Source organism: Chroicocephalus ridibundus, chromosome 5, assembly GCF_963924245.1.
Source record: "Chroicocephalus ridibundus chromosome 5, bChrRid1.1, whole genome shotgun sequence".
In the NCBI taxonomy this organism is placed as follows: domain Eukaryota; kingdom Metazoa; phylum Chordata; class Aves; order Charadriiformes; family Laridae; genus Chroicocephalus; species Chroicocephalus ridibundus.
This window is the reverse complement of record NC_086288.1, coordinates 77,697,308-77,814,298: the sequence shown is the minus strand read 5'-3', so window position 1 is coordinate 77,814,298 and position 116,991 is coordinate 77,697,308. Positions and strand designations below refer to the sequence as shown.

General features: G+C 42.7%; 4 protein-coding genes and 1 long non-coding RNA gene across 16 annotated transcripts; 2 read left to right on the top strand and 3 right to left on the bottom strand.

Moving 5' to 3' along the window:
* Nucleotides 1–21,386: 21,386 nt before the first annotated feature.
* On the bottom strand, nucleotides 21,387–37,134 carry CASP3 (caspase 3). 3 transcript variants are annotated; one of them, XM_063335328.1, is made up of 7 exons: nucleotides 36,979–37,134; nucleotides 29,379–29,471; nucleotides 27,087–27,211; nucleotides 26,451–26,579; nucleotides 24,307–24,482; nucleotides 23,703–23,820; nucleotides 21,387–22,768 (listed from the first exon to the last, which is right to left on the bottom strand). In XM_063335328.1, exons 2-7 carry the CDS (start codon nucleotides 29,450–29,452, stop codon nucleotides 22,542–22,544), a joined length of 849 nt encoding a protein of 282 aa, XP_063191398.1. In that variant the 5' UTR covers nucleotides 29,453–29,471; nucleotides 36,979–37,134; the 3' UTR covers nucleotides 21,387–22,541. The 3 variants fall into 3 exon arrangements, with proteins under 3 accessions (XP_063191398.1, XP_063191397.1, XP_063191399.1); XM_063335327.1 differs by lacking the exon at nucleotides 36,979–37,134 and adding an exon at nucleotides 34,886–35,006; XM_063335329.1 differs by lacking the exon at nucleotides 36,979–37,134 and adding an exon at nucleotides 34,928–34,990.
* On the top strand, nucleotides 35,014–54,461 carry PRIMPOL (primase and DNA directed polymerase). Of its 8 annotated transcripts, XM_063335319.1 has the most exons (15): nucleotides 35,014–35,096; nucleotides 35,591–35,711; nucleotides 37,946–38,171; nucleotides 38,636–38,820; nucleotides 39,948–40,039; nucleotides 41,033–41,174; nucleotides 42,672–42,819; nucleotides 47,366–47,656; nucleotides 49,369–49,531; nucleotides 50,775–50,872; nucleotides 51,191–51,277; nucleotides 51,366–51,474; nucleotides 52,544–52,626; nucleotides 52,711–52,757; nucleotides 53,745–54,461. In XM_063335319.1, exons 4-15 carry the CDS (start codon nucleotides 38,641–38,643, stop codon nucleotides 54,048–54,050), a joined length of 1,746 nt encoding a protein of 581 aa, XP_063191389.1. In that variant the 5' UTR covers nucleotides 35,014–35,096; nucleotides 35,591–35,711; nucleotides 37,946–38,171; nucleotides 38,636–38,640; the 3' UTR covers nucleotides 54,051–54,461. The 8 variants fall into 8 exon arrangements, with proteins under 8 accessions (XP_063191389.1, XP_063191388.1, XP_063191387.1 ...); XM_063335318.1 differs by lacking the exon at nucleotides 37,946–38,171; XM_063335317.1 differs by lacking the exon at nucleotides 37,946–38,171 and having other exon boundaries at nucleotides 35,050–35,096; nucleotides 35,591–35,646.
* Nucleotides 54,458–65,345, bottom strand: CENPU (centromere protein U). Of its 2 annotated transcripts, none has more exons than XM_063335326.1 (12): nucleotides 65,308–65,345; nucleotides 64,850–64,968; nucleotides 64,004–64,121; nucleotides 62,458–62,563; nucleotides 61,493–61,583; nucleotides 60,625–60,700; nucleotides 59,441–59,558; nucleotides 58,982–59,060; nucleotides 58,151–58,198; nucleotides 56,764–56,825; nucleotides 55,564–55,720; nucleotides 54,458–54,901 (listed from the first exon to the last, which is right to left on the bottom strand). In XM_063335326.1, exons 2-12 carry the CDS (start codon nucleotides 64,898–64,900, stop codon nucleotides 54,764–54,766), a joined length of 1,044 nt encoding a protein of 347 aa, XP_063191396.1. In that variant the 5' UTR covers nucleotides 64,901–64,968; nucleotides 65,308–65,345; the 3' UTR covers nucleotides 54,458–54,763. The 2 variants fall into 2 exon arrangements, with proteins under 2 accessions (XP_063191396.1, XP_063191394.1); XM_063335324.1 differs by having other exon boundaries at nucleotides 65,099–65,334.
* A 70-nt stretch (nucleotides 65,346–65,415) lies between these two features.
* Nucleotides 65,416–65,850, top strand: LOC134516434 (uncharacterized). Its single transcript, XR_010071322.1, has 2 exons — nucleotides 65,416–65,577; nucleotides 65,687–65,850. It is a non-coding gene; the product is annotated as an uncharacterized LOC134516434 (long non-coding RNA).
* Nucleotides 65,851–67,711: 1,861 nt separating this feature from the next.
* ACSL1 (acyl-CoA synthetase long chain family member 1) lies at nucleotides 67,712–108,925 on the bottom strand. 2 transcript variants are annotated; one of them, XM_063335290.1, is made up of 21 exons: nucleotides 108,805–108,925; nucleotides 99,610–99,837; nucleotides 93,135–93,249; nucleotides 92,676–92,740; nucleotides 91,283–91,384; nucleotides 87,389–87,488; nucleotides 87,050–87,228; nucleotides 84,261–84,293; nucleotides 84,032–84,083; nucleotides 83,160–83,233; nucleotides 82,042–82,119; nucleotides 79,592–79,726; nucleotides 77,917–78,051; nucleotides 76,893–76,988; nucleotides 75,835–75,907; nucleotides 75,018–75,106; nucleotides 71,100–71,216; nucleotides 70,408–70,551; nucleotides 69,762–69,863; nucleotides 69,612–69,683; nucleotides 67,712–69,408 (listed from the first exon to the last, which is right to left on the bottom strand). In XM_063335290.1, the coding sequence occupies exons 2-21, from the start codon at nucleotides 99,802–99,804 to the stop codon at nucleotides 69,268–69,270; spliced, it is 2,097 nt and encodes a 698-aa protein (XP_063191360.1). In that variant the 5' UTR covers nucleotides 99,805–99,837; nucleotides 108,805–108,925; the 3' UTR covers nucleotides 67,712–69,267. The 2 variants fall into 2 exon arrangements, with proteins under 2 accessions (XP_063191360.1, XP_063191359.1); XM_063335289.1 differs by lacking the exon at nucleotides 108,805–108,925 and adding an exon at nucleotides 107,177–107,197.
* Between the last annotated feature and the right edge of the window lie 8,066 nt (nucleotides 108,926–116,991).

The following is a 116,991-nucleotide window of genomic DNA, read 5'->3' as shown; positions in this document are numbered from 1 at the left end:
TTGCAGCAGCATTCCCCAAGACGGTTTCCCCATAAATATGCCCCGTCGAGACCTCGGCAGCCCCATCGACACACCAGTAATGATGGCAAATTCTGGGAACAGATGACGTAAAATCTAGATGGCCTTTAAAGGTCCCTTCCAACCCAAACCACTCTGTGGTTCTGTGAACCCAGCAAGCCGCTGGGCCTGCTTCAAGAGAGAGCTCTTGGATTTCGTCAGGTTTTGCAAACTGCCATTGGTCATGAAGTCCACGTAGAGACGAAGGGTATTCTGCAGAATTTAGATAATCACGATGCAAACTGCAGCATATAAAAGTGACTGAGGAGATGTTGCAATATGTCATTTCTAGCCTAGCCCATAGATCTCCCTGCTGAGAAGGATTTGGTTACTGGTTGATGAGAAGCTCAACATGAGCCGGCAATGTGCGCTCACAGCCCATGAAGGCCACCCACATTCTGGGCTGCATCCCCAGCAGCGTGGTCAGCAGGGCGAGGGGGGGATTCTGCCCCTCTGCTCCGCTCTGGGAGACCCCCCTGCAGTGCTGCCTCCAGCTCTGGGGCACCAACAGCAGAAGGACACGGAGCTGTTGGAGCGGGGCCAGAGGAGGCCCCGGAGATGCTGGGAGGGCTGGAGCCCCTCTGCTGTGAGGACAGGCTGAGAGAGCTGGGGGGGTTCAGCCTGGAGAAGAGAAGGCTCCGGGGAGACCTTAGAGCCCCTTCCAGTCCCTAAAGGGGCTCCAGGAAAGCTGGGGAGGGACTCTGGATCAGGGAGGGGAGCCATAGGATGGGGAGTAACAGTTTTAAACTGGAAGAGGGAAGATTTAGATGAGATATTAGGAAGAAGTTCTTTCCTATGAGGGTGGTGAATCAGTGGCCCAGGTTGCCCAGAGAAGCTGTGGCTGCCCCATCCCTGGAGGGGTTCAAGGCCAGGCTGGACGGGGCTTGGAGCAACCTGGTCTGGTGGGAGGTGTCCCTGCCCAGGGCAGGGGGGTTGGAACTAAGTGATCTTTAAGGTCCCCGCCAACCCAAACCATTCTATGATTCCTAGCCTTACCCATAGATGATGAAGGAAGGGCCCCAAGCACTGGGGGACTGATGTAGATACGAAATGTAGTCATCACGAATGGTTGTGTATCAAGAGAGGTGTGTACACATCTCTCACACGCATGCATATCTGTATGTGTGCTATATGTATGTACGGACATATATTCAGGTAACAAGGGGTATGGCTACCTGTGCAGTCAGGTAATGCACAGCCATCAGCGGTGGGAGGAATGCCAGGACAGGAGTTGTGCAGGGGGTGGCACGGGGGGGATGGTTAAGGAGAGGTCTGCTCTCCAGTGGGATGGCAAACCGAGAGGGAGGTGTTCCCCAGGTGCCGGGTGCTGTGAGGACCCTCTGCAGTGGCAGCCCTGGACATGCAGAGGACACTGAGCGATGGGGTGGGGAGTCCACCCTTGTGGGTGACGAGTCCTCCTGTTTTGGAAAGTGCTCTCCTTGCACTAAGGAGAACATAATCACAGAATGATTGAGGTTGGAAGGGAGACATGGGTGTCAGGAATCCAACGTCTCCCAAAAAACGCTGGGGCCTATCAGGTGGCTGTTGTCCACGTGTGCACCAGGCAAGTAGGAAAGAGCAAGGGAGCGATTTTGGGAGCAAGGCAGGATGGAAAAATCAAGCATTTCCTCCAAAACTTCTCCAGAAGCACTAACAGCAGGATGGAGAGGTCCACACAGATGGGGAGGGATCCCTGGAGCAGCTGCAAAGGAGCCACAAGGAAGGGTCATATTCACATGGGAGGTACTCCCAGATACTTCCAGAAGAAAAGCGACCAGGCGACCTGATTTCCATGAAGCCACAGTGGAATGAGGATGAGGGACTTGGAACGCCTGGCTTTGAATTGGCATGTTGAGTGAATCGATGTGTGTGGAGAGGAGACGGTCAGCAGGACACGGTAGTGACAGGACACAGCTCGTATAGGAGAGTCGAACCAGGCTGTGGCTGGTGGGGAAGGTGCCATACACTCCGTGCCAAAAGCAGGAGTCAAACCAGCAACTAAAGCTGAATTTTTATAGATTTAAGGTCTGACTAGGAAAACGGTAGTATCAAGATAGTATGAATGACTGTTTGACCAGGATGGAGGTGGTTACTTTTCCAGGTGTGATTAGAGAGCAGTAAAATGATTGAAAGCGAGAAATTTCTAACCAGCTTGTTCCCACTCAGAAATAAGATCTTGCAGTCGTAGTAACTGCACGGAAGGATTGGTTCGGCGCTCGGAAGATGCCACAAAGCTGGTGGGACGTGCCAGGATGGAGCGCAATGGAGAGCACGGGGAGGGCTGCAGCATGCCTGCCTCCGGCGGCTCTGGCCCGCGTGTAAGAAAAATGGCAAAAATCCAGAGAAGAGCAACAAATATGACTAAAAATATGGAGTGACCTCGATGTTAGAGTGATTCAAGGATTTGAGTGACCAGGATTATTTAGGATGGAGAAGTGATAACCAACAGAAAACAGTCAGATGAGAGAGAATGTACAATCATGAGTGGAGAAGGGTAGGGATGGATTATTTGCTTCCTTTTCTAATATAAGAACTAGAGAGCATCAAGTGAAACTAGCAGGTGGCAGATTTAAAGTGAACCAAGGGAGGTGGGTCTTCACCCAGCAGGTAATTAAACAGTGAGACATCCTGCTTTGAGCTGCCAGAAGTTCATGGAGGGTGCAAAAAAGCACCCATATGCATTCACAGAAGAAAAAAATACCCAAAACCATGAGGTGCTATTCAAGGTAAAGACACCAACTGTGCCTCAAGCAGCCCCCTGTGCCATGAATTTCCAGGGGCTAGAAGCTGTTTGGAGGATGCCTTGGAAAAGGCCTGAGTGGGGATGGCTGCAGATGGCTCCGGATGGGGAAGGTGCCCCACCACCCCTCCCTCCGAGCAAAGGGAAGAGCGGCTGGGGCTGGATTTTGCAATGCTGGATGGCTGCTGTCATTTCTAGTATGCGCTTTTAATTTGTTTTACAGAATGAGCCAGCTGCGAAAACTGTTGTTCATGTATCAGCAGATATTGGGGGGGGGGGGGGAAATGCTTACCACCCTATTAATTATTTAACATCGCGCTTGGAGGGCTTCTTATTCACAAAGCGGCAACGCCGTGAATTACATTAATTGCTTTTGGTCAAATAAAACACAGTTGGCTTCCTTGAGAAACACTGGCCAAACCATCGAGCGGAATTTGCAGCTGGCTCGTGCCATTGCTTCCCACCGCCGCCGGCTGATCTCAACGGGGCACGCTCAAGGATCTCGACAGGGCGCATTCGAGGCTTTAACAACAGCGTTTCACGTCTTCTAGCAACACGAGTTTGTGGGATCTACCAGAAGTTAAATCTTCTGTGGTGATTCTTTTTTTTTTTTTTTGATGTTGAAAGGTAATGGGAATGGGCAGGTTTTGTTTTCTAAACTTAACTTTCAGCGGTGACTCATTCCCTCCGAAAAGAGACTTTTACCTCTCGTGACTTTGCTGTTTCAGTAAGACCTGGCAGCTTTAAAATCAGAAAATTTAACCCGGAAGCATCAAATATCCACAGCTTTTTCTCTGCAGAATTGCCAAAGTTTGCAATTTACTCTTTTATTCACCTTCCTTAGGGATCCGGCTACCGGAATCAGTTATTTCCATTAGCATCCTGCCTCTCCTTCACAAAAGATTCACTGTGCTGGCCTGGCCTTCATCCTTGTGAGAAAAAAACTTGAAAATGGGAATCCTTTAAGTTCCAGAAGTTAAATAAGCCATCCGGCTTATTTTTAAAGTTTAATAATATCTTTGAGAAGTTTAATAATATTTATGAAATTTTCTCCTTTTGTTGTTGTTGCTGTTGAGGGGCTTCACGCTGCTTTTACGCGGAGCTGACTCTTCCATCATTTTGGTGCTTGAAACCCCCGTCACAGGCATCGTGACATTTTATCTATAGAATTATAGAATTTTTAATCGTGATGCACAGTGAAATTTATTTTCAATTTTCATTTGTCCTGCGAAAAACATTCTGATGCTGATGTAATCTGCAGCACTGATATTTTTAGATACTATGCAGTAATGGCACCTTTCTTATAAAAAAAGACAAAGCCCAAACAAAACACGAGATATCTGATTATAGTTAAGAATTTAAAGTATTTGCATATTACTGTAACACAAATAATCACCCAAAGTATAACGGAAAAAATGTTGCCTAACACTTTAGCAACTTGCAATTAATTTCTCCTTTGAAATCAGTTTTATTCATTGGAGGGGAGGTTTTTTGTTTGCTTTACTTTCTGTTTATACAGATTATTATGTAAATATTATGTAAATAAAAGGACTGTCTGGTCTTTGGTGTTTCACAGAACCATAGAATGGTTTGGGTTGGAAGGGACCTTCAAGACCATCCAGTTCCACCCCCCTGCCCTGGGCAGGGACACCTCCCACCAGCCCAGGTTGCTCCAAGCCCCGTCCAGCCTGGCCTTGAACCCCTCCAGGGATGGGGCAGCCACAGCTTCTCTGGGCAGCCTGGGCCAGGGGCTCACCACCCTCACAAGAAAGAACTTCTTCCTAAGCTCTTATTAAATTAATATAAACTAAAGCTTGTTGCTGCTCTGTTGCTTTTGCTGTGACCCCAGCCTTGGCATGGGAAGGGGGACAGGCAGGGCGGTGGCCATCAGGAAGCGTCTGCAGACCATCGTAGGTGGAGCCCCGGAGGTACAGCTGGGTCTCTTCTTCATTTCCAAACATCTGGGGGGGAAAAACTAACTCACTTAAGTCCCAATTGAGCAAATATGCCCTTAAATGCAAGGACATGAGCAATTCCCCTAGAGTTCAGAGAGAGTTTTCAACACGCCTGACGTGTGCAAGCAGGAGTGTGGTTGGGGAGAGCCTCCCTGCTCACCCTCTGCCTTCATTTTGCCCAGGTTCCTTAACCTTCTTTTGGTCTTTCCTTCTTTTCTTTCCCCCTCTAACAGCTGCAGGGTGATGTGTAGCTTGCTGAGGTTGCTTCCATGGGATGTGGACCCCTGCCCCTTCCTGGTGGGGCTCAGCCGTGTCATCTCAGGGGACAGAAGCATGGCCTGAAGGCCTTCTGCCCACAAAGAGGGAATTTCCTTCACGCATTTTAGAGCAAATCCGTCCATGAGATAATTGTCTTCAGTTGGGTTACGTCAGCGGGGAGACCTACCCTTGAGAGGCTTAACAGGGTGTCTAAATTAGCGAGTACTTCTCAGCTCTCATATTCCAGCTGTGCTGATTGCTGAGAATTTAGATGGTGGGAGTGTTGCTTTGTTTTTCTGCATAATAATTAAAGTAATAATTACAGAGAACTGTTCCAGGATGGAAAAAAACTATTTGCTCAGACCATTCTCTGAACAGTAACTTCTCTAGCCAGCAAAATAAAACTTTTCCACCGCAACTCAAAGCCTCTTACGCCTTCAGTGAAGGCAAGTGTCCTCATTAAGGTGCTGCTTTATCCAGCCCTCAGCGAATAAAATAATAACCCACGACAGACATTTTTTTCAACTAAGGAATTTTTGTACTTTCCCGATGGTCTGGCTGCACCCGGGTGCTCCAGGAGGACAGGTACATGGGGAGAGCCTGTCGTCTGAGCCACCACCATATATACGACGGAGAAGAACCCCATCAAGGGCTGGAGTGCCTGTTCTTTTTACTTGTCACGGCTTTTATTTGGCCGCAGTCCTTCAGCCCCTCGCTCTGCCAGCGCAGCAGCTGCACGCCGTTCCTTTTCTTTAGCAGGAGAGAAGAGAGAAGGAACGAGGAACTTGCTTAACCACCGGCATCGTGCGACGGTTCTAGTTACTCACGTCTCCTGGCCCTCGCAGCAGGTTTTAGGGAGGAAAGCAGCCCTTTAAAAACACGTACAGCGTCTTGACATTTCAGGGCTGGAGTGGAGCTTGGCAGAGAAAACCTGGAGAGGAGCCAGGCTGCTTCAGCAGATCCTACCTGAAAGTGATCCTGCTTAGCCCTGCTTTAATACAGCGTTTTGCTGAAGTGGAAGCTTTTATGGCAGCTTTCCCAGTGAAACTGAGGTAGAATAAAAAGATAAGTGATATATCGCCTATTGGCTTGACAAAGCAGAACAAGTACTTTTTCTTCTGGATAATAATGAGATATTAAGAGCTTTGCTTCAGACCATGTGTAAACACAGGCTTTGATTTATTAATTCAAAACTTATTTATTATTAAAATCAGGTCAATTCTCTTTGTTGAGGGGGAAGGGACTTTTTTCTCTTTTCACTTTCTGTTTGTAGTGGTTTTTCACATATAAAGAAGCCTTTCCACGGACACTCGTCGCAGAAATGCTCACCAGGCGCATTCCCCCATCAATCACCCTCTGAAGCAGATGATGTTCTTCCGCAAATCCGGCCAAGGTCCCATGGCTTAGGTGGGGAGAAAGGTCCCAACCCGTGGTAGGGGTGCTTTCCTCCCCTCTGGACCTGGCGGACAGGAGGACAGAGAGACCTGACTCACCTGTGGGACCTTCCCTGGGCAGATGCTCCCACGTGGGTGAACCAGCATCCCACCTCCCATGGTCCATGCCATGTGCTGGGCAATGGTCCCTACCGACCCCCATTGCCCAGCTCAGGAGGTGCTGGTATGTGGCCACCTCACCAACCCCCTCGAGGTGCTGGTAAGGGGTTCCCCTGCTCAGGAGATCTCCTGCTGGCAAAACAGGCGGTGCCCTGTGTGCCCCCCTGCCCGTCTGACCCTGGAGCAACCTCCAATGCTACGTGTCTGGGGGGTTACTTAAATATAGCTGCAGCCTTTCCTCTTTGGTGCACTCCCCAGCTCACCTCCTGGGCTACAGCCCAGTGTGACTCCAAAAAAACAAACGAACATAAAAAAGAGCCAATTATAAACATTTAATTTAAGGCTCTTCTACTTTATGTTAAGACGGTCACAGCAAGTTACAAATCTATTTCCAACTCAGCACCCCCTATAAAGCTTTTGCTCTTTTGCCTTTCCTAATCAGTGTTTAATTATTAACAGCAGAGTAATTTTTGGATAACAAGTCCCGTCTGCTGCCTGCATTTGGCCTGGCAACACCGATCTTCTCCAGAGAGCTTCTCCGTAGCCTCTGCGCGCCCAACTGACCCTCCTCCCAAAGCAAGAGCAGATGCGGCTTCTCCTGAATGCAGGCAACGAGCTGAACTGAGCTCCTCTGTTGCACCTTTGGTGGTGGCCCCTTGAGTCCAGCAAGTTCGTTTTCTGAAAGGCAGCAGCTGGCCCTGCTGAGCTGTTTCTGGAGCACAGCTCGCCCGTGACTCATCTCTCCTGCAGCCCATCTCGCTGCACTTCTCTTCTGACGACTCATTTCTGTCCCTCTGGCCGTTGCCCCGCTCTCAGGTTTGCTAAGCCCCACACGGCCGAGGAGGGATCATCACTGTCAGAAGCTGCACAAGAAACCTTTCGTGGCATTGTAAAAGCCAACATCAATTTTAAGTCATCTGTTCCCAGAATTTGCCATCATGACTGTGGTGTCGATGGGGCTACCGGGGTATTGGTGGGGCATACTTACAGGGAAACCATCTTGGGGAATGCTGCTGTAACGCGGATGAAAAGGTGCTGAGTTGGCATTTGAGTGTAAGGGATCATAGAATCACGGAACCATAGAATGGTTTAGATTGGAAAGAACGGTAAAGATCATCCACTTCCAACCCCCTGCCCTGGGCAGGGACACCTCCCACCAGACCAGGTTGCTCCAAGCCCCGTCCAGCCTGGCCTTGGACACCTCCAGGGATGGGGCAGCCACAGCTTCTCTGGGCAACCTGGGCCAGGGGCTCACCACCCTCACAGCAAAGAATTTCTTCCAAATATTTAATCTGGGCAGGGTTGCTTTACCTCTTTAAAAGACAGAGGCCGTGGGAAGGGAGGGAGGAGGAAGGCTGTTGGCTATTAATAGAGAGTATGAGTAGGAGCTTTATTTTGAATGGCTTCTTTAATTAGTGACATGCAAGGCAGAAGCAAGGCCGGCGAGGCACTCTACCTGCTGACTGCCCCAGTGCAGAGCAGAGAGAAGCAGAGAGATAAAAACCCATTGTCCTGCAGGGGAGTTTTAAACAGGCCAAGCTAAAGTGCCCAAATTAAAAAATAACTGGGAGATCAACCAACTTTGATCTTCAGAGAGACGGTCTCTGAATATGGGCTGGTGGAGTCGATGCCGGCTCAGACTCAGGAAATTTAAGTTGCCTTCCCAGCCTTACCTGCCCGCCATGAGGCTTCCCCATTACCCTTAGTTCTCTCAGACTTTGTCTTTTACGTCCGTGGGGACGATAAGCTCCCGGCGATAACAGCTGTCTCGTCTTGCTCAGTTTTACAGTGCCTGGTACAAACGTGTCTCACTTTCTCGAGAACCTTGCTCTTGTACAGTGCTACAAGAAATAATATTCTCTGTACAACGTTTCTCCAGCAGCACAATATATTTGTACCTGTGTTTTTCGTATCTCAAAGAAAGAAACAACAATAACAACCAGAAGCAGATATTTAGGTGATTTAAAGCTAGGAGAATGTTGCCCAGAGAGGTGGTGGAGGCCCCATCCCTGGAGACATTCAAGGCCAGGCTGGATGAGGCTCTGAGCAACCTGATCTAGTTGAAGATGTCCCTGCTGACTGCAGGGGGTTGGACTAGATGACCTTTAAATGTCCCTTCCAACCCAACACCTTCTATGATTCTAAGGCTTGCTTCCTTAGCTCTGGCAGTCGTGGCATGACACCTGGAGCCAGGAACCCAACCAGACTGCAGCAGTACGTTAAATTAGTGGGACTCTTTTGAAAAAAAAAACACAACTCAGGTGCTTGTGGTTACGATTTGCCTTATTTGCACCTTGCTTTAAGTAATTACATGTGGAGTGGCAAATCCTCCTCCTAATGAAAGAAGAAAGGAGCACTCCGCAGGAATGCGTGTTACGGCGCTGATAAGCAGCATCCAGCCCTGCAGGAAAGTTTTAGCGTGCAGCTATCAAAGAGCAGAGGCGAGGGCAGGCGGCTGCCAGGCGGAGGCAGAGCTCCTCCTTTCCCAGTCAAGGAGTTCTATGGGAATGCTGACTCACCTGCTCCCCGTATCATAGAGGTGGAGAAAAAGCAATTACGCGTAATTTCATGGCACTTCTTTTCCTCCCGCACCACCATTTCACTTGTGGAGTGGATCTGGCTGCAGAGTCAAGAGTTCTCCCTGTTGGAAAGCCTTATAAAATTATACCTTGGGCTAGATATGTAAAAGCCTGATAAGCAGGTGTTAATACTTCCCAGTCAGCTTCAAAGAAAGGGTAATGTTTCATTGCTTGGCAAGCCAGTTCTTAATGCACGTAAACCAGTTGTAAATAGTTTGTGGAATCGTTGCAGAGAACATTTACACAAAAGCTGTTAGCAGATCTGCTGGCAGCGTTTGCGTAGCCTTCCCCTCTTTTTTTCTGACCGTGTATTTAAAGTTTTCATCACATTATCTCCCCTCTCTTCCCAACATGGGCAGTCTGGTTCCTTAAGAAAATTTCACCTCATCTCCAAGTACTTGCTCATCCACAGGTGCTGGTCCACGGCCGGTTGTCCAAAGCCATGCGATTTTTATTGTCAATTCAGCGGCAACATCTCTCATTTCTCCAAGCAGGAAGTCGCAGCCTGTCCAGCTCAATGGCTTCTCCCCCTCGGCCACAGCCAACTGCTGCTGCATTAAACGGTTTCATATGCAAAAGGGAACAGACATGGAAGGTAGCTCGGAGAAGAGCTTCATTACTTGGCCTATCATCCCATCTGATCATAGAATCACAGAATGGTTTGGGTTGGAAGGGACCTTAAAGACCATCCAGTTCCACCCCCCTGCCCTGGGCAGGGACACCTCCCACCAGCCCAGGTTGCTCCAAGCCCCGTCCAACCTGGCCTTGAACCCCTCCAGGGATTGGGGGGCAGCCACAGCTTCTCTGGGCACCCTGGGCCAGGGGCTCACCACCCTCACAACGAACAATTTCTTCTGAATTTCTAATCTAAATCTCCTCTCTTCCAGTTTAAAATTGTTACTCCTTGTCCTAGTGCTCCCCTCCCTGATCCAGAGTCCCTCCCCAGCTTTCCTGGAGCCCCTTCAAGGACTGGAAGGGGCTCTAAGATCTTCCCGGAGCCTTCTCTTCTCCAGGCTGAACACCCCCGACTCTCTCAGCCTGTCCTCACAGCAGAGGGGCTCCAGCCCTCCCAGCATCTTCGTGGCTTTCTCTGACCCCACTCCAGCAGCTCCGTGTCCTTCCTGCGATGAGGACTCCAAAGCTGGACACAGTACTCCAGGTGGGGTCTCCCCAGAGCAGAGCAGAGGAGTAGAATCCCCTCCCTCAAACTGGTCGCTCATGTCAAGTACTTTAACTTCAGCATTGTCCCTTGACCTGACAGCATGGCTAGACTATAATATCAACCAAAAAAGAAGATCAAGATGCAGTATTGTTTTTATTCCTTAAGTCACAGGCTCTGGGTTGTGATAGTCCTGCTGAGCTGAGGACGTGAGAAAGGCGAAAGACGACAGGTTGCTCAGAATGCCCCTTTCTCCCGCTCCAGTAGTGTTTCTGGTGAAAGACATGACCCCTTGCTACAAGCCCAGCGCTGCGAGGTTGCTCTTCATCTCCTCTCTCCTCATCTCCCGCTTCCAGCCAGAACTCAGATGCTGTTGGTTGCACGCGGAGCTGCTGGTTATTTTGCCAATTGAAGGAAATTCCTAAAGGACAAAAGCCCCAAAGCTTGGAGGGCTCGTTGAGCATCCATCCTTGCAGGGCTCCTTCTGGCCAGGGGCCACCTCTGTCACTCCATGTTTATGGTAAATCGGGAATGGCGGAGGCACAGCCCTCAGTCCACCTGACCCGACACAGCTCTCTGGATTTTGTCAGGCCAAAACCAGCTGATCCCAGCTGGAAATTAAACCCCTGGAATCCAGCAAACCAGGTACCCCAGCGTAAGACCTCTCCTCGCTGCCCAGCACAATGCTGGTGAGGCTGGCAGGGCTGCCCACGCCTTAAAACAACATTGAAAATCCTGGGCTGAGTTCTCCTTGACATGGTTGGTTTTTTCCCCCCCCTGCCCTCAGGATCTCACTTGAACCTCATTTGGTCCGAGTTTCAGTTTTTCCCATTTCCCAACCGAAATCCCCGTGGGACCTGAGTGAGCGGAGTTGCACGAGTTTTGCTGTGGCTGAGCTACTGTCTCTTATAGACGCTTCCAAGCCGGGGAGTCAAAGCGGGCTGGAAATGGGCGGCCCCAGCAAGGCTGTTGACTTACGCCCGCAATCAGTGCTTGGGGTGTTTTGCAACGTTTTGCAAGATGGCAAAACAAACAATCCTCTGTTTTAGAAAGGAGGTAAATGGTGAACTCCGCTGCAGATACCTTATCTCTTGCAGTTATGGAGAGATCAGGACAGAGTCAAAACAAGAAGCCGGAGGCAGAGGAAACTTGCCTCAGTATTTTTACACTTTTTCAACTCGTATCTTTGAGTTGCAGGGCTTTGAGACATTTTGCTCCGACCTTTTGCAGGGCCCTGGCACAGAAATGCCTCGTCGCTCAGTGCCAGCATCTGCATGTGTGTCCATGCTGGAATTTCATTTTGCAGCTCGGTACCACCGTGGTTTTATTCCCGGTTTATCACAATTCAGCTGCAGGTCTGATTGTAAGCAATGCGGCTTTCGGCTTAAACCCAGAGTAAAGCCAATGAGCGAATTGTCTCCCCATGAAGCTCCCCAATGCTTCCTACTTGTAACCCGAACAGCAGCAGAAGAAAGGCGGTTGGTTTAGTGGAGTTATCTTCAATCCTGTGAAATGTAGGTTTGGTTTTCTTTTTAAATCACCTCGGGCATTAAGAGGAATGAAGGCAGGCTGTGCTCTCTTTGAACTGCTTTCGCTCTGCTCCGCTGCACACGGGTCTCCACACCACGTTGATCTCTGGAGACTCCCGTCGTTGAGTGCTGTGTCCAGTGCTGGGCCCCCCCGTTCCAGAAAGACAAGGAACTGCTGGAGAGAGTCCAGCGGAGGCTACAAAGGTGATCAGGGGACTGGAGCACCTCTCTGATGAGGACAGGCTGAGAGACCTGGGGCTGTTCAGCCTGGAGAAGACTGAGAGGGAATCTCATCGATGCTTATCAGTATCTAAAGGGTGGGTGTCAGGAGGATGGGGCCAGGCGCTTTTCAGTGGTGGCCAGTGACAGGACAAGGGGCAATGGACACAAACTGGAACATGGGAAATTCCACCTCAGCATGAGAAAAAACTTCTTTCCTTTGAGGGTGGCAGAGCCCTGGCACAGGCTGCCCAGAGAGGTGGTGGAGTCTCCGTCTCTGGAGACATTCCAAACCCGCCTGGACGCGTTCCTGTGCCACCTGCTCTGGGTGACCCTGCTCTGGCAGGGGAGGGACTGGGTGATCTCCAGAGGGCCCTTCCAGCCCCTGCCAGTCTGTGATTCTGTGACAACCAGTGCACGACCAAATCACCTATGTCAGCTGCCACTGTCACCCTCTCCCTGGTGAAGAAGCATATGCACAGGGGTCATTTCTTCTGATTTTGGTTTGATTTTATTTTTCAGCCAGCTGTCCTAAAGAAAAGAGGCCACACCTGTGACCACGTGTAGTTAAGGCCCCTTTTCCCTGTCCCTCAGCATCCCTGTGGAGAGGCCCAGAGGACCTGTGGCACTGGGGACCTCCGTCCAGGAGAGCCACGGGCACCGGCCAGGGCGGGCAGGAGCCCGCAGAGCACCCAAAGAGCCCTGAGGGAGGAGAGCTCACCCCTTCGTACACGTGGCACAAGGGGAACATAAACAGGAAGCACAAAGCCACAGGAAATTCAACGACTGAAGTTTCACCGTTCATAGAAGCATTATTTTCACTAGCTCTACCCCTTTGTCTTCTGTCGGTAACGAGCGTTCGTTTTCTCACTCTGCTCAGGCCTCGGGTAGGAAAAATACAGTCCCTTTAGGCTACGGGTTGCTTTACGTTCTGCCTCCCGCAGCGTTACAACCCGGTAACGCCGAGCCCTGAAAATTCCCACCAAGGGATGCCGAAGTCCAGCCACAGGGACACAGCTCCAGCCAGAAGTTGGGAAGACTGGCTCGGTGGGAATGCTGTATTGATTTCATTGGGTTTATAGAACTTGGCAGCTGTGCAAGTTGCTGCTGTCACGTTGCGCGTGCACTCAGGTGTCAGGAATAAGGCATCCTTCAGTTGCTGTATGTGTTTCAGTCACCGGGACAAGGCTGATAACTACTCTTTTGGTTTGCAGTAAGGGGGAGAAAATAATGTGCTTTGTAGCATCTCTCAGAGCACTCCTTTTAATCCTTCGTAACGTTGGGGGTTTTTTTTGCTGCTTCTCTCCGCAAAAGTCTCCCATCTAAGAATTACACAGATGAGCAGTTTTTCTCCCAAATCCTCCAGCTTTCAGCAGTGAACGAGGGGCACTCCATACTTCTCCTCTTGCCCTGGCACACCTCTCCGCGGGGATTTCTTCACCCACGGACACAAACCCCACTCCGTCCCCTGTGCTGCTGGCTGACGGACCCACTCCCTGCTCCACCACCATTCTCCTGCCAAATTAAAAACCAGGTGGTCCTCAGAGGCAGGACAGAGAGAAACTTGAAGCTTCCAGGTTCCATCCATCCTGAATAACGGACCCAGCCTGGGGGCACCTCAGCACCTCTCCAAATGCGGGAGCAGCGGGTGAGGGACGCTGTCAGAGCTGGCCTTACCTACACACTCGCCTGCAAAGGATCCCGCCTTTCCGGGGCATCTGTCCAGCTACGACTCTTGCTCAAGAGCTCCACATCTTGGCCACCGCCAACACTTTGCTGGGGCCTGGTACCGGTGGTGTTCCCCGTGGACAGCTTCCTGGAGGTGGCTGTACTGGTGGCTTTCCCAGCCCACTGTTGGTCATCGCCCTGTTCCTCTGCTGCTTCACCGTTCTCTTCCAAATACAATTTTCTGGCACAGCCCACTTGTCTTTGCTTTCAAGGCCTCTCCTGGTCCCCATTGCCCACCAAAGCCATCCTTGCCCTGCTGCCTACAAGTGCTCCTCCACTTTCTCCACAGCTGCCACCCCATTTGGGTGACGCTGCTCTAGAGCATACTGGCATCTGGCTCCTGGCATCTCTCCTCCATCGTAACTGCAGAAAAGCCCACGGCAGGTTGATGCCGCTGCCTTTTACACTGCCCAGCACCATCTCCTTGCCTCCTTTTCCTGCCCTGCTGGACCTGTGGAGTCTTCGAGGTTGTGAAGTCTGGGGCTTTCCAGGAGGCAGTAGCTTTCCTCCACTCACCGGGGCAGGGCAGGTCTGGCAGCCACTCCTGCCTGAGCTCGTGGTTGATAGAATCGGCCCTTCCTAGGGATATTTTGAGCCCATCTCATGGTGCTGCTGCAGCTCTTGGCTACAGCGGGTGCCCCGACCTGCTGGGTCACCCACCTCTCGCCCTTCTCCTTCCCTACCTCCCCGGCCCTCTTTTTCTCCTGAGCTCCATTCCATGCTGCATCCGAACACAAATTAGCAGCGATGGTTTGCCTGCGGGTTTTTACTTCTGCTATTTAGGGCATTCCCCTCGTTTTAGGGTTTTGCTGATTTAGTCTTTTTCCATGCAGGACGTTTTTTAGCTCTAAGGTAAGTCCATGCCTGGACCATGATCCCTCACAGCGACTGTCCTCCTTCCTCCTTAATTTTCTCTGCTCCCTGGCTGGTTCCCCCTTGTCCCCCCCTGCCTTGTTTTGTAAGCCAGGCTGCTTCCTCCTTCCCCCCCTGCTCTGGGACCATTTTCTGAGCATTTTCTTTAGCCACTTCCCTTTTTCAGGCTTGCCGTGCGGCCGTGGATGACTGAGGGTACAGCATCCCGGGCACACACTGGAGTAACCCCTTGCTTCCAACCGCCTGCCGCAGCACATTTTAATCTCATCAACAACTGCACAAACTATTTATAATCAGCTCTCTGATTACATTCCTAAGGTCAACGTCCAAGTTAAAAGACTCAGAGTAGCTGATACGCTGCTGCAAAGCCTCCTCTCCCCTGGAGGTTTCCGGAGCTGCTGGGCTGTATTTGAAGGTGGCAGTGGGAGGTACCACCTCTCTCCCAGGTCTCCCACCTCCCTGCTGCTCCTCTTGCTTCCCCTGCCCTCCCCGCTGCCTCCCGCAGAGGTGACGTTGGGGAAAGATGGTCAAAAAGTGCCTGCGTTGACATGCCCCAGCAGGTCCAGCCTGCACACCAGATAGGCCAGCAGGGTCCTCCCCAGCTCGGCCAGCCTGCGTCTGGCCCTGAGAGGATCATGGAATCATGGAGTGGTTTGGGTTGGAAGGGACCTTGAAAATCATCCAGTTCCACCCCCCTGCCCTGGGCAGGGACACCTCCCACCAGCCCAGGTTGCTCCAAGCCCCGTCCAGCCTGGCCTTGAACCCCTCCAGGGATGGGGCAGCCACAGCTTCTCTGGGCAACCTGGGCCAGGGGCTCAGCACCCTCTGGGACAGAGCCCTCACAGCACCCAGCTGGGGACCGGAGGAAGAGGTGAGGATGCTCGCCGGGCTCCTGTCCCTCCCTGCTGCTCGGGGTTTCAGCAGTAGGTGGCAGTTGTCCTGCCATCATCACAGACCCAGGTCACTTTGGGCAGCCAAGCCACCTGCTGTTTTTGAACTGATTTCAGCACAAGCCAAAACCCCACTCTTTTTCCATGACTGGCTTACAAAAGTAAGGCTTGCTTACAGAAACCCGGAGTCCTGTGGGCTACTGAGCCCTGCACAGCGCTGGCCCTTAGAGCTGTTCTACAGCGAGAGCAGCTAGCCCCACTACGGCAGGGTGCTGGCCAGGGAGGCTTCTGCATCACATACCGCCCCCGGGAGAATTGCAGGCACAAAATATGGGGGCTAGAGAAAGGCGGGGAAGAGTCTGGTTGTCATTTCGCCCCTAGATGCTTCCACTCAGTAGCATTTCAGCAAGCAGCAGCTACGAAGCGTAAGGCAGAGGCGGTACCAGCTCCCGGTGTGCCGCTGGAGGCTCGGTAAAGCTGGTTCCTTCTTCCAACGCTTCTCAGGAGACATTTTTATCGCAATGGTGTCATGTAATCTTATATAGACCCTATGCTGGTCAAGAAAAAGTTAACCAAGAATTACGGACTCTTGGGTGAACCTCTGTCTGCTTTAAATGTCAAGCCTGAAGGGCAGAGAGACCGCAGCTCACCTGGGGTTATTTATTGCCTTCCCGAGGTCTTAATAACAGGCAGGCTGAATGGAGAAGGCCACAAACGTGGGGTCACCGGCCTTACCAGCAGTTTGGCCAACGGGACCAGACATCAAGTGAGGAAGCCATGGTCCCCTGAGTGCATGGCCGGGCTCAGGACCTCCTGCATCATCATCATCATCATCCCCATCCTCATCATCATCCCCATCACCTGAAGGTCAGCCCTCACCCAGACAGCTCATAGCCTCGGCCCAGGCGAGGTGGGAGAGCTGAGCACAGGGAACCAGCTGAGGATGAGGAGGCAAAGAAGGGGCTCCGCGGGAGAACCGCTCTTTCCGGAGAAGGTTACGTCTGCCTTTATCCGGCCTTTCTGCGTTGCATCACGCAGGAGACGTGCGGGCTGGGCGTTTGAGGAAGCTGCTTTTAGCTGAATGGGATAAAAGGGAACACAAAATGTTCTGGGTTTTAGTACCAGAAGCAGACAAGGAGCGAAAGAGGAAATGCTTGTTTCTGTTGTGAAGGATCCTACAAATTTAAATCCCCCTGTAAGTTAGTGTTTAGTATTAATTGTGGTTTTGCACAGAAGAGTGTAAATTGCATAGTGCTGCTTGTTTCCACCGCTCTCTTTAAAGCTCTTGTGGTTAAATAAGTAGAACCAATATTTTCTTAATGGTCATGGAGTATTCTGGTAGTACTCTTCATCGATGGGTTGAAGATGAAAGAAGAAGAAACCCGTTGTGTTTCATCTGGTTGGAAAATTCAGGTCTTAATTTTTTGTTTTGTGATTATGCAGGAAAATTCCAACATCAGCTTTTGAACTTCAAGACCTCAAAATAAAATTTAAGAGCTTACAAGGCAAGTTCTTCCCTCCGTTACTGGTAATCGCCTTTCGTGATGCAAGCGAAGCAAGCTATTGCACCATCCTTCTGCCTAAAGACCATCTCCACGGGCATGGCAGAAGCTTTTTTGGAGGGATGCTGTGGTTTTATTTTTATTAAATATTACAGGACTACCAGTGGTATGGCAGGGATCTGCCGGGGGAGATGCTCCATGGCTGGAAGTGTTCTCTGGGTAGGTCTGGAACAGCAGACAAAACCCTTTTTTCTTCCAAAGGAGCCGATTCTGGTTTACTCTCACACACAGTGGGAAAGACGGGAGGTTTTCCTGGGAAGCAGCAATGGGATGTTCTCACATACTTCGGGATGCGAATCCCAGGGTGTAATAAATACTCAAGCTGACAGACAGCAACCAACCGCTGCGAGATGTGAAAGGGTTGCTTCGCTCAGGAGGCTTTTGGTTTTGGTTTGAAATGACTCATAAACGTGAGTTTCGGAGATTATTGGGCTATCTGCAGTGACACCCTGTGGCGATGACGCAGAAATTTGTCTCTCGCCTCGTTATCTCAAAAAACCGGAGCAGTTCTGTGACTGCCCTGCTGCCTGCAGTCATCAGCAGGAGGAAATACGCAGCTGAAAGGTAGTTTTTCCCTGCTAATGAGTAGCATTCCTTATAGGATAGGAAGGGACAAGCCTGTTGCTGTTGCTGGTATGATTTAGCCGTTATTATTCATACAGTTAATATTTCTAAAAAGTGATTTCATACACATACTGCCTAGCTTTAGCAGAAAATAAATAAATGTGAGGTTAAAAATATAAATTGCATACGAATGTATAGTATTTTAGTTTAAAATGCAAAGAGAAACCATACATACTTCCAAGAGGAATGCATTATCTGTAAAAATAGGCCTAGTAACTTGTTAAAAACTGTATCATTATAGAATAATGGAATAGTTTGGGTTGGAAGGGACCTTTAAGGGCCGTCTAGTCCACCCCCCTGCCCTGGGCAGGGACACCTCCCACCAGACCAGGTTGCTCCAAGCCCCGTCCAGCCTGGCCTTGAACCCCTCCAGGGATGGGGCAGCCACAGCTTCTCTGGGCAACCTGGGCCAGGGGCTCACCACCCTCACAGTGAACAATTTCTTCCTAATCTCTCATCTAAATCTCCCCTCTTTCAGTTTAAAACTGTTACTCCTCGTCCTACGGCTCCCCTCCCTGATCCAGAGTCCCTCCCCAGCTTTCCTGGAGCCCCTTTAGAGACTGGAAGGGGCTCTAAGGTCTCCCCGGAGCCTTCTCTTCTCCAGGCTGAACACCCCTAAATTTTTATTTTGAGTGATTTGTATGGGTTTTCTTCTGATGTGAAGCAAAGTACCAAAAGCGCAGATTCTGTTCTCAAGGACAGTTAGTTTCCATGAGACTTAGATACATCAGTGTTGACTTGCCTTCTTTTCATTTAACAAAACCAGATTTAAGAAACGCACCCGGGGAGGCTGTTGTGGGAAGAGGGCAGGCTGGCTGCATTCAGCGTAAGGATTTGCTTAGCCAGAAGGGAGCAACCGACCTGGGATAAACCAGGCAGCATGAATTGCCTCCCCGCTTTCAGCCTGGGTCTTTATTTTCCTCATCCTTCCATTGCTTAGCATCAAATGCATTGTAAACAAATTAAAAAATTGTGGTTTTTTTAGTTTTGCTAGAAAAGCAAGATCAAAAGCTGAGCAATCTGATCTAGTTGAAGATGTCCCTACTGACTGCAGGGGGGTTGGACTAGACGGCCTTTAAAGGTCCCTTCCAACCCAACACATTCTATGATTCTATGAAAAGCAAACAGTAAAAATCATTAGGTGTCTCATACATTTCATCATTGATGTATGCAAGGTTTGTGGTTCTGGTGGCTTTTCAAATCAGCAAAATACTAAGGTCAGGCTTTTTAATAGCCTTTCGGACGGGCAAATATGTGTATCATCAGGTGAAAACACAGATGTGTGCTCCCCAGCCTGGCTTGGAAACAGCAGCCATACCTTGGTGTGAAGGCCTTCCCCTGGGAAGCGATGAACTGTTCCCATCAGTTCGTGTATTCAAAACTGTGGAACGCTTTCACGCAAGTGTTTTCTCCCAGCCTTTCACCACTGGTCTCTGTGAAGGTTTCCATATTTAACATACCGATTTCCTTCCCCTTCTGGAAAAAACACAGTGTCTCCCCCACACTTCAGACGTTTGTCGGACAGTATGTCTTCTCCAAATTGTTTTTTCAAAAGATATGTGTTAGGAGAAAAACATATCAGGCCGTATCCAGCAGCCCAAGAGAGGTAAGCTTGCTGTGGCTGCATGTCCCCAGGTCCAACCGGCATGAGGCGGATGTGTTCCCAGCAGGCACACACACACAGAGCCCAGCTGCTGGCACCCAGATCCGCACTTGCTGCAGGTGCTGGCACCGCAGGCCACCGTGACCCCGGGTGCTATTCCCACTGCCGGCCCATAAATCAGGTCACTCCAGTCGCTGTGCCATAGAGACACAAGTGCTCTGACCCGGGGTCTTACTGGTGGCGGCGCTCAGTCCCCCATGTACACGGGGCAGGGCAGAGCCCCCGCTCAGGAACAGGTACAGCAGAATTCGGGAAGAAGTCAGGACAGACTGCGCTGGTCAGGCCAGGGCATGGCCAGACGAGTGAATTGACCAGCAAATTACTCACACTTATTTATCCCCTTACACCTCTGTTTTCCCCACAGTTGTTCCTCCCCAAATCACATAAATCCATCCCTTTCCCTGCCGTTGGTTCCTTCCCTAAACATCCCATACTAAATCCCGTGCAATCCCCAAATGCTCTTCCCCTGCAACCCACCCCCGGGTATTACTGAAGCTTCCCCTCCTGCCCTTGCCTTTCCGTGCTCCTGTGGGAGTGCAGACGAGCTTTTATCACATAACCCAACAAGAAAAAGATAGTCCCACTGCCCCTTTACCAGTGGAGCCTGTTGCAAAACTGACTTATGCTTTCTGCCAGGTTTTTAGCGTAAGTCACCTGTTCCTTCCTCATTTAGCTTCACCCAAACTAAGGCAGCTGCCTCCTTCCCATTACGTTGTCCAATCCCTCCTTTCATTTTGCTTCCACTCCTCTGCCGTAATCTTCCAATTTTCTGAGATTTATCCAGCCAAAAACCTACAGCAATGATTAACTGGCAATTGTGCCTCTATACTACGGCCTTCAGCTATTTCAGAGCATCACCCTACAGACAACCGTTTAAGCTGTCCTGTTTTCCTCATGTCTTTCCTAAATGCTTACTCTATTACAATCCCCCAGTGCCGAATTCAGCCTTTCGACTAGATGACATTTTCCCAGTTACCATGAGCTTATCTCCGCAGCTTTACTCAGACCTCCTTGCCAAACCCAGTGAGGGTTCAAGAACCTTCTCCCTTCTCCGACAGGCTCCATCTCTACCCACGAGTCCCATCGACTGGTACACCAGCCCTCAGCTAGAAGTACCCAGAAGCTCTCCTGGCACCGTGAAGGAATTTACTGCCTTGGAATAAAATGCAGCTCGTGTCCCAAGGAGAAGAGGACTGGTAGGAGTATTACCTCTTTCCCTAATCCCTACCTCTTCGTAAGCGACCAGTTGCTCATTGTAGCTTAGCTCTGATATTATTTTGCTCTATTTTAAAGACAATTGGAAACGATGTAGAATCATTTTTCCTCTAAAAGACCAAGAAGGATCAAGACCTAGAACCTATTTAATCTAGGGGAAGAGCAAACTCCTTTTCACAGCAAAATAACTAAGAGTTCAAGGAACATTCCTATTCCAAATTACTTTGAAGCAGATTAACAGACGTCCCATCAGTCATTTACAACATATAACTGTGCAGCTGCTTGTTGTAATTCACAACCTACATGAAGAAACCTACGTATAGGTTTTTGTAAGTGTTATTTTTAGGTATGTTTAACAGGGGCCTATTTAGTTTCCCAACAGAAGCGTGGGGTAATAAATGTGCCTAGAACTGAAATTTCAACTAGCTAAAATAGACTAACCCTCCCTCACAAAGCACTTCGACAAGAGACACACAAGATTCCTCCTATTCGCCAGGCAGTCATCAGAAAACTCATCTACAGTGTTTAAAATTACTTTAACTTTTGAACCTGCATTTCTCCATGTCTCAATCACTATTCGTATTACCTGGTTATATGGTATACAGTGCTTTTTTTTTCAATCTTTTTTCTTTTTTTCCACCTTCTTTTACACTTCAGGTGGTAAGACAGATGGGGAAGGAAAGGGAAAGTAGTATTCTGAGAAAAAAGGGACATAATTAAAGTTCAAATTAATTTGCAAAAGCTGTCCGATCCTAAACAATAATACACAGAGACAAGCATGATACAATTTAGGAAACAGTATTTAATTTAAGTTAAAAAAACCCCAAATGCCTCTGGAAGTAAACATCAATTTGCTAACATTGTTTATGCTACGCAATTTAAAGAGTTTTAGGTCTTGTTTTGCAGCACCCTATAGTCATTTAGCATTCTGTCTTCCTCTGATCTTAAGAAGACTGCCACAATCTGAAACATCAACAAAAATGTTTCACAATTTTGTAAAAGCCTGTTGCACAAAATTGAGAGTCGAGGTATAAATTTACTATTTGTTAACATATTTTAGCTAAAGTCTTGTAATTAACTCAAACTGATATTAAAGTTAAGAAGGGAAATTTCTCCAGTACCACAAATCCATGTTTCCACACAAATTAAAGGTAGTACGCACGCAGCACAAAGCAAACCTGCTCTTATTCACGGCCAGAAAGAGGAAAGCAGACTATTCATAACGTAGACTTCCTTTTGCACCAATTCTTCCAGCTCTAAATATGCCCCAACAGCTCCCCCCTTAGGGAGCTGCAGCCAAAGACATTTTGGAAAACTGGTCCTTTAGTCACGCAGCTTTAAAGGTCAGAATACAAAATCTTTTTCGAAACAGGTACCGAGTTGATATAATTGCTTTAGCTAATACTCCACATGAAAAGTTATAAAATGATCAGGAAAAAATTGACCGTATTCTCAATGTGCTTCCTAATTGTCTGTAAAAAATGCAATGGCTGTTTTCCACAGTTTATGCCCTAAGTTATAAAACCAGTTTAAGTTAGTTTATAACCTAAACCTTAAGAACTGGAGTTAAGAAGGAATGTACGACAACACTATTACCATCATTAGTAAACATATCGCATTCTGAATCTTCTTCCTGTGGGCAGAAGTGAAATATAGCACCAAATAGATCTGATAAGTGATCTTCAGCCTCCTCCGCCTAATTTTTTGAGATACTCAGAGCAGTACTTTCAAAATTGCCTGCGCTTCAGCTACTCAAGTCTGCATTTCTAACACAGCCATACTACGTTTTACTCCTAGTAACGGACATATCTACCCAGTCATTATGCCACACACAGCAGTGAACAGTAATTCAAGATTTAAAAGTGGTATTCCATACTAACATCGCATATAAATTACAGATAAAAACGTGAACTGAAAAATTCCAAGGTGAAATTCTTTTAGCAAGGGAAGTGAAATTCTTTGGTGAGCATAGAGACAATGCACGGAATCTGCTTCTTTGCATTAAAATCCTGGCGAGTTGAGCAGGACTCGTACTCTGCCACTCTGCGGTTTACACGAGTTAAAATCTGCATGAGTTCAAGTTTCCTTGCGTATTCCTTCAGCATCTTACACAGTGACTGAATAAACCAGGAGCCTTCAGCTGAATTCCTCCAGGAGTAATAGCCTGTGGAAAAGAGAGATGTCAAATTGATCAGATGTAGCAGCCTCTGACACAGGACAGGGGAGCAATTAGAGCAACGGTGCATTGTTTCCAAAAGCAAGCAATGTTTTAAAGTACAAACCCAAAACTACTAACCCGGAAAAATTTAGATTTTATAATCTCCCCGATTTCCAACTCAAAAGATTTTTCCAATCCTCCCATCTTTTCTAATCTAAGAAAAACTTTAAGCACATACAAAATCAAAAGGCAGGAAAACTATCTTCTGCTGCCACTATTGTCTTAGCCACTAATCATTTACTACTTCTTTACAGAGTACCTGTATACAAAGGAGAGGTGACAGTACAGATGGAGCCGAGATGCAAAATGGATTTCAGTGTCACTATCTTCAGGACTACGTGTGTGAATTAAAGACTGGAACCTACTTCTGCTAACTGATAATGTAGAAGGCATACGAAGGGCTCTGCCACTACTAATTTTCCTTAAGGATGCAATGAAAATAGAGTCAATAAGCAAATAATATGCTGGTATTTATCAGTCACTTCTGTATATGCATCTACAGATATCTGATTGTTTTATTCTCTCACAACTAATAATACCTTCTACTTCCTGCTGTAAATTATTTGCATGACTCAGATTAACTGAATTTATAGCAGATGAAAATTTGAGGGTTTGCTTGTGAGAAAGATGTATATTCAGGGTTTGGTGGCGTTTGTTGGGTTTTTTTTGTAGGAACTGAGAATAGCAACTACCTCAAAAAGAAATCACATAAGGGAAGAAAAATAATCGCAGGAAAAAAAAAAGTTGTATTTCCATGAAAGAGATGAAATTAAGTAGTCACCCACTGACTGGATACAACTGCAAATCGTCATTTACAGTATCAGTACAAGCTGATATATAGATACAATTTCAGGCACAAAAATTCCTTTGCAAGTCTGACCTGGAGCTGTAGAATATGCATACAGGAAGTCTGCTTCTACAGGTATTTTCTGGCACATTGTTTCCTCTGATCCACTGTCTGCCTCAATACCGGAATCTAATTCTGTCCCTCTACAAGCCTATTTGGTGGAAAGAAGAATGGAAAATAAAATAAAAAATAAAGAAATAAAGGCAGTGATCATGATCAGAATACTGATTTTTTTTCATTTTAAGACTATCCAGATTAAAACACTGCAAAAATAACAAAAATTTATATGTCACATTTCCATTAGACAGACTCAGAACAAAAGGAACTAGCATTTATTTAAATCAGCTACACAGTTTGGTTTAAGAAATATATTTGTTCAAACGTGCATTCAGAAACTCACTAAAATATTGGTTACTGTTCAAAAAGATTTTACTTAATTCATTCAATTAGCATAATGCAATGTAATAGGGCAGACTGTGCTACTTTTAGACCTGAAGAGAATCTTGCTCTCAAAGTAATTCCATTTAAATCAATTTTAGAAATAATTAACTTTTTTGCACTAATAATTAAAAGGGAAACTATTTTTTTTTTTTAAGTATCCAGCTGATTTGAGGATCGTTGTTCAGCTGCACATCACCTGAATGAAAAAGAGCTTGGGTTTTCCTGCTAAACTTTTGCACCTGTCACCTCTGAAAAGGCTCGTTAGTGCTTTCAATTCAAGAGGGCCATCTGTGCCATAGATTAATCCTTCTTCACCGTGGCTTAGCAACACACAAACAAAGCTGCTTCGCTTGCTGTGATCTTCTTCAGACACTTGAAAGAAAAAAGAGAATTATCTTAACTTCTTGCATTCCCTAAAAGCTTCGAACATTTGATGCTTCCTAGGTGGCAGAAGTCTTTGACTTCTAATTCCCGCGTTTAGAAACCTCCAACCAGTTTTCACTTAGGAGCAAAAGGAGCCAGCCTACTTTACTTCAGGAAGCTGGACATAGAAAACCCCAAACTAAAGGCCAACCCTCACCATTCTAAGACACGGCCACAGAACTAGGCCAGGAACACCATGAGGAGACAAAGAGAGTGTCCCCACAGCGTCTCCAAGTCTGACCGGTCACCTTGCTCATGCAGTAACGGGCAACAGTCTCATGATCTGGGATCGGACTGATGGGAAGTTCTCAGTTTTGGGAAAGGACGAGGAAGCCTTACCTCTCCTTCTAATCAGAGATGCTTCAACTACTTGGATTACACAGGAACTAAATGCAGCATGAAGGTTGTTACTGCTGCTGGGACCTAAGTACTAGCATTATACCTCTCTCTCTCACTGTTGCCCTGTAGCAAGGTCTAGAAAGATTTTTCAAGCCTCTGAATTTTGAACTTAAACGCATTTAAGCTTGATATAAAGTGTTTGTAGATTTATATTTTTTTCCATCTTGTGGTATGCAAGGAGCATAGAACAGATATTCTCTGATGTCTTTTGTTGCCTGACATTGTAGGGATCGTACTTGAAGACCAAGATGATTCTTTTAAATACACGAAAAGATACAAACATGATTTAAAAGAAAGGATCCAAAAGGAATTCCGAGTGCGAAACTCAAGAAGATGCAAGAGTTTGTAGATAAAAAGTGTAACAGTCCCAAAAGCAGACATCTTCTGTTTAGAGTTTGCCAAAACACTTAATTTCTACTCTGGAAAAACGGAACTATTTAGATTTTTCTCAAGAGATGCACACTCAGGCATTTCTACAATCTATGGACAAGCACCGCATCTAGAGGAGTCAGGAAAGGCTGTTTTTTGGGAATCTCTAGTTAGGCTGTGGTCTGTAGTTTACATTGTTTGTTTGGAGGCCTTTTACCACAGGGAAGACAGAGGCCTTTCCACTTTCAGCTACTGTCAACAGACAGGCTGCAACTGTACCAATAAATTAACCATTCCTGGGAGCATGCTCTGGCATAAACATTAACTGGCACTAAAGAACCTACGCCTATGTTAGCAAACACATTAATAAAAAAGAAAAAAAAAGGAAACAGGATTGCTGCAGGCTAACTGGCTGTTGGGAATAATCCCTGGAACACTCTTCCTCTCGAACTGTGACCTGGAAGAGTCAGGGAGAATGCTAGTAGGCATGAGCCACAGTCATGCCAGAGAACTTTCCAACAGTTATCTAGAACAGACTAGATTCTGTTCCAGAGCTACAGATACCTCCAGGCACCATTTAATTTACTGGCCTAGATGTGGCCAAGTCCAAACAAAGCAGGACTAACACAAGCAGTAGTACAAAGCTCTCACTAGACAGATGGGTGTTTTGTTTCACAAGTCAAACAGAACATGAGTTGTTTCTCTACAACAGTAATTTAGTCCACACGCTTGCAGTTCTGGTCCCTTGATCTGAACACCCCCAGATCAGAACACCTCTTGGGCCACACCACTAAGCACATAGCACAGAACCCCTCTACCCAATTAAGCAGGTTTCTTTCCAACTCACAGAGCTTCAGTGATCCCCGGGTCAGAATATAAACCAGTCTGCATTTAAGTTTCAGCCTTTTTTCCAGCCTTCTTTAGAAGATGAGAAAGGATACGGAGACAACAGTCATGGCACAAAAGATGGAGAGACAGCAAAGATGAATAAACATAGAAACTATGATGTACATGTCATCCTTAGCAATAAACCACCGGCAGGTGTGAAATATCATCTAAAAGAACCACGGAAGAAGAGATTTGAGGGCAAAAGACGTATTTGGAAACAGTAGTTAATTTAATACACACACCGAACATATTATTACTTACCATTTTTCAATAGTTTAAAAATGTCCCCGCATGAAAGATCATTGTTGATCTTTATTTTATATCCCAACTTCATAAAAACTTCTCTGACACTTGCGGCATCCGCATCTGTACCCGAACGGGGTGACATTCCTACATGTAAGAGAAAAGTGTTATTTTTTTACATGATATAGATGGCATGGTCTGATTGAGCCAAACTCTTTTCTCGCTTATACCTGTATCAGCCTGGAATAGTATTCCATTATTCCAGATCCACTCTAATGGAAGAAACATTGCACTGTTATACATGCACGCCATCTCCTTCTCTCTGTACCTATACTGTAGACTTAGGTACTCCTTATTTTTCTATCTACCCATCTATATAAAAACATAAAAAAGGATTTCATTTGCAAAAGAAGTCATCACTAAAAGGTAAGACGGACTCGTAGTGCCTATCAATTTTTCTCCCCATCACTGGTATACCCTAACATGTTCCCTCTAAGCATATTTGGAAGAATGTGCTGAAATGAATCACAGCCTTTCAAAACACTTAGTTTTAGATTGCAATCAAAACAGGTCTGCATATTTATTTCTGAAGAATAACACATGCCACTAATTTATCTAAATTAAGGAAAAAACTTAAAAATTTGAAAGTGGTACCAGTGTGTCTGTGGAAGTTCTTATTGTTTATGATTATACATTGCCCCATCTCTGGATAATCCATTCTATAACTGTAGTCCGGCAGAATCCCAGAGTCCATAGACTTGCTAGCAGGTAGGTTCTTTCTGTATAGAAATCAGACAAACTTTAGCTGTTAATTTCTAATCTCTCTTCTCTAGTTTCAAAATAATAATAAAATAAAGTTATTTTAGCAAAACCAATGAAACTGATAAGGTTTGCTACTTGTTCCCTAGAAGCTCCACCAGCAAGTTTGCCAAGTACACCCAGCTGAGTGGTGCAGTTGACACATCTGAGGGACGGGATGCCATCCAGAGGGACCTGGGCACGCTGGAGAAGTGGGACCATGGGAACCTCATGAGGCTCAACAAGGCCAAGTGCAGGGTCCTGCCCCTGGGTCGGGGCAATCCCCGGTATCAGCACAGGCTGGGGGATGGAGAGCAGCCCTGCTGAGAAGGACTTGGGGGTGCTGGGGGGTGAAAACCTGGACGTGAGCTGGCAATGTGCACTCACAGCCCAGAGACCCCCCGCAGCCTGGGCTGAATCCCCAGCAGCGTGGGCAGCAGGGCGAGGGGGGGATTCTGCCCCTCTGCTCCGCTCTGGGGAGACCCCCCTGCAGTGCTGCCTCCAGCTCTGGGGCACCAACAGCAGAAGGACATAGAGCTGTTGGAGTGGGGCCAGAGAAGGCCACAGAGATGCTGGGAGGGCTGGAGCCCCTCTGCTGTGAGGACACGCTGAGAGAGCTGGGGGGGTTCAGCCTGGAGAAGAGAAGGCTCCAGGGAGACCTTCAAGCCCCTTCCAGTCCCTAAAGGGGCTCCAGGAAAGCTGGGGAGGGACTCTGGATCAGCGACTGGGGCGCTAGGACAAGGGGTAACAATTTTAAACTGAAAGAGGGGAGATTTAAATTAGAAATTCAGAAGAAATTGTTCACTGTGAGGGTGGTGAGCCCCTGGCCCAAGTTGCCCAGAGAAGCTGTGGCTGCCCCATCCCTGGAGGGGTTCAAGGCCAGGCTGGACGGCGCTGTGAGCAACCTGGTCTAGTGGGAGGTGTCCCATCCCATCTTTAAGGTCCCTTCCAACCTAAACCATTCTATGAATCTAAGTTATGTCTGTTAAATCAGCTGATAGATCTGATTTTAGATTAGTGAAGACTGTACTGGTCCAGAGGTTAAAATAAATAAAACTGCTTTGTTTAGTTATGCTCTCAAATGAAACTTTGTTTCAAGTTCGGTAAAATGTGTGTATATACAAATAATTTAATAAAAAAAAAGTAGAGTGTCATTTGTAGTTGTAGTAACCTTCTGTGCAACTTGTAACAAGCTCAAAATTTAAAGAATCAAGGAAGAACTGTGTCTAAAATGATAACGCCTCATCTTATGAAAGCTAAGTACCTGGAGGCAAGATCAGCTCTGAGATTGTAAATCTATTCTGAATTCTAACCAAAAGCCATATTAGCATTGAATTTTCACAAGTAAACATTCAAAACCTAGAGAATGACCAAGACTTCATATGCAGCTGTAATGTTGCCTTAACAAGCACACCAACTACACCACCCATCATGATTCTGCAATGGCTGTCAATTTTACTCAGTCCATATATGTTGAAGTCAGTATAGATTTTCTCACTTAAGCACATGGGTAAGTGGTTACAAGATTGGGGCCTGCTATCATATTGTATTCTACAAATAAAAAGGTTTGTAATGCTCTTAAATAAAATTTTAATTGAAATACTAAAAAGAATGACTTCAGAAACAAATTAAGTTGCCAGAGGGAGCGTAATCTGATGACAGTGCCACATCAGCTTAACAACTAGCTGTCACTAGGAAGAACAGGCCTGCGTGTCCTCCCTTCCACCCCTGTAAGTTTCCCTCGCGCTTGTGCTTCTGCACATACAACCCTACAGCAGGTCAGCTCAAGCAGCTGAATTGGCTGCTGCGGCTCAGGTGAGCTCTGGAAGCAGTGCAAGGAAAGGTGTGAACATTTAGCCCATGGTGAGACAGAAAAGTCTCTTTTCAAGAGCAGCTAACCACTTGTCTAACTGCACCTCGTGTTTTGCTTTTTAGTTCCTTGTACATACACATTGGCCTGTTCTGTCAGTGACTGTACATTTTCAAAGTCAGTACAACAACTCTAATAGGTGTTTACGATTATTATAGTTTACCATAATTGAAACTTTTCCTTTTAGCATTATTGCTTCTATGTCTCTCACCTTCTGTTACAGCACAAGATTCCTCAAGACTTAAATTGAAGACTTAAACCAAAAGTACCTCACTTACCCTTTGGAACCAGGAACAGATTTTGCATCCGTCAGATCGTCCCCCGAACGTGGTCCATCTCCTATGTCTGACATTATGGCTCTCAATTATCAGCTTGAAAACATAAGAAAATAGAAACAGATGACAGTTAATTTTCATATGAAATAATACCTTTGGATTGCTTAATTTCTGTTAGGTTTCCTTAAAGCCTTACACAATGAGAGCGCAATTTTTTTTAGAATTATAGAGAAAACAGGAATGTTAAAAGGGGATTTTCACACTGACTAACTTTAGCCTAGGAGCATTAGTATTGGTAGGCAAAAATTAGCATTTGTGTAATCCCTATATATCTTATATTTGAAAGAAGAACATGAAATATTTTTCTAAATTATTGCGTTTTAAAACAACTCTGGGAAAAATAGTCTGCAGACCCCTGTGACCAAATAATTGAAAATGCCTACAAAAAGCAGGATAAGAGATAAACAAATTGAAAACAATCTTTAAAATATTTTCACGTCTCTACATGCATTAGTAGCATTTTAGTATTATGAACATTGTGTCATATATGGATCCTTCCATCTCCACATGACAGAAACTGAAATCCAAAACCAAGCTACACAAGTTATCACACATGTGCAAAGACTAACATAGAAGTTGGATTTTGGGTCATACTATTTTGAGAAATAATAATTTCTCTGCATTCCATTTCAAATGAAACATCACTGCATCCAGTCCTAATTGGTGTATTTGAAGGCAATATAAATAACATAAAACCACAACGACGTAACTTTAAACAGTTGATGAAATGAACTCTGTGCTGTGGGCTGCTATTTACTTTTGATCAGAACACAGGACAAGAAATGATGATTTTTACCAAGCCAGAAATCAATTTAAAAGCAATAAACCTCCCTCCCAATTATTCTGTGTGTACTCATGGAACACATTACCACAAGTTACCTTTAACTAAGGATTCAGAAAAGAATTAAGCATCATAAAGTTAAATCGCCAGATAGGGCAAAGTAATAAATGCTCAGAAGTTAAGTAAGTGCTTAGACCTCAAGAAACAAACAACGCACTACAAGGCAAGAATTTTAAAGAAACTTACTTAGCAGATTTACTTATGGTAAACAGGGATGTATACACAATCAGACTAAGTAGCAAGATTTACTGGTCAGATGCGATGAAGATTCTTATTTGAGGCTTAGTTCTTTGGTGGCAAACTGTATCTGCCATCTTACATCATCATACTATTATTATATTAGGTCTCTTCATATCTATAAATTTCCTGAAAACCAAAGTACCAAATAAGCTTGATATTTTAGAAATAAAATTTCTAAAATACATTATTGCTTTATATTTTAGAAATTAACTTTAAAGACAGTATCATGGGGCAAGAACTAATATATGATGCTGAACTTGCCTGCCTAGCACCATGATCTGGATTTATTCATCCTAACTTCAAAGTCTAATGCCTTAAAAGTTCCCTATGTGAAAAAAGACAAACAATCCCCAAGGGTAATTCAAGTACCTAAGACCTGTGGCACGACAGTGATCCAACCCTATGTGCCTTATCATTGGGCAGGGAGCGTTAGCACCACCAACAAAGTCTAGTCTAGAGTGACAACTGGTGTGTCCACCCAGCTGTAACTTAAAAGCAGAGCTTCTGATCCCTGTGAAGTGGAAAGAGTGGTTTTCATTGACAAGAACGCTAGAAGTTGCTCCCCTGCTCCAGACAAACCCAGCTTCCAGGAGTTTCTACACCTCTTTCAACCCTGTCCCTACCACATCCTTGTGGTAGGGACCTACCACATCCTTGGCTTTGGCTTCCAGCTTTCCTGACTTCTCAGCTTAACACGTTTTTTAATCAAAACTTTCTTTTGTAGGAAAACATCCAACCAGACTGGCCCACAATTCCGTCACAACTCAGGTTGTTCCTTCTTCTGCAGAAGCACAACCCAAACCCTTCACTGTGGCTGGGATTAATAGGAGAAACAGGGAAAAGGTGAACTTTCTTCCTTGTTTGTTCTTTGTCTGCCAACCGTAACGAATAACCACACCATATAAAAAAGCACAGTATCACGTCCCAACTCCATTATCAAAATGAGCCAGCAGGTCTACCGAGAGCACTGTAGCCATGTCAGCATGGAATTCAACTTCTGCTAAATACCCAGGTGTTAATCCCAACTGTCTGGCACCGTGAAGATCTGCAGTGCCAGTGCTGCAAGCACCTGAACCAGCTAGTGCAAACTAGTAACTGTGTGCCCACCTGAGCTGTGGTCGCCTCCTGTCTATCATATGAGCCATCCCATCAGGGACTGGTTTTAGTAAACTGGTGGGAATAACACCTGTGAACAGCAGCTGATTAAGTAGGCAAACTGGAGACCTAACAGACTGGGACCACTGAATACTTCTATAACATGCATGCTGCTAACAATAAGGAAGATCTTCAACATTTAAGTGACCTTAAATTAACGCTTATCTCCTTGACTCTTTTGCAACCTTAAAATTTAAAACTGCTGTCCTTGACACAATGCCAAAGAAACAATGAAATTTGAAGTAGCAGCTAGCAAAACCTACAATTACAATGAACTACAATACTCTGTTTCTGAAAAATGTAAAACACATTTTGAAATACCATATCATAAAAATACTTCTTACTAAAGCCTTTGCAAGCCTAGTTCACGGCCTACAGTTTCAATTGTTTAATGGTTAGAGCTTACTGCATTCTACTGCATCACAACTGGAGCTTGTCTTTACAGAAGCTACAGAGATAGCGAAGAAAAACTGGGTGTAATATGTTAGCCGTTTAAAATACACATGCTTTATCTTCAGAATATAATCTGTAACTCACCTTTAATATCCATCAATTTCTGAGCGCCCTAATGCACCAAGTCACCTGCACTTTGTTAAAGAATAAAAAACATCCACAAAGAGATATCTGTTTTGTTGCTAGGCACTCAAATGCACGTTTTCATCGGCAGTATGTTTTCTGCTCCAAAGCACTAGTCAGCATAACAGCAACACTCTCTAGAGGACAGTGCCGATTCTAACAGACTACTAAGAATTGCCTCAGCTTGGTTTAGGTAATGCAATGATGTCATGTTCTGTCACGCAGAATATACATTTCCCTGCAGAGGATGATCTCATGCTCTTAGGGATGGGGGGGGGGGGGGGGGGGGAGGAATCAGGACAATGTATTAAGAATTGAATTAAAATTGTTATTTTGCTCCTTGATATTCTTTTCTCTGAAAGCTTAGGTAAAACAAGCTTTCCACTGTAAGGAAACTTAAAAAATAAGTAGCTGAAATGAGCAACAGCATTTTTCTAATTTAGCAGAATATGTTCTGTCAGTTTTAGGAAGCTCATTATACAATATTTTATCTGAAAAAAAACCCAAAGTTTTTAAAAAACCCTATGAGACAGAGATAGCGAATAAAAAGATGATGCTACAATGATCCTTATAGGTAACAAGTAGCAAAAAATAATATGCTTCAGAAAGGTCCAAAACTACGCTCAGCAAGCTACCAAAAATGACCAAAGTCCCTCTGTATAACAATAAAAGCAAAAATATATTTTGCCTTATATAAATGCAGTTGTTCCATTGTTTTTCTTTAGATAGCAAAATTATAAATAAAACAATGTTTTTACTTCATTCCAGCCTAGATTTACTTATTCTACCTGGACCTAATGAAAATAAATTCATATCACCATATATCACCACTGCCACAAGAACCATCAGGTTTCTTTTTAAAGTAGTATTTATTTGAGTTGTAAGCCAACAAGGCAAATTAATGACATAGTGATAAAAATAATACCAAAGCTTCTCAGACAGGGAAGGAAGCAAATAACTGAATTGTCTCTAGTTACCAGCTGTATCTCGAAATATGCAAACCACAGGAGACAAGACAACACATGTTCAGTGTATGTCAGCTGCTATAAAGCAACGATTGTAGCAGTATTAAAATGCACATCCAAAACAGAAACCAGTATCGTAAAGCATGTCCTTAAAGATTAGAAAAGGGCACAGTTTTCCACCTCACATGACTGCAAGAGAAAATGTCAAGCATTCAAAGCAGGCATTTTTACATACATAAATACATACATGGAACATTGTGCTACCAATGTAGAGATGCAAGTTAATAATTTTCCATTCTACCATCTATAATGATAACTATCTAATTAGTAATGGAAGGGAAGTATAGAAGCTGACTGTATGAAAAAACTAAAAACATTTGAAACATACCATTACACTTTCTGTGTGGCCTTATACCAGTTAAATACCGCTACTATTAAATACTACTGTCAGTACCACTGATGGAAGCATGCCAATACTGTGACAGCCCTTCACATTACTTCTGGTCTAGATGAGATCTTTGCAGAGCACTGACACGGGGCCAGCATTCTGATCTTCCAAAAGCAAACAGACTTTTAGTTAGTCAGCATTAATCTGCAAAATCAGCGAGACCTGAAATTATTCTGAGTAGATGGCACCCTTGGGTATTAATTCACCTATACCTGTTAACCACACCACCACCACCACAGATAGCAGCCTTGCCAGGCTCCGTAATGTTACAGGCAAGGTGTGTTATTTTCAAACCTACCAACTGATAAGAAACAGAATCGTTTTGGTTGGAAGAGACCTTTAAGATCAAGTCCAGCTATTAACCTAACACTGCCCAGTTAACAGTAAACCATGTCCCTCAGCAGCACACGTCTTTTAAATACCTCCAGGGATGGGGACTCCACCACTTCCCTGGGCAGCCTGTTCCAATGCTTGACAACCCTCTCAGCGAAGAAATTTTTCCTAATATCCAATCTAAACCTTCCCTGGCACAACTTGAGGCCATTTCCTCTTGTCCTATCACCCGTTCCTTCGGAAAAGAGACCGACCCCCCCGGCTACTCTCCTTTCAGGGAGCTGTAGAGAGCGAGAAGGTCTCCCCTCAGCCCCCTTTTCTCCAGGCTGAACACCCCCAGCTCCCTCAGCCGCTCCTCACCAGACTTGTGCTCCAGACCCCTCACCAGCTCCGTTGCCCTTCTCTGGACACGCTCCAGCACCTCAGTGTCTTTTTTGTCGTGAGGGGCCCAAAACTGGGCACAGCCCTCGAGGTGGGGCCTCACCAGTGCCGAGTACAGGGGGACGGTCACTGCCCCACTCCTGGTGGCCACACCATTCCTGATACAGGCCAGGATGCGCCCGCCCGCCTTTTGTTTAGACAGCTTCTCCGCAAAAACAGGCCTAAATGAGCAAATTGCCTTGCCCTAACCTTCAGGAAAAGCAAGCCCCCCCGGTCTCCCTCCGGGGAGAGCCCGGCAGCCGCTCTCGTCCCACCGCGTCCGGGAGGCCAGGCGCTGCCGTGGCGGGGGGCGAGCCGCCCCTGACCACCACTCGCTCCGCAGCGGGAAGGCGGTCCGGCTGTGGGGAAGCTCCTGCTTCCCTCAGCCGGCTCCCCGACGGACTCTGGCCTGCCCCACCGTTTTGTTCGGCCCGGACGCCCTCCCCCAGCCCCGCCGCCCACCGCCACCCACCGTCTCCGCCGCTCGCTCGCTCCACTGCCACCCCGCTCCGACCTGCCTTCCCCGGCTCCCGGCGCGGCCCGCAGCGGAGGAAGGGCCCCCGTTCTCCGCGATCGCCTCACGGCCCCTCCGGCTCCTCCCGCGCGGGGCGGGGGAACCCGCCCGCCTGCCCCTAACGGCACGGCGTCCAAACGCCAACGGCGGCAGCGCGCGGGCTATGGCGGTGAGTCGGTGTCCGCTGCCCTCCCCACACCCCCCTCAGGCTGTTCCCCGCCGTGCCAGGAGGCTCCCGGCCATGAGGGGAAGGCGGTGTGAGGCCGAGCCCCGCGCCGTGGCTGAAAGGGGCCGGAGCACCATGTCTGAGGGGGGCCCAGGACGCCGTGGCTGAGGAGGCCTAGGGTGCCATGGCGGAGGGGGGTCGGAGTGCCATGTCTGGGGAGGCCTAGGGTGCCATGGCTGAGGGGGCCCAGCGCCATATGTGAGGAGATGTGGGGGGTTTGCTGTGGAGGACCGGGCCCCTCAGTGTGCTCTCTCATACAGGGGGGGACATAAAGAACTGGGCCCTTTGGCTGCCATTCTGCCCCGGTTACCCGCCTCACCATGCGTGTGGCTGACCCATGCGAGGCTGCTGTGGGTTTTTGAGTGCCGAGCCTCTTGTGTTATGTTTGACTTGGTGTAACCCAGCCCTTCTTGGGTTTTTTTTGTTTTCTGTTTTAGTTCCTCCGCGCGCTGAAAAACCTTACCTTTCTGACAATGGTGGTTTATGAATGAAGGTAATTGCCATCTTCAGTAATTTGTGGGGATGATTACTACAATCTTTCAGATTTCAGCAAGATAGGTAAGCGTGGATGTACCGGACTCTGTCAGAGCAAGACCCTCCCCTTACGGTGGGGTTTATCCCTCACCACTGCATGAGGAAAACTGAGAAATCATACAGCCGATTGACAAATGCCTGATGCCCTGCCATCCAGCCTCACAGAACAACACTCTGAAGCTGAGGGCTAGTTTCAGCTTCGTCATCAACTTTTAAGTCACTTAGTTTCATATTTGTGTATTGACCTTTGGTAGCAGTAGTCAGAGTAAGTTTTACATTAGAAACTTAAGTGTTCCAGGTTCTCACAACAGGCACTAGCCTCTTTTTTTGAGGTCTTATCATGAAGTCTGATATCCTGTATTTTGCACAAAAATCCTCAAAGCTTATTTGTAGAAGCTACTTCTACTTGGAGCGCAAGATGAAAATTCGATGCTCCTTGTTGTTGTTGAGGGAAGACAAGTAGTGTTAGTATGCCACAGTTCAGCTCAACATGAAGATAACTGAGCTAATTTTCGCTAACATTCAGAAGCATAGCACTAGGGAGAAAGTTGTTTAATAAGTTCTTTTAAGGCTGAATCAGTAGCTGGAAGAAAATCTCGTGGATTTATTGGTGTTGAAGAACATGAATTCTGCCATAGAGCTATGTTGCGTGATACACACAGGCCAGGAAACCAATATAATCATGTTATTTTGAGCAGTGGTTGATTTGCATGTCTCAGCTTTGTTTCACAGCAGGTGTGGATAGCGTGTTTTCTCCATAATCATTACAGATTTTTGAGTAGGCTTTTTTTTTAACAAAAACACAGGGACACATATGAAGGAATCATGCATTTGTGTTTGTCTTTCCCCTGTAGCACAAGGGAGAAAATTGCCTTTTCTGAAATGGTGAGTCTGTTTGTTTAAAAAACCTCACCAACCAACAACCATCTAAGGTATAAAAATACAAGATGTCCACTATCCTCATGACTAAAAAAGAAATAGTCTTCCATCAAAGGGGGAGAATAAAACATCAAGTTCTTTAAGTCATCTCCCGGGAGATACATCTTCCCAGGGTCCTCATGTGATCATCCTGCTGAGTCAAAAATACGGTGTTGACAAAATTTCTTTCTAGCAAGTAAAATAAAAATAATTACTCCCCTTACTTCTGGTGGGACAAAAGGGAGGGCAATGAAGTGGGAATTTCCTAGTAAACTCAGAAGGCTAATCTGTAGTTACGCCTCCTCTGCAGGTGTAAATTGTACATGCTCTAAATAGATGTGTTAGGTGTAGTTGATGCAGGAGCTGAACTTACCTTGAGAAGACCCAACACGTTATGCTGCTGAGAATCCAAGAGTGTTCGGACTGCAAGAACAGTGGTAGATTTCAATTTTAAGTGAGGGTCATCAGCCTTCTGCCAGGTTCAAATGTCCTCCCAGCCATGTTTCTGCAAAGATATATCCTGATCTAACTAGGAAGTTTAAAGTGAGGAGAGAATTATGGGAACTGTCCTTTGCTTTTTAATGGTCACCTTGTGGGAAAGTGCTGATGTAGGGAATGCCTTTTGCACCCAGTTAATTTACAACAGAGTCAGCAGCATCAAAATGAAAGTGAGATTTGTGCTAGCACTTCTGAGAAACACTGATTGCTGCCTATAATTTCATTTTTCATTCCCAAAGAAGAAGCTAATTGCAAGAAAAGGAAGGGAGTGAAGGAAAGTCACAGGTCAGGAGTCTGGCAAAGTCAGAGAAATAATACGTCTGACCCCTTTAAGAGGAAAAAACATTCCATTATTTAGACTTGACATAGGCACAAACTATCAAAATACAGGCAGGCTTAGCCGTACCATGGGCAGAAATGTAGATGTCCAGGAATCTTTACTGTGGAAAACTTGCGGGGAGATTCAGAGGATTTAAAATCTGGGCTTTGGGGCCCACAAGAATATTTAAATACTTAACAAGATGGATCCACAAGGTGAGTTTAAAGGTTTGAATACTTCTGAGTATAGTCAGTTTCATTTTTATCTTTCATTGCAACTGGGAGGTTATTTTCAGAACCAAGGGTTGGTAGGTGGTTATACTGGACACAACAAAAAGATGCACCTTCATCTTTTTTTACTTCTTGCCCCTCTTCATCTGTTTCATAGTTTCTTAGCAGTGCTCTTTACCGATTTGCAGGTGTTCAGAGGGGCAATAAATTTTCCCCGAAAAAAAGTTAATTAAACTTATGAATAATTATGTGTATGTTAATGTGTGTTTATGCTTTGCTACATTACTTTTCAGCATTTGGATTACTTTATGTGACTATAAGTTTAAAGGCTGCAAGATACCAAGCATTACTGCATCATGTGCTATTTCTTGAAAAGATTGCTATCTTAAGTTTGCACGAAGGTACATGAGATTTTAAAGCAGATGAAACTATTACTGATGAACAGCAAAGGTCGGCAATGGAGAATGGAGTCCCCATTTTGGATTTCAGTTCTTTTACTTTGAGATACAAAGCTCAGAGGTAGAGTCACTGAAATCTTAATTTTTCTCAGGAACTCAATTGCTGTTATTACCCATACAAATTCATTATCTTATTTGTCTCTCCAACCATAAAGCAGGAGTAATAGTATTTTTTCACTCCTTACTAATGTTGTGTGGCTAATTAACAGAGTTTGCATATGTTTTGCGGAGGAATGTAATACCATTCTGTAAACAAAAATGAAACTTCATAGGCCGTCCCTCTGTTGTCTTTACCTCTGATAGTATTAATATGAAAATCTTACTTCCAAAACTGTGGAAACAATTAATGTTAAAAAGAGTATCATAGCAAGGTTGGGTGTTGATTTGGAATATCACCTACTTTCCGTTATTAAATAAAATACGTTCAGCAAAACTAGAATCAAAAGCAGTGAGGGGTACAAGGTATTTTAAAAGTGAGTGACAACCAGAAATTGATACTGATTTGACAATTTGTAATTGCTGTAGGGCAAATGAAGAGAAAATGGGAAGAAAGAGTGAAGAAAGTGGAAGAATTGGCATCTCACTATGAAAGAAACCCTCTTCCTCCAGTTTATAGACCAAAACTGTCCAAACCCTTTCTGCCGTCCTCTGTTTGGAAAATATTTTGTCGTCAGGCTGAAGCTTTCAATTATGTAAAAACCTGCAAAGAGGTAAGATATTTGTTAGGTGACTGTTTCTACTCTTTAGGTACTTTCAGGTTTGAACTTAACTTAAAAACGTGGTTGACAGTAAAGTCTTTATCAGTTTGCAAGATGTCGGGGGCTTTTTTTTGTTTTTTTTTTTTTTGTTTTTTTTTTTTTTTTTTCCTTCTCTCCAGTCTTTAAACAGCAAGGGGTTTTTTTTGTCCTTGTGGGAACTCATGCTACACTGGAGGTAGCTCTAACAACTATTAGTTCTAACATAAATTGATACCTGGTGTTAACCTCTAACAGGAAAAGTGCTTTTTTTAATGACGTTGTAGTCATACGTTTGTTCCTTCTGAAGATAAGGAAGTTGTCAGGGTTGACAGGAGAGTGGGAAGGCCGTGAGAGTTAGGTGGGAAGAAAGAGGAGGAAAAAACTGAGGGGGGGGGGGGGGGGAAAGAGATAAACAGGAGGCAGAGACAAAATAAAAACAATACAACTCTCCAATGGCATCAGAGTACCAAGTTCAGATGATAAGAAGTTATGAGCCAAATAAAGATTGTGCAAAATGTACCCTCTGTTTTCTGTTGAATAATTTTCAAATTGATTGCTGCTTTTAAAGAAAGTACCGGCTTTTTTTCCATGCTCTTTTAGGTGTTTAAGTAATCCTGACAGTCTGTTTTCCAAAATGCACTCTCACTGGTTTGGCAGTAGGGTTGGTTTTTTTTTTTCAGATTTCCATTTTTGGATTTAAATATTATAGAGTCTAAAGACTATTTGCTATAAAGCCATATGCTGCCATCATGTACCTGAGGCTCGTCCTTTCAGGACATTGTTCCTCTTCCCGTTAGATGCACTTGCCACTGATCAGAAAAAAAAAAGACTTTACAGAGAAAACAGAGTTTATATTAATACACAGCAAAGAAAAGCTTCCAATTTTTACTCAGGTAACTGAATTCAGAATGATGTTCTTAATTAAAATCAGATGCTACTGAGCTTGAAAAAGGATAAGTGATCTACTTAAAGTTTTGTAGTGTTTACTAACCTTTGTCCTAAGAAATTAGGAACTTAGAATCATAGACTGAAGTTCTGAAGACTTTAACTGTTTCTTTGAGAAAAAAAACCAAAAACTTCAGCGTTTTTATTTTTGAAAGGATGTTCACGTATTTGCCTTGGAAAAGAACAGACAAAGTGGACAGAGGTTTTACCTTGTGACAACATATAAAGAGCTTTGGTTTTATTACACGTGAGTATTTGAAAAGGTACCTTATACGTCACTATAAGATAGTAGTATACCGGATGTACTATTAAGTAGTAATAGCTGTTACTGGATAGCTATCCCCAGGAGCCGCCTGCTGCTCTGACCAGCACAGAGCTGTAATGGGTGGCTTGAGGTTTGATCTTGGCCACGGGGAAAATTTTCATGAGGACAAACCAATCTATTCTATATTGGGTTTCAACTTTCGAGTTGCAGACTGCCATTAGTTCCTGGTAATTAAGGACCTCGTGTGCTGAACTTAAATCAAATAGCAGTAGATTTGTTTTTGCTGTCAGCTTTCCTCGGGGGGATCATACCAACACATGACACAAACATATTTCTACGATTAGGCATATATCCATTTACATGAGCATTAACATAAACGTCCAGTTACTGATTTATGGTTTTGTATTTGTGTGATGTAGTTTCAAGTATTGAGAATTTGATTGTGTGCTGAACTTTTTTTCCCAATTTTTTGTTTTACAATAAAACAATTGATTATGAAATAAAAGAAATCCAAGAGTCAATTTTTATATGAAAAAGAAGCTTGATTTTTTTTCTCAGTTTGAAAATGTTTAGGTTTTTTTTAATTTAGTTGGAAAAAAGTCTATGTAACCCCGTTTTTAGTGCTTAAGACATAGGAGTGATAACTTCCTGAGTTTTTTACTGTAGTTTCCATTATTCCTTAAATTCCTAACAGCGTATCTATTGACAGTATGTATTGTAAGACTTGGGGGTGGGGCATGGGGAGGAGAGTACTTTACAAAAAAAATCTAGGCCAGACAGATACCTTTGTTGATATTTGATGATGAAGTTAGTTCCAGATTTTTCAAAACAGTATAAGGCTGCTACTTTTTTTAATATGGGTGGTTGATTGAAAAATAGGAGAATATTTAGGACTTGGAGGATCTTTGTTTGCAACTGATAAGTATGTGTAACGTTTATCGTGAGAGGTTGTGATTTGGTTTTGTTTTTCCTTAGCAAAGGTTATAAAACAAGTCTTATGCATTGCTATGAAGTCATTCCTGAAAAAGATGCTTGCAAACTTTATTTTGATTTGGAGTTCTACAAACCAGCAAATCCTGCTGCTGATGGCGAGAGTATGGTTGCAAAGTTAATTGAGGTAAAGTGGAGCGAAGTCATGTTGTAGATTAATATGAATTTTGTGTTGATTTAATATGAAACCAAAGTATTTACTACTTTATCTTGACTGTTCTGTAGTAAAATGAGAAAGAATTGTAGACCTAGTGGTTATTTTTAATGAAGTAAAAAGTACTGTTTTAATTAAAGCAAAGTGAAAGGCAAAAATAGAGAATGTGAAAGTGAAAGGAAAAAATAGAGAACAATGGTTGTTGGAATGCTTGTAATCACTCTAAGTTTACTGATACGGTAAGTTTGGTTTTGCAGATTGTTTTATGTGCTCTGCCACTTTGAAGCTGTAAAACTGAAGGAGTGTTTAGGTATTCTTCAGAGTAGCATCAGTAAAAGTTCCATTCGGATATTCCTCAGTTCATTTCCTTTGCCAGCTGGTGCAGTCATATATCAAGGCTTAGATAAATCCCTCTTGATTTTCGGTGTCTTCACGTAGCAGTTCATTATAGTTGAGTTTGATGATGATGTAGCAAACATCAGGTGACTACGCACTTACCAGTTTGTTACCTGAAGTTAAATATCTTTGCTAATTATCAATATTCTAAAATAGTGCAAATGTCCACGTTATTGCAAATTTGTTTGGAAAATGAGCTCCACTGCAAATTCAGTATCTCAGAGATGGAAAATAAGGGAGTTTTTTAGAAGAATATTTTCTGTTCCAATACAATATCTTTGTGAGTGGCCATGTATTTATGAGACTTCTGACACTTATATGTCCCTAGCTAGAAAGGAACAAAAGAAAAATACGATTGAGGTCACGCCCTTGTAAAGAACTCTTCATTGATACAGAATCCGGAGGGGTTTACTCCATTGCGGATCAATTCTGAAATCTAGAGATTCCTCAGGTTAAGAAGAGAAATTTGGATTTGCTGGTAGGGGGAGTATCTGGGATGCTAAAATCTAAAGCTTCCAGACCCTTAGGTTCCAAGTCCAGTCTTAAACATGAGTAATCACAAGCTTAGCTTATGGAAGGTTTGTAGAGCTATTTTAGAGCCAGACATCTTATGTTTTCTGCTTAGTTAGTGTTCATTGGGGCCATACCAATGAATTAGCTAAATCAAACAGTGAATTAGCGTACCGGCCCTTTACATCATGATAGCCTTTGTCTTCCATCCAAGGTGAGCCTGCATTACAAACATTGTCACTGTGGGTGTGAACTGCTTTGTGGTGGAAAAAAACCCAAACAAATAAGGCACTAAATTAGACTTTGACCTGAAAAACTGAAAATCTGCTCAGCTTATCACTGTTAGTATATTCAGTGACTTGCTTATTTCAGGAAATATGGACCGTCAAATTTGCTTAAAATTTTCTATGTTATGAGTTAGTTTGAATTGCAATTCATTGTATGCTCAAAATGACAAAAAAAAACTTGAAAAAAAGATGTAGAATCTGCATGTGTGGTAGGTTTTATAGATACTGTTATTAAAAATGCTAGAGAAAATAGCCTAATTAATATTTATAATTTCAGCTTGTCAGCCAAAAATTAAAAGAACTTTATGATGTAAATTGTTCGGCCAAAGATGTCTTGAATTTAGATTCCAGTACTGATGAAAAATTTAGTCGACACTTAATATTTCTACCCCAAAAGACTGTATTTAAGGATAACATTCATGTTGGTAAGTGTGTTCTTTTCTCTTACACCTAGAAATAAAACGTGAGGGTTTGACTTGGTACAGTGCCCTCTCACATTTGAGTATTTCATTTAATGGAGTTATATGTGGAAACAAATATGTATTCCCAGCAGAAATGACTATTTATTTCTATTTTATTAAGCCTCGTTATTTCTCAACTGATCTTCTGCTTCCTTTTTCTATAATTAGCATTTGTGTTTGCAAAAATGTAACTCTTTTTGTGCCTGCATGTTTTATTTATGAAACTACTGTCAAGACTGGCTTTTGGCTTGAAAGTTGTTTTACAGTATGACTGTGACTCCTTAATTTTCAGGTTAATGTCAGTCTTGGCAATTGAAGCCAAAATTGTTGGCTCTAAATATAGTTGGTTTGTGCTCAGCTCAGCACAGGGTCAGAAAGGCAGGACAAAGACGGTTTCAAGCAACCTGTGCATAAACACGATTAAGAGAAAGCCGAAAGCAATTTTAATTGTTGATATGAATTGGGATTTCATGGCATATGGCAACTCCAACACAAAGAATTGCCAGTTCAGGGTTGTCTTGACTCCATTTTAAAAATAAGTCTAGTAATACCTCCTCACTTCACAAAGTATTTTGAACATACTTTTAAACTGCTGTTTATGAAGCACTGAGGTGCTAGTGGTGAGCATTAAGAAAAGTTAATGTTGAAATTCATCATTTCTTCTTCTGGCATATCCTGTATGGTGTGCAGTAAAGCAGGCTTATAGACATACAGTGAACAATGAGGGCACAATAGAATACCAGCCGAGTTTTGTCTGAGCGAAGCAGGAACTGGTGGAAAACAGCTTGCCCAGTGGTGGAATTAAAATCTGTATCAACCTGCAAATGCGGAAGTTTGGGTTATTTAACAGTGCACCTGCAGCCTTGGTTTTGTCATTTCTTAGTATTTGAGTGTTTGACTTTATAACCCTTGTTCCTTATTGTGTTTGTTTCAAACAAACAAATAGGGCGAGGGAGAGGAAGCAGAAATGCTGTTAGAGAGTAACACGGTAAAAATCTCATGGGTTATTAGAAGGGATGAAATTTGTTTTCAGGAAGAACTGTGACAGCAGCAGAATTACATGTATTGGAGAGAAAGAAGTTATGTGCTTCATTACTGGGTTTCCACTGGAAGTAGCATAGGAGGAGCTGAGGATGTTGAGTTCATAATTTTGGTCCCACTCAGGTTCCCACTTTTATTCTGCTGTCTGCTTGGTCACAATCTGTCTGACTGTCTTCATGCCCGGTTTTCCTTTTCCTTTCTCACCCTTGCCTCTTTTTCTACCTCTGCACCTTCCCTCATGGCCTAAGCATCACTTCAAGCCAAAATTCAGATCCTTCCTCCAGCACAAAGAGGTCATAGGATTTCTCAGAACCATTTTTTCAGCTTTTTTTAAACATCAATAAACCTATTTCTCATTCTTAGGAGCAGTGGAATCTGTGTCCCTAAACCTTTGGAGGAGTAGCTGCCATGGCAAGCTAAGCCGATTGGCAAAGTTATAAGCAAATGATTATAATATTGCCTGCTAGCCGCAAGTGTGACACAGAGCAGTTATTTTTTTTTATGTGACATCGTGGTAACAGCTCCAAACCCCAAAGGCTTAAACGGGGTTACTGCAATTTTTAGTTCAAAAGTATGGTCTTTAACTCCTCTGCCAGTATAAAACTCTTCAGTAATACATGGATGATAAATAACGTGGTATGACAGCGATTTTAGCCCGTGATCTTGATAACAAGATTACGTTAGGCAGTTCTTTCAGTAGAAGCTTGAGCTGTTTATTCTAGTCCATTAGTTAAGTGTTCTGCGTCTCCACCGTGACGTGAATTTGACATGTTTACTATCAGACTTAAAATATATTTAGAGATTGTGTATTGATCTTCTGCCTTTGCCTTTTCAACAAGGTGTTGAAATTGCAGTAAAAATTGATTATTTTTTTATAAATGAGATATATAAATGTCAGTGTTAAATTCATACATGTTACCAATAATATTATAGTCTAGATGTTTCATTAATGCATTTTAGTAACCTGCTTGACAAACCTGGCTTAAAACGTATTAGCTTTGTACTTTGTGCAAAATACTGTGCTGTAGTAAATAACTGAAAATGCAGATAACTTCATACAGTAATTTCACAGAATCTATATGAAAATCTATATATTCTTTGAGGTGACAGATTTTGTCTACTAGTAAACTTGAAAGGGTTAATATATTTTTCAGACACATGCAAGTGTGTTTTTTTTTTAATCCATCATTGTGCTCTGTCTAATGAAAATTACTTTAAGATGTGTTAGTGGTATTTATGTGGGACAAACTAGAATATGAACTAAGCATTTCATAAGCATTTTATGTCAGGAGTCATGGACAAAGTGCATGGGCTTAAAATGAAATACAATTAAAAACATTTTGTATATAGTATTTGGAATTAGTTACTAGTTAGAGTTAAACTACAGGGACTGAGTTCATAGCTCATGTAAGAGGGCGCAGGAGATCATGTAGGTCCACAGGAAAGCTGTGGAGATCAATGGTTTTACATAGGGTGTTTTTTTATATAATTTTTTTTTTTACATAAAATTCTACATTTTACATACAAGTTCTAATTTTACATACACAGTTGACAAATCCTGAATGTAAAAATACAGTCAGGGATCAAAAGTGTGAAACGCAGAGTTCCGTTCCCACATCTGACCAGTTAGAAGAAATGGGAAGAGAGAAAACAAAGGTGTGTGTGAATGATCAAGAACTAACACCCAAAATAATCTTTTACTGACACCTTGCTATTCTGACACCAGAGTGATTGTTACTTAATTACACGCACAAAAAAAGGAAGTGGTCAAACAGGACTTTAACTTTTGTGATGGTTGAAATAAACTTCACTTCTGTAATGTGTACATTTTCTCCCTGATGATCTGAGTAACTCCTGTTGTAAACCTAAGAAATTCTGCGTGTGTATTTGAACGCACAGGGTTAAAGCTGTCTACGGCTATGAACCATTTGTGTGTAGTCTCAGTAGGACTCAGTACAGGACTCGGTAGTCCTGTAACGAATGAGGAGGATGGTGATATTAATGCTCGATACACCCAGCCGTTCTGCTGATCTGCAGCATAAGAGGACCTATAGTTCATGTTCTTTCAGCTTCCCCATTGAAGCTTCAGCCAACAGCTGCAGAATCCTCCTTGCAAGTATTCCTTCCACTTCACAGTTTTTCTTCCTGTGTTTATTCTCGTCTTTCTCCTTGCAAGTAATTCAGCCATGGGTTTTATTTGCCTGTCTTTGGTTACCATCTAGCAGAGCCTGGAGTACAATTGGAGTTGGATTACAATACCAGGAGTTTGAAAAGTCATTACAAAATACTTGTGTAAAAGTAATTTGTTGTTCGAGTAAGCCCTGGTCAAAATGTTACGTCAGTTAATATACTGTGAAGCTGCAGGTAAACCTTTTTAATTATTCTGAAAGTGAAATTAGGGAAAGCAGGAGTGAGAGGGACAATCACGAGCTCTTCAAAATCCTAAATCTGAGGTTGTTAAGGCCATTGCATGCTGTTATTAACTACTGCAAAAATATTCACTTAAATGATTAAAAACTACCTATGATTGCATAAAAAAGTTGTGTAATAGCAAAGCTGTATGAATGCTTTATTCGTGTATTGAAGAGTTTCACTAAGTGGTACTTGAAATATTAAATCAAACTATGTTTTATAAAGGACCTTGAATACTTGACTTGTTTGATATGACTGTCATTAACAAAATGGTCCTACATTAAGCATTTGATTAAGTCTTACTATTAGCAGCCTAGTTCATATGCAGAAAAGCTCCTGCTAAGCCAGCATCGAGACCCAAGCCAAACTTGTTCAGTAAGTTTCCGACATTCTAGTGGAAAATTCAGGTTCACAGAAATTTCAGTGCAAAAGTCTTCCTCATTTTAATCATTGTCAAGATCATTCGTGCTCCAAGCGTGGGAGCAGCTTGAGATCTTGTCTGTCGGAGGCTTCAGTAACGGCAGCGCTACAGGTGTGATGGGTAGGAGGAATTCTTTTGGAAGATACAAAAGATGTTTATTTCAGTCTTGCACTTTTATCTGGGACTTTGAATTTAGTTCGGGAAATTGCAGTGACAGCCTGTGCATTTTGGTTTGGGTTTGTTGTCTTTGTTTCTAAAGAGGTGATTGCCAGCTTGCTTCTCACTTCTCTCTGTTCTCAGTAGTAAAATTGCAAAGGGCAAGACTGTGGCTGTATGATACATTTAATATATGCACAATTGTTTATTTTGTCATGTTTTTTAAAAAAAAGGTTTAGTAAAAATTGTTGCCAGACGTGGGTTTTCTTAGTTACTAACCAGAACCATTTTGTGCACTGGGCTGGTCCAAAAGATTTTTTTTTTAAAAATCCAGGAAGGGGAAAAAACAACCCTAAACTCCAACCCCTTCCATCTTGGCTGTTTTGAAAAATGTTTGTGCAGGAACTATCAAGTTCTTTCTTGACTCATAAATGATGTTATCTGCTTTTGGGGTGGGTTTTTTCCTTCTTTGTTTTTCAGGTAACTTTGTGAGAACCATTTTGCAGCCTGCCATAAGGTTAATGAAGAGCAAAGCTGCTGTTGTGATTCCAGGAGGAGGAGCAGGATGTGTTTTCCAGTGTTCTGCTGCAGTGGTTGGATTAGATGATCCTCTTACAAACCTCACAGCCATCGAAGATGCTTCCGAAGGCTGGCCAGCCATTGCTCATGAGACAAAGGATATGGAAACATCACACCAGGGAGAAAATTCAGCATTTTCCTTTCTCATAGTAAATGGTAAAGATGGAGACAAGCAACTTTTTGTGGATCTAGGTAAATACAATAAGTGCTTTTAAATGTCTTTGGGATGCAATAGATGTTAAATGAGATGTTCCTTACTCTTTGATTACAGACAGTAAGAGCAACAGTGTTCTTATTGTTGTCCCTACGGTCAGAATTTAAACCGAATACAATTAGGTGCTGAAACCACGGTCATAAATGCTGTGCTTTAAAGGAGCCTTAGATTCTTGGTCCATTACTGCATTTAATTATTTAATTATTTTGTTCTGAAGTTTGAAGAAACTCTTGCCACACAACACTCTAATTAATCTTGTTCCTAAGGACTTAATGCTCCTATTTGGATTAAAAGAGGATAGCGTATATTGCTTTCTTGTCGTTTATGGAAGAATTATTTATTGCTTTCTTGTGACTCATGGAAGAAGTCTGACAGGCGTGGTGGTCTGTATTGTTCCACATGTGGGAATTGAGGCTTCTTCCCCTGGTTGGAATGGCACTTGTTAGGCTTTAATGACAGAATCGTAGAAATTTGGGGTTGGGCACTTCATGCCTCAGCTGGGCTTAGTTCATTTGTGGTATTAAAATGTTAAAAATCTCCAGGAGCACAACACGCATGGTCAACTGGAGTTTGAAAGTTCCACCCTTCTCTGTCCCCATAGCTGGTTTCTTTGCTTTTTGCCCTGTCTCAGTGCAATTAAAATAGCTTAGCATGCTTTTGGACAGAAGGCGTGTTATGTACTTGAGGACTTCATTTTGTTTTTTCTGAGAGTTCTCTGAAGAACCCCCATTCCTTCAAATTCTTGTGGAATTCAGGATCGCTTTTATCGCTGGCCTCTTCAGTATCTCTGACTTGTTGAAACGTAATCCCCAAGTTGGCCCTACAGTAGGCTTCTACGTTACTGACTCAGAAGGATTACTTTGCACCTACTGTTCAAAATTCCTTCAAACGTATTTGCCAATGGAAATTAAAAACAAATTGTTTACCGTGTCACCTTTTAAAAATTTGATATTACTTCCCCCGAAATCAGCCATCCTCAATATTTATGTTACGCGCGTTACCTCAAAACTGGAAAGCTAAAATCAAAATAGCTGGAAATACTGAATTACATCACGAGGCTGCAGGGACAGAAAGTTCTGTGACATTCCTGTTGTATGAGTTCTTTACATTCTTTTTATCTTCATGAAAATTAAATGCAACCCACAAATAAAGCGCCCCCCTCCTCAATAAATTCTTAGACAGATTAAGCAATGTTTAAAGATACTTGTTCATTTTTTGTTGTTTGTTTTTGAGATTGGAATTAAATTTTCCTGATACGTGCTTTGGACAAGTGGTGGCTGGTCCACAGGAAACAGGAAGTTTGATGAATATAAAGTCCTTTCTCGTTAAAATAATTGTGCAGCCTTTTATGCTCAGTTGTATTTCACAAAATTGGTGAGAAAGCACCAATTTCTTATACGGAAAGGAAACTTTTAGCAATGGTAATGTCAGAATGATTAAAATGCGTATGTAGAGGTGCCGAGTGTTTGTGTTAATAACATAAACATAAATACACAATACTAAAATATAAATAAAAATGTACATGTGTACTTTGTTGCGTGTCTTGCATGGGTTGTGAGCCGAAGTCAGAGTTTTTGTCCGTTCCTTAGACCTCTAGCTGGGTCTAAGGAAAACTGTTTAATTTACAAGTACTAAGTATCTTAACTCCTAGCCAGCATTGTTTTGTTAAGAAATACTTGTTTTCCTGTAGGAGTTTATACAAAGAACAGAAATTTCCGGATGTATAAATCATCAAAAGCAGGAAAAAATGTGATTCTGAAGATAGCAGAGGATAATCAGTTTGTCCCTAACTGTGAAGAGAATGTTTCCTTGGAAGAAGCATATTTTCTTTCCTCTTTGATCTGCAACATCAGGTAATTGTTTCATTCTGATAGATTTGAAAATATTTTTAAATATATATTTTAGTGATTTTTCTCCTGCAGCAGGAGAGTAGTTACAAATAACTACTACCGGTGGGCAGTTATTCCGTGAACATTATTACAGTGTAATTTAGGAGTTTCCAGTAGAATTCCTTCAGTTTGAAGAAAAAATTTCTTGGGACTGTATTTTTATTTTTTTTTTAACCCACCTTCAAATGGTTAAAAATCACAGAACAGGTGGTACGGCTTCTGAGTTGCACCTCATTTCTCTGTACACGCTCAAAATGCTGAAATTTAACCATTATTATAGTCTTCCAGTCAATTAAATATGAAGAGTCTAAATATTTTCTGAAGCATGATTAAAAAAATAAAAAAAAAAAAGATTTTTGTCCATATTTACTTGCATTTCCCATTTGGTGCTTAGGTTGGATACTGGTACGTATAATAATCAAGTTTTCTGTATCTCAACCTCTGATACATCTTACCCTGCACTGACTGTATCTTAAGGTGATCCCAGTCATTACTGCAGCAGAACGAAGGTTAAAGTGGTACATCCCTCTGTATGATATTACGTATAATGGTTTTATTAAAAAACATATATTTGTTGTGGCTTCAGTTTTTATATTCCGAGATGTTCGTTGTCCTGAGCTGATGCCAATCTTCCCATAGCACAAATCGTGCCGTGTATTTGGATCATAATTATGGGCTGAGTCTGTCATAAACGTGGATGAGAAATTCTGCTGTGTTGAATTTATCTTTCTGCGGTCATCTGGCTTCTAGCTGGTAATAGGGCAACTCTATGAACTCCACGGTTCATGGGAGAGAGAGGAAAAAAAAGAAAAGAAAGCTTTCAATGTGTATATATGCATAAACGTTGCATCTAGAGCAAATGCTGCTGTTTGAGTGTGGCCCAGCAGTCTGTAAATGGCTGGGTCCTGGGATTTGTGCCAGGAGCCAGATGGTGCTCTGGAGGAGGGATCCCTGCCCTCTGCTGGTGTAAGTCAGAGGAAACCCGCAAAACGAGAAGAAAAAGTGCTGCAGGGACAGTGGAGGGGTGGCATCAGGATGACAGGGTGGCTAGGTTGGCAGGGGGTCTGGAGGTCCAACCCCTGCTCCAGCAGGGCCACCAGGACTCTGTTCTGTTCTGCCACCCTGGGTTATGTCACAGCACGTTATACCACACCACGTAATACTGTAAGAATCACGCGTTTTCCTTTGGCTTCTCTCTTCTCTTCAGAGTGAGGGACGACACAAAGGTTCTGTCATCTGGCGTTCCAGAGGAGGAGAGAAGAATGTCTGCTTTTTTAAACAGGAAAACTACCGGAAGCTGTAGAGGTACCTCAAGCCTTTGCTTCTCTATAGGCAAAAAAAAAAAAAAAATACTCTTAGATTTCGACGTACTGTGACTGACACCCTGGATAACCTCTAGGAGAGGTGGCCTGAATGCCACTTGCCCTCCCCTCCCGCCCCCGTTGCTGTCCCGTGCGGTTTAACGGTGTACAGGAAATTAACACTGGGTTTGAAATCCTTTTATTTAAGGATTTGTTACGATTCACGTGCATTTTGTGTCTGTGCTCTATATAACATGTAACGATTACCTACCACAGTGACGAAACCAGTAACGGAGCGTATCGGTGGTCTTTGTTGTAACAGATTCCGTGGAAGGTTACCAGGATTCACCATATCCAGAAATTGATCATTTTGTTCGCTCTATGGTTAATAAAGACGGGGTGCAAGGAGGTAAAGACCACTTTGCTATTTACAAATGAGTATTCCACAGCAGTAGTTTTAAAGACATAATAATTTTTTATTTTTTTTTTCCCCCCAGGGATACGGCGATGGAATTATTTCTCTCTGGAAGAAATACTTGTATATGATATTTCTGGTTACCGTTGGTGTGAAAATATTGGAAGAGCTCACAAAAGTAACAACATAATGTATGCTCTTGAACTATTCACTTTAAAACGGCTTTATTTATTTTCCTGCTCAACCGTTTCTATATGGATAGAATCAGCACCCGTTACAAAATTTCTGCTCTCTTGCTCTGTGTGGATACAGCATCTTTTTAAAAAAAAAAAACCAAAACAACCAAACAACCAAAACCACCATTTTTTTCCCTCTAAATTTACTTTGTGATAACTGAACTTGTATTTCTAATATTTCTGTGAAGTCATCTTCATGCTATTTAAAATACCTGCCTGAAGATACCAACATACAAGTCAGAGTACGTCAAAGCTTTGCTGCTTCTTCGCTAGGAAGCTGAACAATCAGAAATAAGACAAAGAAAACAGACCACTCTTAAATTCATTTACAGCCCATCTAAAATTGCATTCTTATGTTATTAAAATGACAAAGGTAACTCCTGCCACCACTTTAGTCAAGGTAAGTTTTGCCAGTGACTCTACAAGGACTCAGACTTCGTATAGTTTGGACACTAGAATTGCAGTATGTCATCAGTAGAAACGTTTTCACTTAAAAATTATTCTATGTAACACTTAAAATAACTGAAAGATAAGGAATGTGTTTTTGAGAAATATTTTTTTTTTTTTTTTTTTAAAAAACCCACAGCCACTAGGCTTGATTAACTTGGTGTTTCTTGAGCACAGCTGGAAAAGCTGGGCTATCTGATCAGTTGACAGGAAATACTGATTTTATCTGGCTTTTATAATGAAATTATCTGTAACAGCAGCAGCAACAAAATCTTATCTTGCAGTTAGGTCCCATATACTAATCTTACTTTAATGACTTTTTCTTCCAAGCTTAATGTAAATAAGTTAACCAAATTTCATTTTTGAACGTTAGTCTCAATTTTTAAAAGAAATTTTTTTTTTTTAGCTTAAGAAACCTGAATTTTATTGGAAGTATGTAAGAAGCATGTCAGAGCATGAAAGCAATATCCATAGACGGGGACAAACCAACCCTGTCCATTTAGTGTCAGAGTTTCATACCGTATGCATTCACTTCATTTACGTACTGTTACTAAAACCTAAATTATTTCATTCTTAGGATTCTGGTGGACCTAAAGAAAGAAGTCTGGTATCAAAAGTGTCATGACCCAGTCTGCAGAGAACAAAACTTCAAATCGCAAAGTATGTATTCTGTGATTTCAAAGCAATTATGCTTAAATACTTTTTGGAATGTTAACTTTACTTAATGCTATATATTTGATTTAGGTTTTCCATTACCACCTCGGCTCTGTCTCCCTTTTCTTTTCAAAGAGGTATGTTTTTTGTCCTGTTGCTATATGCTGACATTCTTGTGAGCAAAGCTGTCTCTGGAAGTCCCTGCTAACGCAGGCTGTTGAGCTCCACACAGGAGTTAACGCTGGTATGGAAGAGCTCTCTGCTGGGGTGGCAGCTCCATATTGTCCTTTTTAAGTTCTCCAGCAGCAGATCTAGCATAAAAATGGTCAGTGCAGATAAAGCCTAAGTTATGGAACAGCCTGACCTCACCTGGGACTGAACACTGTCTTCCGCTGTGGTCTGAGCAGCAGTTCCCAGTGCACAAGCCACAAGAGTGCTGCCGGCGCAGAATGGAAACCCTGCCCAAGTTAAGCTCTGCTGCGTGTGTTTGAGTGCATGTTGGGCCAGCTAACGTAGAAGTGATCCTGGAACACCTGAGTCAGTCACATCTAAGTCAGTGACCCTCAAGTTTGAAGTTCATGTAATGTCGTTTTAGTGTATTAAAGCGCTTATGTTTACCCACACGGGTAGAATATTTAAACGGACCTGATACTGCAGCTAGGCTCTAAGGCCTGAACAGAATCATTTTTTCCACTGAGTAAGAGTTGGCATCTTTGCAACTTTTAAATTTACACTTTACACACTACAAAATGGCACATTAAGGTGCTACTTAAGCAGAGCATCAATAGCTATTAGCGTTATTTCATGGAAAGGGTAATTTAAATGCATTTTCAGATCCTGACAGTATCTTTAAACACACACTAAAATTAGTTTTAACCTTCTGTTATGCTAACAAGCTGCATACAACAGCCTACTTGTAGTTTGCTAGAAAATCAGCAAGTTTTTATTCCTATTAAAATAGGCTTCCATGGGGTAATGTGGCTATAAATTAACCTGCCTTGTTGTCCAGCTCTCTGTAGTATCCATTATATGTGACAGTACGAGTTTCAGACTTTGAGATCAGAGCAGTTAAAGGGCTGAAGACCATTTTTGTATGGAATAAATAGTATTCTTGTTTCTAAAAGGAAGAAGAGCGTACACTGACGGATGAAAGGGGGAAGACAGAAGAAAAACTAGAACCACATGTTAACATGTTAGACTTGTCAGAAAGCTCAGTATCTCTAGAAAAAAGCTTGTCTCAAGACTTCCCGTGGTCAGACAGCGAGTGGGACAACACAAGCGACGATGCCTGTTTCCTAGAAGCTACTGACGACGTGGAACTTGCTGAAGCTGCAAGCGATAGTCTGAATTATGCCATGGAAGAAATTCCTGATGAAGTTCTTCTGGAAGCTTTAGGGCAGCAAGACATGTGGACTAAAGGCGGCAGCTGAGCACAGACCTGGCTGGCAAACCAACCACCAGTGATGCAACCTGCTTGAACACAAGGTGCACGATCGCCTGCCTTCTGCGAAAGGCCCCGCCACGCAGGTCAAAAATGCTCTTCCAGAGCTGCAAGACAAAGAACTGAGCAACAAGTATCCTCACAACTGGATCATCTTCAACAAGCATGAGGAGATCAGGGAAGATTACACAGGCCTGAAGAGTACTGGACTGAAAACTCGGAAATTGCTGCTCCAGGTTTAGCACTTTCAGCACTCACTGCTGTACAGTTTGTTTTGTTAGCTGTATGTCCAAGTTTTACTGATAAGCCAGTAAAATAAATTACTTCCAGAAATGGGAGGAAATTTTTTATTTCAAATACAAATTTAATAAAAATATTTATCTATCAATAGTCAACCACTGTCTATGTGTTCTCTTTTGAAAGTATATATTGCTTTCAAGATCATATTACTTTAATAGCCCAAGATTAAAACCCAACATTGTCAACAGCACAGAAAAGTTTTACTACTTTAAGTGGAATTGCCATTTCATTAATTTCACTGATATTCTGACTATTTGACAACAGAAGGATAAATCTCTGAGTAAGTCACTGACTTCCTTTAAACGCTGAGGCAAAATACAGCAACAATGATTAAACAAGCTTTAAGCGCTGACCATTCTAATAATTGTTCCTAACGAATATCAAAAAGTCTATTAAAACAACTTAATGTTTCTCTGGTAACTTCCCTCTTTGTGCAGCCAGAGCCTTTTCCAATTTCACGTTAATATTCTGAAAGTGTCCTTCTGCTCCTAGAATTCTCCGCGACTCCACCAGAAGAGCAGGGAGGCTGGAAATTCCATACTGTTAAGGAAATAAAATGACAAGGCAAGACTTTTAACTCTTGGAAAATTGGTATTTATTTTTCCTCTATCTGAAATGGTGCAAAGTGATTTTTAAGAGTGAAGAAGAGTCTTCTGCAAGGGTAGGATTTCCTTACATCTGGCAGGAATGCAGAAACAGAAAAGAGCACACCAGGTCTGCCCCACGGTGAAAGGGAAGGAAATACAAGGTCACGGAATACAAGTGCTGTTCTTGGCATTAACCACCTTACGGAACAGACATGTAAGTACCAGAGCTTTCCCCACCTTTGAACAAGAGCAACAAAAGAAACTGATTACTTGTTTCTTACTGTTAATCTTTCTTCATTTTTTCTATTAAAAAATGTTAGACCTGAGGACAACCGTTACCCTTCTATGTCCTTTCAGTTCCTGGACATAGACAGCAAGGGAGCAGAATCCTCTCTGAAATACTTTCATTTCAAACATGAGACCCAAAAAATGCATGAGATACTGCAGTAGTTATGGCAATGATCCTCAAGTTGCTTCCACAAAGACAATTAACAAAATATTGCTGTTCAGTGTAAGTTAAACGTTAATAGAAATGCCCACCAGTTCAGGAAATAAAAAAGGGCGGGGGGAACTGATCCGGAACAGTTCAGAAACGGACAGAAAATATGTACTTACTACCACTTTTTCTTCTGGGTTTTCTTCTCTATAATCCAAACAGTCTTCCTGTAGCTCCTTTAAGTCAGTAAGTAATTTGGTTGCCTGCCACAAGGAAGATTTCCTTTCCTGTAACTCAGCGTATTCTCTTTGCAGTTGTGTCAGTTGCGGTTCAGCTCTGAAAAAGATCAAGGCTTTGATGACTGTATCTGCATTTTTATTTCCTGAGGAACTATGAATGTATTTCCCTCTGAAGCAGACTGAAGGGAAAGGTAAGTGCCCGTTGTTCTGCAGCTGCGCACACCTGAGGTGCTTACGCTGCAGCGTACTCGGGATCTGCAAACGAGAGATGCCGCTGCCCGAGGGAACAGGACGGCTCAATCCTTTATATCAGCCCTCCGAAAACTGAACAGCAGCAGCCCTTTTCATTAACGGTGTGCAGCAAAGAAGCTTTCTTAAGATGATTAGAGGGTTAAAACACAACAAAGTGCAAAGACAGCTTTCAATCTGTGAGGGGGTTCAAACCCATAGTGAGGGATGCCTTTATTTATTTTCTTGAGCTAAGTTTGTCCATAGCACTTACTGCAAAGAAAACAAGACTCTCGTGGCCATAGTTCATCTGCCTTTGTGGCGCCAAGCCCTGGGTCCCTACAGAGTTAACTTACAGCGTGTACGTTATACACAGCTTCAATGTAAAGCTTGTCACCAGTAACCAGATGGATTCGGGGAAGTCCAGTGGTTCTTCCAAATAACGTAATTTCTGTGTTGTGTATCTAAATGATACTTTAAAGCTAATGCCAAATTAGAGAAGGGGAACTGCATGGCCACATGAGACGGAAGCAAACCCTGTACCCAGAGGCATCCCTGCCAAGTTGCAGAGGTGAACGAAATACATTCTCCACTTCAAAAAAGCTCTTTGCAAATTTATGCTTCATCCCCTTTGCAATTCCAGTTGTAACGTTAGGTGTTTTTCTTCTGAATGTATGGTCCGAAATACCATCCCTGTTACCAGTTAGCTAAGAGAACTTGCAAGAATCTAGGCAACTGAAATATGGAAAGGAAAGCTTACCCTGAGCTTTTGTAAAAACAGTAAAGCAATACAGAAGTAGAGTTTCATCAAAACAAAATGAAAAAACATAAAAGTTAATTTCACCTCTAGGTTACAAAACACCAGACTCCTTAAATTCTTCAGGCTATTATTGTGCCTCATTAGAAACATACCCAATTAGCTCTTCCCTGAGTTGCGACAGTTGCTGCCTTTTCTTTTTGATGTCTGTTATTACCTGAAAAAAATAGTGGGGAAAGTCTTTGAAATGCTTCTCTAACTTCAAAGGCAAACAGCTCAAATTTCATTGGCTTTTTCTCTTTGAGGTTTTATGCTTCTGATTCTGGGTGTGGCAGATGCCGAGATACCAGACCTCACAGACTGCCATATTTGAAATTCATATTTTAGACATTTTAAAGAACTTTGAAGTGTTAAACTCTCATCTCCATCCAAAATTTCTCTTAAGGAACACTGGATTTACAAGCATAGTAAAGGAGTCTGTGACATTTTGTACTCCAACACAACCAACTCCAGCAGGTTTTTCTTTGTTTCTGTTTTAAAAATGCAGACTAAAACGAATGCGTGTTTAGTATGATTGCCATAATTAAGCTTTCTTTAACACAATATCCAATTTAAAAACAAAACCAAAGCTAATCATAAATTTAAATTTAGCAACTACAAATCTGATTTTAAACAAATGTGTAAGAGGCAAAATAAGGATAAATGCATGGCTGTGAATGGTAGATGTACTTAAATTTTCATTTTACATGCAGAGTAGCTTACCATATTACCTCAACAAGACTTCAGCACATTAATTGCTACCTCCCAGAATAAGCTTTCTGTTGACTTTACTTGTTAAAAGCTATTTTGTCATCAAAATGTTTGCAGAAGAGGTTAATCCGGGCAGAAAGCCTCTTAAATCTCTCTGCTGCAGGGCATTCACCTCTCTCCTGATGAGAGCACTGTCATGTTTTCCTGTTCTTACACTAGTTCCTTCTCCTGCCGACACTTCCCTCTTGCATTTCCAGCGAGTTAGCACTCGCTCCGGATGAGGAGAGGAACCGCCTTCCTCTGAACAACAATTTTGCCTGTATTTAGGGAACGCAGCTCCCTTGGACTTCTCTCCTTTAAACTAAACAATCCAATTTTATCCTCGCACGTCACCATCTTTGCTGCTCTCCCAGATTTTATATTCACCTATGTTTCTTGAAGGTTAGTTCTCAGTATTTAATTGGCTCGCCAGAGGCCTCACCAGTGCTCATTAAAAAAAAAAAAAAGAAAAAAAAAAAAGAGTAATTCACATGCATAGACACCTACACATCCTAATGTGCATTCCTTCTTTTTACACCAGTATAGCAGTATACGTACGGAGTTTGCAATCCATCACATTTACTCAGATCTTTCCCAAAAAACCTCTGGTGGTTCCCTATCCTCTGTTTGTGCAGCTGATTCTGTAGTACAGTACACTTTTTTGTGGATGATTTTATTTCTTCTAGTCAACTTCTTGACATTTCAATGCCCGCCTCTGTATGCTGTACGACCTAGTGATATATATGTATTTACCTTCGCATTTTTCTTCTTCATATTCTTTAATTCATGGATTTCCGCTATCTACAGAGGAAAAGAATTACAGATTGACTATGGATCTTGATTTCACCTCCAGCCTCCTAAAAACACAGCTGCATGAATTACTTTGGAATAACACAAAGAGCTGTTTAAAAACACCACCACTGGTTCAAAGGAAGATTACGGGTGTATCAGTTGTGTATCAATTCTTTCCTCTCTCCTCACGCCAGAAGATGACTGCTGCACAGAATCAGTCATCTTGCACCAGTTAGCGCCAGTAATACTCCTTGTACCAATTAGTGCGATACTACCTAGCTTAATTTTTCTATAACTTTATTTAAAATTTATATACCTAATAATAGATATATAATGGACAAAAAATTTGTCCATTCTAATGAATCACTTAGAACTATAGTTTTAGTACTTATCCGTTGTACTTATCACAACTCCTACAAAATTCTGAGTTTATGTTACTCGTCGTAATTAGCGAGAAGAAATCTTAGTTTTCCAAGCAAATGAGCTTTTTACAGTTAGGTTCAAACTGTTAATGAAAAAAGGATGATTTTCCCTGAACTACATTAGAGGCCTTAGTCAGGCCCCTACACAAGAGTCACTGAAACGCAGTATAAAGATTAAATCATCAACCTTTTAAAACTCTAGCCCATGAGCTTTTAAAACAGTTTTATCCTGACAAGAGATTAGAAAATTTAAAGTATTATAAAATAAATGTGTAAAGGACAATGTAAACCTATACACGTTTTGACTACAGTGTAATATACAGCTCTATAATCGGTACCACAAAATTGATTTTATTTATGGTCTACTTACAAGATCGGTGATTTGGTCCTTGAAAGCCAAACAGAAGCCATTGATGGCTTTTCTGCAAACATTTGATTCTGTCCTCTCTCTGGAGGAGTCAGAGGAACAAAACACAACCCATTGGGTTTAGTAAAGGAGAAATTTAATCCAAAAACATTCCTTTTAGTAATGAATAAACCGCAACGTTAAGCAGCTAATAGCAAAGGCAACTGCAGGTCTTTCATGTACTAGCAATAGCTTAATTTCAACATTGAAAAACATCAGCTGAGATGTGCTGTTCTTATGTTTGGAAAAATATCAAATTCCTGGAGACCACCTCAAGATCACAGAATGCTAACAATCATTAAAATAACATCAGAATGTAACCATGCAATAGTGCATTCCCTAAACGACAGCCCATTAGCAAAAACGCAGCTAATTTGTTCTTAAAACTTTGGGTATTCAGCCACAAGAAAGCAGAACGTTTACCTGCAATTTGCTGCAATCTTCTCAAATTCAGCCAGAACAACATCCAGCTCTGTAATATCTCTAGGAGATCTCTTCAGCTCCTTGGGACACCAAACCTGAACAGAACATGGGCTGTCCACTGAAACAACAGAATAAAGACAAGCACTGTACAATTCAGGTACGTGTTCTAAAATAACAGAAAAGTTTTTGTGCTCACCATTAAAATAACCATCTTAAAGTCATGAATGTTTTAATATGAAACTTGAGAAGAGGGAAATATTAATTATTTCATCTGTCTTTGATGATGGAACTATGCTAGACTTATCTGGGAACACTTTAGAATTCTATAAATTATATACAACTTACTCTCCATCATTTCAAACAAGTCCAGGAGCACGTTCTTACACTAACTGATAAACTCTACAGTGTACTGTAGATACAGCTCTTTGTGCTGTAAAAATCATTAGCCTGAGTTTGGGCAACCTCCGTGACTCAAAGAATCATGAGTTGTTATACCATATTTGTATACGTTTTGTATTTATACCATATATGCTTCAAAAAAAAAGCTATATACAAATACATTTCTTTAAACTTTGCAATAGTATTAATAGCTAATTCCACAAAACCTTAAGGCATGGTTCTTCACGCACTCCCGAATGTAAATCCAGCACTTGAATGTCACGGGGTACAGTTCAAAGGAAGCCGGATGACACCAGAGAAACAGTTTCTCTACACCGAAAAATGCCACTGCCTTGAAGGCGCCTGTCTCAGAGGTCTTTATACGAAGGGCTGTGCCTACGCTCTAAGTCAGGGCACCCCAAGCTCTGCCCCACAGCCCGGAGCCCCAGGCTCCCGAGCCAAGGGACGTAACTCAAGTGTCTCAGGGCTCCGTAGCCACGGACCCAAGGGGACCCAGCTTCCCTCCAGCGGGACCCGGGCTGGGTGCCAGGGATAACGCACGCTTTACCCCTTTTCAAGGGAGCAATAGGCAAGTCCAGGGACACAAACCGTGGGGATCAGAGCTGCGTAAGGATAAAAGCTCCTCAATTTAACCATTGATAATGAGTGTCTAGACCAAAACTAGAGCATCCCATTTCTAGCAGCAGTATGCTGCTACATGTCAGAAATGAAAACCATTCAGTTATGGAAAAGCACTCATCTTGAATGAGGAAAAACCATATGAAGCTTTGAAAAGTCTACTTTACCAGAAGGATCTGATGTGCTCTTCTCTGAAGGCCGCCTCTTCTTTTTTGCCTGGAATTGAGTAGCATTCAGAGTGTTCTATGATATAAAAAGCAGATTAACATCAAAAAAAACCCTAGGTTTACGCATTTAAAATTCTGAGAGATGGCAATTAGGCAGAACACATGGAAGTATTTCAGCTTTTCATGACTGAAACATCAGTCACACTCACTGAGGGCAGTTTTGCCAGAATCACAGCACAACGATCACACTGCTGGACTGAATTTTGCAAAAGGATTTTCAACAATTCCAATGACTTTCAGTATGTAAAACACTTTGATGCAAACTACCACGTAGCTTCTTTTATCACAGGCCTACTTTCCCAAGTCTGCAGATAACTCTTCCTCTGTACACCTGGAAGCTAAGTGGCCAAAAGCATTTTACATTAATTGCGGTCTAAGTGCGGAAAAACACTCATTCAAAACCAAGTGGGTTTTGTCTATTTCTAATATATATTCAAGATTAATTTTATCCATGAAAAATTAAATTCTCTCATTTCAATATTGAACAAGTACGAGAGATTTATATTCCACTTAGTATGCCATTCTTTAGGAACATATATTCCAGATAGAAAGAAGATACAGAACATATTCCCAAATGAGCCAGAGAATGGGCTAGAGGACACAGGAACACCTGGCTGTTACATTCCCCATCGACCTGAGACCGTAGCTTTAAGCATCTCACCTGGCCATCTCGCAGAAATACTCTGAGGATTATTAATTTGGGACACAATTAAGTACTAACGAAGTACTAAGAAAAAACTCCTCTCTAATGCAGGCATGGCATGAAGTAATTAAAATTAAATTGGGTGATATGCAACTTTCTCTGTACCTCATTCTCCTTAAGGGGTGCGTCTTCAGGATCAGCTGTGCTGAATTTCTGAACAACACTACCAGATGTTTTCGAGCGATGCAATTGTTTACTAGGAAAAGAAAAATATCCGCATGTAAATCCACTACACACTGAGAAAGAACAATCTTCAACCATCTAAACAAAATCATCCTAGGTTTTGGGGAACGTTTTGTATTGCTATGTCACTCATTTTGTGTCTCTTAAATCAACTACTAAAAGGTTGCAAATGGCATCTAAAGGGAAACAGAAACTTCATCCCTCAAGAGCAACCCTTGCGACAATTAGAAATCCATTACTACCTGAGCACTGGGATAGCCATGGTCTTTTGAGGAGAAACTTAAAAACAGAAACAAATTATTACTGAGGATATTTTATCAGGAAAGGAGATGGCTTTCTTGGTGGGGGGACAGGGTAAGAAATCAAAACACAAAAAAAATACACGCTCTCATATAACTCTATTATTGTCTTGCTATTTCATTAAGAACTATTTCACGTTTAAACTAAATTTGATCTAACACATGAGAAACAGGCTAAAACTTGTATTAAAAGATTTTTTTTAAATATTCATTCTCTTCGTTACATATAGTTTAACTGACTTTTACCTATATTTCATTTTTTTGACTTTTTAACTTTAAAGACACCAGCATTTAGAGGACTAATTAATATATCAGAGATATTTTAAAATCTTTTGATTTGGAAAAAAAATACAGTAAGTACTTAAATCAATATACTGCTTGTAAAAGGTAAACACTAATTTATTCTCCCATTTCTTTTCTACATTCCCCAATCTTACTCTTTTGGTTTCTCAACTGGGAAATTTTAAGTTATAGCACCTGTTTAATAAGCAAACAGGGAAACCTGACAAACAGAACATTTTTCCCATTTAATCTAAAAAACTAAAGATGAAATTAAATGCTGGCAATTGTTATTTTTTTCCATCAGACCTTCTTTTTGCATTTTTCTTTTGCCGTGCTGAAGCATGACCAAGCGACTCGTTTTCTGAATGTTCCTCTCCATAGGCATCCACAGCGGTACTGTGCAAAGGGTGATCTATAAAGAACAGAAAATAACCTGGATGAAAATTGTTCCTCTCTGTCCAGGCAAAGAGCATGGACACGCCAGCGCTGCCTGCCATCATGCATTTAGTTAGAATATTTGTGGTTTGCTCACTAATACAAAGGAAGTCTTGTTAAAAGTATTATTTGAGGATTGGGAAAAATATATATCGTGAAAAGCTTCATAGTTTCTATGCTCATCCACCTGCTATTTCTTTACAAACTGAACCCAAAGGTGCAGGAAAGCTCGGCACGTACGTATGGCCCACAGAAAGCAAAACACTTTTTACAGTTTATTTAAAGTCTCTCTTTGCTATGGCATACACCCATCTTCTATACATTTAAACAACTTTCTAAATTTTACCTTTTTTTTTTTTTTTTAAATATGGATTTTTAGCTGCTTTGTTGGATGGTATAAGACGACAGTTACAGCTGCTACAGAAAGTCTGTAAATGTAGAATTCGTGAAGGTAGCTACCAGGATAGATTAAAACTCTGAGAACCCTACGGTTTTAGCCTGCCTTCCGTAGTATATGTCTCATTTTTTCAAGCACATTGCCACCAGAGTTTAGCGTTGGCTTACATTAGTGTTAGTGGGCATCCTTTTTATCGTTTTTCACACATCCCACAGAAGCAAGGAAGAGCTTTTCATTTTGCGGACTTTCCCTTATGACAACTCTTTTGCTGTATTGTTCTTTATTGTTCATTTTCAATGCTGTTTCTAGTAGTTGCATGTATAATTTTCTTAGAGTAATAACTATTACAGCTGAGAAATAGCTCTTAGCATTTCCTCTATTCTAATTACAGTTTTTCAAAGATTTTTCTTACTGACATTGACATATAAGACCTATATGTATTTAATAACAGAGAACTTCACACAGGGACACGTATTCCTTCTAAACTGATTCTCTTCCAGTATACTGAGGCCTCATTGCACAAGTCCCATATGGAGCATGGAAATGGTTTTAATGCTTCACCAAAAAATAGCATGTTTTTATGAGGTTACTTTTTAAGTAGAACAACATCCCTGTGAACGTCCAAGTTTGCTGCCACGCGTACTCTTACGATAGCAAAAAATTTCACTTCATAATTTGTGTAATTTAATAGAGAGTAACTTAAGATACTGAACTTTCTTTTTAAAATGCAAACTCTTACATGGTTGCAATGTTATATTGCATGAAATTCTGCCACTCAGACTATAAAACTTGAATAGGTGGTATTTTTCTTTTATTTGCACGTACCACAGCATTATTCTTGTTACTTCCTACATGACAGAAAAATACCACCGCACTCAAAAAAACCCTCTGTCTCTCCTGCCCATAACTTCCTCTGGTAAAAAAAAACAATACCTTGTCCCAGGAAAGCATTGAAATATTTTGTCCATATGGTTTGTTCATGAAAATAACACATTAAATGACATTCAAGTTAATACTAACCAAACGAATCGTCAGGTTCCTCCAGTTGATTTGCTTCTGCTACCTTCAATATCCTTGAGACATCTGGTTCCTCAGGTGGGAGCAATTTCCAGTGAGGACGGGAGCTGGCTTTGTGTTCCTGGATGGGTATGAAATTAATAAATAGCTAGTTCATCCAGCTTTTTGAGTGCAAAACAAATGAAATGTGGCAATGAATTTCACAAACGTTTGATCAGAAATACGTTTAACTTGGACCATATTGACTACTGAGCTATGATATAAAGTATTTGAAGCATGTGTTTTTTCCTCAGGCTATGTTCCCCCGCCCCAAGAGAAGCGAAGGTATAAAACTAATCTATTCTTCTATTTGATACTATACTGTAGCAGGAGCTTTATCTTATTTTATAAAACCAAGTATATAAGCTTAGAAATTTTATAACAGTCTAATATCTGGTTTCTGTAATCTGTAGCCTTCTTCTTTTCAGGCATTAAAATATTTTTTCTTTCATCTTTGTATTACATGAAGGTCCATCCTTGCCCAATTTAATGATTCTCACTTTAAAAAAATATGAAAAGCTAGGCGCAACTTCTTATAAAAGGTGGAATTTATAATAAAAGCTATGCACAACTTCTTATAAGTCAAGTATTCCACAGACACGTCTGTAAAGCAGAAAGGTAGGGGAGAAGGGCACTGGTTTATGAAATATTTGTAAACGTGTCATTCACACCCAAGCGTGGAAGTACATTTCCTCACTGGTTTGTGTGCATACACGCATACGCCTGCCCCTCCACAGCCAAGGCCACAAGAGCACGGTGACACAACGCAACGCTTGCTGTTTTAATTCTGCTCAGCCTAGCAAAACTTACCTGTGATTTATTTCCGGAATGATTTCTCTTCCTTTGCTTCTTTGAGGACATTTTGCTGTTCAGTATACGCTGGTAAAAGTACAACTGAGGATACAGTTACTGAGGATACCAAAAGTTACCTGGGAGAGAAGGGGAAATCCTCGTTAATCCAACCTATTACGCATAACTCATTTTAAAGGCAGTAAAACTCACTCTATTAGACAAGCCTAACGCCTGACATAGCACGTATAAATCAGTAACAAGACATACATATTAAAAATCTAAAGCAAGGCGATGCATGACGCTGTTTACGCCTTTACTCGTGCTTCACAGCTGCCGTTCCCCTCAGGCAGGAGTCCCCGGGCGGCCCGGCCCGGCCCGACCCGACCCGACCCGCCGCCTCAGGCGCGGAAATGGCGGCCGGCGGCCCCTCCGCCCTCCCCGCCCGCGGGGGACACCGGCCCCTTCAGGGCACCCACCCGCCTTCCCGCCGCGATTCAAACCGACGGGCGGGAAGGGAAGGGGAAGGGGAAGGGAAGGGAAGGGGAGGGAAGAGGCGGCGGAGCGCCGGAAGAGGAAGCGGGGCAGCGGCGGAGGCGCCATGACGGGCCCGCTGCGCCCCTGGGCTGCCCGGCCGGGGCCCGGCCGCCGGGGCGAGGGGAGAACCGACGGGGCCGGCCCCGGACAGGGGTGAGCGTCGGTGTGAGGGGACGGCCACTGCCGGGACCGCTTTGAAAGGGAGTACTGAGGTACTTGTGCTCCAGCACCTGCCTTTTTTTTTTTTTTAACGTTTTAGAGACGTGAATGAAAAGCTATTTCCTCATTCCACTTATCAGGATTATTTTTTTTTTTCTCCAGTGCCCAAACATATCCAAGGTGTGTGCTGACCAGCTGCTCCAGAAGAATTCACCTACACGTTGCTCATCTGGCCGTATTTTCCTACAAACCACACTGAAGAAAAAAAAAACAAACAACAAAACAAAACACCACACACAACAAACCAAACTCCAAAACCCAGCTTTTCTTCTCAAAATATTGCTTCCTGCACCAAGACTTCCTGCCCACCTAGAAAACCGAGTGAACAAGATCGTGTCTACAACAATAACCTGAAACCTAAGGTCAAAAAACTTGCAGCAGTTCAAAAAGAAGTTGATGGGAAACATACAAAAATATTCCTTGCTCTAATACTGTGCCAAAAAAAAATAGTAGGATTTGCATTGAAAACTTGCAATTCCAGATCTCTGGCATCTAGTTACTCTAATGGGAGGTTCAGTAATTTGTCAACAAAAGTCTTATTATTTGGAGGGGCCCTTGTCGTGCCACACCTCCATCCACGGGTCAGGGTGTTCCTCCGGTGATCTGCTGCTGCTCCCACCCCTTTTTCCAACCAAATAAGCTAAAACAGGGTGAAATACCACTTTGGGATTAACAGATGGAGTGGTCTCTCTATAATTCCAGTTTGCTGGCTATAGCACCCAGCCCCATTTAGAGGTCCGTGAGCTGAAGGCACCAAGCGGTAGCACAGAGTACGTACAGGACAGCTTTGCTGCTGTAGTGAGAAGCGGCTCTTCCAGAAAGCATTCTTTGATGGGATGTATGAAGAACATAAACCTTAGATCCAGCTCTCAACCCTCTCGGCATGGTGACATCTCACTCCTTTTCCAAAGAAAAAGAGTGTCAAAAATTTGGAGTTCCTTCAGAAGGGAAGGAATGTATAAAGGTACATACAAAATTACACAAGAGAAAAAGTCTACCGTGACTGGGAACATCAGCGTGCTTGTTATTTCACAGTAACATCAGGACAGCTCTAAACATTATTTTGGTGGTGATGCTTAATCAATGATGGTCTGATGAATCTGCCCAAAAAAATCTTTCATGCCATACCACTGATCAAAGCCATGTGCATGGTGTAAAGGGGAAGAATAAAGACCAAGTGCAAGGTCCTCCATCTGGGTCAGGGCAATCTCAAGCACCAACATAGGCTGGGCAGTGACTGGCTTGAGAGAAGCCCTGAAGAAAAGGGCTTGGGGGTGCTGGTGGACAACATCAGCCCCTACTACAAGGAAGATATGGAGGTGCTGGAACGTGTCCAGAGAAGGGCCACGAGGATGATCAGAGGGCTGGAGCACCTCTCCTATGAGGACAGGCTGAGGGAGTTGGGCTTGTTCAGTCTGGAGAAGAGAAGGCTCTGAGGAGACCTCATAGTGGCCTACCAGTATCTCAAGGGGGCCTACAAGAAAGCTGGGGAGGGACTTTTTAGGATGTCAGGTAATGGTAGGACTAGAGGGAGTGGATTAAAACTAGAGACTGGACGTTAGGAGGAAGTTCTTCACCATGAGGGTGGTGAGACACTGGAACTGGTTGCCCAGAGAGGTGGTGGAAGCCCCATCCCTGGAAGGTTTTAAGGCCAGGCTGGATGGGGCTCTGAGCAACCTGATCTGGTGGGAGGTGTCCCTGCCCAGGGCAGGGGGGGTGGAACTAGACAATTCTAAGATTCTATGATTCTAACACAGGAAAGACAACCACCACCACCACCCCCCCCCAAAAGCAGCATAAGAGTTTAAGAAAACCCCAGATTTCACTCAAAAGTTGTTTATGATGATGGTAAGACCACTACCTGTCAGAAACCCTACTGAAGACATGGAGCATGGAACAAGTTACATACAAGAGCATCCCTTTCTTACAGATAATGGCCAAAACCTTACACATAAGTATTAGACTAAAGCAGAAAGTTGCCTTCCAAAACAGTGTCAAAAACCAGCATTTACGCTCTATTTAATATGTTTGCAGCAGTGGAAAGTTTTACAGCTTGTCAGTCACCAAGTTACAGCTCGGCTTGTTGGTCAGCAGCACCCTTCCTTGATAAACAAAGGCTTCACCCAGTTGAAATGCAGAAATATTTATTTTGGTTTCCTTCATTGGTTTTGAAAATTGTTTTGGTTTTATAAAACATAGAAATAGCCAACACTAAGCAAACATTTGAATTCCAATGTAACAAACTACTGCTCTAACAGTTGACTCAGATTTGTGTACCTTAATTGCACACATGTATGAAATTATGCTACAGAGTAGTGCATTACAATCACACACAAATCTTAGTGCAAACCCTTGTTGTGCTTGTATTTTACATATATCCATGTTTTCAAAAAACAGCAATGAATGCTAATGCAAAACCAACTCTGTTAAGGATAGCAAAAGACTTATGCTGTAATAAGGCTTATTTCTGCTGATTTCTCAAACAAAAAGGTAACTAGTCATTTTGTAATTTATCTGGGAATTAGGTTCTTATCCCTGAACAAATACCCATCCTGTGCCAACACACCATTCTGTTGGCATATTTAAATACTTCCAATTGCTGCAAAGCATCAGGCAAAAACAAAAACACATTCTACCTGACCTATTTTGCTATTCAGTGAATACTCAGTGGCTCGTACATAAAGCACAGAAAACTGAGAGGTTACGTCAGAAGCTCTGCTGCTTATAGAGGACCTGGCACATTTTTTTTTTTTTTTAAAAATGCATTTTAAATACACGTTCATTGCAGGGAAACAAGTGGCTAGTACAGGCGCAGTGACTACCTGACTGTTAGCGTAGCCCGCAGCCTCCTGAATGGTTTTGGTTTTAGGTCTCTAGCGTTCTTGCCAGGGTTCGGATCTGTTCATTTACAGGGCTGGCGTTACTCTGGGGGTGTGTTAATGTAGCAAAGGCTGCGCTGGCTGAATGAACCGCGTCCGCACCTTCAGTGCGGAGCCAGCACATGCAGGCTTACCCTGAGGACTTCAGCGGTCTCCTTTGGGTAGAGTTCTGACTTCTACCTTACAAAAGCAGATCTCAGAACTGGCTGCAGATACAGAAGGGAGAAAAACCACTCAGATGCCTTGCCCCAGTTAATACCAGGACAAATGCAAGATGCGATACCAGCTGTACAACTGTAGAGGTGGGGGTTTTTTGGTGGTTGGGGTTTTCTGTTGTGGGTTGTTTTGTGGGTTGTTTTTTTTTTTTTTTAAACAGATTAAGTAGTCCTTCTGAGGATGCAAGATACTTAGAGGCATTTTCAAACCCGCCAAATCCTTTGCAGAATTGACAACTGTGAGATAGGCTGCAGACAGCAAACATGCTGGCAATAAGAAAACCTTAGCTCCTTGGTGAAGGAGAGTCCCATTTTTTTTGGCCAAGGAAGTCTTAAATAACTTACATATAGTTACCATTTATAGTTAAGGCTCTTTTTGGAAATTGTAGGTCACCATAAAAACAGTATGCAACACAACTCGACAGTAAGGCAGTGTTCCATTTCTTCAATGTTCCTATGGCAAGTACCCATTTTTGTACAAGTTAATGATTGCACAGTTTCCTTCCCTATGTTTGCTGTAGTTAAATTACAGATATGAAGGCCAACAGTAGACATCAGACGTGTGCCACTTTCCTCATTCCGTTCGCAGTTACATTTTGGCATTAGCATAGAGTTCATCTATCTGTGACTGGAAATATTTTCGCAGTTCTGGTCTCTTCGCCTTCAGTGTCGGTGTCAGCAGGCCGTTTTCAATAGAAAACATTTCAGTGTGGATGAAGATGTCTTTAACCTGAAAAATAAACAGTTACTAGCCAAGCTGCATTCCTGGGAATAGACAAGGCCATTAAAAAGAGATTGCCCAGAGATCATAACAAAGCCCATCACTTTAAAGAATTTCCAGGTGCAAATTAAAACCAGTTTCCACAGAGTCATATTATATTGGTAGTGAGAAATTTAAAAGAATGAGGTGTTCAGTTTTCATTAGCATCTTACCTGTTCAAATGACTTCAAACCAGATTCTTTCCCAATCCTCAGCATGTCTTCCAGAATGTGTTTTTTGAGGTCCTGTGGAGACAGGAATACATTATATAGCTGTTCTGCATCAACTGTTTCAAGCTAACTGTTTGGTTAGGTATGACTCACCTTGTTTTTGCATAGCTCTTCATATGAGCCTTCAAATCCCCTTTTCTTGGCCCAGTTGCGCAAAGTCTCAGGATCAGGTATCACAATAGCTACTAAGAAGGCCTAAAAAAGGAATTTTTGTCAAGCTTTTTTTTTTCCTTCCTTTCTTTTTAAAGTCAACACTTTGGTTCCTACACATTTCATACTCAGTGTTAGGTTTTGGGCAGCAGTTCTCATCCTGCTGTAAAGTCAGCAGCTTTCTGCTACTTGGGCACAGGAGTGCAGTTCAGAAGCTTGCACTTAACAAGAGTAATTCTCTTAAGACCCACATTTCAATTTACAGTTGCAAAAACCCAGACATATTGGGTTTGGGGTTTGTTTTTTTTTTTCTTTAATTTTTTTAAATTGTTTTCCCTGCACACTGTTAGCAACTTATGTACAGTCAGTAAGTTAAATTACTCCAGCTCTACTACCTAGTCTGAAACTACATCAGTAACATGTTATAAAGCTGTTGGAGTTGAAAGCGCATTCAGAACCAATATGTGTAATGTTAAAAGAATTTAATATTCCAGTCCCAAAGTTCGGGGTAAGGGGAAGGAGGAAAGGAAGAATCTTTTCTGCAGTCTCCTTTTGCATTTATTTTTTAAATTACCTGAAGAATGCTTACCTGCAAGCTCTCTCCATGGACAAACACTTGAGCAAGTGCTTCACATCTCAGGTACACGTTTTCTATTTTCTCCGGTGCTATGTACTCTCCCTGGGCTAGTTTAAAGATGTGTTTTTTCCGGTCAATGATCTTCAACGTACCATTCTGTTGACAGAGATAACTTCCGCTCAGAAGAGGCACTTCAAGTCAAAAACCAATCTGCACAGCTTAAGTGTGCCACAGTAGATCACGTAACGTACCAGAATTAAAGCGTAAAAACAAGAGCTTGTTTCTATGTATTTCAACTTCAGGTATTACTGTGCAACCTTAGTTAAGCTTTCAGCAACAGACCAGAAGTGCTATTGCCTGAATTCTGGCTTAATACAAACTTAAATGCTGGGAATGATCCAAGACAGTTTAAGGTACATCATGTAGTACAGTAAAATAGAGGTAGAGCCAGAGTACTGCCAAACTAATGTTAGAAGAAAACAGGCTCTGCACCCACCTAACCTGAACTAGGGAAAGCCTCAGGATTGGCACTGCTAATACTTTTTTAGCCCCAGGCGCACAGATTTACCTACAACAGTCATTTATCCTCCTCCTAAAGTTACTTGTCTTTCACTGAATTTGTAGTGTTTAATACCAAATATTTTGTTTGTTAAATTACTGCTAATAACTACAGAAGTACATTTCAGCTATGTAAGTTAACTTACTGGTAGCCATTTCCCAATATCTCCTGTGTGAAGCCAGCCATCTTTGTCCAGAGCTTCCGCTGTTTTTTCTGGATCTTTCAAATAGCCACGAAATACGTTTGGCCCTTTCACACACACCTGAAAACAGCCATTTGTTAGTGTGTGCTACTGTGAAGGGAAGTTAACAAACACTCTTTGCAATGAACGCTTTCTCCAGTGGTTCTCAATAACCCCCCACTAAAAAGGCAAGCTGAAGTTCACACATTAGTACAGAAATCTCTACTCGTGGTTTTTGGAGACGTAACATTTTCCATCAGTATAAAGTTTGATAAGAAGCAACTGGAAGCATCTGTTCTCTTCTAGTCTAGCTGCAGTGTTCCTACCCGCTATTTGAGTTATCTGAATTTATCACAGGGAAATTTTTTATCTGAAGAAATTCTGCTGGATCCAGAAATATTACCCTTGGCCTGGAAATGTGTCTGTTTCAGCTTTGGTAAGCAGCAGGGGCATTGTGCTAAGACTAGTGACAGAAGAGCTGTATATCAAGCAATTGCGTGTTTGTTGTCCAAAATAATAACTTAGGGCTTAGAGCACTCAAGACTTCTCTACAAAGGAAACCTGCAATTTCCTTAAGTTGAAGGTTGGCTGGATTTGTCTACCAAGTGGAAAACTAAGAACAACTTCTCTAGATATAACTGGACATCTATGCATGGACATTATAAGGATCAAAGAACATGCTTACAAGGTGTGAGAAAAACACCAGCAAGATAAAATGTTTATGGATGAAGAGGTTGCTAGAGAATCAGGGCAGCCCTTACAAGCTAAATTAAAACAATCTGCAGTAAGAGAAGATAAAAGTAGAGCAATTGGTCAGGAACATGGAGTAGAGAGGGTCTGAAGTATCCAGAGATGATCCCAGACTTAGGTATTTTCTCCTCAATGTAACACCCAAGGTCGTTTAAGTTTTCTTTGGTGGGTAGAAGGGGACACAGGACAGGACTCTTGTTATTTAAGGATCAGCAGGACAATAAAATACCTCATTAGAAGCGAGGACAGAGACATAGGCAAGATAAGCAAGACTGAAGCTTGAGATGCCCACTGCACACAATTGTTAAGGAATCAAAAAAAGGGGTTTTTGGAGTCCAAAAACCTTGAAAGCTCTACACAGGAGTCCTCAGATGCAAGAAAGGATTCAAACCATCACACCAGCTTGGGAGTGGCTTGGCATGCCTGGATGACAGGGGAAATAAGAAGGGTCTGATCAATTGTATCAGGGCTCTAGAACAAATCTAGCGGAATGGGACAGAAAATCCAGTTTTAAGTTAAGGCCAAATGGATAATAACTATCAATAGGGGCTGATAAAATACTAGGCCAACTATTGGTCTAGAGGATTAGTACAGTTATAAAATGAGCAAGGAACTGGCCAAACAATCTTCACGCACTAATATAAATTCTCAGACTAGAAGAAGTTACCAGTGTAGTTCAGAGAACATTTCCTGAAAAACCTCATCCCAAATATTTTCAGTGCTTACCTCAGCATAAATACAGACGTGCTGTGAACTACAATACAGTGAACAGGAGATGTTGTCAATAGGAGGGAGATGACAGTGTTAGTGAGGGTTCTGATGACCTTGTAGAAACAGCACCAAAACTCATGACCAAACCAAGGTCACGTTTTAAGAGCAGAGTCATTTCTGCTATAAAACAGAGCTTATCAGGAAGGATATGAGTAGAGAACTCTGTACGTCCCAGTCCAGTCTAAGGCTGGCTGATCAAGCATTTCATTTGTCAGGGCTCCTACAATCACAGGGTGGCAGCAGGTGACAGCTTTTCCCAGTAGAGACAGCAAGCCATTTATCTGTATCCTCCTAACTGGCACTAAGACCTCATCTGCATACGAGCATATAGAATTCAATTCACAAATTTATCCTTCTTGAACAGTGATAACTGGCAAAAGTGAAAAGCAAGGCTGACAGAATGGAGAATATTGAAAGCGTACTCAGAAAGGAGGACTAGGAGTGTTTAATCCAGCTGGAGAGCAGACAGTGAGGAGGAACAATTGTTTTAGGCAAAAGATAACCAGAGCCGGTTCTACAGCTACAGGCTTCAGTTCTGTGAAACCAGTTACAACACTTATTTGTTAAATTCACACTGAGGAAGGTACAAGTGAAAGACTAAGATGGTACCTGATAATAAATACAGTAGCCCCTTAATGCAAGTCCAAAGAAACTCCTAATGCAGCAAACTTTCACAGTAAGTGCAAGCCAAATGTTTAGATTATTTTTTTTAAACTGCTTAACTGTTTCTCATTATGACAATTTGTACGCAGTTCCTCTATCAGACCAAGCTTTAAATGCACAAAGTGAAGCAAAAATTGCCGATGAAGACTAAACATGGGGTCATATACAAGACAGGAAAGAATCTTGACATTGCTCTCTACTTGTAAACAGTTTCACAGAATCGCAGAATGGTTCGGGTTGTAAGGGACCTTAAAGACCACCCAGTCCCACCCCCCTGCCCTGGGCAGGGACACCTCCCACCAGACCAGGTTGCTCCAAGCCCCGTCCAGCCTGGCCTTGAACCCCTCCAGGGATGGGGCAGCCACAGCTTCTCTGGGCAACCTGGGCCAGGGGCTCACCACCCTCACAGCAAAGAATTTCTTCCTGATATCTAATCTAGATCTCCCCTCTTTCAGTTTGAGGCCGTTACCCCGTGTCCTATCATAACATTCCCTGATCAAGAGTCCCTCCCCATCCTTCCTGTAGGTCCCCTTTAGGGACTGGAAGGCCGCTATAAGGTCTCCCCGGAGCCTTCTCTTCTCCAGGCTGAACCCCCCCAGCTCTCTCAGCCTGTCCTCACAGCAGAGGGGCTCCAGCCCTCAGATCATCTTCATGGCCTCCACTGGACCTGCTCCAACAGGTCCATGCCTTCTTGTGGTGCAGGCTCCAGAGCTGGTTGCAGTACTCCAGGTGGGGTCTCCCCATAGCCGAGTAGAGGGGCAGAATCACCTCCCTCCATCTACTGGCCACCACCAGCCCCAACTAACGCCTTCAGTATTACTGGGAATTAAAGCCTAAAGATTTATCTCTAGTCTCATACAAGTTACAACCAAAACAAACGATGATTATATATTGTTTGCAGTTCAGATTTGTTACTTTCTTAAGCTACTTTTTATTTATCCATTTCTCACACACCAACTGCCCCCAAAGCCTCCTGAAAGCATATGAAAGACACTAGTTAGTTTGCTTTCAGGGTCTGGGGAAAAAAATAAATCACTACGTCAACATATGTTCAAGTCTATATACAAAGTTCAAGCTTTATATATTTTACTTGAGGGAAAAAATATTGGAAGAGAGATCATGTAGCATTACATACAAAGGTGAGTTCTCCAAGTGCAATTCGTAAAACATACAGTTTGTGCAGGCTGCAGAAAAAAGTTCAGAGGAATGTTCAGGCAGTTGTCACAAGTCATTAGCAGCCTTCATGGTATTTTATCTCCATTTCTCTTAATGGTGTTCCAGCCACTTTAAGGTACCTCATCTCACACATCGCAAGCTGGGTAACAAGCTACACACATCAATACTTGGCAGGGGGTGGGGGGGAGCCCTCTGCTAGCATTTTACTGACGGACACGTGCAGCGTGAGATTGTGAGCTTGTCTGCTATCTCACAGCCGGAAGGCAGCATGTGGTCATACAGCCATAAATACATAGTAATCTGTTATCCACAGTAAGCTGCATTTTCTCCTCTCCAATACACTGCTTTCTGTTTTCCTTCTGTGAATCGTCAGCTGACGTTGCATGCAGGCAAGGCAGGCGTCTGATTTTAGGTAGCCATGTTCAGCACTTTTAATTAACTCAGTTACTTGTTATTTCTGGAACAAAAAACATTTTCCAAGATTCCAGAAGAGGCTTATATTGACCTTGTGAAATTACTTACCTCACCCTCTCCTCTGGAAGCCAAGTAATTCATTTCTTGTACATCAACAAGCTTGATGATACTGCATGGCATGGGTGCTCCGACATGCCCTGTTAAAAACAGTAACACTTCAATACCCTGAACTGCTTTTTAGTCAGGTGCGTAAAACAGTAAGCTGGTTACATGCTAAAGTAAAAGAGATGGAAAGCTGATTTCTGGTAATGTACTACACCAAAACCAGTACAGTAATAGCTTAAGTTTGCTGGGACTGAAACATTCTACGATTCTATGATTCTATTAAATTCTGAGATATCCCTGGAGTGTTACAAGCAGAACCAGGTACTTGGGTTTGCTTTTTCTTACAAGCTGGATGGACATATTTAAGTAGCAAGAGTCCCACTATAGTTTCAATTATCAGTATTACTTCAGTTAGGGAGCTAGAGATATAACAGCTGAAAAATGGCAGACCATTTGTTCCAACACCAAAAGATGCCATTTAAGTTTCCAGCACTGTGTTTATACACAAAAGATTCCTGTAAGAGTAGATTATACACAGCAGATTCCTGTAAAAGTAACAAGGGTTGATACTATGACCTCCCCTCTCCTAAATCCGCTTCAATTTACAAGGACAAAGCCTATTACAAGCTTGGATTACTGAGCGTTCCTAGGTTTTTAGGGGTAGAAACTTCAAGGGATCCCTTCAAAACTTTTTTAGTTCACTCAAACGTAAACAGAATCTTATGCTTCGTGACAGGTTTACTGAGGACTAAATAATGTGATCAGGGACCTCTCGAGCATCCTGAAGTGTAACAGACAGGCAGAGCGTTAAACACCATACCTGCTGTCCAGTCGCCAGGCAGTGACAGCGAGCATCCAGCTGTGCATTCAGTCTGTCCATAACCTTCATAGAACTAGGACATGAAACCAGACACTTATTTGAAATGCTTACTTTTCAACAGCTTTTTTCATAAACATGAAGTTTGCTTCTTTTCCTAGTTGTTTAAATTTGAGTTTAGCAAAATCCCCAGCATCTTCTAAAGAGAATATCGCTATATTAGGGTTTTATCACAATACGCGATTTAAGTGTTAATATTCCACCTTCAGTTCCACTATTGGCTCAGTTTCACTCAATTTTACATGCTGTGTGGCACCTGTCTAGATCAAAACAGAAAGCAACAGATGGAGAAAGAGGAAGAAACTAAGAACAGTGGCACTAGCCATGACTTCATTTAAGGACAGGTTCATCCAAGACAGCCAGGAACAGAAACCCCATCACAGCCCTGTGATTATTATATACAAGACACGTTATCCTTTTCTGCACAGAATGCATTGCTACACCAGCACACTACTGAAGAACTTCAAGAAGTCACAGAAGCCTCACATCTTAGTGTGTTTTCTATCCTTGAAATTTCAAGGCATTTGGTTCCATCCTGTGCCATTGTTATTCACATTTTACCTCAAATAGCATATACTTTGAAGAGGCTCTGAAGATAAATGCAATATGCGCAATCTGATTCTCTCCAGTCTCATCTTCAAAGCAACAACATGACAGTTACCATCATTTAATTAGATTCTCTGTAGTACTTATGAATACCTCTGTAAGCAAAGCAAGTGCCGTAAACTTAATCCAAGAACATTAATTATTGCTTACAGCAGCCCCCCCCAAATCTTTCCCTTAAGACAGGTTACTTCGGTTATGATAAAGACTTTGGGACGAATACAGAAGTCTCAGGAGACAGAGAGAAACTCTGGAAAGGAGTGAGCACTTTTGTAGTCTCCAAGAAGAATGCCAGAAAGAGTTAGCCATATAATCAGACTACAAGGAATGCTCTAACATTGAAGCTGGAATGAGGTACTAAAATCTTTGTGTTTCAGGATTAAGGCCAGGAAACTCACCTGACAGCCAAGAGCTGTTCTCAGGAAGGTCAGTACGCTTGCAGATACAGGTGCTGCTCCTGTGACCATGAGCCTCACTTTTCCTCCCAAACTTGCCTACAACAGACACAAGATACTGTGGACACCAAAAGCATTTTAGAGAAGATTCCAGAGTCTTTTTCCATCCCTCCCTCAGCCACTGTTCACCTGCAGTGCCACCCACAACTGTTACAGATTAAAGTTTAGTCTCCTATTGCTAGCTGTCTTTCTCGCAGTGTTTTTAGTCTCGTAAGTGGCTGGAAGAAGCAGTATCTCAAACATACAGTATCTACAAAGACTATGCTGCAGTGTCACTGCAACACACGCTTGGCCAAAGGTCTTAGAGCTTAAGTTATGGCCTTACAGCAATGACTATTTTTAACTGCCTTCTGTCAGCTTCTCATCCATCCTGAGCGCTATGAAAAGCGGCCACAGGGGCACATTGTACAACCAAGGGTAGGGCCATGGCAAGTGAGCGCCAGATACAATAGCAGGCATAACTTACTAGTGACCAACAGCACGGAGACAGTAGGGGCTACAGGCGGCACTAAGTCACATTTAGCATTCCTTCCTCCTTCAGAAGGCCAGTGTTTGCTTTCAAAGTGGTAAGAGAGAAGCACTGGACTGTTTTAGAGAAGCCTCCCTAATACAGTTAGCGGATGTTATTAGAACAAAAGGGAACTAAAAAATGAAGTTGGCAATAAGGCAATTTTGGTTTTTATTCTGAGTCGCCAGGTAGTCTTTAATCAGCGATGAAAGCCATACCAGGTTATGAACATTCATATGAAATTCAGCAATTGCAAACTAACACCTATAAACTAGTAAGTAGATAGGATATGTAGTGATGCTTCACACTTCCAGTATTGAAAACACATGTCAAACTCCTGTTCTGTAACACAGTAAGCACATTTGGAGCTCCGTTCTCAAAATAACCACGGGCAAATAAATGACATAATAAAGAGTTCCAGTATCCACCATACAAAGACTCAGAGGCTTTCAAGCATACCTGTATTTTGCGGAAGATGACTTTATCCCAGAAACTGTTATTTCTAACTATACCACTTCTGAGTTCTGCTTCTTTCCTCTTGGAAGCAAAATCCAGCATCCACCTCTTTAATGAAGTATCTGCCTGTCCAAAAATCTGTTAAGAAAAATGATCTGTTGTTAAGCCTCACAGACTACCATTCCCTTTCTCACAGAAGCATGCACAGAGACTCTTAACAGTGAAAACCAAATAAGTTAAACAACTTCGATTGGAAAGCATCTTAATTCTGGTAAGAAATACTTGGATTTTGGCCTCTTTACCTCAGTTCAAGAGATGTCCGCTAAGATTATCACAATTCTTGTTTCCCATCCAACTGTGTGGTGCTTTTTCAATGTATAGTTTCTTCATTAAAAAGCATGAATGAACACGAATGTTTTACTTTTTATTCCACTTCGATCAAAATTAAGCATAATCCTCACATATCCTAAAGACACGGGGTTTTCTGAGGAGATGCAGTCCCTTCAGAAATATTTGAGATGTCTGACTTGTGTATATAACCTTGCTTTTTAGATTACTTTTCAAAGGCTCCCCCTGGTTGTTCTCAGCAAGTCAGGGCAGACTAAGCAGCAGACCAGAGATGAGTATATTCCCTTGGAAAGAGACTAACCCAGCAGCTCTTCCGCATTAGCCCCCCACCCCGCTCCCCCCAGTTTCCCACTTAGCTTCACATGCTAGGTTACTGCAAGGCCGGGTGAGGTTGAAACAGTGCCACAGAAGTGTGAACGCCTCAGGGCACCAGAGCCAACAAGCAAGACGACATCGTGAAAGAAGAGTCCCAAGCTTTAGCTCAGTTTCACAAATTCCAGTAGAGAATGCATAAGCAGAAATGAAGGTGTAAGTTTTAAGTACTACAGGCAGGGCTTAGAATTCCTTCCCTCCAAACGTATCAGAGTTGCATATTCGTTCCTGGGGCCAAACAGAGCCTCGTACTACTTGCTGTTCCTCTAGTCTCCTGATCAGAGCGGTATCCTAGCTAAGACAGCATAGACAGGTCTGTCATTTCTTTAACAGTCACAGGACTTCTTGCTCTCCTTCAGCTCCTCTGGCTGTATCCTAAGAAGAGTCAGTCATCCACCAGATGTCTTAAAAATCTTAAATTCAAGAAAGAATCTACTTCTCAGATGACCCTGAGGAGGCAAGCAGCAAGCACAGGAGAGAGTGGGGCTGCTGACACACCCTCTCCCCAGCACTCCCGACTGGCTGGTTTGTAATTCTCCCTGCTAGAACACGCTGGCTGCTGCGAAGGAAACTTATATGCATCCATGCAAACATAGGCAAACACCTGACCTTGGTTCGCAAATTCCACTCCATGAGTCAGATGCTAAACGCGTGGCACACAGATGCTAAGCCTCGAGTTCATGTTGTAGGCTGGACTTAAATAACTTGCTCAGAGCAAAACAGTAAGTCGTTAATCAAGCCAGAGAGAACCAAGTCCCCTAGTCAGTCTTTTCAACACTAGCATTTGCTGCCTGAAAGTGTTTTAATGCAAACAGTGTTGTAGAGCGCGTTCAGCTCTATTTTAGGAAGATACACCAATTTGCTAGCGTGCCCATTGAACATCCCAGAGCACAACAGTTTCAGCACACAGTCTGATAAAACCCTGCACAGGTGCCAAGACTCATGCCTGTAGACTTACCTTGTCAAACATTCTGTTCAATAGCCTTGGTACTACAGGAAATACGGTTGGCTGCAGCGTTTTTAGGTCATCCATAAGTAGTCTGATATCCCCTTGGAAAAATCCTATCCGAGCTCCGTGGCACAGAACCACACACTGTTAGAAAAAAGTAAAAAAGTCTGAAAAGACAACACGTATAACATAACACGTTGTAGCTGTATCTGTACAACAGTCCTGCGCAGAGTAGACAGTGCAGAATCCACCTTAAATCCTGTCAGCTTCTGGACAAGTTCCGCAGCTATAGGATGGGACGGGAAAGACCAAATCGCAAGACATGCCTGGTGTACACAGCCCAAGGACTTTGACAGAACGAGATATAGCACAAAAACCCCTCTGCAAAAAGGGGCAGTTGGTCAACTAAGGCAGTGCCAGCAACTCAGAGGTAGCAAGAGACCGAAAAACAGAACTTTCCTATTTTAAATATTTATCAGGCTTATTTTAAAACACCAGAACTTTGTTCCCTGCTATATACTAAAAAGACAGCACATGCAATGTACTGGTCCAGCAGGGATTTTTGCCTTGTGCTATTTCCTTTTCATTCTCTTGCACTTTCTTTCCTGTTTCACAGGACTGCTACACGCAGATTTGTTGGGTGATCAAGATGTTCTTTGGAAGATTCTAGCAGACCCACTGATTATTTTTGCATCATTTAAGACCTACACCAAGGAAAGCAGATTTAATCCTATTGTGTTCTATATTCCCTATGTTAGAGGCTCCACCCCCCACACCTATACACCCATTTCCTTCCTATTTTGTTTGGGTTTTATTTATTCTTTTTAATAACATCCCTACTCTTACTGAGTTTCTCTATACCTACTTGTTTTTATTTCTTCTGCTTCCTCTGTAACACCTCTTGTTTCATTCCCTGCCACCCATTCTCATACGTTCTGCACACAAGATGAGCTCAAGTGTCATTTTTCCCCTTCACCTGTGCTTTGCCACCATCTGCTAAAGCTGCAAATGCATCAGTCCAGATGGAAGGAGCAGGAACTGCCTTTGCCAGGTGGGAACACGTTTGTCCTGTCAAGTTCACTGCCCCTCTAGCTTCCTTAGGAAGCCAAAAAAAAAGGAAAAAAGAAGAATCCACAAATGTGAACTTTACAAGGGCAGACTGCTCATTTCTCACAGACCTCTGTTCATACCTACCCCAAACAGTAATAAGTCTTTTCTCCTTCCCACCAGAGGTGTCCTTGCCTAACCTCCTTATGTAAATATACAGGTAAACACCTACTTTGTGAAGACCTCAAAACAGCTGAGCAGTGCTGAGAGCCAAACACTTTCTTCTCATTTTATCCTTTAGAACACAAGTTCCCACCCTGTTTCCACTGCATGATGAAGAGCAGAGCTTTTACCTACAGAGCTTGTACCTTCAGATGCAAGACCAGCATCAGTAAAACAGACACTGAAGTTATAACCGGTATCCAGGTTACCAGGAGAAAGAGTGTGCTGAAAGCCCACGGCCGCCTGTACACCTCAGTTATGTATGTTATGAAGACTGGGAACAGAGCTTAGGTACAGACACATATGTATGTACACGCTTTTATCTTTTTTGGTAGAAAGCTGAGGATTCCTAACTGCAATTACAGGATGATTTCTGGCCCCATGTGTCTTTTCACACTGGCGCAGAGGCTGTTTATTTCCCTACATAAATTGGGACATGACTACCTTCAACATACGTATAAGGGAGAGGTGTTAATTCAGTTTCAATAAGTATGGTAATTAAATATCTGTGCCTCTACTGTATGTAAGAAGCTTGAGGAAACTGCATCCTTTCAGTGATGCATACCACTTAATTATGGGCTCAGAGGTCCTTATTAAGACTGCCGGTATTAAGACAACACGAGCCCCCCTTCCTCAAAAACTGAGTCCCAGGTTTTGCTATATGGTAAAACAAGCTATCCGGGAGAACTTTAAAGTTTGTGATTAAATAGCATTAAAAACCATTTTCATTTCCTGCAGGAGTACTCCACTAAAGCAAACCCCCTTCCTTTTATTGAAGTTTCTTGGAAGCAATGGTAAGCTTAACCAGCTTAAAATTAAGTTTTGCGTAAGCAAGCAGGATGCCACAGAGTAAGATACATTTTTAAAGTTTACAGACTAAGGAATGGCATGGATTTTTAACGCACTGATTATATTAGAGGGAATTTCTAAGCAGTGTATGTGTGCTAAGGAATTGTTTCATGTTCTAGTAAACCAGTTTCTTATTAACCCTAGCTCTAAGGTTAATGTTTATATTTCAGCATGAAAACAAATCATCTGGTGCTCACTAGATGTTGTTTATGGGATATTGTTTTCCTGAACCTTACCTCCAGCTTTCATACGCGTCCCATGTATCACTGGGATTCAAGAGACATGCATTCCGTAAGAAAAGCAAGCTTCTCAGTAGTTCAGTACACCAAACGGATGCTTACCTCAACAATTCTCTCAAACATATGAGCCAAGGGCAGGAATGATATCAGAATGTCATCAGAGGAGGGAATAAATGTTTTCTGAAAGTGAAAGTGTTAGCAAAATGAAATTTCATTCTCATTGATTCTCTAAGTTAAACACAACAATGAAATCTGGTGTCTAAACTCTGGAGCATGGCCCTCACTTCACTTTTGTTTGTAATGAAGCTGCATCAACTTTCTTTTGTTAAAAATATTGCAGCCATGACTTCTAGCATACATAAACACACACTGCAGAAATGGTAGTCTTTTAGAACTGGGTACAGTGAACAGATTATTACAACTTATCACTCATGTGATTATGAATAGAAGAAATTCTGAGAGAAACCACAGAAAGTTCCGTTATATACAGTGGGAGGGGGAACAAAAAAGTTAAAGTACAGTGCCTTAGGGATTTAAAAAATACTCGCTTTCGTCTTAGATTAGAAAGTTTGTTTATCCAATTTACCATAAGGGTGATATCAAGAGTACCTTACATGATCTAACTGTGAGACCAGCTGTGTAATTGAAAAACAATTCGCCATGCAGAGCACTTTTAAAAATATAATTGTACTTATTTTGTCATTACATCTGTGTATGTTAGAACCATCTTAGCTAGCCTGCCGATGAACTTTAGTAGTCTACTGTAAACAACAAGTTAACACTGTATCAAGTAAAAATACAGTCTCATGCTTCTTGCTCATTTATGCAAATGCGTTAAGTATTTTAGGGGATTAAAATACATGATAGCTTCTCCCATCCTTAGTGGGAAAGGTTAGCCTCTACACCAACGCTCCGATATAGAGCTTGCACTAATGACAAATCCTATAAGCCTGTGGCAGAATGTAATACATATCCACATCAGGGTCTTTATAAGATTTTGCTTGAATCTAACCAAATTAAGTCTGTCAGGTTCTTGACCCTGACAAAAGAATCCAATAAATATTGACTTTTGACCTAGCACAGGCAGGGCGCTGTCAAGTTACATTTTCACTTGGATCTTACTAAATGTTAAGACCAAAGTTAATGAGATTTCAATGTTGGTTTTACTTCTGAGATTCTTCCCTTCATGCAAATCCGTAACATTAACCTTTGCAGTTTACCTCTGTAGTTTTCACAAAAGCTGAAGCATTGCTGACTATGTTTTGATGAGTGATCATAGCTCCTTTGGGGTTTCCTAAGGAAGAAGCACATTAGGATGCAACAGTGAAATTTTTAGATCCTTTAAATCACCGAGCAGTGGCAAAACTCATCTAGTAGCATTTCAGTCAATCGATATTAATACCTTTCTTTGTAGATCAATTAAACAAAGGCAGAGAACTTGCTAACACACTTTCAAGCATGGCTGGTAACAGTTAAGTAGGAAGTTTGTGCTGTAGTCCTCAAGTTTCATAAGGAGAGCAAATCCTTAAGAAATTGCCATGTTTCTTGGATAAGCTTCTCATTCAAAATTCAACACGGCTCTGAAGATGCAGCTATCAAACCCAGACTAATTTCTATTCTCACACTTGCTTTAAAAGCACAACTTGTCGTTGTACTCTTCCCTTCTACTCCCTGCCAGCGCCGGGTATTAACTCACAAATGTCAAGTGAATGACACCTAGACAGTCCTGCTGTTTTTGTCTTACAGCAAGGTTGCTTAGAGCTAAGGAACAAATTTTGCTAATACAGTATAAAAAAAGACTATGGAAGAATCGAAAGTCTGATGCAGAGCCCTTATAATAATGGAAATACAGGTTCAGTACATTTTTGGACTTGGAAATAAGTAACACCTCCACACACACCTCTCCCCCCAATACTGCAACTCTATTGATCAATGGGAAAAATCAAAGGGAGCCTTACCATAAAACTTCCCCAGCTACTACTTGCCAAAAAGATGCAGCAGCAGGGGAGAGTCTTGAAAAAAAGTAGGAGGGCTTCTGAATTAGTTTTGCACATACAGGATAATAAATTCTGCATAATGTAATGAGGTGTACCTGTCGTTCCACTGGTGAAACAGATGACTGCTAGATCTTCTGGCTTTGGAGGCTATGAGAGTTAAGAAAGTATTAGTATGGTTAAGATAGCAAGGAAAAAGATTTTCCTGGACAAAATACTGAAATACTAATGTTACTTTTGAGCTATGGAAGATAGGGAGATTTGCTAGTTTGATCTACAGAATACTATGCAGCTTCAGATTGTCACTTTAACTAAATTCATACTTACCATAGGTTTTTGTCTGTGTGCTCTTCCCAGCTCCTACAGAAAGGAAAGGGGAGAGAGACAGTTCAGACATGAGCATGTAGCTTCGTTGCTTTAAATTTACCAGCCAAACATTACCAAGCACCATAACATTCCATTATTTAGACTGTCTGTTAAGGCATTTTAACTTACAAGAAGAGTAACAAAGGCTTTAAAGGACACTTTAAAGATATATAGAATAACTACCATGTTCTACAAATACAAAAGTGATAACTAATCTAGAACTCATCGGTTTTTTTTCCAGCTAGTAAGCCAGAAGTCGCTCAAGGTTAAGCAGTGTTATGACAAGCCACAGCAGGCAGTCAATCCTAAACCTCATACAGAAGACATGTGCCACTGACAGCCATTGACCAGATGAAGCAAGATTCATCTCAGTGAGCACCCCACACCATGTGAGAAGGAAGACCGTTTCCCCATGAAGGGTCATCGGTGGTTTGTACTCCTTTTCTACTGAAGAGCAGAGAGCACAAGATTCTCTCCTACAGAACCTCTTCTCCTCAGGATGATTCAAGCCTGACCATTAATGATGGCGTAGTTCTTTAGGCAGCAGGAAATGGATAGCAAGAAGATCCTTTTATCACCGAGGATATAAGGATCAAGAGGAAAGTTTTGAAGTTTCAGTATCTATGAACTTTAAAATTTCAAATCAAGACTTATTATTGTCATGCCTATTTAAGACTAGAAACGATACTAGTTTAAGGGCTTATGCAAATTAAAACGGACCTTTTGTTAAGGGTAGCTTTGGAAGCACCGTTTGAGGGCTGGCACATCAACTTCACCTTTACATTCCAAGTACACAACAATAGCACTCTGCATTCCTTTATGCCCTCGACTTCCTTTAGTGCGATGCACCCCTCTGATTACCCAAAGAGGTTTAAGAAAAACAAAGGACTGTCCAGGAACACAGTTAACATTCCCCTACCTGTAAGTTTGCCCTTTTGAAACAGTGCCATTATGCAGAAATTCGCCACTATGAAAACACAGCTCAAAACAAAAGCCTCTGCATCTCAAGTACCACCAGAAGCTCAGTGCTTCCCTACAGCCTGTTTTGAGTAAGAGCTGGTATTTACTGAACATACAGCTAAGATCTCAACACACATCTTTCAGTATCCTAGAACAGAACTCCAAACATCTCTTCCTACTAAAGAGCCATTCACCCACAGCTACTCAGCTCTCAGTAACCACAGTATGTGTGCAGATAGTAGCCATCAGAAACCTGGGAGATACATAGAGGAACTGGTCACATAACCTATGAAGCACACCTGAACGATAAGTTCGAGCCACAAGTCCAGAAAACAAGTACTTAAAGCTAGAAATAGTCATTCTATTCTAATCTAAGCTCCTAAATATTTGGGAGACCTCTCAAAAAAGTGAGGGAAAAAAAAAACCTTATTCCTGCTCACTGAAACACTATTAGAAGTGTTCAAGTTTGTCTAACTTCTGAGATTTAGACAAGAGGCTCTTGAGGCACCTATTACTGCATTAATCCAAACATCAAGTGGTGTCGTTGAGTAAGAATGACAGAGTACTACTGGAAGTCACTACTTAAGCATCTAAATGTCTAACTTAAAGAAAACATTCACTCCCTGGTTTTGTTTTCCTGTAGCTAGGAGATCCAATGGAAAGCATCTTCCTCTGTCAAAAACTGGAGTTCAACTCAAGGAAAGAAGCTGATGTTAGTGTACCAACTTGCAGTTGGGCCAATCTTTTCCCGAAGTTTAAACCCAACCCCTTTGCCAGTGAGCTACAGCACAAAGTCACTCTGCATAATGTTTTTAGCCCCATTTCAACCTGGCAGTCTTGCTGAGGCTAGTTAGCTATGATACAGTTAATCATCTTTTTTAAAAGACATGCTAGCATTTTTGTATCTTTACCAGAAGGTGGCCCTGTTAACATGGCAGTTAAGACTACTGTGAAAACAAGTTCAGTGAAATGAAGTGTTTCACACCAGTTACTGCCACTTGCACAAGACAAGCACACTTATTTGGAGATAATTCAAGTCCCAGTGAGCCAAGTCTTCACCAACTCCAGCTGGAACCAGGCTAAACCTGGTTTCATAATCTCACAGTAAAGATGCACTTTGTCCAATTCGATCCTGGGACAGAGTTCTCCAAATAGTGAGTGCAGTTATGAAATAGACTTGCATAAGAGATCTATACAGACAAAATAAACTACAAACAAAACCAGACTTGAACACTAAGTGGCTAAGAAAAATGGCTTCTACTTCCAAAACCTGGAAGTCTCATTCCCCTGCATTACCATAAGCTTACCCTGGAACAGTTTGCTGCCATTTTCCTCCTCCCCCAGAAAACATTTTGTAGATTCAGCACAAAGGGGAAGATGCCATTTTTCACAAGACCAAAACCTACTCAGGCTCTTTGTGACACAAGTATTTCTGAAGTATTAGTCACAGCATATAATTATCATATTACTGCTTCACATGGGCAAGCCTTAACACTCAGATCTGATGTTTGCTCTGGACTATGTTAACAAGCTTTCATTCTGTCATCTTGGCATACACAACTTTTACATTTTGAGTATTGTGAAATACTAGTAGCAAGTCGTTTTCTTTCTGTTTGTTTGGGTTGGTTTTTTTAAAATATTTTTCTGTGTAAAATTCAGTCCAAGAGATGGTTAAGTATTTTGAAGCTAATCCACCACGTTTTGTTCAGTCCTAAATTCTGTTAAACAGACACTGCCTTCTTCCACAAGTAAATGGGATGAAAGCAGTAAAGTAGGTTAAGTGTGCATACCTCTAGTTCTCTCATGCTGAAGACTTCCACCCCACACTTTTTGCCACGTTCCACAAGATCCACGCCAAAAGACTCCATAATAACAATGGTGTTGAGCATTGGAGTTTCCCCCTTTTCCACATTGGTTAGCAGAAGTTGGGCCTTGTCAGGTTTGTCACAGAAAACCAATGACAAGTCAGCTGATGAAAGAGAATAGCATTATCAGTATGACAAGTTTAGAGTAGATCCATACTTATTTCAGAACATGGTAATGGAAGACTTCTGAAGAAGGCTACAGTTCTGCCCTCGGTCAGCTCTGCCATCGTACATTCAGTCACTGAGCTACTGAAAGCATCCTACCTTTGTTCACAATGTAGGTAATTGCTTCAGTTCCCAGTGTATCGTAGAGTGGCACCACCACCATGGAGAACGCGTAGCATCCCTGTTCAATGATAACCCACTGCACAAAAAGAGATGCAAGTCACTATGTGTTTGCTTATCATAACAGACCTCTAAGAAAGGCTCGTATTTGGATTCCAACAAGGAAGCTAATAGTACAGAGCTCCTTTGGACAAGTCTTTCAAAGAAGAAAGTGGCAGTTTGTATCATTTGTTTACTTTGAAGACTTACTACATTTTTATCTGTGGAAAGAAAAACAGCAAGGAGCTATGGGAAAGATTCCAATTCAATAAAGTTCAACTCTGTCCTTAAGTGTAACTCTAAGTACTTTTGAAAAACCAGTTAATGTTAACTGTCTCCTTAGTTTACCTATTAACAGAAAGAGACTTTGAGTAAGAGTACAGTATTTCTTCTTGGTTTTAGGTTATCAAGGTAGCCAAAGCCTTCAGTATTCTATATTACCATGGTGTATGAATCAGTGAAGGACTTGCTCATGTCTTGATGCACATTAAATTTATATATACACACAGTATTCTTATCTCTGCATTATACAGTTAAACTAGAAGTCCTTTGGAAAGCCAGCCCCAGAAAGTTTTTCATCATTTCTCAAGACTAATCATTATTCTTTAAAGGAATCTAATCTGAAGACTTCTATAAAAAAAAGCAATTACATCCCTACAAGCTGCAATAAGAAGGATTTGCCTGCTAACAAGTGCAGTACTCTATAAACACACTGGATATTGCAGCCTTATTGTGCGTGATGCAAGCTGGCGGTGCTTTACAGCAAGCCTGATTTCATCCAGAGTACCACGAAGGTAAAGCAGTCATGCAATTCTTTTTCCAGATAGTAGCTATCGGGTATAGTTTCTAAATAACAAGCTACACCAAAATACAGGGTAGCATGTGACTCTTGAAATGGGAGCCTCCAGACACACGAAGAGGCCAGTGGAATTGGAACATTTCAGTTTTTCTCATCAAAGCATGGCAAAAATTTCTGACGCTCTACCTTTAGTCAGTGCCAGTTACAGGAACAAAACAACATGCATCTTTAAAAGTTATCAGAACTTACAATTCAACAAGCATTGCATTAACAAGGGTGCTTGTTTCCCTTCCCCACCCCCAAACTTTGTCACACTTTCCAGTGTTTTTGCAGGACAGTAGCCAGTTACCTCACCCCCGAACGATGACAAGTTTAAAGACCATTCAGCTGGTTATGCCACATATCTAACATAGAGGCTATGTTAACAAAGTTGCTAAATCTCAGTTTTACACACTGTTTATTATGGGCAAGTCTCCTAAAGTAAGTTCTCTACCGATTGAGACAGCCTTAAATACAGGGAATTTTTGGAGACCATTTACGCAATAAGCCAAGTTGTACACCTCTTGTCTAAAAAGACTTCTTATAAAACTAGTGCAAGGCCAGGTAACTTGACATTCATGCAGACATTAGACATACTGATGAGTCTAAGCAGGCACACCTATAGCAGCCATGAAAGGGTCCACCGAATATTTCTTCCTAGAGAGCTTCCACATGTACATGGAACAAGGGGGACGCTGTATTGCTCTTCAGCAGCCTGAAGTTTAGGAGTTGTTTTAATAGGGTTGGGGTCTACTACAGCAGAAGCTGCACACAGCAATAAAAGCTTCCTGTTGCAGCCTCCAACAACTCTTGCACCCTGTCATTCTCAATACAGCCACCAGCATCTCTATTTTCTGAACTACCGAGACATTTTTCTTCCATTTTAGCTTCTAAGTTAAGAACATACAAATACCAAACCTTGACACTTGAGTTCTCTCTCAAAGCCCGAGCAAACAACTAGTACTGAATACAGACAGCAGTCTGAAAGTTTTAGTTTGTTTTCTGACATGGCTCCGATTTTCTATTAAGGGACACTGTATATTTCACTGTCCTGTTTTCTCAATCTAAAACACAACTTCCTTGCTTGCAGAAGAGATCATCTGTTTCCCAGTTACTCAAAGAGAAAGTAATATTTTTATTTATAAATCCAAGTTTGGTTTTGGGTTTTTTTTAGTGAACATTTAAGCAAGTAACATGCTAGGATTTTCCCCGTTAGGGGATTTCCCCAGCAGTTGTTCCCTGAACTGACAAATGTGAATCACTTCACACAAAAAAAAAAACCACCCTTCAAATAATCTCCTGTCTGGATTAGCGATTATATTGGGGATGTCACAACACCCATCCAGTGTGTTTCAGCAGGGAAAATCCCAGATTTAAAATTGTTGGTTTAAACAAGTCTTTTCAGCTCATTCCAGACCCAACTCAAAGCCTGCTGGCTGGAGCAATGCAACTCAAGCACATTTTGTCTCTGTGATCCAAGAGCAGAACGCACTACCGTTGCTCTCCTTCAGAAAATCCACCCACCCAGCAGTCAGAGAGTTTGCACTCAAAGGTCTATAGACAAACAGTTCAAACAGGCACAACGCTAACACATGGCTCCTTTTTTACTTCCAGTTCATAATGTTATAAGCACAGGAGAATGAACTGAAGAGTCTGCAACACGATGTCATTTAACAGCTTCCTGGTTAGAGCCATCCCAGCCTTTTTTATTACAGAAATAAAACCATAACTGTTAGACCCAGAATTCCAGCAGGAAAATCCAAGCAGCAAACTACTGCAGATTTCAGAGTCTGGAAAAAAAGTGTTTTCCTTCACCTGTACTAGGCTAGAGTTAGGGTTGGTTTTGTGGTGTAAGCTGGGAGGGGAGGAAGGGGATCAAGGTCACTTGTCACACAGCTTGCATTTTAATGGCAGCAGGGAGAGCTCTGTGACAAACTGAAATCAGAAGAGATCCAAGAGCAAGCAGTTGTCCAGCACAACCAAGACACTGATTCAGCTTCCAACCCTGTCAACACTGTAGATGGCTCTAGATAATGGCATCCAGCTGGGTGCATTTAATCAAGAGGGACAGCATATTCTTGACAAAACTTAAGAGCCAGTCTCCTGTCTTAATACAGGTTTGGATTGAACTAGCTTAATGAAGCAAGTACCAGCTCAAGCTACTAAGGACATAAACATAGGTTAGAGAAATTCAGTCCTATTAAATAAATTTAATAAACAAGTCTAGAGAATAAATATTTACTGGATATTTCATATTGTTTAGAAACAGCAATCTAGAACCACTTCACGGTTAAAAAGGAGAGACTAGCTAATCAATCGAAATATCCCTATGGTTGCCTCAGGTTTGTAACATCATTTTGCTTTGTCAGGTGATCTTCTTTAATTATGTCACTTTTAATCTTTCTGCCCCTTTATTAAACTGCAATTAGTTTTCAATTTTTGCCTTCATCAGCAGTTCTCCCTCCCAGAATCTTTGTGCCCAGGGCCTCTAGCAGAGATAGAGCTATCACCTTGAGCCATCTTCTATTTGTCCAAATATTTAATCACTAAGTGCTTCTTTGGGTTTTGAAGGGTTTAAAAGCCTCCTTATGACTTCCAGACACTTTCAATTACCTCATACTTCAACACCACTTTTTTAAGAAAAAGAAAATGGTGATTACATTCTCTAAGTACTGCATTAGCTTCCCATTAAACAGCCCTCCTCTGTAAACTGGAAAGAGCAGAAGAGAATGAGTTGAGTTCTGCATTCAGCTCTGGGAGTTTAAAAAAGCCAAAAGGGTATAAGAGACTAACAGTTGTATCAATTATCAGTTTTGTTTCTTATATGAAGATGCCTCGTGGGTCTACAACGTCAGTCTTTAGCCTTTTCCCCCCAATGCCAAATCGACTCTTAGTGGGGATGTTCACTACACTATCAAAAAGCAACAACAGATATTAAGAGGGGGCCACTTCAGTAACAGCTCAACCACCAATACACACACTGTCAATTAAGTTACCTCAGGTCTGTTTTGTGAAAAGATTCCTATATATTGAACATGAGACGGTTTGAAGCCTCGGTGGAGTAATGCAGAGCCCACGCATTCAGCTCTGTCTGAAACCTGGAGGGGCAAAAAAAAAAAGACAAAAAAATTGAGAGCAAACTCATCAGTATACACTCCTTAACATTATTTTACCTTAAGTCTCACAAAAAGAAGGCAAATAAGTGGTACGAAGTAGACAGAAGTTCTCTAAGCTATTTTGGATGTCCTCTGTGACTTTGATAACCTAAACACTGCTGTGTCATTACACTGCACTGATTGTAGATACTACACTTGCACTCAGTATACATCAGAAGAGACACTTAATCCAGTTGGACTTCAAAGTGTTAAGTGTAAGTTTAAATGTTAAGCTCACATACAACAAAACAGCCTTTTCTGTGTGTCTGTATCAAACCCCAGAAGTGACCCTGGAGTGATTCAGCATTATATTTCTGCTCAATCACAAGCACTACATATGCCATCCATCTGCTTCATTCAGTGCCTAAGGGAATAGCATTTCTCCCTTCAAAAAGCAGGGGAAAAGGAGGCAAAACCCATCTAGTTCTATAAACAAAGCTTGGGAAGGCAATTTTCTAAATTCTTTCCATATAGCACATGACCTGAATCCGTGTTAGTCACATGACTCAAACAGAAAAGCTTTATTAAAGAGAGGTCACACCTAACAAGCGCCCAGCAAAATGACCTTGGGAAAAGTGAGGTCTGCTACATACAAAAGGCCTTTAATGACCTTAGCAGTATGCAATAGGCAAGCTTTATGCAAATTTGAAGACAATAACTGATTAAATCAGGAACAACCTAAAAATGCACAGCTGTTAGAAGATTTGCATAAAGATATTTTTAGCAATCATGAAGGAGCACGCTACTAGTTAGAAGCGTATCTTAACACCCTGTGCAACCACCATTCAGCACTACGGAGACACATTGTCAAGAAGCACAAGTAACATCTGTAGATAGGACTTTTCCTAGCATAAAATGAGCCTCTCACAAGCAAGCAGTAGCAGCCTGAGTCCCCAGATACCACTTCAAAGCTGCAGCCCTTCAGAGGCAGTGTCCAAGTTCTACACAATTCAGCAACAAGATGCTAAAAGCTAGCAAGAACTCAAAAATTCTGAAATAAAACCACTAATAAACCCAGGTGCAGGAGATACTCTTCTTTTCTTCCCCTTGCACTTATTTGATGCTGTTCCATTAAGATACTCTAACAGGAACTAGAACCTTTCTGCAATATTCTGCTACTACTTTTAAAACATCTATAAATAATTAAGATTTGTTATATCACATTACTGGATGTTGTATCAGTGGTCTCAGCAAGCAAAAGCAGGTCTAGCACTAGCTTAGAGAGACTACTTACCTCTTTATAGGAGATCCACTCATACGGCTGGTTTGGTTTTCTGACACCTAGACATGGACCATTATCTAAAAATGATAATCAAGAGTTACTCAAAATTTACCCCTGGCTCCTCTGACCTGACACCACACTGACTACGCTCTCAGTGTTAAGCCTCTAGATTCTTTGCAGACACCTTCAGAAGACAAACTTTTTTTTTAGGGGTTTGTGGGCAGGGGGGGAAGCTGGGGAAGGACACAGAAGCAGCAAGATTGGTTTAGGCTAAGGAGCAGAGCGCTGACTTTATTCACACAACTGCTTCGCAAGAGGTCACAGTTAAATTTCCTTCAAGAAAGCCCACATCCGATACATTCACCATATTGCTAGGTAGATGTGCCCTGTTCCCAACTGCATTTCAGATAAGCCCAGACCTTTAGTTCTTGACATATTGTTGAAAAGAGTTATCTGTGATTTTAAACTTACTTGATACTTGCACGCCCCTTTGGAAGACGTCATAAGCTGTTCTGACATCATCGTAGTAGTAAATTAACAGTTCATCACTCTTAAGAAGAGAGGACCTTCTAGCATGCTCACTACCCTAAGAAAACCAATTAGGAAGGTTAGACACACTTGTTGGTTATAAACGAACAGGAATTTCCTGAAGGAATAAAAACATCTCATCCATTAAGTTTTGTTAGGAGCCTTGGCAAATTCTGCTTGAGAGAACTTCAATTCTGTTCACCACCAGGGGAGAGATCTGCAGCATCTCACAGGATATTGTTTAAAGAGTCAGGCTGCTCCCTGCATTACTAAAAACCTGACAGGAAAAAAAAAAAATCTTATTCCTCAGCTACCTATGATAACGCAGAACAAGTGAGAACCACAAAATGCCGTTGATATTCCTTACTAGACACCGGGTTTTTCTTAAAAAGTGTTTTACTCTGTTATTGCAGTATATAGCATAATTAATTCCATCAAGCTTTCTAAATCACTCCAGCCTCCGAGCTCTCTGGATACAATATTAATGCCGAGATCCTAATCTACTTTTCTAATTAAGATTACAAAAACATAATCATGCTTCAAACTGTGGTTTCAAAACCTAAATGATTTTAAGGGTGGTCAACAACACCCTAAAACAAGCGTTCTCATAAGTAAAATACTCTGTACCAGATAGAAATTTAGTCTTTAATCCAATTTAGAGTTCCATCTTACAAAACAGGTTTCCTCCTGATCTAGTTAGAGGCAGTCAAGACAATATTACCTTGAGGGTTAAAATCACCGTTTTTCAGCAGGTGAGCATTACATAGGCTACAATTGGAAGTCCATACAAAAGTTCAATAATTCATAGTTTTAACATAGCCTTTTTTAGAGCGATTAATTAAACAATCTCATTTGATATCAGTCTCATTTCACAAATTGCAGTTATACAAGCACTATTGGGCCACATTTATTAGTCCTGCTATGACAGACACCTACAAGCAAGTTCTTAGCAGGAAGAGCCCAGCTGGTTAAACAGAGGGTCTTGAGTAAACAATGCAGAAGATTCTGTCTCCATCAGTGGTTGTAGTCAACTCTTGGCTCTTTCACAAACTCAAATCCTGGACTAACTAAATCTAAGCCTCAATTGTGCCATCATCTACAGTGTCAAAAAACCTATTCTCATGCAATCATAGGCTATTCCCGGCCATTGGTTTATTTTCCTGTTTTCAAAGTCCCCTGGAAGACCAGAGAGCACCTGTTCATGTTTAAGCTAGATAAACACAGGTTTATCTGCAGAAGATGTCATATTGCCCATGTCCACAGAAAGGAGTTAACACATTAAAGGCACAGAAGAAATATTTTAACACCAAAACAAGTCTAACTTGTTTTAGCAAAACACTATGCGTAATGCAGTGCTTGCCACTCCTTTGACAGTAAGCAGAGATGTACACTGTGAACATGACCCAGAACAAATTAATGACTGGCTTACCTCTAAAAATTCAGAACATTAGAAATTCAAGAACATACTTGCACTCAGACCAACATCTACTCTACAGGAAGTGAAGAGTTCGATAATGCATGTCTCTGCCTGGAACGAAGAGCAAGACTACTTGCTTTATTGCACTGGTTTCACAGATCTTGATTATCCAAGGTCAGCTTCTAGATTTTTCCCCAGTTTTACCGCTTCTGGAGCTAACCTGAGGAAGGTCACATACTGTAGTTTGTTGGCATTACCTGTGACTGTAGTTACAAGTACAATGTATCAGTACCATGTTTGATGTGCTACAATTCCCCTGTCAGATGAAATACCATATCCTACGCCATTCCTGGGCAAAGCCAAGAAATATTTGTTTTCTCCTCATCTGAGCTACCACCGTTTTATTTACACACCCTATTACTCAGCAACACAAAAGCCGTTTTTGCAGGGCCTGAGGCACTCTACCAAATTTGAGAGACTTAGACAGACCGCACGCTGCTCAGATACAAGACTAACTGCACCCACCTTGTGAAAAAAAAAAAAACAGCAGCTCTGTAAAACTACTGTTGAAGAGATGCCATTAATTCTCATGATCTTTCAGTAAAGGGAAACATAACCAACTTGTGGTTCAGCTTACTTCATTCTTTTCCCCAAAGTAAAGTGAAATTAATTCAATTTTCGACAGCCCTAGAATAAGAGTTTTGCTGAAAAACACCCAGCTCTGTGTGTGAAGGCCATCAGGAGTTCAATGTTAGTCTTCAGAGATGCAGTAAAATACACCTGGATATGCTGAAGATCATTTAGACCTTACTTATGCTCCCATTCATTACAACCACCAAACATTTGAATCTGAGGAATGGAAAGTTTGGTTGGTTTCACAGAAATTATTCTAATGGGATCTAACAGATCTGTCTGGTACAAAGGTAAGCACTCAAAAGGGCTGTCAGTTTTACCCATGTTCTTAAGGAGCCAGGCAATAAAATCTCATTAACGTGAGAACAGCCTCTGGTTACTCAAGCAAAGCAGCCCATGCAGGAGCTCAGGGAGTTGCAGGGAATTGACCCATTACACAGCAAGAGCTGGACATTAAGAAAAGCCTTGGCATTGGTTCAGAATAGCAGGAGCTGAGGGAAACAGATTTATTCTACAACAGAGGCATATCTTACTCTATCAGTGCCTATTTGGGTCACATAACAAGGTAGCCACTCTTGTTCAAGCCCTGGGTTTGCTTCTTGTTGACACAGGCTGCTTAGGATTAGCAGTAATGTCAAAACGCTCTGTTGGCTCCACCACGCCTCAGAGGCGGGAGACCCAATTTCCATTTTCCTGAGAGGGAAAGTACACAAGCAAGTGGCACTTAGGTCACCAGCACGCATATTGTGAGCAGCAAGAAGTATAAAAACTATTGGAGTTTTCAAAGCAGCCATATCATTTTAAGCATGCTGATGCCTAGGTAAGCACACAACAGCTGAAACTGATCACTTAGTAGGGAGGCAAGCACATGTCTAATCAAGTGATTCTTGAGAGACAAGGCAAGCTAGAGTTCTGGTAATGTATCAGGAAAACGCAAGGGGGTTTTAAAGTTTTCATGAGTTGAATACCTCTCTCCATATTTGAATGTCTTTTCTTAAAGGAAGAAAAATGCCACAGATCCAAACTCTTTACTACTAGAAAATACTGACATCCTACTGTTTATTTACATGCTATCTTTCTACATGCTTTAGCAGAAATTGAGCCAGACAGAAGTATTTGGGTTCTTAAACCAAGATTTAATGTATTTGACAGCCATACACCTGCACTCAAATCAATAAGCGAAGTTGTTGAGTTAGCAATCACCAACAGAAAGCGGAATCTACAAGCAGACAGATCCAGATGCGCCTACAATTACAGACATTAAGGGTGCACAAGCTTTGCAAAACACAGGACTGATGCTCTACTTCTGCCATTACCATAGCACTGAAATTCTTAACAGTACGGCACATGATAGAGTATAGCATGAGTCTCAGCAACGCAGTCTCACACTAGTCAGACTTTACTTAGAATTACTTTTCATTAGCCTTGTCTCCCCTCCTACAGACAATGGATTCAAGTGGATCCTGAAAGATTTTCACCTATATCTCTGAGAAGTCTCCCCTGAAGAGAGGCTGGGAGCTTTGAAGACAAGAGGGTTTCTTTTAGTAAACTGTAACTGTAGTACGCATACTTAAAGATGATACTCCACATCTTTTAATTACAGCATCTACTCTAGAAGAGCTGATACTTTAAGTAACTCTTTGTACCAATATTCGACTAAGCATGCAATCTTTATGCTCACTCAGTGATGATTAAAATGGGTCACTGAGTGCTAGCCTACCAAATCAAAGCTTTCCAGAGATGGGAAGTGACCTGGAACAGCAGTAAACATGATCTTTCTCCTCTCATATAAAGTTATGAAAAATTATTACCAGAACATGTAGAAACCCTACTCCAGTCACTGACTTCTTTTAACTTTGTTAGAGGCCAAGGAAATAAGTCACAAGTAAGAATTAAGCAGGAGCTTATTTATAGTTCAAACTTATTATCATTAATGAATAGGTAGATCAGATATTAAAACAGTAAAGAGGAATTGCCTGCCTTCTGCCACATCTTTTTTGCAGCACATTTCTTACTCCCTAGACCTTTTAATATTGTATTGCTTAGCCAGAAAAAACGTTAAGACATAATTTGAGAGTAGTATTTGATGTTTTTCTTCTGTGGAAGTGACAATACATCTTAACACACGTATAAGAGAATGGAATAAGAAATTCTACATGTAGTGAGAAACTGGATCCCAAGCACTGTATTACATTCTTGTTACTGTTATAAAAGAACCAATTCTAACAGACACTTGAAACTTGCTGCAAAACATACACTCTCATTTGATTACACTTTAATACAGTTTATAACATTGCATCAAGGGCTGTCAATCATCTGAACTGTCAATAAGCAAAACTGGATAGATCTTGCTCATTTTAACATGTTCTTAAGGTTTGAGCGCTTTTATCACCACAGCATGCTAACACTCATCTGTTTTTCATTTAAGTTTTACTACTGTTCAGACTTCCTATTAAAATGTATTTTCTGAAGAGGCAATGAAAAATAATGCTGTTATACCTATCTTGCTCTGATCAGAGAACTGATGTTAATTAGCACAATATAGATCAATGATGCATTAAGTAGTTTAGTGAAGACTCATACTACCAAACAACGATTTCAGTCACAGAATCCAGCAGTGATGAGCAATTTCACCTGAAGAGGTAAAGGCAGTGAAGTAAGACTGCTTGTCAAGAGTCTCAAGCAAATAAGTATTTGTCACTGATTTTTGTAGCCAGTTAAGAGCCCCTGTTTTACCATCTTCCAATGCAAAGCCCCACAAATCTGCTGAAGTCTATACTGACTGGTGAGGCGCTCCACAGCTGGAAAGCTTTCACTGCGAGTTTACTCCAGCCACCAAACTCTGCTACTCTACGAGACTGTTCCACCCACTGTCCAAGCAACTGCTGTCAGGATTGCGAAAGCTCACCAAGAGAGGCAAGATCTGACCTCTAGATCCTTATTCTACACATGTTCCTTGAAAGGAGACATTTTTGGCAATTATCACATTGCCAGAGCACATTTTTGTTTCCCCTTTGTGTACGTCTAATAGCAGACCATTACTTGCTGTAGTAACACATGTCAGCTTACTGTATACTATACTGGAAAGAAGATTAGGAAATAAATGGTACTAAATAAACTTTTGAATGGAGGGGCCAGCTAATGCTTCATTCTTCAATTTCAATAGCATGAGACATTGCAAAGTGCCTGATTTGAGACTATGACAGGATTTTGCTTTGCTACAGTTCATGAAAGTCTACCTACTGTAAGTTTCAAACTGCTCTGCCACATTTGTTTACACGAGTTTGTAGTCACATCTACTCTTCAGCACAATGAGAAGTCACATTAATTGCATTTGATGTAGGACAACTAGATGCAGTCTATTCACACAGACAAATGTGCTCTAAAGGGAGACTTCAGTTGCAAGTATATATACAAGAATATCTATAGTGGTATTTCTTGACTATCAAGAGTAATGCAAGAAACTGTCAGCCTTACAGTCCTACATTTTGTAATTATCTCCCTTGAAGATCACAACTTTTCAAAGCTGTATCCTTCTTTCCCAAGAAGAAAACACCTTGTGTACCCTGAAGAAATACACAGGCACTCTTGAAAGAATTAAACAAGCAGTAAAATTTTTACTCTGTAGTGAACAAGGGAATTGATATAACTGCTGCTCAGGAAACCCCAGCCATGTAATCAGTTGTCTATATTTGCTTCTAAGCAACAGTAGCTCCCAGTCAGACTTTCCATATTTGACTTTGCTATTTAAAACAAAAAAACACCTAACAGCAACTCTGTCTGTTTCTAAAAAGCACAAAACAAAAGCTAACCTAGAATATCCAGAGTTTAGCAGGCAACTGCTTTAATTTCAACTTACTCTATTGCTGGGATCTCTTGGCAGGACTAATATATCTTTCCACAGATCATTTGAGGACAGTTAGTACCCTCTTCAGGCTTGTAACCCAATATATAGTCTCATCTGTCAGCTATTATAAACTAATTATTATAACAGAAAATTAACGCAATCAGTATACACACTCTGACCCCAAGACCTAATTTAATAGGTCAACACCCAAACACGTGGCCAGGAATTGAAAACTGCACTGTGCCAATTCTAACAGTCACAAGTCTCCTCCCACCAGTCAGATCAGAAGCTCAGTTTTCTCAGCACAAAGACTTTTTCTCCCATGCTAGTTATTACCACTGACATCAACCCTCAGTGTTTTTTCCATTCAAAAAGCTAAAAAACCTGAGTGCAAGCCATATTTCAGAAAAAACAAACATGCCCTGAAGTGTGTTCCCCCCACACTACAAGTTTGGAAACGGTCTTATGTAAATCAGCATTTGGTATCTCTCAAATGACAACATCCATCAAGTGACACTTACCTCTACTTCCACAGATTGCATTGCTAAATCACATGGTGGTTTTAATGCTTTCGGTCTTGTTGCATACCAGTAGGTCGTGAGAGCTGCAAAAGCACCGAAGCCCATCAGCGTATTTGTTGGAAGGGTGCGTACATACTGTCTGACATCCCCAAGTTCTGGCATTCGTAGGTATCTAAACAACTCATGTGCTTGCATTGCAGTTCAGTGCGGTTGTCCCGAGGCTGGAATCTGTTGATATGAAAGAAAGTTACACACAAAGATTTGAAATCGCCTTTCAATTCACTGTTGTTGTAGGAGAGCGATGTATACTTTGTCCTGCTAGCTTCCCACTATCAAAATAATTTGATCCGCCAGCAGGCAGGTAGAGGCAATACCTTTAGACTTCTGTGCTGCAATTAAGCAAGCATACAATTACTGGTTCATACTCTAGAAAAACAGGTGGGGCTGACAGGAGGCAATTTCTGCAGAGTTTTAATATGGCTTTTAACAGACCTTGCATTTTAGAAAAAAGGCAAAATATTTAAGGACAACATTTCACAAATCCTAAACATTTACTTCTACGGTAGCTGTACTGTAAGACTGTTCAATCAGTAAATGGCAAACAGGGAAGTCAAGGAGAGGGAGGGCAGGGGTATAAGATGTTAACTTGCCTGCATTAACCTAAGAGAGAGCATCCTAATCCTACAGCAGCCTAGCAGGATTTTTCATCTCTTAGGTCTATTAAATAAACTCACTCTCTCTTTTCAATCGTGCACAGAAAGCTCACTACAGCAAGCTGCCTTTGCAGCTGATATCCTCCCATAGCTCCTCTATGCTAGCAAGCTTCCTATTTCTCCCAGCACCATACCAGCAATTTATCTCTGGTCACGAGGCAGACTCAAGCAGCATCTAAGGAGGCCCAGGGCAACAGTATAATCAAGCACAGGAAGCACATTTGATTTGTCACGTTCGCACAGAAGGAAGAGCCGAAAGAAGCCGCTCCCCGACATGGATATTCCACAGCAAGAACCAGCCATGGAAAAAAAAAAGGGATGGCAGTCAGCTCAGCTGGTGCTCTCCTCTACAGCCAAGGTCTCCCGGGACGTTTGTCACATGCCAAACCCCCCAGCTCCTGCCCAGTAGGTGAGAGGTAAGCAGCAGGCAGCCAGCCTGCCCGGGGCCAATGGCAACGGGCCCCCGGTCACCCCACTGCCTGCCGAAGGGCTCCCGCCTGCCCGGCTGGCAGCAGCGCTCACCCCTGCCTGTCACCCAGGGACAGATGTCGGGAAGCGACGCGCTTTCCTGCTTGCTTGAAGGAAAGCAGGATTTAGTCAGATTGTATTTAGTCAGATAATTTAGGTCCAGCCTCTTCCGATGGACAATAGAATTAAAACAATGAAGAACGTCAGAATGTGTGTTTAAATAGCTACAATACACTGTATAACAATACACTGCTGCAGGATGGCAGCGTAGGAGACGCTGAAATCCAAACAGGCAGAATGATATGCTTATGAGTTTTAAAGCCAACCATACCAGGCTGATATTTCATATTTCTATAGGAAAAATCTCTAGTTTACAGTCTGCCCTTGAAATCTTTGCTGCTGCAATCAGTTATTCAACCAGGCAGGAGAGAAGCTGTCTAGTTCATAAAAAGTCTAACCAGTATTTGGACAATGATTTGCTAGAAACAGCAAAAAAAAAAGTGCCACAAAAATAGTTCAAAGGGCCCATGGTTTCACAACTTTAGCAGAAGGATAGGCTGAAGTAAGGTCACAGATGGAATCAAGTTCCATCTCTGGAAGGGTCCTGGACCCACCAAGAGCTTCCCAGCCTGCAGGCACTGTCCATCCTCCCCCCTTTTCTTTGCTTTTATGGTATAGCCTCAGGGGACAGGAGTCCCTCACCTAGATAGGCAGTGCAGGGCCACTACAGAAATGCCTTTTGGTTATTTGCACTGTGATACACAGCAGACTGTACTCAAAATCCACAACACATCAGGCTGTGGTAATGGAAGGTGGAGAAGAACTGAATATACTAACAAGGAATCTCTCCATCTTCCCTCGACATAAAAAAAAAATAACAAAAACACAATTACTGACTTAATAGTTAGAATTACCATGCTGTTGCTTTTTATGCATCAAATCATGCTCATTAGCATTGCAGGCATGAAAACTACCTCATAAGTTTTAATATACACAGATGAACAGTAAGACTAAGAAGTCATTCCAACAAGGAAGTCTTATCTTACAAGTAAGTTTTGGGCATATTAGAGACACCCTGTTATGAAACAAGAAGAAGGGGACTATGATGTACCTAAGGGTTAAGAGCAAGCTCAGCTCTTTCCTCCTCAAGCCCTACAATAAGCACCTTTGACTTAAAACAACAGATACTTGCTTTCCTCTCTGCATTAGTCATGATGTGCCCCACACACACACTATATGACTTAGGAATGCAACGTAATTAGAGAGTTACTCTTCCAAAAGGCTGTGGTGCCATTACAGCTAACAAGAGCTGAAGTAAACATGATCATTTCATTCACAAGTCCCATTGTAGTCAAGGAGCTGCTATGATTTCAGCCTAGGTGAAAAGAGATGCACACCACTACTTTTCATTTCCTTGACCAGTTTTTTTTTTTGTAGAGAAGCCCGTAACATAAAACCTTTCTTGAGCAGTTATACTGCAAGCTGTCAGTTACGTAATGATACATTTTATTGCTTAGGTTTATATTGAGGGATGACTTTTTTTTTATTACACCTTCCGCCTCATCAGCACAAAAACCCAAGGCTAGGACAGAGTTTTCCACAAGACTAAGCAATTCCTAGCTTTAACACTATCTGCTAAGTCCTATCAATTCTTGCTTTCTGTATTTAAGACAAAGCCAGATGCAACAGGGAGAATAAATTCACATTCTTAACAAATGCATACAAATATGCCCCATTAAGAAAGGGGGCTTCAATACCTCCCAGCCGTCTTTGATCCACCTCAATATTTACTCAGCCCATGCTCCAATCACATCAGACATCCAGGGTCTTTACTGTGACCCAGGAGGGCAGTTTAGAGCCTTTAGACTGAGAAAGAGATCCTCCCAGCAGAGCCAGAGTCTGGCTTTCAGTCCTTTTCCTCAAGGAAGGACCCAGCTAAGTCCACTCGCTCAAGACGAGCAAAAATAGCCACACTCTCTTCACAAACTCAGGTCCTGCAATGGCCTCTCATCCAGACAGGATCTAGACCACAAGGAACAGACTCAAACTCAGTCCCAGTGTGAGACAGGACATAGCAAATGATTGGAAGTTACAGCTAGAGACCCAAAGGAAGAAGATCCCAGACAAGAGAGGTACCAGTTTGTGATACTCAGGTTGCTACACGTAGCAAAAAAACTTAGAGCAGAATGGGTAACATTCTAGGTCAAAAGCACTTGTTCTCTCAATGCAACCAATACACCTTGGTTGGTTGGCAACTTGAGAAACAGTAACAGAGATATGGGAAAGTGGTTTTAGTAACAGGGCAAAAACTGCTTCAGAGATAGCTACCTGTCCTGGCCAGCTCCACAGAAACAGCAATTCCCAAAATCCAGCCCACGAAAGCAATGGTATCAATTCTGTTAAGGCACTCTGTACAGCTCAGACAAAGGCAGCTCTCTCCGCTCACACACACCCTGCAGCACCCAAGACTCATTCTTTACAGCAGAGCCAGTATCTCAAGGCAACGACCCAAGTTGGCAGGACTCTGCCGTTCTTTGCTGCTCCTACTCTGGGCATACAATGGGCTATTTACAGCGGGCAGCAGCCTGCCTATTGTCTATCCATAGCCAGACATCGTTCGAGTGCAACAGAAGAGAACAGGAGAGCAGCCGTCAGCTTCTGTATTGCAAAGAAAACAACCCCAAGAACCAATGGCCTCTCTTCCCCTCTATCCTAATATTTAGATGAGCGACACACTAGTGCCGCAGTGGCCTGCCATAAAGGCAGGTCCACCGCACGGTGCAAAAGAAAGTATGTTACTTCCACAGCCTCTTGCAGGCAGGGGAAAGCTATGAAACACGTTTCCCATCTCTTATCATGATGAATATGGCACCAAGATGTGTTCGCTATGATAAGCTGAAACAGGGGATCAGCCACCCATATACCTTTAAATTATCCTGACAGCTACTTGCCATTGCAGTTTGTTGTCTTCTTACTGAGGCAGGTTACGCTGCACAGCTCCCACGGTTCTCTGTTTTACTTAAGTCTTTCACCACTCATCCTTTGAAAGAGCAATTGCAGAATCATGTTCAAGCTCCTTCATTAAGTATAAGAGGGTGCAACAAATAGCTTTGGCTATTAACAAGAGAAATCCTTTTGTCTGAATAAAATACATAATCCTAATCTCAGAGTGCATTACAATCAGCTTAAATTTGAGATAGTCCAACCTGTCCCAGATACATGCACCCACAACATTCTTGGTGCTGGCCAGGCACTCAGCTGGTTGTGCAGTCACACAAGGGAGATGACCCAGCAAACACCATTTTCCTGGGTTAGTTCTGATGCTAATTCTCAGTTAGAACAACTCTTCTCTGGATGACCACATAGCCACTAGCTCCCAGAAGCAAACAAGACAGCACAGCTGGGGAAAGGTATGGAACTCTTGTAATACTACACCTTAAGCATGCAACTCCAAACACTGCATGCAAGTCCTCCCAGGATTTTCTCCCCCTGCCCTGCAGTCAAGGCAGCAACTTGCCTGAGGTCTTGCAATCACCTGTGGCAGAGCCAAACTGTAACTAGCAAGAAAAGCATAACCACCCTAAGATACAGCAAAGGAGCATAGGTAGAATGAGAATTAGCTATGAAGGAGAATCCTCAGTTTAAGCCTTGTATGATGTGAACACACCAGCAAGGTGTCTCCTGTGGTGCAGTCTCTCATGTCATGTATGATGTGATAGTCCCTCCCTAGCCACAAAGGAGTTTTCCAAACAAACCAAGTACCACTGAACTGTCTAATCCACTACTCTGCCACCCTCCTCCTCCACCAACCTTCCCCAATTAAAAAACTAATTATCTCATCTTACCCAGAATCACCTAGATCACCCAGCCAGGCTTCAGAGCTATAAACCCTCCTCTTTTACAGCAGTAACTGACAGATGCACTTTCCTGCAACAGTAAAGAGGTAGGAACTAAAAAGCTGTTAGTGAGGAATCCATCCCATGTACAGAGAGGAACCAGCAGGTCCTTAATATTCACCCCCACCCCGCTCCTTCAGACCCCTAGTCTGGCTCTGAGCAACCACAGAGCATCATCAGTGGTTCGGATTGCCTCTGCTGGTTCAGTTTCTGTTCCTGCATTTGGGATAGGGTAGGACCAGAGGGAAGCATCCTGGAAGCTGGATTCAGCCCCATCAGTTGGGCCACGTGTGATTTACTTCATAAACTGCAACTGAAGTTAAAACTCTTGCTGCAGCCTTTAAGGAGCACCACATCTGATGCTGATGTGTCAAGGCTCTGTCCCCATCTACAAGAAAAGTCACAGCCCTGTCCTCAGACATTTGGCTGCAATCCTCCTGCAATCAAATGGAACAACACCTGGATTCTTGCCTGTTAATGATGTCCAATAAGTAATCTGAGTGCACACCAATGAGGTCACTGGAGTTTATTCGAGTTCAGGAGCTGAACCACATGACAAGAACCTGCTCAATGCCTTTTGTGCAATTACAGTCCTCCAGCAGCACTCGGTGACCCTGTATATTAAGGAAAACCAACACTTCCCACTAAAACTTTTGAGGCAGTGATCCATTTAAGTTTTCTTTAATCCATGCCTATACACACACAACATGTCACTGAACAGTCTTGTCAGTTTCTCATCTTCAAAGACCACAGAAGATGCTTACAAATAATCTATTTTGCAGCCTAAATTACTATCCATTAGAATTGCATCCCTACAACTCCTATTTGCAAGGAGATCATGGCACTAGTCTGTTAATTTAACCTCAATCTAAATACAGTTTAGAGGAAAACCACCCTACAGAAGCAAATTGCTACAAACCAGGAACTTTCTTGTGGCATTAACAGCTTGAGCAAATCATGCCAACTTACTCATTCCACTCCTCTCAGGAAAAGGCTACTATTCAGTAAGCCCAGTATGCAACATCAAGTTAACACATGCTTTGAGTACTCACCTGAGACTCTGAAAGAATGAGTTTCTTACTCATGCTTCTGCCTCCTGAAATCTAGCAGAAGACAACCTGGGTCAGGCACACTAAGCCACATTGCATCACACTAGATATGTTTTTGGGGTTTTTTGTCCTTCTGAATGTAAACACTAACCCTTCACATTGTGAGACTGGACAGATCAGTAAGCACTTAGGAGAAGCAACCCGTTCACCGAGTGACCTCTCAACACCAGCATTACAAGAAAGAGTATGACAAACCAAGCAACCTTTTGACCTCAGGTACTGAAGTACCCCTGTATTTCCTCTGACTCAGTAGTAGTAAGCATTTTCTTCCAGCTTTCCTAGGAAACTAATCCATCCTCGCCAGGCTATTAATGCAGCCCAACCACAGAGGCCAAGTTTCAGAACCAAGGCACATGCAGTATCAAACTAAAAAGCTTAAGAGTTCTGAGTTTAAGAACAATAATTCATACAAAAAGCTAGAAAGCCTTTTCTGCAAGTGGGACATGATGCACTTCTGCTATAAGCCTTAAATGGTCTGACTACAAAAACAAAACCCAATTTTCCTCTAAATCTCTATAAAACCATGCAAGCTGTTTTCAGTCAGTTTTGGACAGGCTACACAGTGTGACTGAGATTCAAAACCTAACCAAAAAGGACTATTTCACTATCATATTTTACTCTGTAGATTAATATCTCCCAACATGAAAGGCAGCAAGAGAGAGCAGAAGCCTTGTGTTATCCAGTGTCCTTGTTTCAGGAGCCAGGCGGGACCTGCAGAAACACAAGCCCCCCATCTGCAGCCAGGGTTCAGCCTACTGCCTGTAAAGGTCAGTGCCGTACAGCAGTGCTTCCTCGGGCCACACGGCATTGTGAACTCCCACACAAAACCACATACTGATGAACAAACCGTCTGCCCTCCTATTTGTGAGGATTTCTGGGGAGTTACCACCAGTTATATTTAACACGTGAGAATCTTTAACATATCTGAACTCGCAATTTAGCAGAGCAGGGAAGTAGGATATGGCTAGCAGTCTATTCTTCAGACTACCAGAAGCCCAATTTATCAAGCAATGTATCCCCTTGGGCCAGAATCTATCTCCCTCTCTGCTGCACACTTGAAAAATTGTGTGCCATTAGCCTTTCTGGGTCTACTCATTTCAATTAACTGTATTACCAAAATTTAGAAAAACAAAACATAAAAAACTACTACTATCTCCTATTGCTCTCATTAGTCAAAGTGTTGTTTGCTTGGAGGGCAAAAAGAGAGAGAAGAAACCATTTACTCCTCCCCACTGGGGATCAACACACCCAGGCCAGAGAAGGTATAACCCACCACTCTCTCCCCTGCAAAAAATCCCACGCAATACTCGTTTCTAGTGGAGCGATGAGGCAGGAGGGTCAGCTACAAGGACTTTACGGAAGAAACAGAAGAGTCACTTACCAAGATAACTATTTTAAAGTTGTCTTTCCTTCCATTCTGAATTACTGGTTTTGTTTTTCCACCGACATCAACCTTGTACTTGCCCTTGAAGCAAAAGGCTACTTGAGGGTTTGCTTCTTAAGAACCAAAGACCTACTTCCAACATCATGTTGGCTGATTTGTAGTTGTAAAACAGCATCTACCAAATTTAGAAGCTGCCTTTTAAATTCATTATGATCATGCTGTCCTCCGAATAGGCTAAGGCCATTTGCTCAAGACCTTGAATTGAGTACGCTACACACAACAGCTACTTGTAATTACAAGCCTTAGATTTTCCCCATCAGCCATCCTCAGACATTTTCATATTCCAATACAAGCAAGCTAGATATCCTTGGACTTTAAAGAATCAGGCAGTAACAGTATGGTTCCATGAGGAACTTTGTATTTCAGTTTTTGTATTACTAACACGATTGCTGCAGGAGGAAAAGAAAGGTATTTTTCAGCAAACTGAATGCCTTCTTACACTCAGAATTTCTTAATCCAAGAAATCTGATCCAAATCTCTTGACCTGAAAAATCTCAGCTTGTGAGTTTGAGAGCACGTTCCAAGCAGAAAGGGGAATACAAACACCCCGAGCAGGCTCAGGAGATACTGCACCGTTCTCTGTAAAGCAATATGGAGGAAAAAAAAATCTGCCAACACCACATGGAATAGCTCTGTGGTCCAGGTACAGATATAGAACCATGGGGTTTGGATAGCAGTCTCTTTAGATGTCACTCTTTCCTATCACAGGACCTGACCATCATATATCAGACTCTAACCGAAGCAAGGCATACGTTTAGATGCATCACCAGGTCCAAGAGGGTGCCTGTAATACCCCAGACAGCTCACAGATGTGCCCTTTAGAAACTCAGAAGGCTTCAAGTGTTGCAATTCCTGTTCCACAGGAACGAGAAATGTATGCATCCTAGAACAAAAGCATCGTGTACAGCAGGCTGAATCGCTGCGCTGAGGCACTGCAAGCCCTACCTAACAGCAGAGAGGAGGCCTGCAAAGTCAAAGCCGCTCAACCTTCCATTTTAGGCCAGTTTGCCTCACACTGCATTTCCATACGCGCTCCCAATTGCTTAAAAAGAAATAGAAAACCAAGCTGCTTCGAGTACGTGCTGCATTCACGCCCGTAAGAACAACCTATTTGAAGACAAGCTCCAATGACCAAACACGAAACCCCTCGGGTTAGCAGGCAGCACCGAGCGGCCAGGGAGCGCCGAGGGCTACTCGGGGACCGGCAGGGGCGACCACCGCAGCCGCTTGCCCCGGGCCGTGCCAGGGGCGAGGGCAGCGCTGGAGCCCGGACAATGCCCCGCAGCGCCGGGGATGGCGGCGGAGCGGGGAGGGAAGGCCGGATCTCTGAGGGGACCGGCGGCCGCTCCACCCCGACGCCCCTCACCGCAGGTGACAGCGGGCGCTTAGGCCGCCCTCAGCCCCGCGGCGAAGGGCAGGCCCCGGCGGGGCCATCCCGCCTCAGCGGCGGCCGACGCCTCCCTGACAGCCCCCGGCCCTCAGCGCGGCCGGGCTCGCCGCCCCATCCCTCGTCTCCCGGGCGGCAGTGGTACGAGGAGCACCCCCCCCCCCCGAACCCCGCTCACCTCCCGCCGGCAACGACGACCACAGTTCTGGTGTGCGCGGCTCCCCCCGGCGCCGCCCTATTTAAGCCGAGCACGGCGGGAGCGGCGTGTGCGTCTGCCGGGCCCGCCTCCTCCGCCCGCCCTCCCGACCGGCGGGCGCTAGGGCCCGGCACGCCCCGCCCTCCCTCCCTCCTTCCCGGCCCCCCTTCCCTCCCCGCCCCTGGGCCGCGGCCCGTCCCGGCCGTTCGCCTCGCGGCTTCGCGGCTCGCGGGCCGTCGCTTCATGGTCCCCCGCCTCACGGGCAGTCGCCTCATGGTCCCCTGCCTCAGGGCCACTCGCCTCGCAGGCCGTCGCCTCACGGCTTCCCGCCGCCACTCCGCTGCTCGCCACCGCCTCACCATTTGTGAGGGAGCCGGGGGTTTGAGGCGCATCCCCATGAGGCGCTTGGGGCCGCGGCGGCGACAACTGACAGCGCTCGGAACAGGGTTTGGGTGGCCGCCGTGCTTCCATCAGTCCCTTCGACCTGTAAATCACCAACTCATACCTCAAAATTGCCACTGTGTTGCGCATTCTGCATTGCCTTAGTTGTCTCCTGTGCTTCGTGGGTGTTACTTGGGTTATTTTAAGTGTGGATGTGACCATACACATTCATATATATATATGTAGTGTAAATTATAGGAGGTACTTTTATTTTACATGAAGGCAACTGCTGTTTCTTGTTGCTTCAATTTATAGTGGAACATACCAGACATAAGACTTCCTGCAAAATAGAGGGGTTTTTTAAGCAAATTAACAAAAATTTAACATCATTTTTTAGCGGGAAGGAGGAGTGCGCTTGTGAAGCTGCTGATATTCCCCTCAACCGCTCTTTGGTTTGATTGTGGAAGGGCCCAGAAATGCAAAATAAACGCCTTTCTCGGGAAGGGAAATGGAAGCACGTAGTCCAGGGGTGGCGTCGGACTGACTGCTGGTGGGCACGGAGCCCCCAGCACCACTAAACCCACTCCGAATAAAGCCCCAAAGCACGGGCAGCACAGACATCGGCCGCTTGGCTGGCTTGTTCCTCTTGCACCACGCTTCGTGCTCCAGCCAGGCTCTGCCTAGTGGTTTTTGCGTTATGTCCAGGGTTTTGGGTGAAGGAATCGAGTGATGTAGAAATACGCTGTCTCAGGCACCGGTGACTTCATGTTTTGTCCTGAACGCATCTAGCTTCTGTCTGCCAACCACCAAAACTCATCCTGATTTTATCTGCTATGCTAATTAATCCTTCGTTGTCACATCTTTCTCCATAAAGGCCATAAACAATGAGTTTTAGCCCTCTGCCAGAAAAATTTCAGTGAACTGATTTTCTCTCACTGGAAAGAGGGTTTCTAAAAATATCTCTCTCTCTCTCTCTCTGGTACATACCTCTTCATGAATTCTGCCATCAACACAAAATTGCAAAAGTCCCAGCTAAGCAATATTTAAATGGGTATCTCGCTAATGCCAGGTATCACCTATCTACTCCTACTTGACGCTCACCAGATTATACATCCAGGGACTACTTTACTCTCTGAAATTGGCTTTTTTTTTTCCAGCTGATCAGAAAAGAGAGGGACCCAGTCTCAACCAAACTACTTAGAAAAACAGATATAGAAAATATGAATAGAGGGAAGTAGGAGCTGTACATAAAATCTACAATGACAATATTGGGCTGTCATACACAGGGGAGCTAAGGAACCTGGCTCCTGGGGATCAGCATGGGCTAGGACACTTTAACAACCACATTTGCATTTTAAATTATATTTGAGATGTCACCAACTCTTTTTATCGATGTGCAGGGCATAGAGGCTCTAAACCCATTTCGCTAGGGAAATCTGCTCTCATTAAGTTAATCAGATAAACCAAATAAGTAAATAAAGAGATCCAAAAGGAGATTCTGGCTTTCTTGTTTAAAGGGAACTCCCTGTGTTCCAGTCTGTGCCCGTTGCCTCTTGCCCTTTCACTAGGCACCGTTGAGAAGGGTCTGCCTCCATCTCCCCCGCCAAAAATAGGTATTTATACACACCAACAAGATCCCCCCTACCCTCAAGCTTTCCCTTTTCCAGGCTGCACAATCCCAGCTTGCTCAGGCTCTCCTCAGATGACAAAAGCTTCAGTCCCTTCACCATATTCATGGCCCTTCACTGAGCTCTCCCCAGTATGTCCGTGTCTGTCTTGTACTGGGGGGCCCAGACTGGACACAGCTCTCCAGGTGTGGCCTCACTGGTGCTGAGTGGAGGGGAGGGATCATCTCTGCTTGACTGCCTGCGCGTGGGGATGGACCACTGTTGAGCGAGGACAAGGTGATCCTCGAAAAAATCAACCAGCTTTCTTGGACCCCTCTTCTCCCCAGGACCATTTAGTTAACAGGGAAATTGTGCTGTAAACAGATTACCCAAAACAGAGGATTTCCACTTCAGCAATATATGGATATTATAGAATTTTCAGCATCAACATTTGCTTTTACCAATAATATTGATATTGAAGTGCTGTTCTCATATACATGCATTGGCTATCATTGACAAAGTAAATTAAGTATCTGCCAGGAAAAAAGTCTCTCAGCTGTGTTCTTTTTATTTTGATTTACAGGGCACGCACATCACTCTACTGAATTGGGTTATCCCAAGCGTACCATTTGAGAGCCATCCCAAGTGTATCATTTTTATACAAAACAGACTGCCTAGCCTTCTACCATACTGTATCTGCATCTGCTAACACTCGCGTGGAATCTCAAGAGAAGAAAAACAAAGAAATGTTATGTAAATAAGCACTTCAAAATGTCTAGCATATATTGCAATTAAAAAACATGAGCTACTGGGTCCGTGGAGCAGGCATAGTTACTTATGTCTTGTCAGCCCTCTTCCCAGGGGGAAAAGGAATAATGTTTGGTTTGCATTTGTAACTGTCTCAAACACTTGAGAAAGGGAATGTAAGTCCGGATAGGAAATGCCAGGAAGGGGGATTGGGGTCATTCCTGAGCGGGGAGAGAGCGAGGAGCTGAGGGCAACTCTGTAAGAGGCAATGCTCTCCCCAGAGAAGCAGTCCCAGGCCACTCGTAGGTGACACCGACTGGTTCTGCTGACAGCTCTCGGCAAATTGAGATAACGAGTCAGGGCTGGGGTCCACGCAGAGACCCGGTGGGGAGGAGCAGGAGCCAGCACCAGGACTGAAGACAAGGCTGGGACACACGTCTAGGACTTATCCAGGAGACGGGGCTGGAGACAAGCTACCCACAATGTGGCTCCAGCCAGTAAAAACAAGGGGACAGTGCTGGAAATGGCATGGCCCAGGCCTGAGCTTAAGTGGAGCCCCTGGACTGCTGTGCAGGGGCATGGGTGGGGGTCCCAGGTGACGCTGCTCAGGGACATTAAGGTCTATAGATGTCCCCAGGGCCCTGGCAGTGACAACAGTGCTCCCCACTCTTGCAGGAATATATGGCATGTCTCTGGTTGCGTGTCACCTGGGGTATTCTTGCCACACATCGAAAGGCAGTGGTGACATAGGGACCTAAGTTTCTTTGAGGTTATGTGACAGCTAGAGCTGGGACAGAAAGGTACTGTGTGAGGAAGAGACTAGAATAAGATATCGCGGGCTTGCAACAGGTGACTGGTTTGTTTAGGACAACTGAATCTGGTTATTTCTGTGCCATTTTTTTCCAGCTCTATCTCACTATACAGGTGCATATTCACCTGAAATGTTCACAACACATCGCGTTGGGCATGACGGCAAATATTCCACAGGTAAGAGCCTCCCAGAAGTGAGAAACTCTGTCCTAGGTCAAGAGAGAAAGATACATTTGGGGGTATTCCTGAAGACCGCAGTCATCTGTCTTCCTTACACACGAATGAACGCAAAGTCAAACATACTGTTGTCACAAATGAGCTGTACTGGCAGATGAAGGTCTGCGCAGGGCCAGCCTAAACCGTGCTTCGGTCACACTTGTTATGTTACTTTAAATAGGTCTTCAACTTAAAAAGACAGAAGTAAGGAAGTCATGAAGCTAATGAGTGCCATGAAATATAGGTCTTCTAAACATTGAGATATCTAGTCAGAAAAATAAAGTGTTTATGAAATCCTCTGTATAGAAGCGCAGGAAAAACTTATTTGCAAAACTTTTATTGCAAACCAGAAAAGAGACATTATATACTTACACATACATACAGATATATATACATTTTATAGAAGACAAAATAGAAACGAAACTAGAAAGCCAACTTAAATAGCAGATATATGTTTTCAAGCATGTCATTACTTTGTTGAGGTTTTGAGGATTTTGTGGGGTTTTTAAATACAGAAAGGATTTTTCAGCTGTGCCCGCCATTCCTCCACGTTGTGTTACTGTCTTCTTTTATCAGATATTTCTCCTTCTCCTGCTTCCTACCTCCTTGAAGATAAATACATGGCTTATGGTTTGGGATGCTCTGATGCCCAGCAGCTGTATGAACTGGCAAAGTCTCTGTTTACTTCACACTCCGCGCACAGGAACTGCCCTTCCCACAGTCCTGGGGTGCCAGTTTGAAGCCCAGAAGGTATGAAGGAGATCGAGGAGTCCTATGGAAACAGTATATTGTACAGTAAAGAGAAGACAACTGGGCCATAACTGATGCAGCTTGCTTCTGTCAGCCTAGCGAAAATGTCATTTCCTCAAATGACAAGGTACCCATGTAAGGACACGGGACTGGAATAAAACAGCGATAGCATGAAACAGCAACAGAGTGAATTGTGCTGAAGGCAGTTCATTTGCCACCGGTCCTTTTTCTTTCTCTGAACTTTGGTTCACAGGCTGCGTTCCTCCCCTTCCTCCTCCAAGCTGTACACGTGTGCAAGTTTACTAGCAAGTTTACTACTTGTTTCATCCAAACAATCAACATAAAGCTTTTCAAATTTGAGAGTTATTTGAGTAAAACCACAAACAGGAGGAGGATGTTCTTCTGGTTGTTTCTGCCAGCGCAATACGAACAAGCCAACTTCTTCACTTTTCCTCTTCTAAAATATTTTCCCCCATCACTGTTCCTCTGTATACCTATCTTTTTGAGGGTCAAAGGCATCACACAAAAAAGATAAAGTTTACATGCCTTATTTCTAAAACCTACTTGAGGACAGAAGCTGCAACGTGTAAAGCTATTTTGCAGAAATATATAAATCGACAATAATGTTCCGTCTGCTTAAGTGAATATTAAGTGAAATATTGCACAGAGAGAATCCGAGCAAGAAAGCTCAGAAGTTAAATATTTGTTATGTTTAAACTCCAACTAAGAAACAAAGTGTCTGTGTCAAAAAATACCATCTCATCGGCTGGAACGTATCCTGAGCACAATCTTTTCTGGCTGACAGGAGGAGTAGGTCGTTTTATTTGCTGCTGTTTAGTTCGCCAGCACACGTTTAACACAAAACCGAACAGCAGAGCCCTCACCAGCACTGACCTCCAAATGCACAGCATGTTTTCACATTCTTCACATACCCACACCTCCTTACGACTATTTCCAAGGAGTATTGGTGCGCAAGCACAAGTTCAGCCCTGGGAACCGGCCAGATGTCACGGCAAGGAACATCTGCTTTTAAAGGATATCTCAAAGTGAACGTGCTCACGTGCCCAAACCTGCCAGCTAAAAAGCATCCTCCACCACTGCAAGGATTCATCTGGGCTCCTCCAACTCATTGTTTGCCTACAGGGGTCAGAAAGGGAACACAGAAAGAATTAATGAGGACCCAACCCTTTCCAAAAGCCAAAGAGCTTGTACGTAGCGATTTTGATGCTCTGATTTTAAATTAGCGCCTAGCATTCAAAAAAGCCTCAGTGAACCTTATTTCTCACAAAACACGTCTGCATACTGGAATGTGTACACCAATTCTGTCATTTGCATTTTCGTGTGACACCTGTGTCACAACGCTTAAACTGTGTGTGTAATTGGAGCTCTGCTTTTGAAACGACAGCCTCACATCTCATCTGCTTTAGCCCACCAAGCGCCCAACGAGGCGACCCCAAGCTGATGGGTGAGCAGACCTTGGAGATTATCGGCTGCCTGGCTTCAACAGAGGGAGAAGATCCACAGGAGCCACCCATGTAAGCACAAAAAGACGCTGAAGCACAGGCTTCTGGAAAAAACCCCTAACCTTACGATTCCCACATGTGGCAAGTCCTGCTCCAGTGCGTGGCTTCTGTCGAAAGGGGGACTAAGTGCAGAGAGCTCAGGTTGGCAGCCGGAGTAGCTCTGGCTTTAGTTAATGCTCCTTCTTGGCTACAAAACTGAGGTTGCACACTCCTTCACACTTCGGTGTGGGGCTGTGTTTAGACAGGGTGAGAGCTAGAGCCAGCACACAGGTTAACGTTGTGGGGAAGATGAGCCCTGGGAATGTTTTTAATGAAGGGCTTGTAGGACGTGGATAAGATCAGCGTGGCCAACATACACCCCATTGAAGTATTCCACAACAAGGTACGTCAGTAAACTACATCTTCATTTGGGATAAATGCCAATCCAGGGATTAAAAGAACAACTTGTCAAGGCCCTTCGTCATAAATCACCTGTATTGTCTTGGGAAACAATTCCACCCTCCGCTCTGCGATGGGGTGATTCACTGAGCTGTGCTGCACAGGAAAACAAATGGCTCTGGCCTGTGAATAACAAACCTTCCCCTGCAAACTCCCAGTTAGAAGAAACAGACATGAAAAACAGGCTAAATATGCCTCTCCTTGGTAAAACGGTGTTAATAAGTGGAAAATAAGCATCATTTGGCCATGTCTGTATTATCAGGAACCACCATTAATCAAATTACCCACTGAGCATATATCCAGTTGTCTATACAAAAGACCTACTGAGTGTTGGCACCATTTCTCTGCCAGCTAGCGTGGTCTTTGCCATACCGCGTGGACCCAAGCAAGCTTTAGAGATGGGACACTGAGTTGTTCCTTGAAATGGAGTTTCCCTATCCCATTCCTGAACAGCAGGAGCCGGTCAAGCCATCACTCCTGACCTGGTGCTTCCCTAGCCCATCCCACTGCCGTGCTTACGACATCCCACAACCCCAGATACCCACCGTGGAGACCTCACTGTATCATACCCCTGATCTTCCCTGGCTGCAGCCGTGTCCTACCACCAGTGCCATCCTCCATCGCCTCAGGTGGCACAGCAGCCCAGCCGGTGCAGAGGGTTCCCTGGTACAGGATGCAGGAGCTTCTGCCCCACACAGGAGCACGTTTGTCCTTGCAAGCTGTCCTCCCCTCGCTGGCCTTCGAGCATGTGTGAGGCTGCTTGAGGTTGCTGCCTTTCTCCTACCACTGCGGGGTGACTCAGTGAAGGGACGAGACGATGTGCAACCTCTCATCTTGTGGGAGGGGCTCAGGAACACGTCCAGGGATATTTTAATGGTCTAAGTTTATTCTGTATTTTGTTTTATTATATTTTAAGATGCAGACCTCCTAGACCCAGCTACATCCAACACTGCTGAAAGTGATGGGTAGGCACTAATCTTTGGAAAGGTACCTTTTACTATGCATCCTGGTAATGAAATTCTTATTTCTTATATAGAGGTGGGCCTGGAGGAGTATTTGAGTACTAATTCATGTAACAAACCGCTAAATTATATTAAACATTATTACTTGAAGTGCTTAGCTTCATTTTTACGTAACAGTCACGGACACCTACATATCGGTACTTTAGAAAACTGATTTTCCAAAATCTCTGTCTAGAAATATCTAGCAGCAACAAACTTTTACTAGAGACAAAATACTCCTAACTTTCTCTATCTCAAAAGTAACTACAATAAGTTCTGTCCTTATATTTCCTGCTGTGAAACAGTGGCACATCCTATTGCAACATTGTTTAACCTCTGTGTGATAATACAAATTTTATAGGACTACACCTCTTAGGTATTTCTGAGGCTTTAATCACTACCAGATTAGGAGATCACTCAGATGAAGAGATCCGAGTCTCTTAATCACTACCACAAATTTGGAATCTATAAAGCACATGGAGACCCTAAAATGAAGTATGATGGTACCTGCAGAACACACAGACAAGTGCGTCCCACCAGCAGACCAACACCGGGCAACTCCAGCTTCTGCCTGGAGCAACACGTGAGCACCTCAAAACCCTAACCAGGCTCTCGCCATACTACTTTTTCATCACTTTTATGAAACCTGAGTCTTTTTGTTGTCAGAATCAATAAGGATGGGGGTCCTTGCCTCTT

Coding starts and splice junctions, on each gene's coding strand:
- ACSL1 (XM_063335290.1), bottom strand. CDS start 99,804: ATGCAAGCACATGAGTTGTTTAGATACCTACGAATGCCAGAACTTGGG. Junction 92,741..93,134: donor AAGGGGCGTGCAAGTATCAA/GTAAGTTTAAAA, acceptor TATCATTTTTAG/ATAATGGTCCATGTCTAGGT. Junction 75,908..76,892: donor GAACAGCTCTTGGCTGTCAG/GTGAGTTTCCTG, acceptor TTCATGTCCTAG/TTCTATGAAGGTTATGGACA.
- CASP3 (XM_063335328.1), bottom strand. CDS start 29,452: ATGTCAGACATAGGAGATGGACCACGTTCGGGGGACGATCTGACGGAT. Junction 24,483..26,450: donor TTTTAAACTATTGAAAAATG/GTAAGTAATAAT, acceptor TTTTCTTTCAAG/TGTCTGAAGAAGATCACAGC. Junction 22,769..23,702: donor TGCATATTCTACAGCTCCAG/GTCAGACTTGCA, acceptor TCTTTTCCACAG/GCTATTACTCCTGGAGGAAT.
- PRIMPOL (XM_063335316.1), top strand. Junction 41,175..42,671: donor TGGTTGCAAAGTTAATTGAG/GTAAAGTGGAGC, acceptor TTATAATTTCAG/CTTGTCAGCCAAAAATTAAA. Junction 49,532..50,774: donor TCTTTGATCTGCAACATCAG/GTAATTGTTTCA, acceptor TCTTCTCTTCAG/AGTGAGGGACGACACAAAGG.
- CENPU (XM_063335326.1), bottom strand. CDS start 64,900: ATGTCCTCAAAGAAGCAAAGGAAGAGAAATCATTCCGGAAATAAATCA. Junction 58,199..58,981: donor AGGACCAAATCACCGATCTT/GTAAGTAGACCA, acceptor TTTCCTCTGTAG/ATAGCGGAAATCCATGAATT. Junction 55,721..56,763: donor CTCAGGGAAGAGCTAATTGG/GTATGTTTCTAA, acceptor GATCTTTTTCAG/AGCTGAACCGCAACTGACAC.